The 130,958-nt window shown below is 39.1% G+C and overlaps 1 protein-coding gene across 1 annotated transcript; it reads right to left on the bottom strand.

The window, feature by feature from the left end:
* Nucleotides 1-13,882: 13,882 nt before the first annotated feature.
* On the bottom strand, nt 13,883-100,734 carry SPTLC3 (serine palmitoyltransferase long chain base subunit 3). Its single transcript, XM_005445598.4, has 12 exons — nt 100,396-100,734; nt 66,695-66,886; nt 64,936-65,090; nt 63,854-64,002; nt 53,008-53,132; nt 50,736-50,829; nt 40,750-40,855; nt 33,250-33,469; nt 30,972-31,098; nt 18,133-18,268; nt 17,005-17,134; nt 13,883-14,640 (listed from the first exon to the last, which is right to left on the bottom strand). Exons 1-12 carry the CDS (start codon nt 100,504-100,506, stop codon nt 14,527-14,529), a joined length of 1,659 nt encoding a protein of 552 aa, XP_005445655.2. The 5' UTR covers nt 100,507-100,734; the 3' UTR covers nt 13,883-14,526.
* Between the last annotated feature and the right edge of the window lie 30,224 nt (nt 100,735-130,958).

Below are 130,958 nucleotides of genomic sequence, written 5' to 3'. Positions count from 1 at the left end.
CTGGCTGGTACTCATTTTTGTCAGCTTACCTGGTCAGTGATGACTCAAAGGTTTGATGTTTTCCAAGAGCACCCCAGGGATTTACAGCTCATGTTGCATTTTCAGAAGTCACATAGAACTTAGGAGCCTGTATTAAAAATAATGCAAACGACAAATCAACAAGGTAAGGGACCTGTGGAAAAATCAACAGCAGTCTTGCAATGAGAAACTATACTAACCCGCGCTCACAAGGAAAATTACTTTAGTTTGCACAGATAACCTTAATCCTGGCTTTTCTTACCATTTGGATACCTGAGACATTCTTTCTTATGTGAAAGGGAGAACAATCTGAACGGCTCAATCTTGAAAAGTTTATGGGCTTCAAGAATGCACGAGTGATCTTTCCAATCCAACATCACCATCTATCCAATAGATCTTAAGCGATGTTTTGAACTGCCCGATTCCCACAGGGCCTTGTTTCTTCACTTACAAGTGGCAGAACTGCCCTAAAATGAGATCCCTAGTTAGGTAACTGGTGTGGTAACTGACAGTGTTCACAAATGCAGGAGATTCACTGCAAGATGATAAGGCATTTCAGAGGGAGAAGAACCAACTAAGTTTCAAGTTCAAACTCAGGTACTTTCTGACTTTTTACAGCTAGTGGGAATATAGGGAAAAACTGTCCCAAGCAGGCAAGCTTTCGCTGAAAGTCTGCACAGTGACTGAGAACTGAATGCTCTGGCTAATGAGAACGACTGATTATATGGATTTAACACAAACAGATTTTAGAATGGCTGGGATTGGATTTAATCTGTCTGCATGTATGTATTGACAAAGCCCACCACCCGTATCTGGGCCAAGGCTTTTACAGTTGCTGCTTGCAGGATGTAAACTGTCATCTGTAGTCTTTGTTCTCAAATGTATGACCTTGCATTTTGCTGTTTTAAAACACATGTTCAGAGGAGTCTAGTTTACCAAGTGTTGCAGTTTGCCTCACAGACTTGACCCGTCTTGTTTATTTACCACTATGGCATATCTGCAACTTTTCCAGCAGCTCATTTATTTATTTTTTCTTTCAAATCCTTGATAACAATAAGGAATAGCCTGGGGACAAGAACAAATCATCGCAGAGTCTTGATAAAAGTACCCTCCTGATACCTTTCTGCTATATCAGTTTACTCATTTAATGTGCTACATTTTGGGTAGTGACAATTTAAAACTATTTTGTACTGTTATTTTTATTATCAAAAATAATGGCAATGACTGGTCACATTCTCTTTAACTAGATGTTGATTATTTTGTGCATCTGTTTCTTGCAGTTGCCTCAGAACTGACAAGTTAACTGGCCTATATTTACATGGGGAAGATGGGAAAACATTCTAAAATAGATGGCTCTTTTCTTCTGGCTCTCAGGGATTTCCCTAGTACCTTATGCAGGAAGTGGGTTTACAAGAATTGTTAATATAAAGTACAGGCTGTTATAAGCAAGAGAAAAAAAAAATCATCCTTGAGGCTTGGAAACAGCATTGTTAACACTTGGTTTCAACCACATCAGTATAGAAATGGATAATACTTGTTTCTGTGGATGAGTAACTTGTCCTGGTTTTGATTCTGATGCGTTCCACTCCCTTAGAACTACATTCAATTTCTGTAATTTACGTCCATCTGAAATCTCCAATGTCAAATGACTGAGTTGTGCTGACTCCAGCAGCAGCACGACGTGGCATTACCAAGCACTGCCTGGTTTCCACCTGTTACAGTAAATTTCCTGCGTTTGCACTGAACTGCGCCCCAGCTTGCAAATAGCAGCACAATTGGCCTGAATTGCAGGATTTTATTAGACCTCCTGAAGAAGGCCGTTTTACCTGGTTTCAAAGTTTCATTAGGAAAGCTTTGCTCCAGCTTCAACTATTAAGGGTAACAGGGCACCGCCACACTTATTAAAACTTAGACAACTGTTAGTCCTTCAGGAGAACATCACTGCATGGAGCATCACTAGGAGATGGTCTATAACAGCAGACATGTTTTTCTAATTTTTTTCTTAACCTAATTTTAAAGGCTCAAAGAGACTTGGCCTTTAGCTTTTCCCTACCGCAATAAATTAATTGTCTCCTCCTTCACACTTCTGTATTTAAGGCTGCGCATACATGGAGCCATTTTAATAGGACAGGAGAGTTGCACTGAAGTCACAGAGTACTCTCTGAAGGCCTGACAGATAAACAGATGGCAAAGAAAGGGAGTTCCTAGACACCAAGGTGCAGTAGTCAGTAGATACAGCTCTGAGGAACAGCATGAAATATGCCCTGAAGTACATGCAACTATGTCCAGTTGATGTTTCTCCTATACACACTGGAGAGAAGTTTATTCTGGTGAAAATTCTGACTTTGATGCTAAACGCACCTGAAATCAGATCCTTAACTCTGGAGGAAAAGGGTACTTAAACATTGATATCAAATTAAGAGAATTCCAGCAAGAGAGACCTCTTTGGTTAATGATCTGTCTTAAAGAGACTGACCATAGATTTCCAGAAAATATACAGTAAATTCAGCTGCTTTCCCTTATTCATGTGAAAAAAGATGTTGCTAGAGATCCCTCTTGCCTTTTTTGTTAGGGGTACATCATATCTGTTTTCTTAGGACATTATTTTCTTTTCATCAAGAAGTATGGTTTTCACAGATACACTGTTTACATGGGCACAGAGTCAATCTCTGTGTTTTCTTCCACCCCTACTCACAACAGAAAGAAAAGAAAATTGCATATTAACAGAACAGCTTTCACCACTACTTTTAGGGCTGATCCAATGTCAGCATTTCTCTTTCAAGAATAACTCCTATTCTCAACACCACAGAGGTAGAACTAGCCTTTATTCTTCATTAAACATCCAGAGGGCCAGATACCCTGCTGGAGTGCATTAGGGCAGCAGCCACTGAGGTCAGATAGAAAGAACTCATTCTGCACCATGGTTTCTTTCAGTTCTTGTGGACTGTGAAGGTTTCCCCAAGATGAAGCCTCAAATGCACCTGCAGAGACAGATTCCTAAGCTTGAGAAGCAGTGTCAGCTCCACATCCTCAATTTTCACACCTATTTCTTTTTTAAACTCTTACTCAGGAGGTCAAATTCCTAAACTATTTGATGTCTTTTTGTAAACCAGAACACTTCTGTTTGGTGACTATTCCGTGACAATATAAAATTGACTAAAAGATTTGGTCAACAAGAACATGTGAGGAGTCCCAATGGTTTAGAGTGGGATGGAGAACTCCAGCTGTAGACTTTGTGCCTTAAGTTTTGCTATAAATACATTCACGCCCTGTAAAGTTCCTTCTACTCCTTATATGGCATTTCAGGCCATGTCCTGTATCAACTTAAGCTTTTTTTATTGATGTTCCTCAATTTTGTAATGGAAAAATTATGCTGAACAGTGTCACAATAGCTCAAGCAGACCCTTCTGGTTCTTCATGTTTCTGCAAAGACTTCACTCGACACAAATCTGGGAAAACTAGCTGTGATAGACAGCAGGCGCAGTCCACCAGAGGCCAGGCAGAGATAGCCATTCCCTCTCTCCCAAATGACAGCTGTGGAGTCCCAACTGCAATTTCCCAGGGGTGTTATTGGGATCGGGAGTAGGAACCACCTGTAATAACTGCCTGGTTCAGCTAATTTTACTGTAATTGCATCCCACATCTTTCCTGACATAACTGGGTGCAAGCTGTCAGCAAAAATATGCTGGCTCCCTCTTGCAGTATTAATTCTGCAAGTCTTAGAGATATTATTTCAAAAAAAAGGAAGCCTTTTAAATAGAACAAGTCTTTTGTCTCCATTAATAACAAGGTGGAATTTAATGCTATCTTGATGCATTTGTTGCCAAAAGAGTTTCTTTCTAAAGTATAAAAAGCCACTAAGCATCAATGTGTTTCACTGATACAGCACTGATACTAAAGAACTTTGAAATCCTTTGCCGTGCTGCTTCCCACGTGGAGAAAGTGGCTAATCCTGCCTGTACACACATGGGAAAATGCATCAATTTTTGTCCGTAGCTTGTGTCTTGGGCTGCAGCAAACAAGCACTGCAATTTATACCAGACACTGGAGAATATGAATATTTTCTTTACTACTCAGCTCCAGGAAAGGATAATTACTATAAGCAAAACCAGATGAAAATCTGAGAATATTTTATGATCCACTTTCATTAAAAAAAAAAATCTCTATTAGCCTTAGAACAATGGGGCCAAATTCACACTTGGGGTAACATCACTGACATCAGTAGAATACTACAATTAATTTGGCCCATGGGATCTACTTGAAAATATAACGTACTGTCACAAGGATGACAGCCAAATTCTGTGGAGAAACTCCTTCTATACTGACTAATTTGGCTTTAAAAAGACAGCACAGCTGTACAAGCAGTAATCCAGTGGGCTGGATCTTCAAGTGCAACTCTGCTTACATCTGTACAATAAAGCTCAGTTATAACTACCTGAGAATCTGGCCAAGTGCCTTTTTCCAGACCAAATGAGAGATCACAGTATAAATATTATTCAGCACCAGAATTATGCTTATGTGACGTTCAGAAAAACAAAGAGAAAGATACTGGGAGGTAGAATTTAAGAGCAACCAGGTAGTCAAAGATCGAAATGAAATGCTGATACCCCTTGCTAATCCTTTCTTATCCCGTCTCCTCCCTCGCCCACCAAGCAGTCTCCTGAACCATATTAAGCTGCAGGGAGAATCAACAAGAAAAGCAGAAGGCTCTATGCCGTTTCTGTCGTCATTTATTTATTTTTAAACAGAAAATTTTTGTCTCAGTGATGACGTTTTAATGAATCCATCAATCACTGCAAACTCCAAACTAGAATCCTACATAAAAGAGACCTATTTGTAATACGTGACCTAAGCCCATACCTAACGAAATTAGTTCTCAGGGAAGACAATGCAGGTCTTTCACTGCTGTCTCCATGGAATCGTAGATGATTAAGCTGGACAGGGCCTTGCGGGTCCTCAAATCCAATCCCCTACACCTAGCATCACTTTATCCCTGTGTTGCTCCCTTGAGTGCATTATCTAATCCTTTGCTGACTGATTGTGACCCACCTTACAACTTCTCTTCCATGGGCAAGTTTTCATTGTACCTTGACTAAGCAAGCTCTTGATCACCCTTATAGGTCTTCAGTTCCCCTGTATCAATGATCTTTAGGGTGTTTGGATCCACACTACCTCCTCTTCCCTTAATTACTTTAAGTCTTTCCAACATTGCCTTTTGCTTTTCTTAATCTCTTTTTTTTTTTTTTTTTTCTTTTGATTTCCTTGATTTCTCACTCATTTGCTCTGTACTTCTCAGTACAGAGCAAGTTCTATTTTGAGGGCAGCCCAGCCAATGCTGCATCACACCTCTGCCACCATGGTGGGCTCCTCATGGCACATTCACAGCCAGATCTTTGACTTTTTTTTGCTGCTTCCATATGCAGTAAATTCCCCAGCTTCACTACATTATGACTTAGTTCTTTGCTTCCCTTTCTACGGCTAACAGATACATTATGATTTGCTTTCATTACCTTTACACCATTTCTCTTAGGCTGAAATTTCATAGTTCTCACTTTATGCCTCTGCTTTCTTACCACAGCACTGCTTTTTTTTTGCCACTTGTCCTGTACCTACAAGATCTGAGCTTACTTCTTATACCCAGATTAAGAGGATTACTTAACCAGTCGGGTTGAGAGCATTCTCCCTACCAGCTCCTCTTCCCCAAGACTCCCTCTAGTGATGCCAGTGAGATGCAAATCTCTAAGACAATTTTTAAAATAAAATTTGACTTACAGAAGATCCTAACTCCACATTCAAAAACTTCTGAGCTCTCCACTCTTCACTGAATGTTATTTTGACTGCTGGTGATGTAAAATTATGTATGTAGATGACTTAATGTGTTCAGTGTGCTGCATCCATGGACAAATATCCCTGCTGTTCTCACAAGTATCAAAGAAAGCAGTTGCTCCCTTGTGATCATCATCACCATCATCCCTGTTCTGAAAGTTACCGTTGCTTAAACTTTGCTTCTATTTACAATCTTCTGTCTACTGTCTGTGTACAGAGGTGCTTTTGTCTTGGTTAAGTCACAGTGAACCAAGGTAATGAAGACTTACTACTGAAACAGCTTAAATCAAGCCATGTCTGCAGCCTCATGTGATGACTCAACAAGGCTTGGATCAGGAGATTGTTACAAACAGCAGTTTCTAAAGCAACTGAGCAATCCTGAACTCAAAGATTTTTCTCCATCCTTTTCCACTTGCTTCTATACCACCCTGTAAAGTGTTTTCACTGACTGCATCTCCTGTCAGTACTGTCTGGCATAACTATGAAGCTGTTTTAAAACTTAGGTGGCCTCTTGATTTTCAAAGAACAGAAAGAGACCAGAACACTTAAATTGTATACAATACAGAAATCAAAGCTTAGATGTTATCACACAGCTGACCTCCTTCTGTGCTCACCATGGATGGCATCACACAGTAAATCTGCAATTGTGAAGCGAATGGCAATTTCAAAACCTTTAGAAAAAAATATCTTCATATATTGGGACCAGCACAGAATGAATACTTTGCTGTCAGTGTGTCTTTATTCTTTCAAGGCCCATTGTCCCCTACTATATTCACTACCAAGATATTTCTTTTCCCATCTGTTAAAACTCAGCATGAAAATCAGACAGGGCTCTTGTGCCCGTTTCTCCCTGTTTTACACTTGAAAGCTGGCTTTACTCACTGTTGCCAATTTTAGTCCTGGAAGGCTAGTATCACAAGTGGAGACCACACTCAGAGAAGAATATGCTTTAGTTCTTTGCCTCTCAGTATCAAACATGCCCAAATTTCCTTCACAGAGCTAGATCTGAGGAAATACATAACTTTTTATTACCTTATCATTTTCCACTGGGACTGGAAGAGTTCTGTGGAAAAACTACCAGAACATCTGTATCGCAAGACATTGTCCTCTCTCTGTTGGAGTTGTTCTTGACCTGTTTCCAGAGTATCACTTGTCCTGAATAGAAGATAATCCTTGTTTCCATCAGCTTTCCTTATTTCTTTGCCACTGATCCACATCTAGTTATGGAAGAACAAGGCATCTCTCTACTCTTTGGCTCCACATTATTCCTCTCTTGTTCTAAACAATCAAGGGACCTGTCTGGTGTCATGGACACCCATCTCATACTGGTGTGGTGGGATCTCCTCTTCTCTCCAGCTTGTCTGAAAATCAGCCTGTCTTTTCATTCCCCTTCATTCTACCCTGTGGAGTCTTAGTCCTGGCGGTCTCCACTGTCTTGTCATTTTGTCTCTGGGGGGTAGTTTCCCTTCCTTTCTTCTTTGCCTCTGAATTGTTTTCCTTCTCCAGTTGAACAAATTCATTGCTCAGCTTCATCTCTCCTGCACTAGCTAATTTCATCCTTTCTTTTGCACTTGGGTAGGGTTCTCCCATGGACATCCCTTCCCACCTTTCCGTCCTCCAGGCCTCCTTCTTCTGAAGGTGTTGTGCTCTAGTGTTGCTTAGGCTGCCTCCTCAGGATATTCATCAATCACGTATTTGAATTCCTGTCTGAATTTCAAATTACCTCCACTTGTCTCTTCAGCCACTTGCATTGTTTCCTCCATGACTGTGGTCAAATTACGTTTCATACTTGTGTACCTTCCATTATGTGCCACACCACACTGATGTGCAGCTGGGAGATTCTGTAACCATCCATCATCTTTGTGAACCCTTTCTTCTTTTGTCCATTCAAAATTATTCTTAAAAAAAGCCTAGCAGAGTTAGGTACCAAAATTCCACTGACACTTACTAGGTGCTAGGTGCGTTGGTTTGTGTTAGAGAAATAAGAGACTATCATAAGCTGTTAAGCAATAAAAATCCCTGCAACATGATCTGTTGTGGTTGGACATTTTATTGAAATCCTGGATAGTCATTTGCAAAAAAGCTGACACGCAGGGTTTGGATTTAATCTTCACATTTCCACTCAAACTGTGGCATTGTTTGAACGCAACAGCTTTGGGATCCTGGCAAAAGAGTAAAACTGTCCGAGCTGTTCCACTCTGGTTTGAATTATCTCTTTTTATTTATTTATTTTTAGCTTTGAAGTCTGTGTACTTTAAAAATCAATGAACATCATATTAACAAGCAGACACTAATTACATTTTAACAAACTGGAAAGGCTTGGCTACAAATCTTTGAAAAGATAAATTCACATTTTAAAAAGCTTCCTAATCCAACTGGCATCATTGTAGTAAGACACTGACAAAGTCTGCACAGAATAGAAATGTTAAAAGAATCTGTTAAAATTTTCCAGAAATTTTTTCTATGATTTGTAATTAGTCTTCATCATCATACTGTCTCATATATTAGGTCTGGTGAACAGGGTACTCGTGACTTGTACAGGATTAATGGAGAAGTTTTGAGATGTAGAAGTTAAAAGATCACTCGGATAATAACAACACTTAGCTCTTTTGTATCTCTTCTCATCAGTTCAACTTAGTGTTTTACAAATAAATCAGGATCACTATCACAGTTTGACAGAGGGATAAAAATAAGGCAAGGAATGCTAATGTGTCTCATCTGCAATTACTTAGCAGAGCACAGACAGATCAGAACTGGGTCTCTTGCTTCCAATTTAGAGCTCTCGTCCATAGGTTACAGTGGTTTGCTGAGCAATTTTTAAAATATGGGTATTGGAGTGTGCGGTGAGAGTCAGAGAGTTTGTATCAGGATGTTCTGCACACTGGGAAATGCCAAAAGTGTAATAGATGGTCCAGAAACTATGAAAAATATCATGCCTCTTCTGACCACTCTGGCTGAGAGAAGCTGCATCCTTGGTGTTAGGGTTTTTGGAAAAGCATCTCCCACATGAAAGTAGGATCCCCAGCAATGCACAAAACTGTTTCTGTACAGTGCAGAGAGCCAAGTCATCACGAGGTTTGTGTGGTAACAACAAGGGGAGAGAGTAGGACACACACAGGATACTTGTGTCAGAGCAAGCTCCAGGAAACACACAGGGGAAGCTATGCTTTTGAAATGTCCCCACTGATTTCATCACTTCTGTGCTATTCCAAAACAGCTGCTGGAGAGGTTAACAGATGAGGAACCTGCTTCAGACAAGAGGCTATCTGCAGCACAGCAAGAAGACAGGCACTATCTGCAGATTGTGTCAAGAAATACTTGCTGCAGTGCCATGGACCGTGTAAGTTTTGCACTCCTATTGCACTCCAACAGGCTTAGCTGTCCAGTTTATGCTGTGCTCTGAAACAGTAAGATAGACCTGCTGCTTGCTGTGCTGGGGGTGAAAATGGAGCTACTGAAGATAAGGGCAACAAATATAATGGTACTTCATACTTTATGGCATGAGAGATCAGTTCTGTGCTCCAGGAACTGGAGGGTACATAAACCTTGGCCCATTCACAGGGTACTAGACAGCTCATGTTCATAGCAAATTCTCTGAGACAATTTTAACAAAGGTGATAGAAAAACAAGCTTCACCCATAACATCTGGCACTCACTTCATGTCACACACATCAAAATTTCTCTGTCTATTACTGCAAGTACTTGACTTACTTGAGAATCGATTTCTGATTTTCTAGACTTCCTAGTGTCCTGCTTTCATGGCTACACCTTATGGTTGAGCTGATTTACCAGAAACAAACTTATCTGCTGGAATGACCTACAGGCCATGTCCTTCTGTATCTGCAAAAAAGGTGACAGACTGTCATGCCTCTCCTGGAGCCACATCATTTATACCTGGCAGAGCAGCACAGGTAATTGTCACCATAGCACAGCCACTTCCAGCAGTGGCATCCCACCAACAATGCCCAGCAAGGGCATCGCAATCATCAGTGATGCAGTGCATGGTTGTCACTAGAATGACCTCTGAACAATTTTCAGCATCACCACTGTTTACAGATGGTGACTCAAGCATTACTGCAAACCTGGTTACACCTGCATCACAAGCTGTTGAACTCGGGTATATTGATAACGATTGATACATGTTGGCCTTGGCACAGCACCTGGCAAAAGTGACTCTCCAAAAAGGATCTATGAAATGTCATCTCAGAGTACTAAGTATCAGGAACATCTGCTATGGCACCCTATCTACCTTGTCTTCTCTTCGTAAACAAACTGGAGTAACACATGGGGTGCAGTATCTCTGTCCGCCTGCTTTGCAGTCACTATTTTGGTATTAGAGACCAAGTTTTCCACCTAGCTGCTTAAAAAGATTTAACAACTCCTTTAACAGTTACACAAAAAAATTCTTCGCACACAACTGCATCTAGTCTAAGACTCCAGGTCCACGGTGTCTCTCCAGATCCTGTGCCTCTACATTACCTTTTCCATTTGATTAGCATGTGATATAAATGGATTTATCATTGCTCCCTTATGTCACTTGCCAGTGACATACTACATTCACCTCTTAGGTCACTGCTGAGCAACCAGTCTGATTCAGACCCCAGACTCCTATTCTGATGGTGCTGAATTATTACTTTCTGTGGTCTCTTGGGTGGTGGTTTTGGAACCAGCTTGACAGGTATGAAACTCTGTCTCAGTAATGGATAGAGTAAGAGTCTCATTATCTTGTGACTGGTCTGCAGTGAGCACGAACAACACTGAATGTGTGAGTAAATGAGGGAAATACCTAGATACTTTTTCTGAAGGCATCTGGAGGCTCGAATGTTCAGCTGCCAATATTGGAATGACATCTGCCATTTCTCAGCTGGTGGTGTGGTTTCTTTAAAATTTGCTCTCGATCTGTGTTTTAATTTGAAGAACAATTAAACTTTATGCACAAATAAAAAGCAGATCATATATCAGAGATTCTCTATTGGATTCTAAGCAGGCTAGAAAGTACATAAACACCTGTGTAGATTGCTTTTCGTACATCATTATTTTGTTCCCTGTCTCACAGGGAAACATGTGATTTACCTTCAACCAAACACATTTTTGGACAAAAAGAAAGAAAAAAAAAAAAAAGATTGCAATCCTACCTTTAAATAAATCCACTCCCATATCTTGGTCCCCTGTGAAGAGCGGTGGCTGTGAAATAGTCCAGAGATGTCAGTATTCAAACTCCTCTGAAATAAACGCAGGCAGCTTACCTCACACTGACAGGTTGCTTTCATGGTTGCACTAGTTTTAAACCAACAATACTGACTTCAAAGCAAGGTTTAACCTGATCTCCACTTGCATGAGTGACAGATCAAGCCCATTCTTGGTTCAACAGCTTGGGCAGTTCAGATTCAGTTCAGCTTACAAATTTAGCACCATCAGAGGGAAACTTATATTTGAAAAGGAAAGATTAAAGTCTGCGGGAGCTGATGATACCAGGAAAAGCAGGCAGAGTGAGGCAATGCCCAAAAAGACAACTATAACGCTTCAGGTCCTCTGCAGCTGCCAGCGTGCTTTCCCCTAGACCCAGAGGACAGAAACCAGCAGCACAGAGAGAACAGTATGAAGAGGCAGGAGAAGTGGATGGGGCAACAACCTTCACAAGTTTGGTAAGCTCAGGAAACGGAGGCTTTCTAAAAGGTGAGGTAAAGGAAGGGCTAAACAATTCAGATAACTCTGTCAATCAGACAAGTCTTGAGTCTTCCCATAGCATGAAGGTCAAGCAAGATTTTATGTAAGACAACAAGACGCTGGAATTGCAGCTTGCCAAAAAAAAAAGTTAGTATATACATACGTAGATTTCCATTGGATTAAAATATGACAACTTGAACAGTTTTTGTTTATTGAAGGCAGTTCTTTTTCAAAACCTTCGAAAACAATTACAGAGGACTATATCTCCTGAGAACACGCATGCCTGAAGATGGAGTATATTCTAGGAAATATGTGACCCTTAAGCTAGATGTGCTAATTCCCTTATAAGTACTCCATCGGTTTTTTTCTTATGCCAGTTAAAATAGAGTCTCCAAGTGCTGATCAACTCTAAATCTGTTAAAATTGATGTAAATCTGGAAAAAATCCACTGAAATTACACCGGCAGAAAAGCCAGTGCCAGACCATAACCAAGCCTCATGGGGAAAATCTAAAAGTCTGAGGTTCCTAGGAGTTTTATTATTGCACCAATGGAGCAGGGATTGCTCCCTAACTGCTCCCCAAGCCCAGGGATAGTCAGCCTGTGCTTTCTCTAATGTGTAAGGGATGGAAGAAATCAGAAGAGAGCATATAATAAATCAGCTGACAGTCTCTGAAAAATAGCTGTCCTGTCTCCTTAATATGAGAGAGAGTAATGTTCTGAGGGCAGGAAGAATTCGGCTTTAGACAGAAAACATTCCCCTATAGGGGGACAAAAAGCGATCATTCTGTAGTTTAATCAATCTCAGGCCTCTCTTTGAGGGAAATAGTGTGTTGCCTGCAACAGCACGTGTAAGAACATTTGCTGAAATATAAACTATGGCTGTATACCCCAAGATAGAAGGTCAGAAGTCAACCGAGGATCTGGCCACAGAAGTTCAACAACAGATCAAAACGCGATGTATCAAACTCAGTACTTTTCCTTGAGGAACAGGTTGCAGTAATTTCTCAACCCATCCCCTTCACAGTAAGTGCACTCACCCGACACAGAAGGAAGCTGTACATCCCAAATTGCCAGGTTACTCAAAGACAAAGTTCAAGTTTCTTAATTTCTCCTCATCCCGTGCTTGAGTATTTTAATATTTATACAGTGAGTTTGCTTTTATCCACAAACACAGCTTCCTTGAACCTCTGCAGTGTTTTTCAGGTCCGCCTACCAAAGTGAAGGATCATACGGCACCATTTAGTCCTCCCCCAGCCCTTGATATATGTTTCCTAAAGCCGACATTTGATATTATGGAATGTGTTGTAATCAATTCTTAAAGTTATAGCACCACTGGATTTTTATTAACTTGCACAACAACAACAAAAATCCAACAAAAAATGGGCCCTCATAACCAATCAGCCTTGTTATATCCTGAAAGCTGCTTTAACAAGCAGGGAGTAATATAGTGTAATTGGTACTCCACAATTTAATTGTTCTGTTCTTAAATCTAATATTGCAGCTGCGGGTTAAGTTTACACCACAGCTTTCAAGAGAACATGAAAGTGTGGTACATCTGTGCAACAGAAAGCTAAACATCTCTCATCTGATGTGTTTACAATGACATTTGATAGCGTGGAATTGTTTGGAGTTCATTCTTAAAGCTGCAGAACCACTTTTCAACACCGCAAAAAAGGGAAAAAGCCTCCAAATCTCCTTCAAGCAGCTCAGCCCACATAAGCCTGACAATAATGCTGCTGCAGGCGTTGCAGGGAAACTGCCAGCTGTAACAATTCTTCCAAGTATCTTTGAGCGTTTGTCACCCTGACAGTGGAAAAGGGGAGAAGGACATCTTCCTCCTCAGATGACATAATCAGTTATTTGAAAAACAAACCACTCAAAAAAACCTGCAACTAGACAAGTAAACCAACCCCGGACGTTCATAAAACAGACAAACATATTTCAAGAAATGTTATTAGGTGGATGACTTTAGCACATTTAGAAATGGCAGAGTTTTCAATTTAACAGGTGGCAGAACTGCTTATGGTATCCTGAACTTCACATTCTGTATAACTAACAACTTCAGCATTATGTACTTGTTAGTGAATTTATTAAGCCCATAAGGAGTTCAAGAAACTTAGGAATGGGCCCATAAATGTCATCTGTAGTTTGTGAACTGCAAGTATCTGACTGTTTTGATCAAGATTTTTACGGGAATGTTAAATGGTTATTAAAATTATTTACTACTGCTACACGAAAAGGGAGCAAGCCTGCTGAAGAACTTACGTTGTGGTAAGATGTGCTAGGCTGTAGGTCAAACGCATTAGCAGAAAAGCATTTCTGTTTATGTCTAAGCCCAAATTTTTGTACATTACAAAGCTTATAGTGTATTTAAGTAGCAGAGAAAGAGCCTGTGGGTTGGAGGAGGCATTTTCCCTTTCCATAATCTACTGTCAGAAATACATGATCTGGTCAGGCTACTTTTCTTGTTCTCAGCATTAGCCAATTTTTAACATTTTCTGTCCTTGGAGAAATGTGTGATAGGGCAACTCAGAGAAGCTACTTTCTGCTCATTCCTCTGTAGCAGTCCACGCCGATGTCTTGATATATGCTTTTCAACAGATAAAAGTCCATCTCACTGATGAAGCTCAGCTATATCACCATACTGCACTGGAATCCATTCCATTTTTAAACTTTATTATTTCAGTCACAATTAAGACTATCTGTAGCCTTTTCATAAAAAGGGGCCATAACAAAAGCTGTATGTTAGCAACTTGATCAATGGATGCATTCATTCTGCATCAAAAATACCGTAAGAAGGACAGATCTCCTGGGAGGCAAATCTGTATCAATATTTCAGTCTCTTGAATACAGAAATCTGATACAATAAAATGCAACACCTGAGCTTCCCCTCCTTTCAATTAACCAAGAAACAAAAATTGTCCTTAGAAGGAAAGAAATGCATTCATATTTTTTAGTTTTCAGGTTTTCCCCCCTTTCATAGCATCATAATGTTCTCTTCATGGGTGGAAAACTTAATCTTCAAGTTCAAGCCTAGTTTCTTCATACAGTTCGGGATGAGATGACTTGGAATACCGTGAATATTTCAGATGTAGAAAATCACCCAATTCATCCAGAGCATTCAAAACCTGTAAGACCATCATACTGTGTCAGTTCTCTGGGAAGAGAAATGAAGTTCTAGTAAACTCTACTTTACAGCAGAACAGGAAGATTATAAAAGCATCAATTAAAGAAAATGTAAAGGGCAAATGGGCATATTTTGTTTTCATTCTCCTGTAGTGAATGTTAATGGAGTCATAGATGTACAAAGCATCTACAAGAATAGAGTTCACTCTTTCAGTAGGTTAGAGCTTATTAGTAAGTATATTAAATGAGCACAGATGAAAAAGAAATGACCTTTTTCTAAAAGCACAGGGAGATAATAGTCCAGATAAAGTCATCTTTGCTTGTACAAAAAGTATGTGTAAGGCAATACTTCAATATTTCCCTGTAGAACCCAAAGGTTGGAGTTGCCACTGCATATTCTTAGATGAACTCAGCCCACAGTGCTGATCCAAGTCATCATAGTCTGAATAATGTAAGATATTTTTAGTGCATTCAATTATCTTCCTGTATTAATATCACAAGCATAATTAATAATGCATTAATATTGTAATGCAATTTGCTGAGCTGCGTCCCTATCTTTCAGTAGATTCAAAAAGTAGCCAGGGAACTCTATACCGTAAAGAAGCAGCTCGGTGTTTTGCATCATCTGATCCACATTCAAGAGCAGCCAACCTTTTGGCATCAAAGAAGGAAACAGCAATTTTGATTTTGAGCCTGTTTCTGTTAAGCCTATAAAACAAGCTCAAAACCAAAAAGAAGTAATTTAGTAATGGTTTATGCAGAGAGATAGCTTCAAGGTCATTAAGGAAGTTATTCTTGGGAGCTTGCCCTTTCATGGATCTTTCCTCTTTTTAGTTCCAGGCTGAGATTCAAATCAAGTTTTGCCAAAGGGAAAAGCTTTCGTTGTGCTTGTTACCTGTTGTTACCATGGGTTTAGGCATAGTCACAAAGTGTTTGTCCTAAAACACTTTCCACCTGCAAGTAATTAAACTCAGGGTATTTCCATTCCCCCATACTGTAAGGACACGTAAAGAATGCCACAAGTGCCACAGCAATGATCCCACTTTCAAAGGCACGTTCAAGAATGATGCCTGGGGAGTGTTTCAGACCTTCACTGCTATCAGGAAGCAGCAAGGAGTGAATATGCAACGATAGCCCAAAACTGTGATGGGCTTGACATTTGGGGGTGGGGGAAGAGGAAGAAAATTAAAGCAGCAACCTCAAGAGATTAGTCATCAGATCAACTTCACCACCTATTACTAGTTACATAAGCCAAAATCTACACAGTCAAACCGCAGAAGCTGACAATGACCAACACAAGTACGTAGCTATGCCTTCTTCTATGCAATATATCATCATGGTATTATACTTTGTTAATAAGTATTGCATCTTTAAGAGCAGCAGGAATTTTACAGTGCACACATGCAAGGCAGATTTTTTGATGTTTGGAGAGTGTCTACACAGGCATGGGAGCTGGTCAGCTGGGCACAGCTCTGGCCTCAAGCTTCACATGAATCTCAGAATGCAAAGAGTGAGCCAGGGGCTCTCTGCAAGCACAGGTGCCTGCCTGCATGAAGGAGTGGCATCTTTCACTCAAATGCCTTCCGTGTTCATGATGCTTTGCTTTGCCCATCATACGTGTGCAAAGAGGAAAAAGGAAGCCTGAAATTTACTGTTAAGCCTCTGTGTTTCATGCCTCTAAGTCAGCTTATTCTGAGAATGAAAGAACGTATATCAAGCCAGGCCAAAACCACCTTTGGCAAGAAAGGGAGATGGAAAATTTCAAAGAATTTATTTTAAACACATTTCTGACTGCATTGGAATGGAGGTTTATGATGGAAGTCTCAACATACTCTGAACAGTATTTCTGATATCAGAGAAAGATACGGAACTTGAGACAGGCCAGACAGCACCAATTAAACTTCATTAGGTTCAAACAGTTCCAAATACTGCTTGCAATTTCCACCTGTACCCCCAAGGCTGTCCCATATACTTCTGCAATTCAAGAAACACGTGGAAATATGGAATGAAAATAAGGGTAAGGGAATCTTGATTTTCAATTATTTTCATATCGTTTCAGGTTTCCTACTCTGATAGTTTTGACCTAGCATTTAACTTTTGTCTTGCTGTGCTCTTCATGTAGCTCTTTATTAGTGATGATGGATTTGTTCACTATTAGAAATAGAAGAACATAACAAGTTAACTGTCCTGTAATCTATTTTAAAAAATAAAATATATAAGGCTAAATTGCCTTTAAAGATCAAGTGACAAGGCCAGAAAAACAAATGTAAAAATGAATTATTGAGATTCAAAGTAACACACAGAGAGCTTCTCCTAACCTCCTTTGCATCTGAAGTTAATTTCAGCGGCACATCTGCTGTGCTTACCGTGTTTAACATCTCCCGTGTATGTGCAGCTGATACACAAAACCGAGCCCTGGATTCTGTGATAGGAGTAGCTGGAAACCCAACCACAACCACCCCGATATTTTTTTCTAACATGCGTCTTGCAAAAGCCCTAAGGAGAGAAGAAGAAGAAAAAAACCAAAAGCAAATTATCTTCAATAAACCGACCACAGAGAGAAAACATTCAAGTATAATAAAACAATGGGTAAAATCCTGTCTTCAATTGAAGTGGATGGTAATATTCCCATTGAATTCAATAACAGCCAGAATTTTACCAGTAGGACTGAGATTCTTTGCTGCTTAACAGCTCGTGAAGCCAAGTGTGTGTCAAATACTAGAAGTGTGATGGCAGAGAGCACTGTAGAACAGACAGGATTCATTGATGTCAGTGAAAGGCTCTGAGTGCAAATCAAATCGTGTGGGCATTCACAGTCCCTAAGCATGAAGAGGTTGGGCTTTTGGAAGGTGTAAGAGCTGAGTTCCTGCACAACAACAGGAATAAAACAATCTACCTGATGGTGTCTTTGTGCTCACAATTACTCTGCCAGTTTAAGAACCTTTTGTGTGGTATGTACTAGACCTAGAGCATACCGACAGCCTAAGCCACTTGCAAATATTCCCTTACAGCACAACCCTTACATTATGCTGTTACCGACTTTTGGTCTGCATGTCCGAGTCAGTGCACAAGTGCTGCTTGATAGGTACCAAATGGTAAAAAATGCAAAGACTGTTCAAAGGTCAGATGGGGGAAAATAACATCCATCCAAAAAAATTCATACATCAAAGGCAATACGTCTCTTGTAATGATTACAAATTAAAAAAAACCCCAAACAATCCAACAAATTCAAAATGGTGTCAAAAAAGTATTATTCCAGAGCAAATTAAAAAGGATAAGAGAAATTTTAAAACTTCTGAATACTGAAACAGCTCAAAATCAATCCTAGGGCCAAATCTAAAATAGAACATAATTAAGTGATGAATTCACCTAACAGCATATGTTTCTCCCAAGAAGCATCTAACACACATAATTAGATTTTTCGGAGTGTATACCAAACAACCTATGAACTTGACCAGTGTTTGTTTTGACAACAAGGTTTTTTTGGTACTTACCCTATCTTACCAGGCATATAAAGGAGTAAAGGAACAACAGGAGAATCATCATTGCCATAAATGATGAAACCCATTTCATGCAGTCTTCGTCTGAAGTATCTTGTGTTTTTCCCCAGCTGGCGCACTCTTTGGAGTCCTGAAATGAGTCAGTCAGGAGAACAGTCAGTGCAAAGATCATAACTGGAATCTAGTAACAGGCAAGAAACAGCTGTGGGTAACAGTTAAGAAGTTTAGCTGAAACACGTATGTTGCTGTCTGAATCAGAAAAAAACCATGGAAAGAGCTAAATGCAATGACATTGATTATTATGGCATTGTAGGAGAGGTAACTGCTATTGCTGTACTTGTGAGGTGCTTCCCCACCGGCAGAACCAGTATGCCTGCAGGGGATAGGCAGGTGACCAATTCCCTTTGCTGTATTGCATTGAATAAAGCCTACTAAATGACACACACTATAGAGAAGTAGTTATATGCTTCTGTGGATACAATACATGTAGTGTGTGTTCCTCCTCAACATAATTCACTCTAAAGGGAAACAATCAATGTCTACAGATGTTGATACAGATGTCAGTATATGCATATCTTTTCTCATTTACAGTATTACATAGGGGTCCTCATATTTTAGTTGGTTCTGTGCATACACTTTTTTTTTTTTTTAATTCTGTGACTGTAATAAAGCTTAAAGGAGAAAATACCGAATTTTGGGTCAGCTCATACTGATGCTTTTGCTGCAACTTTTTAGACAGAGGAAAAGCATCCAATGGTTACCAACATTCAGCATAACTCCAGTTACTCTAACACGTATCTACAGATGTAATCCCTTGCTGACTTCTGCTCAGTTTCTCTGTACTCTTATCTTGCTATTATTATCTCAATATCATCATCTGACAAGAGACTAGTCATTCAAGACTTTCAGACACAAGTTTTGTTCTCTGCATTGTCCCTGGCCTCATTCAGTCATGAATCCACTGATGTGTCCCCCAGCAAAACTGACAGGAGGGTTGAAAACAATTATATTTAACGAAGGAAAAAGGCAAAAACCAGCAGAGAAAAGATGTGCTTGAAAAGTCATCTCAGTCTTTTCTTTTGCAGTGTCACCAAGGAGGTGGTTTCTGACAAGTGCAGTTTCTTCCCCACCCATTGCATACAAAAGGGAAGAGCCATACTCAGCATTACTGTAGGCAGGAGATAGAGTATGTCCATTCCCTACTCCACCTGCATTGTATTTCATCAGAGAGCTGATATATGCACTGCTCTTCCAATGCTGGAAGGTGCTGACAGGGATGGTGCCACCTACCCCATACCCACATGCTGCTCTTTCCCACCAGTACCAGTCCTAGGTTCACCTAGCCACACAATGAATCAAGTCAGGTCTGTCATCTGCCTGACCCCGCCAGAAAGAAAACTGCCAAACCAATGTCAAACAGATGGATTCTCTAAACCTAATCGCTGTGCAGCTGCTTGTGCCTGCCCAGCAGAGGTGGTGGGAACATGTGGTAAGGCTGGGATTTAGCAGGACACATCTCAGCTACGCTCTTAACTTTCATTTTCCTGCCGTTCATCAGCCCATACTTTCAATATCACTTACATTATGTCACCAGACATGAACACTGAAGCCTTCAGTACAACTCATTTCCTCTTTTTCCCTTTGCTTTTAAGGTGCCTTTGCACAGATGTATTACGTTTTCACTCTCCATTTATTTTTTCATTTTACTTTACTTTTCATTCGCTTCATTCTTCATTTACTGCTTTCTGCTGTCAGCCTCCTCTGACTGGATGCCTGTTTCCTAATTTCCCATCTTCCTCCTTGTAACCACAGTGGTCAGTTAGGCAGTTGTAACTGCTACCTACCACCTTCAGCAGATTTGTCCTCAGACCGCATTCTGCCCCACCACCTGCTGTGGCTTTTCTTCCTATTCCCTCTTGACTAAGATGGGGATTACCACACCTACACAAACCTCTTTTCCATTAATCATTTCTGAGTGCACGTAGGTTTGAACAAGATCTACGGCTTCATCTGTTCTGTATCTTCCCAAATCAAGGTTCTGTCAATGTTCTGACTGGGAAATTTATAGGGAAACTGGGACTTGCTTCACAGTGATCAGTGTTTTGCTGAACAAATTAAAAGATCTCATAAAACCAGTGTATTTGTAACTTCATGCACAAAACTGCCCACACAGACAACCTGTTAGTTACAGTTTCAGTCATTCAGTTTAAAGCATTCAGTGGAAGAGATCTGCTGGGTTAGAAAGGGCCACAAATAGTTTAACCATCTCTCCAATGCTGCTAAAACAAAAACAGCTGTGCCAGAGCAAGGAAAACAAATGAAACACAAAAGCATCCTACTACAAAGCTTTCCAGTCACTAATAAAAACAATAGTCTGTGGTATTTCCAAAAATATTTTTGGTGTAGTAGATCTCAAAGAACCAGGAGGAAATATTGAGGAGGAGGAGAAATGGGGGCAGGGGAGATGGCAAGGAAAGGGAGTTAGAGAAGAACTGCAGGATAATGTGTCTGAAGTCTAAGAGAGTTTTTCCCTTGTTAGAATTTGTCAAGATGTTATTAGCACCTCCTGAATGCCCAATTACAAGGAGGGTGGAGGAGTAACCTGAACTGGGGTCTCAAAACCACTGCTGCTTCTTGCTATCTCAGCAGCCTCTGAACTACTTTCCAAACTCTCAGTCTACAGCATTTGAAACTACTAGATTTTCAATTAGGGAAAGTTTTCACAAATGCAGATGTTCTTGGCGAGTGCAGTCTAAGACTCACTGCCTTCTCCTTTCTATTCAGCTGTTTACCACAAAGCTGGAAACAAAGTGTCAGCCATGCAGGATTCCAGGCCCTTTGCTGTTTATCAAACCATACGCGCATGGCCCCAGTTATCAGTTTGTCCCTACTTATTTTAGGTACTGGAAATTTGGACTCCAAAGCAAGAGGGGAATCCAGTGAAGGAAACATCAGAGCTGAAAGGGAGTTTCAGGCAACCCCCTAAAAGTCAAACACCTCTTCCTTTTCCAATCTTCCCTCACTAAATCTATATCCTCAACCAGTTTGTGATGGGATGGATCCCCTTTGGAGACTCCCTATGAGGCTCATTTCAAGCCAGCCAGTGCTGATGCAAAAGAGCCACTTTAATGTTTTAGCAACAACCCAGAATAGTAATTTCATTTGCAGGGATGTATTAAAGAGCCAAATAAAAGATCAGAGCTCTCACATATATCTGGAGAGAAAAAAAGCACATTAGGAGACGATTGCTACAACACTGCATTTGTGGGTGGGTGCCTGGGAGGAACCTTTTTCTTTACCAAATGTCAACACTTTCCTTTCTCATGTTAAGTTTTGTGGTCAAAGACTACTTGCACACATCATATACACACCCATCTTATATGCTGTCCTGATAAAAGCAATAAAAAAACCTTGAAGTTTGTAACTGTATTTCAATGCTTTTTCGTTCCTTTATGGGACCCTCCGATGTCAGATAAGGAGGCAGATCTGAGCAAAATGTTTATTTTGGTCTCATTGGCCCAGTTTTTCCCCCATGCTGTAGATTAAATCAGTATAAGAGTGATGAGTTCAGTTTAGAATTAGATCTTAGTCTAAATTCACTGGGGTATGTTTAACTAAAGGCACTGCATTTAAAAACTATTTTCTTTGATTCTTGAAGCTGTGATCTTGCATCCTTTATTTTTATGGGGTCAAAATCTGCCGAGTCAGACCCTTGAGCTAAAATGATATAGCTGCTTATATTTGACTGTAAGAATTTACCTGTAGGCAGTAATTAGAGAATCAGGTCCTTAAACATTAAATATATTCGTTCAAAAATTCTTAATTTGCAAAAACTTTGAGGATTTACAGTCTATGCAAATAGCTTACAGCACACATGCAGGATATCCAGTTATATTCTATAAAACATGTGAACCACAACATAGCATATGTTCAGAGAAAACAGCCTGGACAGGGAAAACTGACCTTTAGCTAATTAAAACTAAGCCCACTAATGCTCCGGAGTTTTCAGCTAAGGTTAAGCATGACCTCATATTAAGAGCTGTACATGTTTTTATGAGCTGAATTAAGAAGGAATAGAAAGAGGGAAGACCAAATGAATGATCAAGGATTCTAAATTTTGCAAGTTATTTTCACACTGCTTGGAGCATAGCCCATGATTATTCCAGCCTATACCCGAATTTTGTTGAAATACAGTATTAATTACCTGAATGGTACAACAAAAACAGATTTACTGCATCTGCAGTCCACCTACTGCTGGCAAATTTAGCATTTACATTCATTGCACTGCTTTAAAAGTATTCGGTTTAATGCAAAGTTCTAAGGTGTTTGCAAGTCTGGGGAAAATGCTGATTATATTTTTATTTCACATGCATTATTGCATATTGCCGTTTTTAGCTCCTTAATTTCTGCAGCCTTTTAGAAGGCTTTATAGCTCTAAATTAATATGGTTTAGTGTAAGGAAAAATACAAAGAGAAGGCAAGAGAGGGAGAAATGATAAAAGATAGTGGCTTGCTCATAATTTCTTTGAAGCAACAAGCTTTTTAAGGGAGCCACTTGGAGTAAAATTTGGTAGATATTTTGTCACATGCCAGCCTATGGCTTGAGACCTGCTTTCAGTGAGGAGCTGCTCTGGAGTTGGACAGCAGGAAGGCATCCTGACTACACATCTGAGGGCCTGATCTCAGGCCCGTGCTACCTGGCACAGCTCCACGCACTTCAATAGAGCTCTGCTATTTATGCCAGCTGGGGACCTTATCCTGGCAGTGAAAGAGGTAGTAAACCTATCAGCTCTCTGAAACAAAAGTTTGTTTTCCTCTTCCAGAGATGTCTGCTTTTCACTCCTGCAAGATTTTAATAAGCAGAGAAGCTGGCTGTGTTCAATTCCTGCACAAACATTCTACCTTTGAACTCTTCCTGTAGGCTTGTACCCTTGGAAATTCTGACTCAGTATATTGAAAACAGGAATAAGCAACCTGTAGCCTTTCATAATCAAGATCTCAGGTGTATTTTAATTGAAGGAGAGCTATTTTTCCTGAACCCATTCCAGGAAAGATAATTCCACGCCATACTTTTTTTTGGCATGCTGTGGACTCTTCAAGGCACAAATCCACCTGCTTTAATCTTCTCCAGCTGTTGTTTCATGGAGTCTTTCTAGATAACTAGTTACACAATCAAACTTTTACATACTGGTGTCAGTGTGTCTCTTCAATCTGTGTCCCTTGGATGGAGAACTCCCTTCCCTGCCCTGCTCTACTAACTAGATAGTAAAAAGCAAACTTTCATAGGCTGAAAAAAATTTGGAAAACAATAGCTCTTCCCCTCTAAACTGTTGCAGATGGACAGATTTTCTTTTTTTTCTCTGGTTCCATTGTAAGAGTAACACACATGTACCTCCATGTGCATTAAATCACAAATAGAATGCTATAAAACTGGGGTGCCTAAAGGAAATATGTTCTCAGATAAAAAATCTTTATAGAAAAATAACTTTGCTATGAATTGGGGAGAAGTGAAGACATTTTCTTCTACAATCTAATGCCAACTAGAAACCTAGTAATTTCAACTTAATTCGGCTGCTAAATAAGCCCTTAAGGACTTCTTTAGTCAGTCCAATTTTAACTGTGAACTGCTGAAACGCTTTCCAGAGCAGATTAAGGGAAGAAAAAGTCACAATTTCAGCTGAAGCAGAAAGGAGAAAGATTGTACAGATTCTGTCGTTTTTACCTTATTTCTCAAATGAGTCAGCTGTGCCTACCCAGCACCTTCATTCAGATATATAATGTAAGCATTCAGTGTCCTGCACAAAAGTGGGGACAGAGCAGCCAGCCTTGGCTGAGCCTTATTTACTCCCAGCACAGGTGATTAATCACAAAGCACGTCAGTCCCCCTGCTGAAAGCCAGCCAGTGCACAACACGCTCCATCTGTATCACATTAGGTGTTTCTGAAATGCCAGTGATCTAAACGCTGTTAGAAAAGGCACTTCTCTCCTTTGTGCTTCTCAGGCTGATAACAGTGCTGGATTCCTTGGGCATGGGCAAGCAGCATCTGGAACAGAGGAGGGATCCTCACGCTCTGTCCCAGCAGCAAAGGCACCCTTAAAAGGCGACTGTGCCCTGGAGCTGCGTGTTGCTGTCCCTGGGGCTACGAGTCACATCCAAGTATGATCACATCCCTCCTCTGCCTGCAGTTAATACTGATTTGAGAATACAGGGGACACCTATCCATGGGTGGAGTCTGCTGGAGGACTGCAGCACTGATTTAAATTTGAATATGGAGAAAGTGACTTCAAACGAGGTAGAATTTGCTCAAGCCTCAGAGCTCTTGCAAATCACTGTGAACACTACTACTCCAAAGCCCCTGCTCGTTCAGATCAACTGACCTTTCATGGGTACATTTGGCTTCTTTTAGGAGGTGGACCATGTAGCAGGTGGCTCCACTGGACAGTGCTGCTCACTCATTTTGGGTAAAGATAGCAGAATTTAGCTCTGTTTCATCATCCACTGCTAAGAGAGCATCTGTGGTGTTCAGCTTAGACGAGTAATAATCACAACGACATAGTGTCATCATTAGCATCTTCACTGTCATAGTGACTCGGAGCCCTGGTCATGGAGCCAATGCTTGCAAAAAGGAATAAATTTGCTTATGCGCTTTAAATGTAAGTGCACGGTTATAGGGAATATTAACTTAAAATTAAGCCAGGGTTCAAGCATTCTACTTGATGAGGACCCAAGAGAAGCAAACATCTCAGAATGAAGCAGCAAAATGAGAATTTGAGAGGGAACAGTAAAAAGATATATTTTAGTATTACTGATTCTGCAAGCTGTTTTGAGCAGGTTCAAGGGCTTCGTCACCAAGTAGCTTGAGGTATTAAAGCTTACAGCTGCACTTTCATGATCAGTTCAGTGTGGCACAGATTTTCCTAGCTGCAAAAGGGATTGCTCCTTTCAGCTCCAGCTGCGCAAGTGCTGGCACTGTAGCCATATGGTAGATTGGCTCAGCAAACCGGTTTGGCTGTAGGCTAACCATTTGTGGGAGGGCTGGTTATTTTTCAGCTGGATCAGTTCTCTGATTCAGTTCATTGCATGACTGCATGAACACTAATGCTGGTGTTAGGAAAAGGGGCATGAATAAGGGGATAGGCATGGGGGAAAGGAAAAAAGGACAGCAAGACTGCCCTTCCTTGCGCCAGCGCTGGTTTATGGCAGGTTGTAGTGATGTTAAACTAAGGTTTTTGAATTTACAGAGGACCCTGACAGGCAAAGCTAATATTTTCAAAGGATCGCTGAGCACAGGTAACAGTGGAAAATGCTGGAAACTGAGCATTTTAAGAAGCTGGTCGTCCAGTTATACAAAAATCTAAGGCAGACAGAAACGTTTTAAAAAGGAACCTTTAAAAACAGATCTTTTTAATGCCAAGCCCAAACAGAAAGTGTTCTGTTGCTTCTCACAATCTGAATGAGCTCAAACGCAAGAACGCAGTCTACCTAAAACAAAGATGAAAGTCTGCCTAAAACAAAGATGAAAACTAGTAGTTGCAAAAAGACAATCAGTAAAAATGACAGCATAAATTAACATTTTAAAGAAACATTTTCTATCTAAACAGCCTTAGGAATTATCTTTTAACATAACAATGGCAGTAGATTCCCGAGGATAGGGTTTTAAATTTTTCAGCATCCCATAAAAACTTACGAAAAATACCTGTTGCTGTTGGTGAATTGTTGTTTGCCATGCATTAAACAGAAAAAAATGATGCCTTTGCAATGCTGTGATTTGTTTTTTACACCACTATAATATATTATTAGTTATCAAGAAAATTACTTTAGATTTTTTAGCAGTCTTAACCCTGTCTGCCTAGTAGTTCTATTTTTTACCTGTCATATTTAAGTGTAAAAATATGCTTTTAGCATTGTCAGGCAGAAAAGGAAAAAGAAAGGTCTGAGGTCACAGCTGGAGGGGCTGTGTTGCATGCAAGTATGTGTACTTGAAAATCTGTGCAGGGTCCAAACACTGAGTCAACTACAGTCTTATCATGGGGATAAAACCACTAAGGCAGCTGCTGAGTTTCCTGAGGTATCTCCAGTGGTGTAATGAGAAGCTATGAGGAGAACATATAAAGAATATCTATATTATGAATTATAAAGAGTAAAGGCCATGGGAACTTCTGCTTCTCCTATCTTCTAATAAATGAGGAGAGACACATTTGAGATGAAAAGGCCACAAAGGCTTAAGAGGGATAAAATGATATTTTTTTTTAATAGAGTCTATGAACTGAACCGTGGAACTTGCTGCCTTATGACATTACTAAAGGAAATACAGCTGCCAGAAGTTCATACACTTTTGAACAACTCTATTATAGGCACTATGATAGTATCTATGACATTATGGTACCAAGAATGAATGCGCCTTGTTCTACAAGCCATCAATTTTCAGAGTTGTGTGAAACATGGCATTGAAAAACATCAAGCCTCGAACTCAACTAAAAACCTGATTTCACATAAAAATGGAAATACATTTGCAATTTTGCTTGTCAATTTCTGACTCTTCCGTCAGTCCCTCAAGAAACAAAGGACTCTGTCATAGTGACCCCAATGTACTCCTCCTTCCCAGGCAGGAACAACTGTGCATATCAGTTTTGAGGGAACTACTACTATCTTCTCCTAATTCAGCATTTCTTGTGCTTCATTTTCTCAAGTCACTGTGGGCTGAGGGTTGGCTGCAGGCTCTGCAGTATCCTCCCAGTCACGTTGTCATGACATTAGTGTCTCACAGCTATCACAAATATTAATATGGGACATACCCATCCATTTATAGATGGTTTCTCTGGGAGTTACTATGTCTTCTCTGTATCTTTTCACTTATGTCGGTGCAAGGCTTTTAAAATGAGAACTTGCCCATCCAAACTGGAGTCTCCTACTGCAAAGGAAGGTAAACAGACATCTTGCTAGCCTACCTCCACAACAGTTTGTTGGCCAGACAAGGCAAAGGAGTGTTTGAGGTACCAGCACCAGTTTGGAGGGTTCTGTGTTTGCTATAGTTTCGTGCAGACACATTTGTCCCTCCTCCTCTCCTTTCCCATACTAGGCCCTTTTTGTTCACTGCCTTTCCAGCCCATCTCCTCAGCACCTCATTTTATCCTGGTCTCCATCCTTATCCCTACGTGCTATCTGTTCCATGTTGTGCCTCCTTTGCTTGTCAGTCTCTCCTCTCTTTAATCTTCCTGCTTCACCTCCCTAAGTGCCTCACAGTGCAGGATGGATGCAGGTGCTCAGGCCCATCCCAGTCGTCTGTTCAGGCTTCAGATGAGGCAAATTCTTTTCAAGCCCCCCCAGCTGAGCTGGAAGTTGCTTCCTCACTCAGTGGATCTTGGCATTTGTCTGTGTTCTAAGTAGAGATTTTTTAGAGATTTGCAACATCCCAAAATTCAGATGGTATTCCACAGACATGGCAAAATTTATAAACTTGGCTATCAAAATCAAAATCTTCATCCCAAAGCCTGGAGAAACTGAAGTTCTTCAGGACAAAAAGGATTTTCTAAAATCTGGGTTTTTTTCCCCTTTTTTGTTTTTCCTAGATTATCAAACCCCCATATGTATGTCTAGCCTTCTCCTGAGGAAGGACTGAACCTTTTTGTTGATATGAAAAAATTGTAGCCTGAAACAGACACCTGCTGTAGAATATTTCCAGCTAAACAGTTTACGTTTCATAGAATTATTTTTAAAGTGCTAACCTGTTCCTTCCTTGTAATGAAGCTGCTGTGCCCCCTATGTCCATAAACATCTATTCATATCCTGCAGTCATGTGTCTGGTATACCAACCCTGTCCTGGAAATGCACTTCCTTTCCAAACGACCATATTCTTACTAATTGAAAAGAAGGGAAGAAAATGTGGGAGATCAATCGGCTGGATATACACCAGGATAAATGCAAGCAGTATTGCTGCCTTTTGGGCCTCTGGCAGCACCACTATATAATTCCACCTATGTTACTCTTTTCTAGATCAGCTGCTTAACAAATCAGTGGAGAATAGCAAGAAATTGAAAGGAATGTAAAAGCTTGATAGCTGGGAAAAATCAGAAGAAGATGGCTTGAAGTGCTAAAAAATATAAAGAGTTTTCAGAGCAGCAATTTAAATTATCAAATCAGCCTTCTTTCTCTTAGATTTCTATTAATCTACCGAGGCATCAGTCATGAAGTTCAGATGTAAGAACATGCTGGATTAACACATTTGCCATCCCATTATTTCATACTCTTTTCAAGAAGTACCCTCCAGTTAACATGGAACTTTCTAGCAAACTCTAATTACACTCTTTCCCAAAACATTCCCAGTATTTTTTGCAAGGCTCCCTCCCCCACAGAAATGCTCGCTAGAGGACAAACCATCAGTGGACATCTCCTTATAAAGGATTCCTCAAATCATCCTGTGGGAAGAGAATGCCATTTGAAATAAATTACAAAATAAACTCCTTTTATCGATTCAACAGGTTTCCAGAGAACAAAGGTTCCATACCACCCTGTGGCAACTCTGGCTCACTTAAAACTTCTCTGCCAGGTATCTCTGCTACACAGTGGCTCATGCTCTCACAAGGACGGCTCACATGCAGGATTCACCATTTTCTATGATAGCAGACCAAAAAAAAAAACCTCAACCAAAGCCACTGTTGCACTTAGAAACAAAAATATCTAAGAAAAGACAGTGCTTTCTCCCTTCTGTTCCCCCCTCTTTTCTAAGCCACCACCTTCCTCTCTCTGATGCCAAAGCAGCATTGTAGTATAGTCCAGCATAACATTTTTTCCTGTGTTTTGGGTTGTGGGTTTTTTTGTAGTCCACAAGACAGCCTAATGAAGGGAGGCCCACATGAAAGAAAAACCAATAGACTAAAATAATGAGTCTGGCTCAGAAGGACAAGAAGCATTTTTACACATCATAGCCAGTTTGCTAGCCTTTGTGCAATACTTTAAGTTGAGATATATGATTTATTTATTTGTTTTTCTATTCTTTTGCATTTCAGATTACAAGACACATTTGAAAAAAAATGACACAATTCTAATTTATTTCATAAAGGATTTACAGAAGACTTAATAAGCACTTATTTTGTGCAGAAGTACAAACATTGTGTCATTAAGCAACCACTGCTTCTGGAAGAGAAAATACTGCAAACTCTTAGCCCTAAGACAGTCAGACACACGCATCTTAAAAGACCGTCTTGAACCAAATTCTCCTATTAGCCGGCACTGAACTGCGTGCAGAATCACGCTAGCTGAAGAGCACTTTTAAAAGGCTTTGAAGGTTTGGAAACGCTCTGCATGTTTAATACTTTACACGCGGCATCTAGGGGAGCCTGGTAGGCAGCCCTGGGGACGCTCGGTGTAAGGCCGCCCTCTGACGGCAAGCGCTTCCCCCGGCCCGCGCAGGGAGCCCCCGGCAGCGCGGGCGGCACCTGGTCCCCAACGTCAGGGAAACGTCACAGCTGGTCCCTTCCACGGAACAGCACGTAGGCATCTGCACACGCAACCTCGACCTTTCGAATTTCAAGCTGGAAACAGTTGTTACGCTCTGACTTCTCTGCCAAAACGACAAAAGCATCGTTTCCTCACTGTCTACACGTCGCACTGGAGTTCTGCTGCGCGTTGTTACTGCACTCAGCAGTTTGGCGCTAGGACCAGATTCTCTGTCCCTCCTTTTGTACACTGGGGTCTTGTAAATTCTGGCCTCATTGAAGGGCTGCAATAAACGTCTTAACAGCCTCGTGCCTATCACGGTTTGAAACTGCCCTCTAGGGCACTGCAAAGAATAGTGCAGAGCACTATCTTACCTGCTCTCATACGTTCTTTTTCCTTTCCGTTCCCACCTAACCCTGGTCCTATCTATCAGGGAGGACTAGTAAAGAATTGCTCCATTAGTCCTACACAAGGTAGGAGAAAACAGCACAGCACAGTGCTGCTGGACCAGTATAAAAGAGATTGCAATTCAGAGCAGAGCCTGTATCTTTAGGTTCATGTTGCAAAATAATATGATTCTTAGGCATTCCTGACAAACAATATACAAATTCAAAACCCACCAGCTTTCCTCTGAGTTTAGATTTAAGACCTAGAACACTGGATACATATCAGTACTACTTTGAGACAGTAACAGATAGATAGGTCACACGATTGTTTTGTTGCTTGCTGCATAGAAAGCATGTTAAATGGAGGAATGAATGGTAGCTGCATCTGAAACTTGAGGAATTTATATTCCTAATATACCTAAATAAACTTATTTTTTTCATACAGATACCCAGTAGTCAATTCTTTTGGCACAAAGTGTACTTCAAAACTAGCTTCAGGACAGCATAATCAATGCCTGAGAAAGATAGGAATTATCACAATCATCTTCTCACACCATTATTTAACATACAATACCTGTTTTGAAATTCTGCACCATGCTTGAGTTGCTTGCCATTTTGAAGGTTCACACTTACAAAGAAGTTAAACTGACAGCATCTAGCCCATAAACAAAGGCATGTTGTTACGAACCCCTCCTACAAAGTCAGAAAATCTACTCAAGGGCAATTCACATACTCCTAATTTGTTGCTGTAAATCAGATTGGGCTGGCAACCATAGATCCAGAATTCCAGAATGTTTCCATCCCCGCTGCACGGGAATGAGTGTGGAAAAATAAATAGAGTTGATAGGACTTATAAGCATGATGATTTTTATATTAATTTTACAGTAAGAATTATTTCCTTTGTGTTACGTTACCATACTATTTTGCTGCTGGATGACATTTTGCATGTGCCTGTAAACAGTAGATGGTCTGGTAGTAATTGAAATAAGTGGTTAAAGAAGGTGGCTTACCTTGTGTTGTCCCGTCTAGTCCCATGAGACATTTCATTGCCCTGATGATTTGCTCTGCTACAGGTGGACACATAGATGTGGCGTACACAGCACTGTGAGAATGAGTTCGTAAAAAGTCCACAAGGTCCTTACACAAGCAAAACAAAGCATGAATGAGCTTTGAGCTTGCCAAACAGCAGATTTCCCTCTTAACTACTGCAGGAGTGAGAACACGCAAAAGGAAGATGATGTTGCACCAGTTATTGGTTTGCTTTCTTGGCTGCTACTGTTAATACATGGCCTGAAGAAACATCAGGCAGGTGCAAACACTTTACCGTTTAAGTGGGGCAATTACAGCTGAAACAGAAGTCTGGAACAGAATAATATTTACTTCTGCGCTAAGATCTATTATAAAGGAGCCAAAATAATTTAAAGACCAATGAACAGCTGAACTTAAAATACTGTCGGTTCCTCTCTGTGAATGAAACAAAGCCTACATGACATCAGTGTAGTTTCTCTGCCACAAGACCTAATGCAGGAAAAGCAAGCTTATTGCAATCTGTTTTTGGCTATTTAGCGTATAAGTTTCTTCCATCTGATACTTTCCATCAGTGCGGCAGGGGCAGTCATGTTAGAGCCGGTATAGTTGCTTTAACATTTCCTTGTGTAACTAAGAGCACAATCTGCATTGATGCACTGTTGGCACGTGTAAAGCACCAATAACTCTCCTGAATCCAAGGATACTGTTGGAATTTGGCCCTTGATTGAGATCATCATTGTTATGACAGCTGATACCTCCCACTGCAAAGTATCAGAGTAACAGTTACCAACTAAAAGCTAAGCGCATGTTAGTGAGAAAGGGGTGCGGCCTGCTTGAAAACTGGCTTTGATAAAAAATACCACCAGAAAAAAAAAGCCAAAAAGAGTAACACAAATTATTGCCAAAAAAGCTGTATGAGTCTATGCTCCAGTGTTCTAGTCTAGTAACTTCAACGCTAAGGATAAAGATTACCTAACCTTATACAGGTTATGCATTGCTATAATGCAATTGTAATCCTAAGGGTTTGATTGAATAGCTGAGAAGGCTTCTGTGCTCTAACTGACACAGAATAAAAATGCCACGGTGAACTTTTGGCTACAGAAATGAATGTAGGTATGCTAGGTGTGTTGGGTGGGCAGCTGCCACCAAGGCCCTGAGACAAAATTTAGTGATACATGCAGCGAGGAAAAGAGTGACCCACTTTCATTTCAGAAGACTTCCAAGGATTAGGTAATGAATTAGTTCAGAGTGCTTTTCACAGGTCTAGGCTTACTATAATTTCTAGTACATTAGCCACATTGTCTTTGATAAGAGTTAAACCTTCAGATACAAATTCAGGAAGCAAAGGAAACAAAAAAAAAATGATTCTTGATGTATTATGATAGCCTGCTTTAAGATCTCCAGGGGCAAAACCAAAAAAGACAGTAAGAAATATACACTTTATACTTTCTTATAGCCCTTTTATTCTACTCAAGTGCTACCCTTATTAATGTTATCCTGACAGCAACCATAGGGGCTGTCTAACCAGACTTCCTACTCATTCAACAAACTACTTCAGAAATACATTCAGCAGGATATGAAAAGGGTAAATAAACAGCAACCACTTGATATCTCTGTCAAGCAGCAAAACGGATGACATTTCACAATGGAGATGATTATGCTTTCTCTTCTTCTACACCCCCAGTTAAAGCAAGCTCAGCTCTACTTTTTGTTGACATCTGTTGTTGGCAAGAGGTTGTTTTGTTAATAGACATAGAGCAACCAAGGACATGGATTTTACTATTGCAAAAGGCCCTGAGTAACCCTCTTTCTTCATCCTCCTAAAAATGCAACTATGAAAATTCACAGCTGCTTAGGAATTTTATTATCAGTGGACGAAACTGTGGCTTTAATCTCTCAATATTGCTCCACACACTGTTTACAAATGTGAAATAAAGTAATGAGCAATCTGCATGCAAATTAATGTAGTGAAGTATGTTTAGCCAACCACAACGTGTCTAAACATTTCCAAGACAAACAACAATCATCAGGGTGGCACAGAAATACCCAAAACAAGCAAATTACATAATATGAACATGAGACAAAAATAAGAAAGTCTGACTGTTTGATGTGCATTTGGGATCCAGACATAAATGGTACTAACTTTGGAATAGTGCTCCTGTGAAGCAGTCAATGCAATAAGATAATTAAATATATAACATATTAACATAATAGGAAGGTACTCCCCACCATGTTAAAACATTTGTGTTTTTCTTTTACCTTTCTGCCAGCTATGTATCCTCCAGCTGCGCCAAAGCTCTTTGTGAATGTTCCCATTAACACGTCAACATCATCAGGACTCATACCGAAGTACTCCACAACTCCTCGGCCCGTTGCTCCCACTGCACCAATGCTGTGAGCTTCGTCCAAGTAGAGGTAGGCTTTGTATTTCTTCTTCAAGGAGACTATCTCTGGCAGACGCACAATGGATCCTTCCATGCTGCAGATAGAGAGAATCATGGATGAACAGCAAATCCTGTACTCTCTTTAAGATACTGCCAGAAAACATAGTCATTAATTGCTTTATTCCATGAAAGATCTTCTGGAACCTCGATTTGTATTTACAGTTCAAAGAAAAATTGCAACCCTTTCCCACCCGTAGGTGAATATAAAACAGTCAAACAGTTCTAGCCTTCAAACAATCCAAACCAGTCAAAAGTCTTTGAACATTTAAAAATTTTCAACACGCCAGAAAAGGAAGGAAAGGTATAAAGCAAGACGGAGATACCCAAAGCAGCACATTGCAATTTACTACAAAACGAATATTGTAATGAATTCTAAGGAATTTCTATAATTCAGTCTGGTCCCTGCTTACTTCATTGTCAGCTACTGTGGCAACAATTGGAGGTAACAGCTCTACAGTTACGGGCGCAGAGGAGCTCGGTCTGACATGCACAGGAGATGGGCCCCATGAAACTCACAGATGGTGCTGTGCATAACTCTAAGCAGCCCCAGTCTTCAGAGCGGACAGAATTGGTGATTAGAAAAGGGAGCTTAAATCCACTCTTGCCAATAGTTGCTCCTAACATGTACTTCTTGGGAAACGTAGCCTGCTACCTAGTACTCAAAAGGGAAAAAAAATAAAAATCCACTTTTTCTTTTTAATTTCTTACAGCCATGCAGGAAAAAGAAATATTCTGAACTTGCACTAATGGTGTACTGAGATTTGTAGAAATGAGAAAAGATGATAAATCTTTTGTATTGTTGGTAATCACATCAGTATGTTAGAAGGCACAGAGGAGTTGTATAGCAAAATGAAAGCCCAGGGAGATGAATAAGAAATGCACTCTAATCCCATTAAGATAAGTATCAATAATATTGCTGTGAAGACTATTATGTCTTGAAAGCCTTTGTGAGATGACTATAGCTATGCTTGGATGTGCTCTGATGCGCTCAGTGTCTGTTTCATAATGAGTTAAACATATTCTCTTCCGCTAGCTGTAGTGAGCAGGGCCTGAAATGCTAACCCACTTCCTACCAAACACAAAGGGAGTACGCTGTGTGCCAGGAAAACCAGCGCTCCCTGGCTAAGGTGTGCAGCTAAGGGGTATCCCCTTGCAAGTGCTACAAGAGTTTCAGGTAAGCAGAAACATTGTTCACAAATAGCATGTACAAAAGGGCACTACAATCACCACAACTTCTTAGCAAGTTTTAGGTCCTGGATCACTGGCTTTCACAGAGTTTTTTATTGCCACTCTAGCTGCACTATGCAGCTGGCAGTTTGGTAACACAAAAGGAGCAGGATGTGCTTTTAGAACTTGGGAAATTTCTGACAATTTTAGTCGTCCTTCATCCTTTGGTCTCCTGACTAAGCTTGGAAACATCTTGGTCTCCAGCTTTGAAGGAGACCTGCCCATAGGCAAGTCTCCATTAGTTTGAATGAACAGCATGGGGGAGCAGCCCTGGACAAGGGTTGCCTGGGCTGTTTGTACTGGGAGGTTCAGAAAGCCTGACTGTATGTGCCTGGAGGCATATTTTTGGCTGTCAGGTGACTGCTGGCAAATCTTGCCCTTCTCTCTTGCTCAGACATAGAAGGGGCAGCTGTGGGTCTGTATATCGGCACCATGGCCGCAGCAGTAAAAAAGGGTGGGTTTGTACTGCAAGCTCCTGAAGACTGGGCTTTCTCACTTTTCCCAAATGTCACTTGGCAGCTTGGGGAGTTGCAACTTGAACTACCACAGCTATTTTCCTAAGGAATACAAGGGCAGAGCCCACAGTCCTCACATAGCCCAGAGTCAAAGCATTAGTCAGCTAAAAATTATACGGAGCCACTGTGTGCGCTTGGGCACGCAGCACCATACGTGCTGGGGGTGGCAGCTTTGGGCTGCACCTGGTCAGCCTCCAGGTTGGCTATATGGTCAGCCCGCTATATGGCTATATCAGGTCCCTCTGCAGAGGGAGGTAAATAGACATCCCACCCTCCACCTTCCAGCAATACGTGGGCAGACCAGCTAGGCAGAGAAGGACAATAATACTTTTCCCCACATTTACGTGGATGTTATTAGGTTTAGTGGCTCATGGCAATTCAGATGGGAGAGACAGCATTTATCTTCAAAAAGAGAAGAGTAAGAACGTTAAATTAAAAATACAGAGCTTGATTAGCTGCTTATTTATGGAATGGAAGCAAGTTGTTGCTGAATCCCAGAACACATAGAGCTGGTACACGGCTGTTGTCAGATTTAATCATTAAAAGCATTCATGAAAACTTTTCTTACTTGTATGAGTAGATTTCTCTCTGAACTCTAGGCTGTTTAGCAAAACTAGGCACTTGTATTCAGTTCCAGTGTTGATTTACTGCTCTTGAAAGATGCTGTCTGACATAAACATTACAATAGTTAACAGCGATCCTAACATGGCCTTGAAGTGTCCATGAAGCAGATAAAGTGCTGCTGGTTTCGTGTACATTTTCTGTGCTGCCTTTCAAACAGGCCTCAGCCCTCCTGATGGCAGAGATGAGAGTTGTTTTGCTGCCTACTCTGTTCTTGGTCTCTCTTTTGACCCTGGGAGATGGTTTGTGATATGAACACATAAGCTCTGTTTAGAATTGCTCCAAGATAAAGCTCACTTCACATAACCCCTTGGATAGCCCAGATGGAAAGTTTACAGGATCCTTCAGTAAATATTGATGTCAACTGAGTTTAAGCCAGAGAGCCAGAAGTTCTGTCTCAGTCTGGTTGTGTCACTTTTACAAAGCTATTGATCTGTTTCCAGATCTGCTCAAGCGCGCAGGGCACATTGAAAAAGCTGTATGCAGATGAATATAAACCAACTCTGCCCAGGCCAGACGTTCTCATTACGTGGTATTACATCCTGTCTTGTAGCAAAAATTATTAGCTTGGTGACAGGGATGTAAAGCTGCTAGATTTCAGCTGATCCTCATCTCCCTTGTTCAGTGGGCAGGCACAAAAGCTTGCCTCAGTACACGCTTAGTTTAAATCTGCTTCCAGATGTGAGGAAATAATCCAAAATTTTGGGATCACTGAATTCTAAAGCTTGATTTAATCCCTACCAAATCACTGATATTCCTCCTGATGCAGCTAATGAATTGTGGAGCCAGGTGCTTTGAGAGGCAGGAGGTGTGCAGTTGTGCTGGTCACTTCACTTGGAACACAGGCTCGCGCTTGGTAAGTTTTTGTCCAGTTTATTTCAAAACTTCTCAGGAAAAGGGTTTTCTACATCCTACTATGGCACCACAGTTTCAATTTAATTTTTCTGTCAGGAAAGTTAATTTACCAATATTGAATCTGTTATCTTCTTCATAATTGTACCACTCAATGTCTTTAAACATGTCCTATAGTAGCACTATCCTTTCAATGTTTGCAAACTGTATCTGTTCCTCTTTCAGGCTAGTTTGTAATTGGGAATATCCCTCCTTTCCTGACCTGTTACTCCCAAGACTTATTCATTCCATTTTAATGTTTACTTTAGTTACTGTTTTCTTACATAAGCCTTGCACATTCATACAACAATCTGTTTTGCAGTTTAGAGCAATAGTTTTAAGGAAACTTTCTGACCCTGCTCTCAAACACAACTCCATACGCTGAAATGATAGAAATGTTAACCTTTAATGCTGGTCCCCAGCCAAAGACATTAAACGTTACCTGATTCTTTTCTGGAAGTCCAGTCACTTAATCCCAGGAAATAAAAAATAACCCTGATAAATTTCCTAAGGTATTGGCACTGAATCCCAAGGAACTTCTAATGTACATGAAAAGGCACTGGACAGTATCTAACTGATCAGAGAGCTATTTTCTTAGCTGGAAGGGAAAATACCCAAATTAAATTAGAAGCAGGGAAAAAACAAATGAAAAACAATCTGTTTTGAACAGTTTCTGGTGCCCCATAATTCCTGCCCTGGGCTTTGGCCTATCTGACTCCTAGGTAAGCATGTGTGCAAGACAGCAGAAGCCTACCACAAATCATGCAAGAACACAGTAACTGATTAATCCTGAACTGGAAATGGTAGAAGCCAAGGAAAACATTATCTGGAATTTAAATAATAGAAATATGATTTAGCAAGTCTGTTTAACCTGTGTCCTGGACACTGCCAAAACTTGTTCATGCTTTTTATACTGAAGATCAATGGTTAGATGGTCTCAGTTTGGAACACAAATGGAATATATTTGCTCCTAGGCTACCCAAGTTAAGCACCAACTTTCACTAGTAGTTACATTTACTTCTGATTTTTTTTCTTTTAAAGATAATAGAGACATTAAAAAGCAAAGAAACATATACTTATTGCTATTTATTTGACATGTTGCTTGAGTGCTTCCCAAGTCGAGGGGCCAATTCTGCTTTCAGTTGTAACCAAGAAAAATCTGCGGCTTATGGTTTCAAACACAACTGTGATTTCCAGAAATGCTCATGTTGGCTAACAATGACCCTTTTTAAATTCTGCCAACTGGTAAGTCCGGGCTCACGCACAGTGTAAACACTTTAACATACTCCTAATGGAAACAGAAAGCACATTTTTTTCCATACCATCAACTTGACCATACTAAGACTATGGTGTCCCATATAACAAGTTTTTTTAAAGAAGGAAAGCTTAGTGTTTCTTTTGCATCTCTGGAAAAAGCATTTCTGCAAAAATTTGCCAAGCCAAACTTGCAATTCAAGATATTTTAACATGAAGAAAGGCTCTAAGTTATTTAAATTCTGTATTAGTTGTCCCTGAAGCATAACTTAAGTCCTTTAAGGAGGAGTTAAAAAAAAAAAAAAAAAAAAAAAAGGAAAAAAAGGCAGTATTAACTATTGTAAGAAGAATACTCTAACAACACTCTACCTCCTCTTAAACCCTTTAGATGAATGTTAATTTGGCATCTGGCAAGTATTCATAAAACCTAACATTAGCCAATATGGGGTCTGGAAAATTTTAGTCTCTCAAAAATCAAGGACCAAGAAAAGAACGAACATGCACACAAAAAAAAGTAAGACTATTTCTAATATCTTTCTCCGGCTTTTCTTTTGCACATGAAATGTTATTAGCTACTTACTGGATTAGACTATATGGCCTGCAAATCTGTCCCCAGCTGTGCTGTTAAGGACAGATCAGCTGTGTGTGTCTCGGGCTGGCAGTGGTGGCAGGGATACAACACGGTGGGGCATGGTGGTATTCTGCCTCAAGTCAGAGACTTGCTTTGCAAGCAAACCGTAATCTTGTACTATCAAAAACAACTAATCAACCAAACTAGCTACTGCTAGGGCTAGTTTCCAGTGAGAGACTATTAGAGACCTGAGTTTTGTTTTTCTTCAACATTATGCCTCGCACAACAATAGACACTGAGAGCACAAGTGGTGTCAGCGTTATTTAGCCCTTATGAGGCTGAAGGAACTTTACGGTTCCTTTTTTGTTGAAGTTCTCTGAGGTTTAACATGTTTTTATTTTGCATTCCAACAGAAGGTTTTTTGAAGTTTTGAGAACAAAATCTCCTTTGACAATGAACTGCAAAACTAGAGGAAAACTATATCAAATACACATCTGGAAATATAAATTGCAAATATCTTACAATGGGTTTGTCCCACTGCTTGGACCAAGCTGTGCTTCTGTGTCACCAGTCTACCTTCTTGCTCCTCAGAGATCAATATCCAGGGTAAAGGATTTAAAAGTGAACAAAGCTCAGCAGCCAGAGCATTTTCTGCAGGCCATGTGACTGATGGGAATATTTGTCAGTAAAATGTTGGTGGTCTACTTAATTTCTGCATGATCAAAGTCCTTAAATCTGAACTTTCTTTTAGTAGTGCCAAGCTATGTTTATTTGCAGATTTGCTCTGTTTATTCTGGTTGAAAGGAGACATTCAGCCTGCTTTGGATCAGCTGATCTGCTGTCGACCCGTTTCAGCTCTGAGTAACAGGTGTTTAGATAAGGGCTGATTCGTTCTCTACGCAGATGGAAAGCGTTAGGTAAAAAGAAAACACTGAAAGCTATGAAGTTGTGATGACATGAGACCGTAAAAGATTCCTTAGGAAAAAAGCTAATCAGCTCATCTGTGCTAGCATTTCTTGATAAAATGGTGTAAATGACTGCCCATTCAGAGTGTTTATATTTCAGCAACACATGATATGATCCCTACATAGAAAGTTTAATGTTGCTTTCATAAACCATGTCACATCCTGTGAATGACTGGTTCTGGTTCCCTTCTCTCTGGTACAGGTGGTGCTACTCCCCAAACTATCCTTCTCTTACTCCCTTCCCTCTCTCATCATCACCACAGTAGCTTTGCCTAGATCCCTGCAAACCCTCTTACTGTCCAGATCCCTGCTTCTTCAGCCCTTCCCTCCTCTTCACGGTCTCAACCTCTCCCTGCTACAACTCCTTGCCCACCAGTGGCTCCCCCTTCCATGCCACCCACCAGCCCCATGGCTGCCTCCTCAGCAACCTTCTCCTGACTTGAGTGGTTGCCAGGATGATGCTTAGGACAGTGAGCGTGGCTGGTGCCTCTGCTTTGCTGCCAAATTCTAGTGAAGGTATGTCTTTCTGATTGGGTGTAAGATGCACCACACTAGTGAACTGTAGCTATCTGATTAGGATGCTGTACAATTACATGACATAATTGATGCTGAATTTGATGGATTATCAAAGGCACTTCTCTCATTCAGATTCCTACAGGGACTGGGGCTACATGAAAGACCACTATATAATTCTTTGAAAGCCAATCTTTTGGTGGTTTTTCCTGTTAAAATGTGAGTCCATTAGACCCACCACTGGTTACTAGAAAGGTGCTGATATCACTTGGCCTATATTTATCTTGAGTTTTTAGATTCCAACAGCCGGGTAAGAACTGGGTATGCAAAACTTAATTAGTTCTGCATAGTTAGTTGTCTTGTGATCTGTCCATGCACAGCAAACAACTCTAGAAAACTCAGCTTACTCCATAAGTAAAACTCCACCCCTACTATAGTTCCACAGATTTTATCACATCTGTGACAACATACAACAGCTGATGACCTATCTTGCTCTTAAAGTACATTTCCCACTTCACTGTGATTTGCTACATCAACTTTCAGAACACCACAGAGGATCTAACTGGAGCAAATTACACCAGGACTCAGATTGATGTAATGGAAATCAACACATTTATAAGATCACAGAATGTTATTATAGCCTCCACTCTCATTAAGATTTCTCTCAGATACCTAGAGTCAATGTTCGCTTCACTCAATATATAATTTTGTCCTCAGAAATGATAAAGGTTACTCACGTTTCTAGAACACAAACATACCTGTAAATGCCCTCCACAAGGATGATAATTTTCCTCCATGCTCTGCGGCTTCGAGGCTGCCCATATATTATTGCATCTCTCAGCAACTTCTCAAGGCTCTGCATATCTTTAGTTAAAAATAAGAAAAAGGAGGAATAAAAAACATTAACAATGATTTTTCTAAAGAACTTTCAATTTTCTCCTGACACTATTTTTCCTATACAGAAAAGAGAACATTAAAAAAAATGTGTCCTGAAGACAAACTCATTTTATTAGTAGGCAAGACCCAATGATTAATTTAATTTGCCTGCCTGCAATCTAGCGACAAGACGACTTACAAAACCCTTCCAGTTATGCACCTTATCTGGTAAACTTTTAGAAATTCTAAACGTAAATTTTTATTTAAAGACAAAAGGGAAGTGCTTTGCTTAAGTACTGAGGCTAAGTGCCAGCAGTTCTCTGTATGCATTGCTGACATTCATAATGTCTCAGTGTTTCCGGATAGTAAGTTTTTGGTTGCTTTCCAACATCACCATGGGCTCATGAATAACATCCATTCCTTCAGCAAAGGCTTAGATCAAGCTGCATGAATCATGTCAGGATGGCAGCAAGAGAAATCTTGTCCTCAAGAAGGAAAATGAGTGAAAGATTGCTGATGAGAGAGGGAGAGACAACTGGATACAAGCACATGGCATAGATGCATTGATTTGGCACCAAAATGCTTGGCGCTGGTGGGACTTTAATATAAGGAGCCTGGAACAATGCTAGAAATTTAGCTTCTTTCTCAAGGGCTGAGTGTGGGTAACCTAACAAAATTCTAGAAGGAAAGTCACCAAAGTTTTGAAAAACATGGAAGAATAGAAGAAGTAAGAAAAAATATGACAGGAACAAGGGTCAGACTAAAGTGACTCTCAAGGCAGAGCTGAAATCTAACCAGCATTCTGGGTTTCTACGTGAGTGAACGCTGCAAACCGAATTATTCTGGTACTTTTCAGGAATCTAGATTGACATTTCAAAATGTTTCAAAGAACATCTTACAGAGACTTGTAATGCCCCAAGGAACCCCACAGATTAACTCAAACTGTGGGTTGGGAAAATCAGTGGCATTTTTTCACAATATAACCACACTGTTTCAGCAACACATTTTAACGTAGTTATTAGAACCTTTGAAAATAGTACAAAGCTAATCTGTAAAATCCAATTGTCCAAGTGAAGAAAATACACCTTAAATATATTTATACTGATGTATAGTTTGGTTTCTTGCCTGAGTGGAACCCGTCCATTTGCATATGAATGTCCATCACGAATAACCCATGACCTGAGGGATGGCTGGGTTATGACCTGAACCCTTCCATCCTGATACCTCACCTCTTGCTCGTACCTTTTACTGATGTCGGTAAAAGATAAATTTCTCAGAAACACCTCTGCCACTCTGCACCTTAATGCGTAATCTCTTGACCTAACAAGACCTTGCTATAATTTCCAAAGCACAAAACATGCACGATAAGTTGCCCCTTATTTCAATGGTGCAATCATTTGCACAGCTCAAGGAACTCCGAGATGGAAATGCATTATGAATAATGCAATGCAGACAGCACAGTTTCCACTAGATGGCAATCAAAGAAATAAAAGTTCCTTGGTGCTTTAAAAGGGGAATTCATTAGCCAGCTGACCATTTGCAGCATGTAAATATTTCATGGAAAAGAGCTGCTCACCTTCTCTTTTGTTTTGAGTAGATAACGTTCAGAAATCCTTCTGAGTTCTGAGCAGCAAAGGACAGTCCAGGATGACAGAAAGCTCACTCAGACACTCAAAAGCAAAATTTTTGTGTCCCCCTTATTTCCACTGATTTTTTTCTCTACTGATGTCATTGTCATCCACATTCTTTTGGGACCTTTGAAACCCTCTGTCTACACGTCAGTCCAGATCATATCCAGCCTTCAAGAAAGTCGGTTCGCCCAGCCCTCTGAACTAAAAGCATAGCTTTGAAGATTCAGGTGTTTCAATGTACTTCCATGTGAAACAGAGAAAGAGGATAGGATAGAGAGAAGTGAAATGCATACAACTGTTTAATAGAGCTGCTGAAAAAATCCATGGATGTGAGGAGCTCCCCTGTCCAAACTAGTGTGGGACATGAGACCGCAGATAGGGAAGAACTGCTCTGAGGGATGAGCTTGCCTGACTTTACACGTGACATAGCCCTGCTGGAGTACAGGCTAAGGACTTGTTTGTTTGCAAGATCAGGGTTATCTCACTTTGATTTTGCCGTCTCATTCTGAAAAATTTACGTGTGACCATTTCTTAGGCCTGTAACTGTCAATGCATGATTTGTTTAGGTGCAAATGAATTTTACTGACCTTTTTACTCTATGCTTGTAGTGCCTTATCTGGAAAGGGGAAATTGGGAGGAAGAGAAAATCTGTTACCTTTAATCTTCCCCCCAAAAGGCTGTTTCTGTTATTCCAAGTGAAGATGCAGTGCTCTCTCTGTGCTCGTGCTCAGACTTTCCAGAAAGTGGGATATACTGAACCTCAGGAAAAATAACAGTGCAACTCCAAGTGACTTTCAGATATCAAATTATTTGCCCATTAAATAGAGTTACACTGTGAAACACTGGAACATTGAGATGATGAGTTGCACAAGTCCATCTTGAATAACCAGTTATGGGGAAAATAACTGTCCTTCTTGTTTGACCATCACAAGCCCAGGCTTTTCAGCGGTAATGGCTAACAACTGTGCACCAGCCCAGGAGGTGGTAAGAATTTCACTTGATTAATTAGTCAAAGCACAACCAAATGTATCCTTGCCTTACTTCCCACCTTCTCCCTATGACATATTGTCTAGATGTGGAGGGTAAAGTTTCCTAAGCAGGGACAAGGAATCTCTTAGGGTTTTTAGAATTTAATACAGACTTGCATAATCCTTGTTTGGGATCCTTCAAAATTACTTCAACAGAAATACCAACACCACAAACTGCCAGTGGGTGTAAGCAAGCCTGGACCTGGGCAGGCAGCCGTGTGTCATGTTGCCTCCAGTGCAGGTGGGACTCCAGACTCCTGGAGGGGCACCTGCCCTCTCCCAGGCACACTCACTGCCTCCTCGCAGGGAGACACAGCGTCTCCACCCCTCATCCTTACACTGCAATGCTGGCGATGTCATCACCATTCCTCTGCATGGACTGGAAATCTCCTGTGTGATGTGAGCTAAAGCCTTTTTAATTAAAATAACAGGCTACTACTACCCTTATCACATTCTTCTTTCCTTTGCCTTGTGTTTGCCACTGTCGTTTTCAGTTTCTCCTCTTATGCAGATTCATGCAGACTCTGTGGCTACCTGGCCCTTCTCAGCCTCCCATGCAACCACCTCTCCCCTGCTACAGTGCATCTGCTGCAGCACCTGCCTCCTCCTCTCTTGCTTTCCCCCTGCTGGTACCTTTTCCTGGTCACTGTCCTTTCGCGAGTGACTTCAGTGGTTAGTTCCAATGCTGTCCCCTCTTGATCCCTAAAGCAACGAAGGGAAACCACCACAAGGGTTTTGTTGATGTAAACAGTAGCTGTATGACAGTAGAAGGTGGTTTTCGTTCTAGTGAAAATTAGCCTTTGAAAAGTCCCTGAGTGCTGGCACAGCGCTGAACAGCAAAAACATTTTTAGATCCATTTCCCTGAAATCACAGCTTTGAATATCTTTGGAATAGGGTGGTGGGAGTGGTGGTTACTGCAGCCACAGTAACAGTCTGAGACTCCCCTCCCTGCCCCTCAGTGAATATATATCTCTGGGAAAGTAAAGGGCACTGGCTCAGGAAAGCTTCCTATTCACACTTGGCAATCAGACATGGCTTTCTCAAATCAGAGAGGGCAAATGCAGACACAGCATACTAGGAGCAGGATATACCAGTCTCCTCTCTGTGGCAGCGTCTGTATGTGTCACAGGGAAATACAAGCCAAACTGGATTAGGCTGTGGTCCACCTATCTGGTGCAGTAATCTTGTCTCTGAGAGTGGCCAGAGGCTTGAAGGAGGACAAAACCTAAGTGGGTAATGTGCCTCTCATCCTGCTCTGTAGTAGCTTAACACTGCCCTCCCTTCTGAAGTTCAAGGGCCACATACACCTTTGGGGAAAAAAATAAATATTAAGAAACTGTCTTGTACCAAGCCACTGCAAGCTCTTTGGGTTTTTTGACTGACAAGGTTTTTCACTAGTTTTTACCTGCTTCTTTATCTCTTTTGTTTCCCCCCTGTTTTGTTTGCTTGTTCACTTAAAGGCATGCACTTATAGTTTTCCACTTCTTTTTTCTCTCCTTTCCTTCTTTTTTGCTAGATAATATATTTGCACTGAAAGATGAGGACATTCTGCTGCCTAAAAGTTCTTTCACTGTTAATTACAACTCCTCCTGTGTTTTCCTCCTGTGTTGCTGTGTTTTTGCTTTAAGGTGTCCTCGTGGCACACATATCTGAACTCCAAAACATTAATCTGAGTGAGTAGACTCAGAAATGTCAGAGTTGGATTAACATAAATTCACAACTGTTGTCCAAGCAGGAAACTATATTTTGTATGGAAACCTGAACAGCTCATACCTGCATGACACACTTCTGTCATCAACCACCTGATTTGTGAGAACTTAAAAAAACCCGTACTACTTCCACGACACACTGGAAAGGTGAGTAAGGAGGAGCTAGGAATGTACTGCTGTGATTCCCATTTCAGATGTAGATTCAAGCGCCAGATTAGAGGCCAGGTTTTCACCTAACCAAGGTGCTTGGTTGTGCCTTGCAATTGCCCGCCTTCCTGGTAGCATTTGTTCTGATTCCATGTTGAAGTGTCCTTGCAGTGAAGAGAATTAGATGATTTTTTTTTTCCACATAGCCTGATTTCTGTGTGTAGTCAGGACATTCCCACACGCTGCTCACACAATTGCAAATCTAAACCTGAAAATGTGACTGCAATTGATTTGCTTGATGTTATATGGGAGAAATATAGTAGAATTAGAAAGAATAAACAAATCCTAAGCCTTGTACAGCACCTTCTTATACAGGCTGATAGGAACAGAATTCACTTGGGTGTAGTTAGTCAGTGGCACACTCATCTGTCCACTGAATGAACAAAGACATTCTTTCACCTGACACCAGTACAAGACCCAGAACTGCTGCACCTGATACCAGTATAAAACCTGTAATTGCTGTGACACAAAATCCTTGATAAAATCACAAACCAATTAATGGCTAGCTATTTGGTTTTGCTTTTTCAAGTTTTATTGGACGGGTCAAAGGATTTTGGCTAATATTTAACCAAGATCAAGATTAGAGGTTCTGAAAAAGAGCTTTTAAATATATGACATTAATGAAAGATTGTCTTAGAAATAGAAATAGTTTCTCCTGGGACCAGGAAATAAAAAAATCCAAAAGTGTAGCACCCATATAGCTAAGGGACGCCCATTCCAGTCCCTTGGGGAGGGTGGGAGAGGCTCCCTGGAGTCCAGGCCTGGTGAGGGTAATATCAGACACCTTCTGACATAAAACTAACCAAGACCGGGCTACTACTGCCAAAGAGCCTCCCACCTTCCTCCCACTGCATACTAGTTGTTGGAAGGTGCAAGTGTAGAAATGCAGCCTTTTTCTAGTGTCCTAAATGAAACACTGCCTGGGAAATGGTGACTTGAATGGTGCCCACACTACAGCAAGGGAGACAAAAGGCAGATGCTTTATGGGTGCAGGTCAGAACAATTCTAGCCCTAAAATCACTACTACATAAATTTAGGACTGCTCAGGTCTTAAAATAAAATGAAACCCCACCAATTAAAAATCCCCCTCCACCCATTCCTCAGAGCAGGGGCTCCAGGGAGCTGAGCTTTGCTGCTAACATCCACAAAAACTCACAATTACCTGAAACAGAAAAAGTCCAGTACAGGCCAAATACCCTGTGGCATACTGGTGTGACCTTGGCAGGGGGGAGACTAGGAAATGAAAGCCCACAGGAAGGGAATTCCCTGTTCAGTAGTTTTTAGTTATAGGGCTGAAATATTCTCCTAAATTTCTCTCACATAGATCATCTGTAGGTGTGTGCCTGTGCATTCTCTCAGCCCAGACCTGTAAATTCCTATCTGATCACAAGGAATGAATTGTTCACTGGCAGGCAGGATGTAGGGCACATTCCTAAGTCCAAATAAAAATGGACTTATAGGTCCACAGCACATTTTTGTTCTGTTACTCACCTTAAGGCTTGAAGACTTTCTCATGCACCTGTGCAATATTTTTGTTAAAAAAAAGAAACACCCAGATGCCTTTTATTTTACTTAGGAGAAGCATTAGAGGGCTAATAATTTTGTCTCTTCTAGAAAAGCTGTTCAGATTTTGTGAAAACTGTAATGCCTAGAACAGATACCCACTTATAGAATTAGAATTTTGTTAACTTTTGTAAGAATAAGTATTATACATAATAAAGGTAATAAGCAGAGATTACTTGTTAGCTTACTAATGAAATAAAAATAATCATTTGCTTTTGAGCAATGAGAAATAGATCCAGTATTACAGATTATATGCTCTGAAATGAAATGAGTTCTACAAAATTAGGTACAGCATAGCCTTTGAAAGATGAATGTGCTTCAGTAGCAAGTTTTAAATATCTGGGTTTAATTTGTTTTCTGTGAAATATTTTTCTCATAGGACAAAGTTTCCTGCATTTTTTTTTTCTTGTAAAAATACTTTTTCCATAACAGGTGGGAAAAAGAGAGCAGGGAGAGATTTACAACGCCAATCTTGTTAGAAAGAGAGGTTACTAGCACACACCTGTGTATGTTTTTAGTATAACATTCCGGAAGTAGCTGGTTGAGAAAATATATCACTACTTCACTAAATTGTTACTTGGTTATTCCTCCTCATTTTGATAGCCATTTATAGTAACTGCAAACATTCACACCTCACCTGTCTCCCAGTGTCTCTTCTACACATGTGCAACCAAGGAAGTTGGAGCTGAAGTAAATATGTTCTAGGCAGTTTTAACAGGGCATTTATCACAGCATTTTAAAAGAGGCTGATGTAAGCAACAAGGAACATGGAAAAAAGTCTGCTTTCTCAAGCTGCATTGTAATAGCAAGAAGCTAACTTTGAAATCTACTGCCTGATTTGAATTTATTTTGATTCTCCTGCACAAAAAGCGTGTCTCAGGCACTAGTGGTGGTGCCGCCTGGCATCTCTTCCATTTTCTTTACTATAGGGCAATACTTGGTCAAACAGTATATGTGTGTAAGTTGGCAGAGCTCCAAAGGAGATCGGCCAACTCACGCCAGCACACAACTTGGCTTTGTACATACAAGTAAGAATGAAATGCACATTAAGCCCTAATCCGATTGGTGCCCAGGGCCAGGATCTTTAAAGGGTCATTGATTTCCTTCTATGAAATGACATACATCAATCCCCTGACCTTGGAAAGAAGAGGTGGAGGGTATTACCTTTTTTGACTAGAATACAGAGGATTTTCAAAAGTAAGATGAAACACATTACTACCTGATGCTGAAATTAATGATCTTTAAAGATCTTCAAGTGGTAACTCAAGGGGCAAAGTTTTCTATTCATCCACAGGGCCAATACAGCATAAGGAATCTTTCTTTTACATCAAGCAGTATGACATGGATAATGGCTTAATTCCCCTGTTCATAAGCATGACAATAACAGCACAAACATACTCTGACAATTCAGGCAAGAGTGTGCATGTCTGTATATATGCTATATATCCACATATTAGCAAGAAAGATAATCTGGAAGCATAAGCCACACAGCTCTGATCTAACAAAACAAACAAGCACCTGCCTTGCTGAAAAGAACCTTCCCAACACAAGGTGGAGGTTTTGGTTATGCGCCCTTAATTAATTTGCTGTACTGTCTTTATCACACATCTCCCTGGCAAATCCATATAGAACAAGGCTGTCTAATTCATTTTGGGTGAAAGTATGCAAGTTACAGAGGCAGTTCTGCTGGATTATGCTTTTCATTGCTGTCCTCCCCGCATACACATCCTATTTTCTCCAAAGCAAGAAGCATATCCATACATTTCTGCACATGTGATTTTAAAAGCTGTTGGTGATGTGTAACTTACAGGTATGATGAAGGAAATATTTAAAAGAAATAACTTTCTAAACATGGAACAAAGGTACTGAGAGATAGTAGGCTAAGAGAGAGAACATGAACATGTGAATTTTCTTCCCATGAAATGCTCTCTAAATGCAACTTAGGTTAAAACTCAAGGCCTTTTTGTAATTTTGTAAGATTGTGATGACAAAAGCTGGCATTTAGATTCCAAACAGCACTTGCATAAGCTCCCAGTTTCATTTTGAAAATAAGTTAGGATGATGTCTCAGAAACAGTATACAAGACTGACTTTGTCAAATCAGATCTCTAATCTAGAAGGCAATGAGTTTTTCAAAGCAATCTGAATAGGCTTCTACTGATATTTGCTAAAACCCTTGAAGGGACTGTCTAAGTTTTCAGGTGCTGCTTTAGTGCTTTTGGGACAGGCCACTATTATTTTTAGGTTCACACATTATTTGGAAGAACATCAGCTTTAATTTATCGTGAGTGCAAGCAAAGGCTGGTTAGGTATCAGGTGCTTGGGAGCAGAATGAAATATTGGGAGGTGGTTAGAGACTGATTTCCTTAGAGAGAGAATGAAGCTCCCAGTGATGTCTTCACTGCTTCCCTAGCAGTTGAGACTAATACACTCCTCAAAGTGGAATGTTTGAAATGCTATGGGAAGCAACACAAGCCAGCTGGGCTGCACACAGCGTAGATGGGTGGAGAAGCTGCGAAAACTTGAATTTGGGTAGCGAGAGGTCATCCTGCAAGATGTGATGCAAACCTAAGTTTGAATGGGATAAGGCACTGAACAAACTAAGGAAGCGTTGAGAAAAGCCTGGTGTAGCAACCATGATAAGCATATCCAGATTTGCGGAAGTGAATCAAACTGGGCTACACTACAGTCTAATCTATGAATAATTACTTCTGTAAAAATATTCAGGTTCAGATGAACTTTAATTCTTCTATGATCTTCAGAAATTGCTTCTTGCCCAAATTATGAATAGATATTAATTATAACAACACCTTATATTATAATTATAGTGTGCTTTTCATTCCAACAGATCCTTGGGCCTTTTACAGCATATGCATAAATCATTTTTGCTCACCTCAGGGCTGAACAGAACACTTAATAAAGAGAAGGGACTGTATTAGCTATTAACAGAAGTGATCAGACCTCTTTTCTCATTCCTTACCATTTCTCTAGCTTCATAACTTGTGTGGCAATCACTGCCTGGTGGCAGCAATGGGGATGGAAAAGGGAACTGCAATGGGGAATAAGGGAAAAGAACAAGCTCTTGTCATCAAAGCCAGTCACAATGTCTCTGACAGTAACCACAGCATCATTAGCTAAAGAGAAGCTAAAAAGCATTTTAGAAGTATTTTAGAAGATAGTTATATGATTGCAAAGTTAATGTGTGATTTCTACACTAAAATTATACTTCAAAAAATACTGGGGATGATGCTTTTGATATAACGATCTGCATCTTTGGTATAGTCCCCTAGGAATTTGAGGTAACTGTTTTAAAGTAATGCCACATTAATGTAACTCTGGTTGCATTAAACCTGCTAGAAACAGGCAGGAAATACGGAGTATGTTTCCATAAGTATGTTTGTACTATTTTGGCTATAGTGACAATAACAATAAAAACTTTATCACAGCACACAGTCATTCAGCCTGTCAAAAAGACAGCAATGAAATTAAGACTCTGGATTTGGAAATTAAGATCCAACCTGATGACCCAAATCATGTGCAATAGCAATTACAGTATTACACTATTAATTTTTCCCCAACAAAAATCACTCATAATGTTTAATAGTTAATCCTTCTATCTGGACAAAAGTATTATCTGGGATTGACAGCAAAGCAAGCATTGAAAGGAAGCATTCTTGCCTTTGAGGTGTGAACAACTCTGTCTCTAAATATTTCCAACTTCAATACTCACTATTATGCTTGAAGATTCTAATAGTAGCACCTGAAAGCCTCGCACCAAGAACGAGAGAAGTGTGGTTCAACTCATCACTTAAAATGAGGCAGCCCTGTGGAGAAGGAGTACAATAAGCATCTGCATGAGTTGGGAGGCTGTTGACATGTGCATGTGTGTGCCAGCATACATGTGTGTCTATGATATAGCATTGCACCAATGAAGCTGTAGGTATTACGCATGAACTGGATTTTCTGCCACTTTTCTGAAGGTGCCAAGGACCCACTGCAAAGGCAGGCAGAAAGTGGGGTATCAGATTCTCAGACATTCCCAGGTGGTGCAAAAGAGCCAAATATTTCCTGTAACTGGAAAGTAGTGAATAACACTAGTAAAGATTGACTGCTTTAAAGTAAAACCAAGTGATGTTGCTTCCTCTACCATCTTTCTACAGTCTATTTGTGTTGCAGGGAAAATGCAGTCACCACTCCATTTATTCACCACTCCATTTATAAAGACGGCATGACAATAGTGGAAGGAGGCTGGAATGACATCTGATCTTGTTTCTGCAACCCAAAGTGCTGAACAGATCAGTGTCTCATAAATCCCACCTCTATTAAAATGTGAGGTGGGGCCTAGGCACCAGACAGAGTTGTTCTCTGGTAAATGCATATACAGTTCACCTGTAGTATAATTTTTCATCAATTAACTCTGTTGAAAATTCATTTTGTTTTTGGAAACTAAAATAGAAATGCAGAATAAATAAATTTGTATATTATATTGACAGGAGCCAGGTTTCATGGTAGAAATTCACACTGGAACCCTAATTTAGCTCTGCTTTCTGTTACACAATTACACATCTTGGCTGTGGTTTCATTACTCAAAAGGCAACACAACATTAAGTAATTTTTTATTTTGGAAACACAGATTATACCTATGAGAGATACACAAACCTGCCTAAAATCTGGTATGCAGAACTAACATACTGCAAGAGTATGTGCATCTTGACAAGGAAATGTAGCTGCTAGGCTTAATTATAGAGGAAAATTTAGGAATAAATTAATCTCCTCAACATAGGGCAATTATATAATATCTGTAATATATATATAATATATACTAAATTGTTATAGTTATAATGTATATAGTAATATCTTTATCTGTGGCACTTATACCTAAATATCCCACCTCTGACAGAGGCCTAAGTCTCCACATAAGGCCAGCTAAGTGGGGGGAAATTATTTTGTAGGTAAGCAAGGGACAAGCATTTTATGCTGTTATGTATGTCTGCAATTTCATAAATTTATCTTTATTAATTCTCTGTATCTATTCCTTATGAAATTGTTGGACAACTTCTCCAGCACCATTGCAGACTGAAGTTCATGTTCTGGGCAGCTGAAGCAATTGTCCCTGCCCAACCCTTGTACACATGTAGTATTTTAGAAATTTCTTGCAAAAGCTGGATTCATCCTCAATAGTGAGTAAAGAAGTAGCTGCACCCCTATGCCGGTACTTCAGAAGAAATCTTAATTACACACCACACAGTGAGCTCTTTCTGTTTCCATCAAGAAGAAAATACTGTCTCCCACTTGCATGACACACTTCTGTTTCACACTTGCATGAACTAAAGAGGAGCTATGCACTTTCCCAGCTAACGGCACAGTTTATCTGCTTGTTATGTCAGGAGCTGTGACTGACAGGATGACGAATTTTTAGGCCTTTGTGTTAGGTACCTCAAATTGGAGATGAAGTCCCTTCAGCACTAAATAAAACCCCAACTTTTGGTCACACGGTCACAACTTTAGACTTGCATTTGCTGCCTGCTTTCTTTGCAGGGCTGGCTGGAGATCTGTTCATCAGGAATGCTAAACACTGTGCTTTCTTTATTCTGAAAGTGTTGTAAAAAAATATTTTAATCATCACCTTTCATCACAGGCAACTGGACAATATCTCTGCAAGTAGCCTGAATACTTCATCCCACAACACCTGAGACACGGGATGCAACATTTGCTTACTTTTTAAGGAGAAGCAACTTTGTTAAGAGAAGCTAAACAACCATATTGCTGATCCTTAAACAGACGCTAGGTATGTGTGAAAGCAACACCCAGAGCTAGAAAAAATGATGAAGGAGCATATAGTGAAGGTCATAACGTCATCAGCCTTATGACTCATGCATTCCTGGTATCTAGCTTTGTTCCTTAATCAAGCCTTTGCACTTAACACATGCCCAGAATACTGGAAGAGTTCTTAAAACAGTTAACAAATGATTGTTCTGTATATTCCTTAAGGAAGTACTCACCTTTCCAACAAGGGCTGGAATATTCATCGAGTTAGTTGCAAAGCCCATACCAAACACCATAGCATCTTCCACACCAAGGAAATTGGCCACAAGTTTCTCTAGTTCTATATGTTTGTCTAGGGTGCCTGCAGAAATAAGCACAGGGAATCTTAAATCTCATTAAACTGTGGAAATTATTTATTCTAAGGACATAAAACATACAAAAGGAACAGGCCAGAAATGTGTCATTAAGCTATATGACATTAAGTTCTAATGAAGGTTTTCCATTTATATCTTCTGCATGTGGGATAAAGCAAGAAAAAGCAAGGATGCAAACCAACTATAACTAATGCTAACAAATACAAGTGCTGTTAAGGCAGCAAAACAGTTGCTTTGGGAAGAACTTTCCTTTTCCCATAACAACAACTTTGACATAGTTTATTCTGAAGAGTAATTTTTTGCCATTTCCGCCCCCTGCAACACCTCCTTTTCATAGGAAACGTGGGACAAACATCTTGGGCATTCTTTGAGTTCTCTCTGGATGTGAAAATAAAAACAAATGACAACAAAATTCTTCCATTTTTTTCTTGAGTGCCTAGGTATGTGTACAAAATCCTTAATTATGATTTTGTATGGACAGAAAACCAAAAGTGTTCTTCATCTTTTTCTGTTTTAGAAGGTGAAAGCCACACCACTCTCCATAACTGATGATAATTCTCCTTTTTCCTCCCTCTCAACAGTCAAACATAAATGATAAGGCAACACTGGAGAGCCTTCTTTATCACACGTTACTGATCTAATATTAGTGCCTGCAGTCTCCAAACAAATGAGGTGTTCCAGCTATCCAACAAAAACTGTATCTTTCCCACCCAACTCACAATGAAGGGTGACAAAATAAAAAAGGCAACAAATGAAAGAGTGGTGTTAAGAGATTCAGATAACAAGTAACTTTGAACAGTAATGAATCATCTCAACTTGCCAGCTCTCTAGTCTTTGATTGCCTGGCTGTGCATTGCAGGTACCAAGGCAGAAGGAACTCTTACAGGACGATCTGTAGGGAAAAAAAGAAAGTGGCCTGTGGATTCTGACAGAGCATTTCCCCTATGAATAAGGCTGTAAGCAGGGAACAGAAGAAAAAATTAGGGAAGTGAATATCTCACCTCACTTGCACTGCCTAAATTGATCTCACAATAATATAAGGAAAGTGAATTACAGCTGATGGAAATAGGAAATCTGTGTTCACTGTGATGGACCACGGGCAGAAGAATGGAGGAAAGCAGAAGTTTGGCTAGAGTGTCTTGACAAGAATGGTGAGTCACAAAGATAATCTTACCTTCACCATGGAGGAAAGCTCATAAAAAAAACACCAACCAAATAAGAATGGCAGCATTACAGTTTCAGCAACAGCACTAACTCAGCTTGTTACAGTGAGGTAGTGTTTTTGTTATTTTTTCTTGTTAAATATCCAAAGTAAGACTGGCATTCACTTGGAAACAGAATGTGAAAAATATCATGCAGGCAGGTAACTCTCCCATACCCAGGGAGATAAGGAGCAAGGATCATGTGGCTTCTGGAAAAACCTGTATTACATGGACAACAAAGAACAGTGGCGCCATGATTTTGCACAGAGCCTGCCTGGGCTCTGCTAGACCTGAGCCAACTCTGGCAGAGCGTCAAGAGCACCTCTGCACTAGTATCACATTGGGTGTACATTGATCTGGGTTGTCTCTGGCTTTGTGCTCTGATAAGTTAGGTAACATGATGCAGAAAATTTGGCTCTGCAGAACCTCCATTAGATGTGAGCTGACTCAGCATAAAGTTTTTTGAGGATTTCTACTTTTTGAATTTGTAGATCCCAAGATATACAAGGATACGTGCTGGCTTTGCACACAGCTACTGCTTAGTAGCCAAACTCCTTTAGCCATACAAAACCACACAGTGTTTCATAGTTGAGCTGCTCACTAAAGATGTGTGTGAGAATCTACATCTTAACTTGTAAGCCCAGTAAGTCCCAGGGTGTATTTGCATGGTTAGTTCTGTATTTTTTGCATTTTGGGCCCAGTTAGGTTTCAACCTGGTTGCAGCACTCATTGACAACTGGAGGTTCCAGCATAATCACCTGCCCTAGTGTTCCCTGCAGATGTTATTTTGTCACTTGAGGGTTATTGGCACACAAAGAGAAGACGAAGTCTGAAATGGAAGCTTGAAGTCAACCACACTATGGTCACAGCTTGAATTAGGAGGAGGTTTGTGCAAGCATGAGAAACAAGTAGTATGTGCTTTGCAAGACAGGCATCTTAAGGCATGACAGAATTGTTGCTGACTCTCCCAGGGATAAATCCAACACTACTGGGGTGGAGTTAAATTGCTTTTTGGGGTTACATCATATGTTTTCTGTTTTTACAAACAAGAAAAGCCTGACTCACTACAGACTATTCTGGTCAAGCATATATTAGATGAACCAGAAAGGAACAGCACATTTTTGACCTATTTTTATTGATTTTGTGACGGTGAAGAATGAGACATTCTGAAATTGACTGATTCCTACTTATTACTTACTAATCCTAGCAGAGAATGCAGATGATATTGTGTATTGTTATTGCCTACAAATCCTGGAATACAAATTGGAATCAATGAGGGTTTGGTTTGCAAAACTAAAACCTGAATGACAACTATTTGCAAAATAACTCCTTCTTTTGAATTACTTTAATTATAATGGCAATAATGTATGTGGTAGGTGAGGTGTGGTAGAAGCAATACAATACACATCAGTACTGACAGTGGGAGGTTTGTGACAGCAATATACATTGAATAGAGCTGATAAAGCACACCAGCTTGCATTTTCCCAGGTTTAAAGTAAAAGGGGAATTTATTGAATAAATTATGCAATTATTTAACCATATCATAAGATTTCTCCGGTATTGGTCAGTCCCTGGACACCATGTAAACTGCACCAGTTATATCACTTCTCTCCAGTGGACCAGTGGCGGAAACAAGGAGTCAAATATGCTCTGCTGGAACGAAGGTTATCTACTAGCATTCTCAGCTGGTTACAGCAACCACCCCAACAAGTAAAAACAGCACTACCAGACACATGCAAATTTGATCCAAAGGAACTTCCACTGGCACAGGCTGCTAACATCTCAAGCTACATAAGAAAGGCAGGAATTACACTGGTCTTCATTGAATACAACCTTAGCAGCCTCAAGTCAGGTTATCATCGCCCTTAAAATATCTTGTTATTTCTCCCTGCTGAACAGCAGGTGTTACTGTGTTCTGGGATTGTACAGGTGTTATGGAGAGTAAAATTGAAGATCTTATAAAAAATGGACTTTTGCGATGTTAACCACCTCCACAAATTTCCACACTTTTCAAAGCAAATGCCCTCCTTTTCAAAATCTGATGACCTAGTTCCCTCCATTAACTTGCCACTGCACTCTGGGGACAGGGAACATGAAATACACTGTGCTTTGGCAGGCTTTCATAGTTTTAACCATGCTTTTGGGTTGAAAGTCACTGTCATTCTACTAGACAGATAAAGCCTGAAAACGCACTTCCCATGATCTATACAGTTCATTATTTAGATTTGACACTTTCAGCTTGGACAAGGTGGTTTATGCCACTGGTTAGTCTGCCCAATACAGTCTTTCAGGTTCTTATGTGCTAATGACATGTACTAGTTAAACTGCCAACACTGGCAACAGTATGTAATAGAATTTCTTGTTTGGAATTCTAAGACCCAAAGAAGACAGGAAAATACCTTCAAGTTAAACAAAAGCTGGAGAAGTAAGCTGATATAAGCAACAAGTCAACGAAAGAAAAATAACAGATTCCCATAAAAGCTACTTCCACATAAGGACAGCGACTGGAAATCCTATGGATCACTGATGTGACTTACTAAGATGAATAAGTACCATTACTGTATGAAAATTATGGTTTGTCAGAGGTATTCTTAGGAGGGTGGGGAACAGAATAAAATACCTAAACCTTCCTGCCACATTTGAAACTTAAGGTCACAAACTCACTCTGGTAAGATCTTTGTTAGAGATGAAAAATAACATTACTGAAACACCTACATACTTTTAAAAAAGCAAGATTGAGTGAGGTTTTATTAGAAGGATGAAGAAACAGAGATGCAGAAAATGTTTTATTTACACCATTCTACAAGAGTGGATGATGCCGATAGCACCACTACCATACAGAGCCCACTCCAAGAGCAAAGCCTAAACTTGTAGAATGATATATACTGGCAAGACAGAGGGAGGGAAGGACACAGGAATGTTATGTAGTTGCTCATTTAACACTGCATGTGCATAAAAGAGCCCCAAAAGAAATGGGTTTTGAGGAAGCATTTGAAAGAAATTAAGTGCTCAAGCTTTCTTAATGTTCTTACTAGTCAACAGGGCTTTCATACCACAAAGATGCTGCAGGTGTCATAGATATAATAATGTACCTGTGTAATTTACTGATTCTCAGAAAAGAAAAGGTTCATTTTAACAAAACTTATAATTTAATTTAGATCTTCCTGTTTTGTTTCCTTTTTTTCCTTTATAAAAAACCAAGCTAAAAGTAACAATTTAAGTCCAGCCTCTTCATGACAAAGCCTGGATGGCAGTATCTTAAGTATCTAAATATTTGTATGTACATAAATAACATCATATATTGGAGACATTTGAACAGGTTTACACAACCCTTAGGTACTCCTGATGCCTTCAATTCCACCTGCCAGAAGACGGACTATCCAGAGCTTAATCATGTTTTGTAAGGCATACTTTTGCAATGGTGAAATACCAGGAACAAACTTGACTCTTTGATTATAAGTTGGACCAGTTATTTATGCAAGGGTAGGCGCAAAAAGGAGAATTATGTTAGCAGGAGATGACAAAGAAGGAAAATTCCTCTTGTGAACTGTTTCCTAATTTATACCATACCTTATCAGAAAGTAGCCAAGATGACAAAACACAGATATATATATACACACACACACACAAATTCTCATTAACATGGTTCTATTGCTCCTTAAGCTCCTCTTTGGAAACTGTAAGTTATGGGAAGTTTAGTTCTTTATGTTTTTCTCCTAACTGGAAAATGGACCATTTATTTCTGTGCTTGTACAGAACTGAGTTTAAAATGAGCCCTGGTCCTAATTAATGCATTGAAGTGGTATAAAAAACCCAATGACTGAATAACTATTTTTACCATCTTGAAATGCTGCTAGAAATTCATATTAGGCCTTAAAACCTAATAGAAGGAAGTAGATGGAGCTACTTTTGTAGTTTTAATGTTGGCACAGGTTTTCAGATCCGCTTTTTAGAAATCAGATCACAATCAAGTATTAAAAAGTCTTCAAACAAAAAGCCCTACAGCTGAGTGCAAGCCAGGCGCTCAAAGGTGATCTCCTAACCATGCCCTCCACAATGAATCACCCCTGCAAGCCTTCTGTGCAGGCTCCGTCTTGTCTTTCGGTCCAAGGCATAATCACTGGAGAAGGATTTCAAAAGGCAGGAATCCTGCTGGGCGGCTTAAGCAGTGCTAATGATACATTTGCTCCTGTTACTCACGTATATAATCTCCATAAGGAATAATAGTGAGTTAGATAAACAGAGCATTGGAACTACCAGCTGCTCACGTGACCAGCCCCGCCACCACCCTGGTGCTAAGCCTAGAAGTGTGTTCAGGGCATGATAATCTGCTTTATTTTAAAAATGTGTAACATTACTGATTTTATTATCACCTGCAATCAGCAAGCAGGAAACAGTGTTAAATAATAATTTGCATGTTTCTCCCTTAATAATTTTAGGTTACGTTGCTTAGGAAAGGCTCACTGTAAACATAAGAATGACACGATGGGCTCAGACAAAAGGCTCGTAAGCTTGCCTCCAATAGTAGCCAACTCTCACTCCAGCCATTAAATAAATTGATTTGCATGGGAAAGAAGGACTTTACATTCAAGTTGTCATTCTTTTCACTATATAGAAGGAATACATACTATTTCAAATTTATTTAGATACCCATTAATCAGCATTTTCATTAAGCTGAAAACAATACTTCTGATAGGAAGATTAAAATACATAAAATACAACCAAAACATAAATAAAACATAACATAGAGAAATTTTGGAAGTAGTTTACATGAAATACCCTAAAGTTCCAAATGCTCCCGTTACTTTAATAGCTGGTTTCCAGTTACATAAATCCTTTAATATTTAAGAACTATTGACAGACCCAGTATTTATCCCTGGAAAATGAAATTGCCTGCATTGTGATGCCCTGATTGGTTTCTTGGCTTATAATAAACTAGCCAAAGAAACAAAAAAATTTACTTTTTCTTCACCTGCAGGAGAGACTGCTGTTGGACAAAAGCTGTTTTAATTTAGATTACAGCCATGGTCAGTTTTGTTAGATATGGTAGGTGCAGATCTCTATCCTCTCTTGACATCTCACATTGTTTATGCAGCATCTTTCCCCCTGGCTTTGGTAAGTTTACCCTTGGTGTTCTCAGATGTGCTCAAAATACTCTTACCGTTCTAGGTGAACAGCTCTATCTTTCCTCCCAGCCTGTCCCTCTGACCAAGAGGATCCTCATTCTACATATCCAGCTTCTCTGAGATTTTCTGAAGGGTCTTACTTATGCCTACATTTTTGCTGCCAAGATCCTTCCATCCCATGCACCACACAGAACTGAAAAGTCTTTCCTCTCTAAGAGACCATGATATCAGCATTTTTTGCCTTTTGTCTACCATCTGCAAACAACCACTTTCCCACATTCATCCAAGCTACTGCTCTTAGAAGACATGCCCCAAGCATATGTGCAACTCTCTTGTTGCTCTTTGTGTTGATCTCTTACAAGTGTCTTCCCTTAATGCCTTTTTGATCTTAGTGTCCTCAGAAATACTGAAAACATCCATGTTACTGCTTTATTATTTCCTTACATGCTACCTCTATAGCAAATACTGCTCAACTTTACAGAAAATATAAGTATGTGCACGTTCCTGATTGAAGCCAAATTTGGACAATGATTTGCTAGTCCACAGGTCTGGTATTAATGATTGCACAGTAATGGCCATAGGCACATAAGTAATAATATAAATTAATACTAAACAATTAATTACAGAAAATAATGCTAAACAGCTAGTATTAGATGCACTGTGCCACACAAAAGGTCCCTTTTGCCCATAATACTTCATCTGACAGTGGTCTTGTATTGATGAGTGGGGAATAATGAAAGCAGGACGAACATGTATATATAGTAGCATCCCAGCTTCTAACTAATTTCAGCATAATGATATCCTGAATCAGAAAACAGTTTTTTGGTATTTCTAGTAACTGTCGATGATCTGTCCTCTGTATGTGACCAGTGTCCCCTGGAATGCAATGGACTGTAAAGTTTTAGGATCTGCAGACTTCTTTGCAATGAGTTCCTTGGGTCTGCCAGCCTCCAGTGTGAAGAGCTGCCTCCTGTATTTAGATGGAAACCTTCTACCAACTTCATATGATGGCCTGTAGAATATTGTAGTGGAAGAGACAATGAACAGCCAACCCTGACCACTCTTTCCAAGCCACACATAATTTTGAAGATTTCCGTGATGTCCTCCTTTGGGCTCTGATAGGCATTTCTGACAGCTGAAGACAGCTAGCTCAATAGCTTTTTACCCAAAGCTGTTTGAGGCCTTTGATGATCCTTGTTGCCCTTCTCTGACACTTCCCAGTTGTGCTAAATGTTTTTGACCAGAACTGCACAGAGTACTTGAGACGACAGCCAACCACAGCTTTATGCAGTAGCATACTGAGGTTCTGTGGTTGGCTTCTGTTCACTTCCTAATGATTTCTAGTATTTGATTTGCTTTCTGACCACTGAACAATAAGCTAATGCTTTCATGGAACTACCACTTATAACCCAAAGATCTTGCTCCTAAGGGATAGTAGTTAGCTTGGTCTTAAAAAAAAGGAAAATATTTTTTTTTCAGACTGAAAGTCCCACAAAAGCCCCAGGAATGTGTCTTAAATGTAACTGTGATGCTAAGAAAGTTGTTTATTATTATTTTAAAAGAGCATGGAATTAAAAATGGAGTGAAAAGCCTTATATCTTTTTACGGAGGACAAATCTCAGAAGAGCAGCCACTGTTTTTATCAGTTTCCTAGCCATCCCTGTTCAACCACAAAAGCATGTTCAAGTGGTGTGTGCATTATTATTTTACAGAAAGCACGAGCAGGGCGTCACAGTTCTCACTGAAGTTGGTTTCCAAACTGTGTTTACACACAGTCTTAAGTTACTGTTCTGGGAATGTAGAATAACTATTTTACATTTAGCAAGATTTAGCTTCACTAAGTTTCCTTACTGAAACACAGTTTTGTCAAAATATAAACCACCATGTTAAAACGTCCGTACTAACTTATTTTGAGAGCAGCAGCATTCTCATATGACAGTATTTCATAGACACTCCATAGCCTGCATAGTTTTAAAAAGAGAAGTTTAGGCAGGAGACCACAAAAGACAGTTTTACTATCATTTAGTCTTTCAAACAACACTTGCATTACTTTTATTTGTTTCTTCTTTGTCTTCCCCTCTCTGAAATCTTCCTAAAGTAGTGGAATGATCCTTCTCAAGAGAGACCTATCACAGCTTTGAGAGAGATCTTGGTAACCCCCCAAACATGCCAGACACTTAAATGCACGTAAGCAGAACAGTACTTTCAAAATCAATTAGCTTGAAATTATAAATACATACAAGTGCTCTCTCGGATTGAGACTTCACAAGCAATTTATAGCCTTGCCTCCTATAGCTCACTTCATTTTTACTTCAAATCCCTTTAGCTCAGCCACACAATAATGACAGAAGTTTTGAAATGTTATCTGCCCAGGAACAAAACCATTCGGTTCTATTTTTCTAAGATGAAGATAGCAAATGATAATTACAAAACATGAGACATTTCATATAGACCCTTCCTTACCTATCTTTTGAAAGTATATATGTATATATAGATTTAACTCCGATAGGATTTCTCAAATCTGCTCAACTGTGAACCAGAATAGAGCTGAAGCAGCACAAGAGGGTAAAGCAAAAAGAAAAGAGGGTACCCACACTACTAATAAGAAGGTAATTTCCTTAGGTTGTTTATACAGCTTTTGGTGGTAGACAGGCTCCAACACAGCCAGGGACAGTGAAGTAAGAATTGCTCGGAATTGCTCTGTGGAGCAACCTCTCTCCACTGACTATACAAGCACAGGGTCTCTGCTAGCTGCCTAGGACAAAACGCTATGACTGCGCATCTACACCATCTAACCCAGGTCTTAACACCCTGCTTCCCTATTTTAATGTCTTGTTGTCCAAGCTGCTCTCTGAAATTCACTCCCTAAAAGACTGATACTGACAAGACTTATACAGTGTTCTTTATCTGTAGCGCATTCTTGCATTGTGAATAGCCTGAGTGGGATTATTTGTTGTGAAAGCAATTAGAATTAATCTAAAGCTTTGCTCAATCTATCAAGATAACTTTAAGTACTGCACAGGAGTTCAGATGAAGAGAAGGTCCTAGAAATCAATATACATTGGCTGTCAACAGACCAAATGAAGTTAACTAATAAGATTTTTAACATTTGAAGACAGAATCAAATCTTTGCATAAGGTTTTTGAGAACAAGTCACACCAGGCATATTCTTTGACATACTGAAAACAACTTGAAATGTTCTCAGACAAAACAGAATCCAAGAGAAAAAGACAGAGAAAAATGTTCCTTTAATACCTTAGATGACTAGTAATGGTGACCACTGTCAAGCATATAATCAGGTTAAACAATATATTGCAGTCCCCAGATAGGTTGCCTACAAAAGGAAAGTAGGGTCAACCTGTAAACCCTCTCTGAATGGAATGGTGACACTGACATATTTGTTACTGGAAATCAAACCATGATGACAAGAAGCAGATGACAAGGTTTGCATTATGTTTTTGTCTGGAAATGAGACTTTAAATAAAAACCTAAATGAAATACAATACTTTTTCCATGAGATATCTGGAGGAAAATAGTTTGCTTTGAGAGATACAAAGTGACATTTTTTCAGGTTCCTAGACTGGGGTGGCATGAAGTATATAAAAGACTTCTCCATGCTGAGAAGCCTACCTTTTTCTTTTACTTTTTTTTTTCTTTTCTTTTTTTTCCTCTTTTGATAGCTCCCAAGAAAGACAAAGACTGAAGAATAATCTCCCCTTGCATTTCTACAGCTCAAAACAGTTTTCTCTGAAATGCAGGCTGATTGCATCATTAGGAATGCACAGCTTTGTGTAAAAATATACAACTGTAGATAATACTACACACAGCCTACAAACCAAAAAACCAAATCATAAAGGACATATAAACCTAAAACATCAGATGGAGCCTTCCTGAATTTATTCATTGGAGGCACACTAGAAATGTCTACATTGTGTCCATTAATGTCACACAAAACTTTACAATGTGGTCTTAGAACATTAAAAAAAAAAAATATGTAAAAGCTCATTTTAGTAATCAAAACACTCTGTATGTGTTAACTGATATAAATCTGTGATGCAATTAAATTTGCCCTAGGATAATTCTTGAAGTCTCAATCTTTATTTTACTTTTTTAAAAAAGCAAGCCTGCTACTTCTATCATTAAAAGTCCCAGGCCATTAGATGACAAATTAGCTTTTGCTTTTCCAAAACCCAATAACATTTTTTTCTTTTTAAAAAAATCCTCATGTGATAACGAATAAAACACAGCATCATTTTTAACAGTGAAACAAGTAATTGTTGATGTGACTAAAATTCTCTAAGTATCCAATTTCTTCAAGATATCTGTAATAAAAAGCATGTAGTTACAGAAACATTGGTGGCCATCTAGCTGTTTACTCACCCATTTCCTGTCTGGTACTGCAGATTCCTGTCCCATATTTTTGTAACTCTATGGTCACAGTTTTCAAAGCGTTAACATCCGTTTCTGCAAAGCCGAGGTAGTTATAAGAACCCATATTGATTACATTCTTGATAGTCCTTCCTGTAAACCTATAATTAAAGAAAATCTTAAATAGTGCAACTTTCCCTCCAACCCCAAACTAAAAGAAAAAACCCCAAAATTTTCCCACCAAATTTTATTCCACTGCCTAATTCCTATTTGGGAATTCACAATCTTCATACTTTAATGTTCCAAATGTTTTTCTAGCCTTTCTGTTTTCCTGACTAAATACCGCTTCTTCATCAGAATGTTTTCCAGATTCCAAGCTGTAAATGGCAATATACTGGTATTAGGTGAAAGGGTGCTTCTATGGATTTAAATAAATAAATGAACCTAGGACTGTATTTCAGGAACAACTTACAGACCTATTTTTTCAAGCAAATTGTCAACAGCTTCCACAAAGTCATCAGTGTTCATGTACACACAGAAATTAAACATGAGGAAAATATTGCAGGAAACACTATGATACATTCTCAATAAGCTGAAATATAGTCAACCTACACATTGTCTATGTGGTGAATTTCCATATTTATTTAATTCAGTAACAGTTGCGATACACTGCAATCAATCTTCAAAGCTGTGAACTGCTTAAAACTCACTGCCAAACCCTCACTACGTAAGTAGGAAGCCACATTTATGCAATGCAAGAAATTATGATTTAAATCGTAATCAATGGATACAATTTTTTGTTGTAATATTGACTAAATATCTGCTGTTCTAAATGAAGCGTACATAGTCTTACTTGTGCTGACACACCAAATATCCATATTGATAGCATTCTGTCCCTTCCATACTGCATTTCCAAACAATATTCAGAAGAAAGGGAGAGATTACCAGCACAGCACTGATTTCAGAAAAGCATATGCTGATGTATATTAGTTGGGCATCTAGGTATGAGGGGCTAGGTGCAACTTTCTGTGCTTTGCAGATGTATTGGAAGTACTCTTACGAAGCTGACAGCTGCAGAGTGTAAGCTGACTCACCTAAATGTCCAGTTGTAATCATCTGTAACTCGTTCCATGAGGTCAAACTGTGGCCCTGGGACACTGCAAATTGGACGATTCCAGTTATCCCGTATTCTCATATAGAGGTTTCTGGTGTAAAAGTTCTCAAAATCTTGATAAAGTGGCACAAAGTCCTGGTTTGAAAACATGCACAGGGTTATGTTGCTAGGGAAATGTCTGCTTTGTACCCAAGTCAGTCCCATTAAAAAGGAAAAATTGATTCATTAGCAACCAGAGAGCTCTAACAGCCACGTGTTCCTATGTTACAAACAACTCCAACCAACAAATATCTTACTTCAATTCCCTGGAAGTACAGTGTTGGCTTTTTTAGGAGGTGGGGTTTTGTTGTTGTGAGTTTTTTGTTTCTCTTTAACAAACAACAAGTTGGCCTAATTCTCCAGTCTAATATTTGGAAAGTTGGAAACGACTCATGATTCTTTCACTCGGAGAAACAAAATGTTTCAGCTTGGGCATTTTGCTATGTGTGGAGCAGATTGCAGAACTAGGATAAACAACTCGTTAGATTTCATGAAATGCTGGATACATAAGATTAAAGATAGTCCAATGTATCTGATCTGGGCATTATTCACCGAGACTGGACATGCAAACAGCCAGTGAAGACAACTAGTTTGGTTGACAACTGATTTCTATCTATGGATTTTGCTTGGAAATTAAATTAAAAGAATGGTGTAGAATCTCAACAAAGTTTTATGTGAAAAACCAATATAGCCATATTAGACATTGGTTACAATAAAATGAAAAAAATAACATGGCATGTAGTTACATATGTGGGAGACCGGAGAATTAAATGAGCTTGTAACCCACGGTGGATGGCAAAAAGATTTAGCTGGCATGTCTGCAATCAAAATAGCTCAACAAATGGCCAAATCATGAAGCAAATTGAAAAGGGTATTCCATGAGAACACTTATAGAAAGACTATACTATGATATTTCATTAAGTTGTGCCTGCACCTTTGAAAAGCAAAAACAAGAAAAAAATTGGGGAATTTTATTTGTAAGTGGAACAGTAACACTATTGGCATTTTCCCTCCATTATGTCAGGTGCTACTTACTGTAAATGATGGCTCAAACTGCACAGAGAAAGAGGAGCAAAAAAAAAAAAAAATTAAAAAAAAATTCTAAACAAAGTTGGAAGGCAATTGAGCTTGCCGAGGTGCAAGTTTCACTTAGAAGAATGCGGGATGAAAAAATTTCCAAGTTAGGACTCAAAAGAATTCAGGCTACATTAACTTTGTGCTGGTACAATGATTCCTGAATACTCTGTGTCCAGTAGTTCAGCAACTTAAGTCAGCAGTTACAAAGATGTTAGCTTTGCCTTTAGTTATGGACAAAGCAAGACCGCCGGATGGGACAAAGAAAAATTTGGGTTTAAGAGATCTGGAGAGATAATATGTTTAACAATAAGGCATTTCTGAGTTTTCTTTTTCTGTGGATTGACCTAGTACACTGAGATTCTATTTTGCTTAGAGTATTCTGACACACTTAGAACAAGGTGAACATCTCTTTGGCTGAAAATTACGATTTTACATATGTATAGGTACATATTCATACACACAAGTTTAACTATACTGCAGTGTGTGTCATTCCTCTCATCCCTATGGAATGTTCTTCTCTAAGGTGAAAGTTGTCTGCCTTGTTACTTTGGCAGGTTATTCTACACAACTTGAAAGGAGGGGAAAACTCAGCTGTGGATACATAATGTCTTTTTCATACATACTTTTTGTTGTTCTCTCTCAGTAGCAACGTTACGTTTTTCTAGTCCCCAGGCTCTCATAAAATCTCGCAGGTAGCCAAATACTGTTCCCACTCCAAAACCCAGGAAAGTAAGAACAGCAACATACATTGGTGCCTGTTCAAAGTGCTCAATAAATGTTTTTTTGTAGAGAGTTCCATTTGATATGCCATTCTTCTGAAAATATAGAACAGAAACTTGTGATTAATACATTTAATCTCATCAAAGATTACATGTTAGATCTTGAGGCAAATATTTTTCTGCAATATGCTACAGATTAGGAGAGACATTTAGAACTGACACCGTATCAGGTGGTTCAACCTATACCTTAAGAGCATAAATTGAACATATATATATATATACACCTTCAAGTTTCAATGCTGCGGTTGTTACTGACCACTATAAGTATCTTCCATTTTCTTTCCTCTCCACCAATGTTCTCAATTGCATCTGTCTTCAACACCACTCCCTTGTCTATTTTGAAATGTGAAACTTATAAAAGATTGGCAACATATTATTGTGTAATTGGACAATTATTTCAGAGGTGATTAAATAGAAACCACAATACTCTGTTCTTGCAAGACAGAGCTATAAAAAGGGAAGGGCAGCATTAAAAACTCACCTACACTGCACCTGACTCTGCTTCTGGAAGTCTTGTGTAATACATTGCAGCAACTAACCGATACACAACAAATCCCATCTGAAATAGGGCAGCTTTACCATGGTACTCCTCAGATCTGAGGAAGTATCCAAAACACCTATGATCTTGGCCTTCTATTTCTGTTCTGCTTTTACAAATGCTTTTAATCATATTTTCAGTGACCTTTTCCATACTTCTAAGGGAACTTAAAAAAAAGGGGGGGGGGAGGGAGTGGGGGTAAGGAAAAAAAAAAAAGAAGATAAGAGAGACACAGACATCCTGCTTGGTGGAATTAGTGACCCTGTTGTGAGGAGCTTCTAGAAATTTACAACCATGTGGGGACAAAATGTTTTGTCTTGAAGATAGTCTAAAATTTCCATTTTAAAATTAAAGTTTTTTAGTTTCAATCTTCTCAAACCAACTTTTATTCAGTAGCTAATCAGATTATTCTTTGGAAGAGAGGTAATTCCTTTATTTCTGCAAAATATGATGGCATTTAGAGATACTGGCTAGTAATAACCAACCTGCCAATTCAAATATAACAAAATTTAATCCAGAAAAAAAAGTGTCCTTTGTTAAAAAAAAAAAAAAAAAAGACACACAAGACATTTTTGCACACATTATAAAGCAAGACTTCCAACATATAAATCCCATTAATACATTGCTGCCTATGGGATGGATGAACTACAAAAAGTAGATTATCTATTTATGTAATGCAGCAAGCTGAAATAGAATCATTATATTAAGAACAACTGCAAGTTCATGGTACTTGTCAGACCTAAAGTATTACTGATCTTCATACTGCATTAAAACACCTTTATCCTTAAAACATTTTGAGTTCAGTAGCAACTGGCTGTTCAATCCTGGATTCACAAAGTTTTCTGGGGGGTGTGTGTGTGTGTGAAGACAAAAAGGTTTTGCCCACAAGACAGAATATAAAGATTTTGAAGGAAACCAAAAAAAAAAAAAAAAAAAAGGAGAAAATTGTTAGCAGGGTTGAACAGAAACCATTTAGGCTTTGGAAAGACTTACTGCCCTGTGAGGGAGAAGGAATGCAGGGCTGCCTCTCAACATGTGAGTGTAGGCAGGCCTTGGGAAAAATGCTATACATGCACTCCTACCTCAAGCTAATTGCTCTTTTAGGGTAAACTATTTACCATGAAAAACATTTTATGAGCATGAGTTAAATACATGGTCAAGTCATATTTCACATGAGTCACAACAGCTGTGTGCATACAGCGTGAAGATAAATTCAAGGATTAAGCTCAGTCATCTTACCTTACATGTGCCATGGGCTAAGAGCATACTTATGGTCATCTGTGGCAATTCAATTGACATTGTAGCTTGTCAAGCTGTGACGATGTGGTAATGCACTTGAGCCCGGAGGAGAAAATTAGCATGGTGATTCTGTTTATAAATTTTATTAAGAAACACTTTGTTGTCACTTCTCTTATGGATGAGGGAACAGCGAAGTTCATATCCTGCACTGAAAAATCCTTCCAAAATAAAACTCTTCTGTGTGGAACTGTCATTTCAGCTGCTGCTGCTTTATGCAGTATGACATGCATTTAAACAGGTAACCACTGTCACCTGCTACCCTTAATACAAACAACTAGTAGTAAAAGGCATCAATAGTAGTAAAGCACTAAAGAATGAGGAATCAGAATGCAACCCATATTCTCCAGTTTATGAATGACTAAAATGAGGGGTCTTCAAATAGCTCAAGGTTAGTATAAGGCTGGGAGAATAAATTCAAAAGAACACAGTGACGTCTCATCTGAAAACTAAAATGAGGAGAGTAAAGAACGTTTGATCCAACCCTAGAGTCCCACAAAGTAGAGAAAGGGTCTCAGCATTGAAATAACTAAAACAAGTGGATTTGCTGCTTCTGGAGAGCAGTAATAATGATGCTTTTGTGCAGCACTTCAAATCCAGACTTTGGGATATAGGTCATTGACTGAACATCATGAGGAAGTTCAATTTCAGCCAACTAAATGGTCAGTGGATGAATGGTTAATTGCCATTGTGCATTACTTTACTGTTGATTTTTTACATGTTATCATAAAGTTTAATCTGAGAAGAAAGAGGTGGGATTGGAGACCGTGCATTTAAAACACCTAGACAGTGAAGGTCGATGTAACTAAGCTGTTGCTGGCACCAAAATTAAATACAGCAAATCTCCTACAAATGCCTGAAATGATTCAGAGATCACTAGTTACACTAGTTACATACTGGGTGCTCTGCTGAATTGTACACTCACAAGTATATTATTATCTGTAATAACACCTGTAGTAGGCAGTAAATTTTCTAGCTCCATACCTCAACTCTAGCAATCCTAAGTAGCAGACTATTAAGCAAAGATTCTAAAAACTAAAATGATACTTTCTTCAGCATATTCTCCCAGGTTCCAGCAATGGTGGCTTTGAGACTGCATGAGTCTGATTGTGTTACCACATTTAATAGTAATCAGAGGATAACTATGAATTTGTTCATAATTGCTGAACCCATAGACTGTGGAAAGGAATTATGAACTCTGATGATTGATTTAAACTGTAAAAACAGTATTTATTTTGTTCTACTATAAAATTGCCTAATAATTTCATTTGACAATTTACTTTGCCGTTGTTGTCTGTTAAGCTTTTCTACTCAATTACACAACTCATAATTTTCTGTTCTTCAATGACGTCTGCCTCTCCACTTGTCTCTTCCCAAGCTGAAGAATCTTGATCTATTTAATTCTAATCTAGTCTAGTGTTGTTGTACTTGCACAGATTTAAAAGATAAAAAAAATGATAAAAATCCATATTTTAATGCTCAACTTTCTCTTCACTATACCAAGTTCAGTAATACTTTTTTGAGATGCAGAGGAAGGGAATTAAAATTGCATACAACACTTGAGGGCACAGTATGGATTTATAAATCCGTAAATGACACTTTGTCTTGTTTTCTGTTGCTTTTCTAAAGTTTGTTAACATTTTATTTGCCTTTTCTGCCACAGTTCACCGTTTCAGAAATATCTCTTATGATTACAATATATCCTTCCTTAGACCACACTGTTGCTTGTGCATTTTTAGGATCATTTCCCCCTCCAATTAATTAATTGGTTTTTACTTAGTGACCTGCAGTTCTGTCTGGTTTTTTTTTAACAGCAATACACACTACCAAAGAGTATTTTCTGCAATGTTTGTTGCCCAGAGCTAATATTTCACTACCCTGAAGAATTTGGTCTTGTCAAATCATATTGTCACCTATTTCTCTCTCCCCCTTTTCCAGACCATTGGTAAAAATGTAAGAGAGTACAGGCTGAATTAGAGATTCCCGTGGGACTCCATTCCCTCTATCTCCCTTGTTGCCTTTTCAAAAATTGTCTCTTATATGTAATCTCCCATTTCTCTGGCAAAAATGTCAACTTAATCAGCAGCCCAGAGTTACTCAGCAATTTTATGTTTGTCTTCCTCTAAAAACCTTGAGTAAACACCCTTTGTCATATCGTAATCTGCATTTTATTGGCTTGTTTTAAAAATTCTGCTGGCATTCCAAATCAGAATGGTTTCTCAGTAGTCTGACACAGAGTTAAGCACACTGTCCAGGCACAAATGCAAGGAATCTACTGATACAATGTAAAAAGACACCCAATCCAAAAAGGTTACAGATGAAATTCAAAACCAATGGATGTTTTGCCATGGATTCTGAAAAATCTAGGATTTCATTGACTTCTTGGAAACCAAAAACACAATCAGGATATGCAATTTCTCTGTGTTGAATATTTGCTTAGCTTATTAGATCATTCTAACTTTTTGATACCAAAGGCCGCACTGGCATATCAGCCTTATAACTCTGAGCGCATTATAACTCTGTAGCACATAGCTATAGAGAACACGTCAGCAGATTTGGCAGCTGCCTTAAACCACAGCTGCAAATTGGTTTCCAGTAAGGCACATAAAGAAAAATAATTCCTAGGGAAGATTATGATGACAAGGAAGTCAACAAGAGTGATGCCAGTGCAGTAAAGTCGGCTTTAAGAGCAGTACCTCTTAGATCCTCATATCCTGCAGTTACCCAAAGTATTCTGAAACTCTTCCCTAATGAAGAATTCCCTTCCTAAATCCCTTCAGTTTTAAAATGGAGAAATTAACGCTAACAAAAAATCTGAGTGCTATTAGAATGGATATCAGTATAAAACACTGAATATAACAGACACATAATCTTAATCAAAATATCTTGCTCCAATAATAACATAAACTTATCTCTAAGCCTATTAAACACACTCCTGGCAACACCTTTATAAGGAATAACTATAAAACATGATATTTGTATTAGCAAAGAAAATTAAAAGATAGCTATGCAATAGCATGAATAATACTTGAATATACTACCCTTAAAGTTAGAAAATTTTTCATTGCATTTAGGTCCTGCAGCCTCTGGGATAGTGCTAGTTGGCATGGGCCAGATTTTGTATCAAGGGGAAACCTAAAAACTGAACAGCATAGACATAGTGTCACAGTACTAAATCTGTGTGTTGGCCCTGATTAATTTACTGGCAAAAAGGTAACCACCTATGCTGGCATAAGTTAGGAGTAAATCTGTGTGACTGGAGCTGCATCAAGGGAACTGAGACCCAAGAATTCATGTATTCATGCAAGTCTGTTCTGTAGAGACAACATAAACTCTAAAGAAATCCAGAAATCCCAATCTGCTTTTGAAACCCTCCTTGAGTAAATATTTTTTGAGCTCTTATGGCCACTTCCAATACAGCAGCAGTAGGTGCAGAAAGCTATATCCTTGAAATAAAACTACTGGGAGAATAATAAAGCATTTATCTTTAAATATATGTTCTCCTCTAGGAATAAAATCTGATCCAGAAATGGATGAAATTTTATAATTTACTCTCACTCAGTTTCAGAAGAATGTTTCTTCTGTTTCTTGATTACAACCTATTAAAAAAGCAATGCAAGGTGACTGATCTACATAAAGCTTCCGAGACAGATATGTATATTAAGAGATAGGTGTTGAGAACTATGAACCAACTGATAGCCATATTTGCTCAATATCTGCACATTTCAAGATGAAATTGAAATCTTGAGCAAATTAGGACAGCGTGTTGCTTCAGCTAAATACTGATGGGAGAACAGACTGATAATCACTGATGCAAGATCTGGTTGCTTGCAGATGGTTTGGTTCAAAACAGATGTTTCCTCCCCAACATTAGAAGAAAAGCATATGGGACAAGATCCTAAATGTGGGTGATTTTAGATGTCCTAGGATGTGTGAGACAGCCACATGGGTGTGACAGGACCTGTAGAGGCCCGTACCCTTCTGGTGCAGAAGCTGAAGACGGGGTACTGCAGTTCCATTTTATCTGTGAGAAGAGTATGGACTAGATGAATGTCACTGAGAGCTTGCCACTGGATAGTCATAATTTGAAGTGGCTGATGTGCAATTCTGTTCCCTATGGATCATTGTCACCAGAAGGCTGGATCTCAAAAAATAAAACTGTCAGGTTCTATGCAAATCCACCAGTGGACTGCAATAATTAAAAAGTTTTCATAAAACCACCATACATAGGCATCCATAAGACATTGGGGGATTCTTAATGATTGTATGCAGTTCCCCAGGAACAGAAAAAAGGAAACCGAAACTATGAAAAACAAAAGTTTCCTATAATGAATGTACTATTGACACAAATTGAGATTACTTCACAAATCTCTTCAGTTACTGGCAATGATAACTTTTACTTTAAGTATGTGGTTTCTTTTCTGTTACAACACATTTCAGATCTTACAGGCTCAAGTTTCTAAAACACAAACCAAAAATCAATACATGGGGAACTCGTACATATACAGACAAAACTTAAATTACAAATAGTTGTGAAACTTCTATGTCTAGAGGGTGCTAAAATGAAGGTCACAGCCTCTTGCAATGTGACAAAGCCACAGGAAAATATAATCTTCACACAAGACAGACCATAAATAGGAACCAAGCCAAAAAACCTTTAGTTCTTATTACTGCATGTCTGCAGAATCCTTGTTTAGACTGATTATTGATTTCTGCTGAACCTTCAAGAAAAAAATATATGCGTGATAATAAGTCAATCAATAAGGACTAAGAGTAAAATTTCCAAGACTGTCCAGAAGGTTTAGGAAATATAGAACACCTTTAGAATAACTTGGGAATCCATGTGCAATTGAACTCATCAGAGGTTTAGAATTTAACAACTCAGGAACTCTGAAAAGTTTGTTCCCTGTAACGGTATTAGCTGCTGCTTGTTCTGTTCTGCTGCTTGAGTTTTGTATGAAGATTGGGTCCTTTCACCATACTTTTCACAAGCACCAGTAAAAAGGTTTTCATTTTTTAATCAACTGTCATCTAATTACTGTCTAGAAACTTGCAGCCTCTCTACAAATTCATGACAGCATACTATAGGCCAATACCCACAAAGGTATGCAAAGACAGGACCTTCACCTTCCAGACTTGCATAATTTTTTCAGTTGAGCACAAGTGAAACTCCAAAATATTCACCTTGTAATAAATTCTTTCAGCACCAAATAGTCAAGTCCTGCAATGCTATGACAATAATGCTATAAAAATACAGATCTGAATGATAAGCACATTAGAAATATACAGTTAAAAAGAAAACATCATATAATAATTAGGAAAACAATACCCTTACTATATAATTTTCAGACTGACAGTGTACTCTGATGCTAAAATGATACTTTTGAGTGCAACACGGGAGGTTGAAAGGATGCAGAAGACATTATAAATAACATTCAGGAAGAAAAGAAGTTGGTAAAAGCCTAGAGACAGAAGTGGCAAGAGGTCCAAACAAGAACAAAGATGATCTTGGAAGGTACATATTTTGTTATCTTAATTTTTTAAGTTTTAATGCAGATATTTATATTCATTCATGAAGTCTCTTAGCCCGATACATCAGGATATGAATTTCTAGCCCTGCACAAAGCACAAGCAACATGCATTCCGGCATCAGTGAATGATTATTTGCAACTATTAAGTTAACTGTCTACTGTGTGCAATTTTCGTAAAACCTATAGATCAGCGCTTTTCATCTGGTATGAATTTGGTCCAGCAAGTAGAACTGCATGTTGCAGAATGGTCATACTACAGTGTTTGTCAAAAGAAAGGTTGCACACATCTCTCTACAGTACCAAAGCTTAAAGTCATACACACTGACTTTAGAAAAAATACCACTAAGAAACCATAAAAACGTAATGTGATGATGGAGACAAAAATCTAAGGAAGCACTACTTTGAACTGTAGGTTTCAGAAATTGCAATATAAACCATGACAGATACTATCCAATACCAACCAAGGCACTTACATCAGACAGTACATGGGAGATAAAAAAAATCCTGCATAGTAAACTCTTCTCCCAATGGCTTTACATCTGTACATTGCAAGTAATAGCAAGAAACTGCTCTGCTTGCCATTACCCCCTGAAATTCAAAACAGACTCAACTCCATATAACTAGGGATGCACAAGGGCAAAGATGGAGTTTAGTAATTTCAGATTACTAGAGACAAAACAGTGAAGTTCACTACTCGGAGAGATACTTAAAAACAGCAGAAGGTATTTCCTAACCTTACAGCAATCATGGAGTAGAAAGCCAGGCATGTTGAATCAGACAAAAGAACTGGATGAAACACCTAGGTTACAGCAATCCTGACATAGTTCGGGGCATCAAGTTGCAACAAGTGTTCGCTATTATTGCCAAAGCTTATAGTAAGCTACAAGATTTGCACTGCCTGGCCACATCAGAATATCTCCTGATCACTCAAATCCCATAGCTTTGGCTTTAAGAATAAACAAACAAACTAACAAGACGATAATTAAGTGGTATCACTTCAAAGGCTGTTGGTTTCTGCACATCACTGGTGATGATCTGCTAATACAGGAAATTTCTCCCAGAAATGATATAGCATTTAGAAATTAATTCTGTGCACCTCATATACCTTTTTGATAAGAAACTTATATTCGTTGGGATCAAGACTAGCTGAATGGAAGGATACTTGAGATGATCCAACCAGAGTGTTAATGATTCTGCCCAGTGTGGATTCTGAACTAAAATCTCCTTGAAACAATCCACCAACTCATTTGCCCCGCTAGTGACTTTGCAAAGAACACCAGAAAACGTTTTAGCTAGCATCACATTGCCCTCCCAGCAAAATTATTTTGTGAAGAAAATGCTGTAGGTGAACAGACAGATCTTATGCATGAACTTGCATAACTGAATCATCATTGGATCCCAGAGCTTTTCCCATTATATAGTACAACAGCTTCAAACAGGGCCAGGCATTTGCACGGGTGACCAATGGAAACAGTTTAATAATGAGACACACATCCCTGATCAGAATGGATGTGTGTCTGGACTTCCCTGGATCACACCAAATACAAGCTTCAGTCTTAATTATGTTAAAACTTCAGAAACAGATGACAGTACCAACTTTGATGAGGATTTCTGGAAGGTATAAATACATCAGGTCCTTTGTTAAAGGACCACAAATGTAACTTACAGCATTCACACTTCCTACCTGAAAGTTGCACCTCATTAGAATAATTTGCATATTATTCTAATTATTCTGAGAGTTATGCATAGGTTAAGTTGAAACACAGCACATTCCTATTATCGCAAGGAGTAACATATCTTATTTCAGAACTGTGACAACAGAAAAAATCATTGCCTATTTTGTTAATGCAATCAGTGTCTTAGCTGGATTTATGCTATATCTTCCAAGGTAATTAACTCATTTTAAATGCTATTTTAAAGCAGATCTCTTGGCATACCATGGATGGAGAGAATGTGAAATACTGTAATCAAAAAATTACCGATTTAATGATGGGGAAAGCAGAATTCCTCAAGAACAGTTGAGAAAGAGGCAATCAGGATTTGCATTGCTAGTTTTACAGGTAGGGGAATTAAAATCTCAGTAGGAAGACCACCACCAGGGTAGACAAGGTCCTTTTCTGAGCCCTAGTGAAAAAAAAGCATTCAGAATAAACCCACTTATTGTATAGCACATGAGTTTTTAGGACAGAAGAATTCAAGGAAGATGAAGGAGAAAGCCATCTTATAAATGTGCCAGCAGTCTCACAGCACATCACAGTGGGAATAAAGTTGAGAAAACGGATAGCTTGACACCTTCAAACACAGGAGAAGCTGTCTTAAGCAAGAAGACAGGAATCCATTTAAGCAATAGTTAGGCAACTTGGCAGCAGTGACCATGGCATAATTAACGTCAAACAGACTATACCAAAGCCAGCATCAGAACTGGGATACGTGATCAAATCAGTGCACAATTTAGTTTCACAACATGGCAAGAACTGCAACCGACCTATTGTCAAATTATCTTACAAGAACCCCAGAAAGTTTACAGAGTAACCTGGATCCACCAATTTCTGCCTTAATGCAGAAAAGCTATAAATTTTAACAGATGACAACCAATTACTTTATGTTTTTGCTTTTCCACCTGAAACTCTACAAAAACAGTAATATCTCTCTCTAGCTATTTTTTGTTTGGAAAATATAAGGAAAGGGTGCTTTCGATCTGCTATGATTAAGTCATGTCCACCTCTACGCCTATGAGGATCTCACAGGTGGGCTCTTCCAGGATCCCAGAGGTGGTACAACAGTTCTGCAAGAGGCTATGTCTTCCCATGGATCTCAATTTCTGCCTTGTACAATTGGAAAAGATGATCTGGGCCTTGATGACTTCTTAATGTCTATTTAATTGTAATGATATTCATTGATCATTATTAAAGCGGCTAATTCAATCCCAGAGCTCAAAAGAAAATAACTATATGCTACCTCAATTATTTAAAGATTAACAAATAAGAATCTAGAAATAAATTGTTACATGATTTTTTCTGTTAGTACATCATACATTACAATAGTCTTTACAAGCTGTTCCAGTAATTATGTAAGTCATAACACTGAAGATGAGAATGGCTGGCTGGCTTTCATCTGAACCTTCTGTAACTATCAGGTTTGCAGAAATCACCCTTAAGTAAATGCTTTCCTCAGGTTTTATATCAGTCTAGATATAGACAAAAAGGAAAGTCCTCACCCACCATGTACTAACTTTCATCAGTAAATCCACATGTACCTAGAGGCAAACACCTAGATAGAGGCTGTGGTTCTTGGCTGAAAAGACAAGGATTAGGGAAAAAAAACCCCACACCAGAAATTCAATAGACAGAAAGCAGGTTCAAGAATTCTGAGGGAAAAGGGCAACTGAAGCATGTTTTGTTGGTTCGGCAAAGGAAGACAACTTTCAAATACATAGTAAGAAGCAAAATGTTAGTTGAATTAGCCTTTGGATTTGAAAAATTGTAACCTGTATTTTAAGCAAGCAATGGCTTATGTCTTTATGTATACTCCTCAGTCTGCAAGTACCCCTCTAGTAGATTTTGAGATCATAGATCAATTTCAGTCAAATCTGATGGAAGTCTTCAGGATATGAACTTTCCTGAAAGCTTCAGGAAAATCTGAACCTGATAGTGCAAAGAGATCCAAATCCATGTGGTGAAGGAGAGACAGCAATAACTTGGCTCTTTAGCCATTCTTGGAGCAAATTACACGAGCCCAAGTGTAATGATCCATGAGCCAGCACCTACGTATCTCTAAACAAGGTTCAGCACACTCTACCTCTTGTGCATCTGGAAAGAGAGGACATGGTAGGTAAGCTGGGATGTTCTGGGGTGGTAGAAGATGCTGGACAAAACCCAAGATGCAATCAAGCTTCATTAGAAAAAAATGAAAAAAACCCAGTTGTGGACATTTCACAAGCCTTTGTCTTACCTCCAATATTATTTCTTCCCATACTGATGTAGGGCAAATTAAAAAACAATGCTCAAAACATTACTCCACCTTGGAATTAGTTTAAGCAGACATTAGGGTATCTTAACTCAAAGTTTTCATTTATACTGATCGTAAAAAGGTAGAAATCAAGGGACTTAGGAAAAGCAGGAAATGGAACAGCAGAATAACAGATTTCTACTCAGAAATAGCAGGCAACTCTACAGGAAGCAATATTAAAGGTAAAAGGAGTTAGGACAAAAAACCCCACAACAGCCGTCTTTTAAGAAAATAAAGTTTAGGGCAAAAGGACAAACCACTCTAGTGCTACTAAGCAGTAAGCAGGTCTCGGGTGAAGTACTCCATCCAGCTTTGGGCAATGGTTTTTGAGAAACAAGAAGTGAACCAAATGGAGAGAGCTAGGAAGAGAAGCATAAAGCCTGGTCAAGTAATTTGTGAGGAAAGAATGAATGAATTTGAATTGTCTGTCTAAAAAGAAAACACTAATGGCTGGCATGCCAGGAGTCCTAATATGTAAAAGGTAACTTGCAAGAGAAAGAGAATAATCTATGCATCGACATTCGTAATTCACAGCCAAGGTGATTTAAATCAGACATTAGAAATAACTTTCTACTGATAAAAGCAGTTAAACATGAAGTTATAGCAATGGAAGTGTTTAAGACTGGTACAAACAAACCTCTGTCAGAGGTTAATTAAAATTGAAGTTTGGACCAGATGATCTTTCAAGATCTTTCCAGGTCTCCCAACCTGGGCTGTTCTATGGTCCTATGTTTTTATGAAAATAAAGTAAAAAAAAGAAAATTATTCTTTTAAATGATACTGGTCAGGAAAAAAAAGGGGAGGAGGGAAGATCAAACTACTTATTGTGCTCTTGTGCTTATTATGTAAAGTCAAAGCTAATAATGTCTAGCAAAAGATATTAGAAAGCCATGCTGTCAGTCTCTTAACAATCCCAGAACAGAATGGCACAGATTATAGGCTAAGAGGCTCCAAAACAGCCTTAAAGATATTCTAGCATGAAACTAGCCCTGGATAAAACTGAATCTGCCTAGTATAAAAATGGTCTACATGATACCTCAAAATACTTTTAAGCCCTATTACCTGTTTTTCCCCATTTACCTTATGTTCAGAAACCTCACCATGACGCGGAATGTGGAACAGGAAAGACCAACACTCTGAAAACAGCTGATATATGTTTTGCACAAAGTGAAATGCAAGCAGATAGAGAGAACCTCTAAACCATGGCTGCTGGAAGAAAGAAGTAGTTTGTTTAGAATTAAAATAAGCTTATCTTGACTCTGGCTTTTGTCTGGATTTGGAGAACTTAAATCTGTTCAGCACACAACTCAGTGAAAAATGTTCTGACTAACAAAGACTGTATAGACTACTTTTTTTTTCTTTTGTGGCCATACAAAAACCTCTGTTATCTCTACGTCATTAACATCTTTGTGTAGCACCATCATAGTATACCAGTCCTCTGAAAGATATGATGTTTCTCTGACTTCTCCATTAAAATAACACTTCACACATCTGTGCCTGTTTTCTTAAATTTGAGAAGTACCAAGATAGACCAACAGTAGTCAGCAAAGCAAAGGCTAGACAGGACCATCTAGAAGGGATGTGCTGAAGTTCTGAGCAACCACTCTCCTGAGCCACTCAACACATTTCAAGAGTGACAGAAGATGGCCATACACCAATCTTATTTCTAAAATATGACTATCATCAACTAAACCCAAAAGGAAGGTGCGTGCTCTCTCAGAAAGGAACGTAGTTTTAAACCCTATTAAAATGCAAAGGTTTTAAAGTACTAGTAAAAGAAATAGTCTCATATTTCTGAAAAAAACCCCACAGATATTGCTTGAAGTTATACATGATAAGCAAGTCACAGTAAAACTTCACATAGAAGATAAATAAACCTTTTTCAGAAGACCTCATGTTTCACCTCTACACTTCCACAAAAATAAATAAATAAATGAATAAATAAATAATACATACATACAAACATAAGATTAATGTTGTGCCCTTCCAATGCTACAAATACATTTGTGCAGTGGGGCAAATAATAAGCAATGACAAAAGGTGCAGGTGCCTCTCTCAACTGCAGCAGAGAGGTGTTAAATTTGACAACTTTAAATTTGTGATAACTTTAGTTCATCTAGTAACTACTCTGAGAGGATGAACTACATACCTACATCCTACCATCTAGCAGAGACAAATATCATTTACTTTTGAGGAGTGTCCATGTGTGCAAAGTAATATGATCTCACTAGCACATCCCACAGTACAAATGGGTTGATGAAGAATTAATGAAGTTTAGTTACAGTGGGGAAAAAAAAAAAATGAACTACCTGAGGTCTCATAAACATCATCAGGCACATAAACACCTCACAAAATCTGTCTAAGGAGACACTCCTTTAGGTAAGATGTTTCAGACATAATGCTTCACAGGGAATGCTGAAACAATACTAGTATACTTTGGCAACTCCTTATTTTACATTCTTTCCCATTCCACAGGGACGGAAGCTGTGCACTCCACTCATTCTCATATAGGAAATTAATCATCCTAAACTGAATTAAGAAATTTTATGTGTCCATTCTGACAGCTCCCTTAAAGACTAATGGAATAACTTAAGCCTGTGTAAAAAATCAGTTGATACAAACCCAAGAGGGACATGCAGAATAACTACCATAATTCAAGAATATCCCCTTTTGGGGACAAATTAATACCAGATAGTATGGTTGTCTCTTCCCCCATTTTTTCTTTCTTCATTTTCATGGATGAAATTAATCTCTTAGAGCATAGCAGTGCTGGATGATAAAAGGGTTTCTGCATGTTAGTATTTTTTCTGCATTCTGCTCATGAGGAAGAAAGTGGAACTCCTAGAATAAAACTCAGGTAGAGCTGCCCAACAGCAGGGACTCATGAGGCAGAATCCAGGGTATCAGTGTGCGAATATGGTTAAGGCACTGTGAGCTCCAAAGAAAGCACAACTTGGGAAACACAGCTATGAGTGCTAGCACAAGGCCCTAGAGAAACTTCTAAAAAAGATAAATCTTGTTTCATCAGAAATGTAACTGTCAGCTGCAAAGGCTAAACTATGTAATTAGCTTGAGTTACCTGTTTAAATAATTGCTTGAACTATGGGAGGAGCTGATGTTTCCAAAGATGTCTCTTCCTCTTCTCTTTAACCAGTGGTGCTTCCACGCCAGGCTGGCAGATCACACAGCATGTCCTTCGCTGCCAAGCTACACTCCTTATTTTGCAGTAAGTCAGTCCATGTGGCAGGTGGTTTCTGCAATGCCTGAAGGCATGGTCTTGCCTTGGTGACATGCAGGGGCTCCTGGCTCACAGCTTGTACAGGAGCTGGCAGGCTTGCCAACTGCTTTCTGATGCTGAGTTTTACAAAAGCAAGATACCTTGGCAGTACCTTCCCTCTGCAAAAGGTAGTGGCTCTGGAATTGGACTCAGCTCAGAGCAGTGGTCTGGTTTGAGTCTTGCCTACATCCACACAGAAAGAGATGGCAGTTCACATCCCTATCCAGTTCTAGAGGCTAATCCCAGAAGTGTACTATGTGCTCTAGCTTTAAGTCAAATTAAAATAGAAATAAATGAGAGGTTTCTCCTTTTGGATGAAAGGAGGGTTAAGGCAGTTCAGACTAAGCTAAGTGCTCAGTATTGCTATACCCTTTGGAGCTGTTGTGTGGAAATGATCTAGAAATGCACAGTGAACGACATTGGCTTCCCTGAGGTACCAACCAAAAGTTATGACCATTTCAGAAGACCTGGAGAAAAGCATGTAGAGACATGATATCACTTCATGTCAAATACTCCAAAACATAAAAATCTATGTTCACATAGTTTATTTACGGGTTTGCTTTACCAAATGCATTGCTGCTTCATTTTCACAGAATCACTGTAAGCCAAGGCATAGGGGTAAAATCCACTATCTTCTGTTATTTGTTAAAGAAAAAAAAAACCAGATTAGAAGTTCTTCTGGAAAGAAAAAAACCTTGAACAATGGAAAAATGTCCCAACTGGGATTCTACTATAGACACATTACCCCAAAAGGTAGGCTTGGCCAGTTCTATCCACTATATGCCAAAAATGCTTGAGGACAGCCAAACAGCAAGATTGGGTCCTACACCATGCCTAGAAAACTGAAAATGCAACTGTCAGAGAGTGTAGTGGTAAGTGAAGATATACAGGAAGGTTTAGAAACAAAAAATGTAATTATGCTTAAGGTTCAGGTTATTGCTTATGTTTTTGACTGGAATAAAATGTCACATCTTTAAAGTACACTCATTCAAGTGTGTCACACCATGTAGATTATTTGCATTAAAACGGAACCCTATCTCGGGGGGAGTAAATTCATGTCAAGAATGGAAAATATTTAACAATGGCATTCCTGTGCTACCAGGAGAAAGGATCACAGACCACAGAATTTTGAAAGATTTTTATTTTCTGTGGGAGCTCTTCCAAAAATCTGACCACTTAGTTTGCAAAGCTGAGCTGAATTATTTTGAAATTCCATGTATGTCCATGTCTTTAGTGAACAAGAGCTAAGTGTTACCAACTTTTTCCTGTGTTACAAATCTCAATAGAATAATGTGGAAGGCTTGCATTCCTACACAGTAAACTGCGTTTCTATCCTCGTTTCCTAAGATCCATCTCAGCCCTACACAACCCTCAGATCTGGTATCTTAAGAGACATACTGCAGAGGAAACCACATTTCCCCAGAAATACTACAGCCCAATTTTGGATTTAGAAATAAAATTGTAAAATTTAAGTATATTTTTGAAGAATGTAGGACAAAAGAGATTAAAGCATGCTTACTAGCCCAGATGAACAGAACACGGGTGTCGTAAACAATTATAAAAAATATTATGCTAGAATTCTCCTAATAGGACTATGGTAAAAAGCTGGCAGTAACAGCCATGGCCAGCACAGCTGCTTTTGTTTTAACAAAATGTTCAGTCAACACCAAAGTATTTAATTTCAGAGTGCTATGTGTTAGTCAATACACTGTGAAATAATTCATGTTTCTGTGGCTACCCACCTGCCAGTCCTACTTCTTTGCTATTTCCAAAAAATAGGAAGGAAAAAACCACACCCCAGCAACTCCCTTTCAGCTTGCAGCTGCTTACAGATCTGCATCTTCCTCTCCTTGTGCCATTCCTTCCCCTCAGTTCCTTGCCTTCACCCTGGCTGAGATCACCTGCCACAGACTCAACCCATCCACCTTTCACCTCCTCTTGGCTTTCCCTCTCTAGCCTCTGGCTACTCTGGCAGCCCCAGCGAGCTGGGCACTCCCCTGACCTAGTTCTCACAGTGCATTTTGCTCCCTCGGGCAGCTCCACCTCGCTCCACCCGAGCACTACCACACTGCTGAACACAGCTTGCTCCTTGGGACAACCAAGCAAGCCAGACTCTCCAGTTCAACCACTGCTTTATCTCACTCCCACATTTCCACCCTGCCTGGCCAACTGTCACTTGTGAGAGAGGTCTGTGTCCCTTCCATTGACTAATACGGATTTTACTGACCTTGACTTGAAAGTGAGAAGTTACAAAGTTCAACAGTGATTTCTTGTCCCTGGTATTGCCACTTGAATAATTAGAAGCTGTTCCAGGTAGATATGTCTTTTTTCTCACTACAGATGTGAAAGTGGGGCCTAAATGAAACTATTTATAATTGTAACCTGCTTGGCTTATAACATACATGGCTTTGTATCTACCTAATGAGTAATCTGAATATGAGAAACTAACCAATATTAGATAAATTAGATATTATGCATCTCAAGAATTAATTTTCCTATTCCAAAAGTGATCAGTATCCATACATAAGGACCTATTTCTGACAGCTTTAGGGATATCCTTCCCTTCCAATGTCTCACATGTGTGTGCAGATTTGATTGTGTTGTTTTTTTTTTTTTCCAATTCAATTCTCTTTTCTAATTACAGAATGTCTCAAAGTCCTGGCAATGTCCTTACCTACTCAACTGTTAAAAGAGTGTTATTTATGAGCTCTGCTAAATCTTACATGGTAAAAATATGGGTTGAAAGAAACCCCCAAAATCACACACTCCTGTTTAGCTTTTCAGTCATCTGTCAGAACACGTGACTAGATAAAACGCAGGTGTATCTGCTTGTTTTAACCAGGGCTAAAGGAGGCTAATTAAGAAACAAGACTCTAGCAATTGTTTCAAGTTAAGAAAAAAGTTCTTTGTCCAATAGCATAGAAAGTAATATTGGTTCATTTGCCTCTACCATGAGTTTCAAGAAATTGTGCCAGAAGATTTCTCATCAGACTTGGTAACTCTGTCTGTTGTCATGATCTCGTAGTAAAGCTGTTTCTTATTCCAAGAAGGTATAGTTGGCAAATCTGATTGCCAACATGTTTGTAATCAAACATGATTGATGCCCATCTTTCCTGAAATACTATGTTTCAAACCCTGCACGAGTCATGTGGGAAATGGCTGGTTTTTAGGGCCACACACCAAGTGAGCCTGTAGCACAGCCACTAATGGAACACACTGTGCAACAGTGGCTAAACGCGCCTTGAAATGTTAGCCATAAGCCAGGAACATGCGGGGGGTTGGAAGAAAAAAAGATAAGAATAAGCAGCAAACAGTGAAATCCGTAAACAAATTCTTGTCTGTGAAGCACGGTGCTTACTTACTGAGAAGCGTAAGGGTGTGGAGACATTTTGATTAGCTTTCCCAGCAAAACATGACTCAAAATAATAAGAAAAATACACCCCCCCCCTCAAATCGTCCTCTGCCAGTATTTTAGACTACATGTTTAAAGCAGAAGCTTCCCTTGGATATGTGGTTATAAGCTCTTTAACAAGCTTTCCACACTATTCAAGTTATTCTATGGGTAGCCCTGAAAAACAAAATATTCTAACTGTGATCACCTAAATCTCAAGGAAGAAGTAGTGAAAGCTCTCTAAAATGCCTACCCACTAATGTTCAGCCCAAGCTTACAGAAACTACCTGTCATTGAGAGGTTTGCATCCGTTCCATTTCTGTCTTTATGCTGGTGCTCCAAAATACAGCTCCCACTGGAATACCATTGCTGAGTAGGTGAAATACTTGATCAAAAGTAGGTGAACTGAAATCATGCAGCCTTTGTGGAACAGGTAAACACCAGCCAGATGACAACAATGAGTTTGAATCTGCTCACCTTTGAACCAGTGTCATCTAAAGATGAAGAACTGATGCATGACTGAATTAGAATTGAATTACTGCAAACCCACAAGTATAACAATTAACTTGAATTCAGGCTTAATCTGTAGATAGACTGGTAGAAATGTCCCATGAGAAATGAGACCAAGATACACTTTTCTATCTTGACTTACTATCTGCAACTAGAACAAGAGACAGGTCAACTGCTTTACACAATACTGATAAAAAAATCACTGATATTTGACAAAGTGGGAAGACATTGATGAAAACCCCTGTGAATGAAGGTACACTTAATAGATAGATACCTCTCCTACGTGTACCAAGTATTTTACAAGAGGAGGACAGAATAATAATAAAATCTTTATCTCAGGAAGTTTACAGACTAAATAAATTCCAGAGAAATGCAATTGCAGGATATGCACCGTGCAGAAATGAGTTAGAGCAGAAGTAAACAGAGTACTGTGAACTCTGGGAATAATAAATTATGGGCTTCTACATGTGTTTCATGTTGACTGCCTTTGGTGTCAAATAAAGCAACACACTGACAAAAACTTCCTTCTTATTTGGAATGCAGACCAAACCTTTCTACTGCAGATTCTCCAGCGTACTGGAGGAATGGGTTCCTGCACACTGCAGGAACACACACTGCAGCTTCTCTTTCAACAGTGAATGTGCAGAACCTGTTTCCTGTTCCCAGCTGCTTACTTTAAGGAAAGAGTGGATGATATGCCTTTGTCAAGTCTGACTGAAAATGGCTTACTAGCTCACAAGCTGTTAAGGATCTGACAGAGAGTATCACTAAATAAGTCTTGTTGTTATAGGAAATGAGGCCAAAACCAACCAAGATAGCAGAATGCTACTATGCTGAAAGAACAAACTATATAAGTGGTTTTTGTTTTCCCCTCATACAATACTCCCTGAACTACACACATTTTTGACACCTGTAAAATTTTCAGCAGGGAATAAAAATAAGCATGCCTACCTGATGTTTTAAGAATCTGCATAACTTGTCATTGAATTAATTTTTATTTCCTGTAAATGTTAACGTCTTTATAACAAAATCACAGGATTACAATGCCTTGTTTCTCATCAAGTACATACTTAAACAGTCAAAAAAGCCTAAGTCTCTGATAATAATACTGACAAAATTGAATAAAGATATGCTTCGCTTCACTTATATGAACCCATGTAATTCTCAGCCCACATACGAGATAAGTTTTCAAAAGTTCTCCAGATACCTCCACTGAATCACAGGTATAAAAAACTACTAATAGTACCTTATCTCTGCTAGTTTTAAAATATTTTCCATCTATTGATGGAAAAATCTGATTCTTACCTTCTGATTTGCTTGATTTGATTATGCCATGCTGAAAGCATAAAGAAGTTCATATTAACATTTTCAAAAGCATCAATTAATTGATACTTTGGGTTAGGGGTAAGATGGAAGCAGACAGAGCTCCATTTCTGATCTGTTATGCTTGGTAATGCTGTCTTGTTCATTATTAGCAGAGAGTCTGTTGACTTTCACTCTTGCATAACCTCCAGAGGTGGATCTCTAATGCAAAAGCCACAGTGATTTCTTTACCAAATCAAAGAGGTGATGACAGGACTTCCTTTATGTAGTAAGACAATAAAGGCAAGAGATTTCTCATTACAACAGAAACTGAGGAAGAACCAAGACATTAATGAACTGCAGAGAAAAGCTTGTTGGAAATGGACAGGTGAACCTGTGTACTTGGGAAGACATTGTACATGGAGGAAGATGGAAGGCTCTTGTAGACATCACGTTAGGCTGAGAACTGCTGCTGTAACAAGTCCTCTGCTAGGCTTCTATACTGAGCACCAGTGCCCAAGGGCCAGGATTTTGGGGCCAGCTTGCTCAGCTATCCATCCTTACAACAGACATACAAAAAAAGCAGTTTCCTTGCAGCCCTTCTTGATCCTATATATCTCTGGTTAACAAGTCACCTTTTTGATTTCTTTGCCTTTAACTGATGAGCAAGAGGTGTGAAGGGGCCAATTAATTCCTTTTCAGGGATGCAATAAATTACACCTTTCCTGTGACAAAAGGTTTAAGCAAAGATGAAACTGGATTTTATTAAAGCTATTCTACAGTTCCCCAAGTACATCTGTCTCAGGACACAAAATTACTCATAATTTTTTTGCAAGCACATAGCATATCCAACATTTCACACAACTGCATGTCAATATATCAATTCTAATAATATACATCTGAAAATAAAGATGGAATACAAAATTAATAAGCTTTCTATCCCTTGAAAATGTGTAGATTTTATGAACAAGCAATTAGACAGCATATTCAACAGCATACTTGTCACAGAATGAAAACCAAAAATACTACCATTTTTCTTTAAAAGGTGTAGATTTTGGCAAACACTTATTTTTGTCTTGGAATCTATATTTGTTGCTGCTTAGTTATGGGTAAGAATTAGGTTTTGGAAACAAAGGTTGTGAGTTCAACTTGAACAGACACTGTTAAGAAATGTATTGAAAGCCAAAAATTACATAGACAAGTTCAACCCACGTGGGTTTCTTCCTAGATTATTCGATAAAGCACTTTTGTATTTCTCAACCTGGGATGAAACTGGAATACACACACACAGCAGAATCTACTTTGTAACACCCCTTATATATTCACCCACGGATACACCAATCCTATACTTAAAGGCTTATAAAAATCTCACTATTGGTTCTCTTATAACCTAAAGCAAGTGAAAAGAAACAGAGGATGATGGCCTATGGGTAAAGAACGATTGTGATTAGAAGAAAAAGGGGTGGAGAGTGCATCAAAACAGTTTGAACAGGGTTTGTTTCCTTTGTGATCAAAACAAAACCACAAAAAATGAAGAAGATTTCTGCCTTCAGGATTAACACACCCTGGTACCTGCTAGAACCTCCCAAACAATCTTACCGCCCACATATGCAAACAAAAAAGCTGTTTATGTAACAATGATGCAAGGAAAAAATTGTACAGGAAAGCAATGCCTTACATAAAGAAAACAGGACTGCAAGAGACATGCAGACACACATTTTTGTGCCCAAGACAAAGCAAAATGTTGCCTTTGAGCATGCCTGATATCAAGATTTGCTGGAAGTTCAAAAGCTCAAACTCATGAACTTACATGACTATGATCTTAAAAAGATGGGAAAATATATTGATTTTTCAAATGCTTTCTTAGACCATGAATTACCTTCAACAAAGGTCTATTTGCTTTGAATAGTTTCATTGTTTGGTGTTGATATCTGTGTAATACCTGAAACTTTGAGGCTGATCAGCAGGTGACCTGAATAGGAGATATATTTGATCAGATCACAGGGCTGGGATTCTTTCAGCTGACAATGAGGTATGATGTGACAAGCACGGGTGATTTTAAATTGATTTCTCAAGTTATATTCCCTGGCCTCCAAGCTTCCCATATAAATCACTACAGTCACTGACCCATGGCTGCTAGGACTGGGTGGAAACATCCGTAACCTGCCCTCTTCAGGCAGTGGCTTGAGTGATATTTACAGATGTCCTCTACAACAGTGTGCACAAATGCCTGATGGCAGCTACCTTTACCTTCAAGAAGTGCAACCTGGGGGGCACAGTGGAAGAAATGGTCCTTTTAGAATACGAACACAAAGTTTTGTGGAGACACAAGGAATGGACAGGAACCTGAAGTACAAGGACAGGCTGAGGCACTCTCCTGAAGAGCAGCCTCAGGAAGCTCAAGAAGATTAGCCAAGCTGAAGTCTCAGATAGCTGCAAGTGAGTCACAGAGAGGGATGTATGGCAGCCCTTCAGACCATATGAATCATCAGCAGCATCAGGGAAGAAGAAACTCAAATGGAAGTTCATGGAGGAAGCAGAGTGCAGCATGATGTCAGCTGAAATGGTTACGAGTCTCAGCTCCTTGACACAAATATGACACTCCATATTCCTGTCGCTAAGTGAATAAATCCTCACTTCTTGGTAGGTTGAGTAGGAAAACCACATTTTTCGGAAGAGAGAGAAATGACAGAGCACATGCCAAAGCCTGTGCTTGGCCAAGTAAATGAAGGAAAGGATACAGCTGAATAATTTCCAAAAAGACTGAGATGATCAGAAGAACAGACAAGGCTTTGCTGTGTTACACCTACACTGGAGGTTCTCACAGAAATTCAGAATACTCCAGGATGGAGAAAGTCACTTGGCCACAACAGGAAAAATGTTACTTTGTGCTGAAGACATGGGTGTGCATAGATGGTATCTGCCCTGGAAATTCAGGTCTTCACCTCACAGTTTTATACCAAAGGTATCTCATCGAAGGCTCTAGCTATCTGACTGAATCAATGCACCCTAAAACATGAAATGCTCCAGATCCTCCTCAGTTTGGCTCACAATACTGCTGGTTCCTGCTGCCTGCTCTTTTTCTAAATGGCACTTTTCTTCCCAATTCAGCATCCATCCCATAATGACAACTCTCTCAGACCATAGTCTCACAAAACCTCTGGCTTGGTTGCTTTCTGAAAGTGTTTTCTGTGGAAAAATTAGCTGCCAGGAAGAGCAGAAGTTCTCTGGCTGAGCCACTGGTTGTTGTAGGGAAATTTAATTTCCTGTTTTGCTGGTTAATCCCACAGTCCTAGCCGTAACAAGAGTTAATGTTCTTTAAAAAGAAATTAAAAACAATAATCCATGAGAGAGTTCATACAGCAGAAACAGACCTGCATATTGTGATAAATTAAGGGATCTTTATGGTTGTCTAGTAGCCTGTAAAACAGTATTTGAATTGCCACTGCACATTTGCAAACAGCAGACTGTGAGAGGCAGCATGATGTTAACCATTATTCTGGCAAAAAGTCACGTTTTACAGAGACTGTGGGAAAATAACGGACGTTTGGTAAAGAGAATTATAAACATCCTCAAGTGACCTGCAGCTGAGGTGTAGAAAAACACCTATATCTTACTAATTGTTGTTTAGCTTTGTGTGTTGGACAAGTAGAACATCTGTGCTTCAATAACACAGGCCTGCGATAGACTTAGAGGCATCCTATCAAACATGCTTGAGATTCCTGCCCTGCTGTGGGAAAGATCAAAGCACAGTGGCAAACTGCACCTGCACAAATCCCTGAAATACTATTAAAAACAGCAGGTCTGGTGATCAACTAACATGGACCAAGCCCCATGGTGCCTGTGTCCCCACTTGTGTGCGCCTCTGCCCGGGTGCTGCTTTGGGGATGCCCCAGTGAGGTAATGAAAATAAAATTACTCTCTGCCCCTCATCCATGGTTTTGTGGTTGTTCTTGTATCAGCTCACATGTCTGGCAGGATCCAGGAACAGCCATGACATAGCTGGCAAAAAAACTGGGGACTGGGGAGGCCACAACAGTGACCCCCTGTATTCCGAGATGGCCCAGTACTGAGCGCTGGACCCCTGTGGCTACTTCTCTAGCTACATGGGTTCTTCTGGAAGCATGCCTGAAATAGATAACAGGGCAGTGATCACCTCCCAGACAACTGAAATGGCCAAAGTTAGCACCTACGCAAAAATGCCAACTGACCCTGGCCCCACTGCCAACTCTGCACCCACCGTCCACCCCCACCTACCTGGGGTATAGGCTAGACAAGGTACTACCTGGCAAATACCAAAACAGCAGAAATGAAGGTTTGGCAGGTCCCCCAAAATTGCTACCACTGTAGCCTCTTACTGTGAGGGGGATCTACGTCCCTGTGTTCCTTTAACTCTAAAGTAGTGGTCTGCGGGGATTTAATATGTTTTACCTCTGGTGGGTACTGAAGCTGAGGTTACTGTATTGCACAGTAATATTAAGAATCCACATCACAGATCTGTGGATTGGGGGAAAATCTGACATCTGCCCTCTGAACACTAAGGTTATCTTAACAATAGGAAATGCCACTCCATTTACTGTGACAGTGTTAATTGTCCCAATTAAAGAATATATCTTGGGTATATATATGTTGGCAGGAGAAGCAGTAGAAACTTTAAATGGTTGCTTCTGCTTAAGACTTCACAAGTGGGATTTGCTATTCCATCTATAACCATTTTGTGTGGATTCCCAAAGTGGGATCCTGTTGTGCTGCCTCTGCCTGCCAAGGTGATAACTGTAAAACAATACCATAGTCCAGGAGGTGAGGGGGAAGGAAATTACTCAAACCATTCAGGCACTTCAGCAAATGGGAATCATTAAGGAAACCATGACTGCTTTTAATAATCCTATTTGGCCTGTTCAAAGACCAGATGGCACATGGAGAACAACTATAGATTATACGTTGAATAAAGTTACTCCCCCACTTGCAGTTATGGTTCCAGACATAGTTACTCTTATAGAAAAAAAAAAAATCAGCAAAAAATTACAGCCCTGGAAGGTGGTGATAGATCTTGCTAATGCTTTCTTTTTGATAGTCATTATATATTTACAAAGCATGTGCACCTAATTGTATTATTTGTACACAGCTTTATTTAAGGGCATTACATAGGCCATGGGAAAAGATAAAACAGTGTCAGTGGGCCTTGAATACCTGGCATGTTGATTACATCATCCCCCGGCCCCTGTTGAGGGGGTGGCAATATATATTCACTGCTTTGAATATACTGTCAGGACTGTTTATTGCTAACCTCACCAAATATGCTAATTAACATAACACTATTGAAGCATTAGAACAACTCATTCATCAGTATAGACCTCCTCACCAAGTACAGTGACCAAGGAACACATTTTATTGGACATAATGTTGAAGATTGCGCTCACGGGCTAGGAATAGGTTAGACATTCCACACTGACTGCCATCTCCAACCTAATGGCTTGATTAAAAGCATGAATGGGATGTTGAAGGAACAATTTAAAAAGTTAACCAGTACTAAAATTTATAACATGAGTTCATGTCTTACTGAAACAGGTTTTTTGTTAAACAGCTGGAATATCCATAATCAAACACCCTATGATCATATTACAACACTTCCCTTACAAAACATGGTGAGGGCTGAAATTCTTCCAGATGGTCTCTCTCCCAAAATATTAACTAAAGGGGAAATGGAATTATTTACACCAACAGATTACATGGTGGGACCATGACCTATTAGTCTAGATGTGAAGATTCATATAATAAGCCCTGAGAATGCTGTATGTTCTGTACCCCAGTTTCTCTTATTTTACATCCTCTATCGATATCAGATGCTCGGGAGGGATTTCGCGTATCTTCAATGCATACCTATGCCTATATATCTAGAGGGGATAGCACTGGAACGGTGTTACTGGTGTCACAAACCCTACATCAAATTGAAGTTTAATCTAAAAAAGTGCAAGCCATAGCTCTTCAATACGTGTGGGCAATTACCCCACATCAGGTTATCAAATCCAGAGTGATATTAGCTGAAGGAGTATTACTGAGCTGAAATACGTATTATTGGAAGAAGATGACATTCCTGTTTTCCTCCCTTATCACAGATCGGCTCATCATGCTTTGTAGTCTTACACTACAGGCACATGCTCTGGAAGCATTTCTGCGAGATCAACATGTAAATGGTTGTGGTTGGCCTCTACTGTAACTAAGTCATCCGCCTTTAGTATTGAGAGGATTTACAGCTGCAGATCTTTTGACAATGTGTTTCATTGGCATGCCAATCCCAGTAGCTGTATTACAGAATTATGCTATGCCAAGTGCTTTTCATATTGATGTTCCTTGTTGTTATTTTTTCTGAGTAGGTAATGGCTGTACACCAAGAAACATTACAAAATTGGTTGGTGGTGAACTATCTCCTTCTTTGACATCACTACCCCAATTTTAAAGGCACATGTTGCTTCAACACAACTGATGAATCAGTCAGTGTAGAGGATGACATTCAACATCTCCAGGACTTAATGCATCAAATGAAACAATCTACTGGTGGTGCCTGGCTGGCTGGGTGGGTTAATTCCCTGACAGGACAAGTGGAACACCTGATTCAAAGCATTATTGTACAGATATGTTCCTTCCTTTTTCTACATGTATTTATTACTTGCCTCTAAATTACTCTGCCTTATACCCCAGAGGAACAAACAAACACCTCCAACTTTGCCAGCATCAGCAGAAGTGGTCCGTTGAGTGACGGGGTGGAATGTGGGAAAGTAACAGAAGTTTGATAAGGAGGATTATAAACGTCCTCAAGTGACCTGCAGCTGAGGTGTAGAAAAACACCTATATCTTACTAATTGTTGTTTAGCTTTGTGTGTTGGACAAGTAGAACATCTGTGCTTCAATAACACAGGCCTGCGATAGACTTGGAGGCATCCTATCAAACATGCTTGAGATTCCTGCCCTGCTGTGGGAAAGATCAAAGCACAGTGGCAAACTGCGCCTGCACGAATCCCTGAAATACCAGTGAAAACAGCAGGTCTGGTGATCATCTAACATGGACCAAGCCCCATGGTGCCTGTGTCCCCACTTGTGTGCACCTCTGCCCGGGTGCTGCTTTGGGGATGCCCCAGTGAGGTAATGAAAATAAAATTACTCTCTGCCCCTCATCCATGGTTTTGTGGTTGTAACTGCATTCTGCCTGCACTAGCTCACACGGAGACCCAGACAGTCCCTAAACAGCCGTTATCTTACCATTCTGCCCATTATATTAATGAACTTGCTTCTGCAATGGAACACAGCCAGCTATGTCCTTCGCTGACAGAGCAGGCAGAAAATACATATTACCTTATTTGTTTCTGAAAGCTAGACTTCCACTTACATCTTAGAAAGGTAATTAATTCTCATGCTGTAGGGACATAAGTAGACAGACAATGGAACTAGTCACTTCATCGGCTTTCTTTTACTGGTTACTTCTGTTGAGCAAGAATAAGCTGCTTGCCAGGTACTTGCCCACAGAAGCCCTTCTGCAGTTCTGCATCAATTCTGTCCATTTTTAGATCACTGCAGCGGACTCTCGCCAGAGAAATGCTGCCTCCTTACACTAAAGGGTCACAGACTCACTTCAATGTCTGAGTTTACACAATGACCGGATGGACCCTCAGCTGGCCTCTGGTTCATCCTCACATTCAAAGGCAAGTCAACACCAAATTCCCAGCAGGGTGCTTGGGGTTTTGTCCTGAAAGCCTGCATGATGGAGACTCCAGAGCAACATGTCCCAGTGCTGTTATCTGCATCTTCCTTTTCTGCTCCCCCCATACATGAAACCTCTCCAGCCTCCAGGAAAAGTATGAACCATTAACCACTACCTTTTGAGCCCAATGATCTAGCCAGTTATTAGCCCATATAGTAGTCTACCCATTGAGAGAGACCCTAATGTCCCAAGTAGCATATGAGGATAGTATGGCTAAAGCTGAGGTAGATGACATCTATCACTCTCCCCTCCTTCACAAATCTAGTCACTTCATCATAGAAGACAATCAGTCAGTCAAACATAGTTTATCTTTGGTACATCCCTGTTTGCTATTTCAAATCACTTTCCTCTCTGTGCCCCAAGAAACAACCTTTGCTAGAAATGATCTTTTAAAAACAGGCGGAACGTTTGCCTATCTTAAGTTATCAGGGATCTTCTTTGAATATCCATGACCTTTCAAAGATGATAGTGTGTGATGTCACTGTGACACCAGCCAGCACACTTGGGTGCCTCCCTTGTCATCCCATGCATTTGTATGGGCTGAGATTTCTCAAGAGCTCCACGACTCAGTCCTCTTCCCCTACCGGCAGCCTGATGACACAGAGGCTTGAAAGATACTGTTGGTGAAAACGGAGGCAAAGAAAGTACGGAATACCTCAGCTTTACCCATGTCTGCAGTCACTAGGTCACCTATTCCCTTCAGCAATGGGCCGCATTTTCCATGTTTATTAGTTTACTGCTAATGCAGCAGTAAAAGCTCTTTTTGCTTCTCTTGATGTCCCTTGCAAACGTCTACTGCAAATGAGCTTTGGCTTTCCTAATACCATCCATACATGCCCCTGCAATGTTTCAAAACTCCTCTTTCTTAGCCCATTCCTGCTTCTACCTCTTGTATACTGCTTTTTTTGCACTAGAGTTCAACCGTGGGTTATCTGGTTAGCTAAGCCAGTGTCCTGATACATTTACTTGTTTTCACATGTACAGGAATGAGCTGTTCTTGTGCTAAGAGGACCTGACATGCTAGGTTTTTCAAACCAAACCAAATTAATACATGCCATTTTTGTCAGGGCTTAGACTCCCAAAATTTAATTATATGAATTCAAGGATTTCCAGGTGTTAACAGGGTAGTGACTCCAGCCTTGCTGGAAACTTTTTGTGCTATGTGAAAAATCTCTAACCTTGCATGTAAAGTCTCGTGCAACACACTTAAAGAATTGCTATGAGAGTCATTGACTGTTAACATGTGCCTACACACTGGTCACATCTCAGTTTGCAGAAAGAAGTCTTCAACATTTCCTGCTTCCAATGCATTGAGCTCATCACATAGCAGGGTAGATGACAGAAACAAGGGTGTGGATCTAAGACCTGTGATTATTAGCTGAGACTGCTGGTGCAAAGCAACGAATTTCTGGGGCTCGAAACCAAGGAGAAGAGAAGGCAGGAACCGAGGATGAGGAGGTCATGTTTGTGGTACAACTGAAACAACAGGTGCAGTAATTGGTAAAGAACTCTGACTGGAAACCAATTCTCAGTATCTTCCTTTTGTCACTACAGCTATGAAACCCAGAGGGCTTAGGGGGATTGCACCTTCCACTAGTATGTGCACAATAGAACAGGTCCAAAAGGCTTAGTGCTGCAGGTGAAAAAGGCTGGGCCAACAAAACCTCCTTTCAGTTTGTTTTTACCCAAAGCAACATCAAAAAAGGAAGATAATTCAGAAAAAAAGACCCTATTACGTTGATAGATCATTATGGTTGCACAGCTGAGGCTGCAAGCATTTGGAAAGGTAGTAGTCTGATCAGCGTTAACAGTCACTCCTTGCTCTTCTCTTATCAATAAACCTTATCGCACAACTCTAATTGTAGGAATTAGCTTACTATATTTCCCCACAGGACTCATTAACATTTATATTGAGTTAGTATAAATAGGACATTTTGGATGCAAACTACTGTAAAAGCACATGAAGAAGTGCTGTGTATATATATATATATGTGAGAGGACAGAGCACAAAGAAATTCCAGGGGGCGTTTACAACATAGAAGATTCCTACAAGAACAGTTGCATGGCAAACTCCTTTCATGACTCTTTTTAAACAGTCAATGTTTTCGTTAAGATCTTCACTGAGGAGTAAGTGACATTGTAGTGCAGAACGGAGAGGAAGAAAAGCAGGGGAGCCAAAAGCATGGAAGGGACTGAAACTGACTGCTGGAGTATTGAATAAATAGTGCAGTAGAACAGTTAGGATAAGGTTCAGATGTCCCAGGACAAAGGGTAAATATAATCAGCTTCTGAATGTAGAGACCCCAAATGCTGGAGGCTATCATACTTCTGGGCTATCAAATAAGAGGGGCAGGTGTTACTGGGTTTGATCTCATTCTGGGCTCTTTTTTGCTTTCTGAAAGGAGCTTGAAAGCCCTGCAAAAGGCTGAAGTCTTGTTCACTGCAAGTTTCTTCCAAGCTACTGCCATTCTTAGTGCAGGATAGAAAAAAAAAAAAAAAAAAAAAAAAAAAAAAAGAAATTGCAGGTAGCTTTATACTGCCTTGCAGGCTCACTAACGCACTCAAAGAAATGATCTAAGAAATAAAACTGTTACATGTGTACTGTAGGAAAAACATATTTCCACTGGAGAGACATATTTATTGTTTTAAAACTTAAATGTACCCTACGATTAACACACAATCAACAGCAGTATAACAGCAAAAGTAACCATCACTAGGAAAATAACCTTCTCCTGGCTACTACTGTCACATAAATAAATAGGTTAGCTCATGAATTGTGCTTTGGATAAAGGCAAGTCCAGGCTACAGGTTCAGGAGGAACACCCAGCATGTGCCTGTGTTATAAGCACTAACGAAGTGGAAGACATGGCCCACAACCCACCTTCCAAAGCTTAGGTCTTACTTTGGCCCAACTTCCAATGAATGCAAGGATGCAGCATGGTTGTGGAGACATGGTTAGGCCTGGTGTTCATTATTACATGGGAGTCTGTGCTATCAGCTAGAGTTAAGTCAGACTTAAAATAATCACAGAAGCTATTCAAACATGTAGTCCCACTCAAAAGTAATATAACTTTTTCCCCAAAGCAACAGCTTCTTTTCTGGTAGGATGCTTCACTGCTTCTTTATCACTTAACTATCCCCTTTCCTGGTATACCACAGATTGCTAGAAGTAAAGAAGACCTCACTACTCCCCCACATTTGATCATCCAACCCATTAAAGAAAATCCTTTCTTCAGAAACCTGGATTTTTTGCTATATCAGAATCACTTCTCTATTTCTGCCATGCACATACAGACACACAAAATGTTCTTACATCATTAAGATGCAAAACACATTATTCCTGAGCCCGTGTTTTCAAAAGCACTGTTTCCAAAGCCAGCATTTCCTGAAGCTAGTGCTTCCTGTGGGCTCTCAAGAAAAAAAAAAAAAAAAAAAAAAAAAGGTTTATAAAGCAGATTTCTGCAAAGCCTGATGTTCCAGTCAGTCAGTTGTGTGCAACTATTGCTACATATTCCTGGCTTAGAAGCCTTCACTGTGCCATGCCCTCGCTGTAACCTCTGCACCACCAGTTGCCTTTCTCAAATCAGAACACATCTCCCTCCTTGCAAAGTAACACAGTTGTAACTAACCCCAAGAGTTTCAGAACTGCCACAAGTCTCAGGTGCTAGAACCAGCCTCATCAGGCACATCCCCTGAATATTCAAGCACTATATTTCCCCTCCTACTTAAGGTCTTTAATGGCGATTTACTAAATAGGCAGTGAAATACATGCATGTGTGTCCGTGTCCCAGTGTCCTTGTGCGTGTGTCAGAGTGTTAGGGGAAACCAGGGCAACATGGAGAATGTGCAGAAGAGGAGGAAGGGAGGAAGATTACTAGAATCGTGACAAACATGGGTATCATTTCTGCACAAGCTTCCTTGAGCACCCAGCTGCCATATTCCCTGCTCCTCACATCCCTGCTATAAAGTGAGAAGCACACATCAGTGAGGTGTTGCAAATATAAACACACTGGAAGACTGTGGGAGTTTGCACACCTACAAGCAGTAAGCCGTGTAAACAGAGCAGGTAGGAAGGGACAGTATCTGTTCCTGTAAAATAGGATAAAGCATAAGTACTGAACAGGGTGAGGCAGCTGAGGCGGGGAAACAGACCAGACAGGATTGGGAAGATTCCTACCAGGGATGAGATTCCTGGTTCATACAGGACTCTAGTCTGTTATTGTTTCCTTCTTTTCCAATCTGTGTTTGAAACAGGAAGACAGGGGAACTGGTATGTAATTCGGAACACAGTACTAGACCCGGATTTACCAAATCTGCCTTTGATAAGCTTCATGAACTTTCTAAGGCTTTACTTCCTCAGCCATGGATGATATTTACCAGTGGTTCAGTGCCTCTTTCACACATCACATGGCAGGGTAAAACTCCCTCTCCAGCCATACAGTGCTTGTAAGACTTTACTAATCTAGCAGGTATATCTGCTAACATTTCCTTCATTTCTTTCTCACCCTTTTCAGGTTAATATTTATTTCCTCTTTGCTCACCCCTCAGCAGTATTCTACTTTATGTTTCTAGCCATGTCTTTCCTATTAAGGAAGAAAACCTAATTAATCCCCTCCTGGGAGTCTACTGCTTTCAAAACTGCTCATTTGCAGCAGCTTAACAATAACTGAATGGCAAGGTTTAGCCCTTGAAATTTGCCACTTAAGCTGAAAGCAAAGATTTCAGACATCATTGTGGCAAATAGCTAATATATAAAATGGTGAGAAGACATATGTGATACGTAAAAGGATGCTAGATTAGGTTCCTGGAAGCAAATACCAGGAAAGGCCTTTTCAATCATTGCACAAGCTTTTTTGCTTTCCTCATCCTACACAAGCCAATGATTGGGAAACACCATACCAAGGGAGACACCTAAAGCCAGACAATCATCAAGCATGACACTGGGCGTGCCTTCATTAGTGTGTTAGGTGTGTAAGAGCTCCATTTAGAGAAAGATAGAAGATAGCAGTTTATTTGTAAAACAGTGGAGCTCTCTCCATCTAAAGCTTTTAACAAGGATGGTCAGGTGAGTGCTCAGGCTCCAAAAGCAACTTCCTCCATCCCCCTCTCACCATCACATTGTGCTGTAAAGCCAGCCTTTTTCTAGTCACTACAAGATTTTTATTAGTGACCACATCAACATCTAGAATTAGGACACTTCAAGACAGACAGTATGTTCCCAGTCAGGACAGGTATCACAGACAGACCACATTTAAGATTTGGGCTTTTTTTGGCAAAAGCATACCTTCGGTTTTGTGGTTCATTCTTTAGGATGCTACATGCCAACTGTTCCACAAAACATTCACATAAATGAGAAGTGCTGGTTTCAAAGAGAACAGCTTGAGAAAATAGTAAGTAAACTGACTTGTATTTTCAGAAGTACAAGGCTGGAGAGTAGACATCAGTAAAGTGCAGGCATCAGTTAAACCAACCTTGCAGTAATGTAAACATCAAGAAAAGACAGCTTCCCTGCCTAAATGTTTTTTGGGTTATACTTGTACGGCAATAAATCACACTTTAAAAACCACTCCACACATGCTTTAAGTTGATAAAACAGCTTTCCACTAGTGATTAATACATCACAAAGTTGACTTCACCATCAGTTAATCTTTAGAAGGAAACAATTACATTTCAGTGTGCATGTGTTTGTTGTGTTTGATATGAACTAGAAGCCAGTTAGTCCACAGGACCGACATTCACAATGCTCACAACAGTTCAGGATGATAGAGAAAAAGCAGCGACAGGTCCTAAGACCACAAAATCTGACACACAAGCCTAATCCATACAACCTATTCAATGGAGACTAAGACCGCCATAAAACTAGCTTAATAAGTAATGTTGCAACTACCTATTTGTTTTCAATATTGAGGCAATTAAGGTAAACTATTACACCTTACCTTCATTCCTTTTGTAATTCCATTTTTCTTATAGATTCCACTTTTTAAGAGGTTATTCTGTTTCTGATGATGATGTAGATGTCCATTGCAGACTGCACTGGGATTAGCCATCTGTTTAAATTAGTCAGATTCTCAGTTCTTAAGGGTGTCTTGGGTCTTTCAACTGTAAAAAAGACAGTGGGATGAGCAGATAAAGTTCTTGGTTAAGGCCTGAAAGGTATCCAACTGGTCTGTCAGGATTTTCCAGGATGAGAGGAGGAACTATCTTTTGCAATATCTTAGAAACTTAAAACTTTTTCTTTCATACACCTTCAGCCCCAGCAAGCTAGAACGTGAAATACATAGCAGGAGGTGTGCTATTAAAATCTCTGAAAAATACTGCTCGTTGCCGACTATTGTATGAATGCAGCTTCTATGAGTCAACAAGGCTGCTGCAGCTATCAAGAAGTGGGTGGATTCAGAGGCGGGGACACTTAAAGACATATTACCTCTTAAACATCTCCCAGTGAGGAACATCACATTTTTTTTCTCCTTATTACACTCAACATAGAGCTACGTTACTCCATTTAGAGTAGAATAATAAAATGTTTTGAAAATTTAAACAGAGTAATCTTTTAAATTACATGGTTCATCTTGCTAAGAGTATACTGGTTGAAAAAAGTATTTTGCTGAGTAGAACAGAACTTTTTTTTTCTTCTTTTTTTTTAATAAATATTTTCTTATATAGGTAACAGACATGACAGACATGATATTAACCAGGAAATGGAAAGCATTTTAGTATTAGAATGAAATTTTATCTAGAGGTAGAAATAATATATTTGTCCCTATCCTACAGGTGTGTGCACAGGTGTTTACTAGTGTGAACTGTCCCTTTAAACTCAGTTTAGCCAGTAATAGGATAAATGGCATGCTATTACAATTAATGAGAAACAGATTTTTATAAAGTTGATTAATTTAGTTTTAAAACAAAACAGGTTTTAGTCACATGTGAAAGTATTAGGCAGGACTAACATACAACCTTGCCTTTAAGACAAGAGTTTTTTGACTGTGGAAGTACTCATATATATTGTCTTTCCTGAACCAAATTCTCATGTTTCAGATTTCAGTGGCAAAACATAAAAGTATAAGCATCTCTGGCAGCATTTCATAGAATCTCTTCCTCCCCAAAAAATTAAAATTAATGTGGAGACAGATTAAAGGAAAACTGAATTATAATATCCATTTTGAAAAACAGTAAGGACGAAAGGCAGGGAGAAAAAAGATACTCGGACTGTTTTAATTAGAAAAAAATTCTGTGTCATCCTGGCAAGGAAATGCAAGTGATACAGAAAAAGCAGCCTAGAACTTGAATATGTGGAATGCAGGAGATGTTAAATGAACCACTGCAAAAATATACTGGGAAACACATTGCATTTGTTTTGAAAAATTGTTTTAGACATGTATAGAACTGCTAAAATGTATTTTGTCCTTTGAAGTGATTTGGAAAGTAGAATATCTTCAACACGTTGGAAAACTTTCAGTCTCTACCCTAAGAGAGACCTGAACTGAACTGTGTTTAAAACAAACATCCGTGCCTCTCTCCTTTTGCATTTCACCTCATTTCATACCACCCAGTGGTCTGCAGACCCCCATTAAGATCTGTAAAAAACCACCATGATAGACTATAGAGTAGCACAACTGGAAAAGCAGTCCACCTCTAACTAGGTTTGAGTTCTATATCCTTGGAAAGAAGCCTTTTACTTGCATATTTCAATTAATAAGACAGTAGTCATTTTGGTCAAGAAAATATCTCCTTAAACAACTAAAATGACACAGAAACATTAAAACACCGCTTCACAGTTACACCAGATTCACTATCAGAACTCAGATTTCGTAGGTTTTTTCTTTGTTGTGTTTTTCCTAGGCAAGAATGCCTCATTTCTATATGACTTGGTCTTCTTTAGGTTTCATTAAGCCATCTGTAGGGATAACTCAATTACAGACTAATTGTGAATATGTAAGGATAAGACAAATTGTTGGTCATGATAAGTGGCTTGGAGTTCATATTCACAAGGAGAACACTGAGATGAGGACAAGCCATAAGCATGCAGTAAAAATGGTCAGTAATACTTCCCTGCATATCTACCACCTATGGTACCGTGATAAATGGAACAAGATAATGTAGAGCATGCTCTCTGCATCTAGCAACCCCCTTTCACCAAGAAGCATTCTTCATTTGGGAATTATTTCTTTGATTGTCACAGCATATCAAACATCTGTAAAATATATCATCTGCTCAGTCAGTTACTGATCACCTTGACCCTGTTGTGATAAAAGACAAGAAGACTTACCAGAGTAGTGTTCTTCCCCTTAACAGCTTCCAGTGTCTCAGCCAGCACTTCAGCCAGGTTCCTGTCAATAGACTCAGCACCTTCCAGGGCACAATATGATATAATTACCATCTCACGTGTGCCTTATTCTTTTATTTTCAATCATGTTTATGAAAGAGTGGAATCTCTGATTAGATAACATTTCAGATGATGAAACTTCTGTCTCTAGCCCCTGGCTGTAAGCCTAAACTTGTTATTGATTTCAAGGCCCATGAAACACTGGTGCCCTTACATCAGTAAAATAGTGAATTAAATAGGCTATATTAATTTTAGTTTTCAATGTCTCTAACATTTAAGATCAGAAACAAGCAGCACTTAAAGAGACTACATTTAAACATGAATTTAAATCAGCAATTTTAAAAACCTTAGAGAACAGCTGTCATTTTGGATTGCTTTTAACCATGCTTTAAAAGCCATAGCCCACAAAACAAATACCACTAGGAGCTGAGTAAAATCCCTGCTCCGATTCCATTCAGAGCAAATGATTCATAGAATGGCTAAGTCTGGCCAAATACACACAGATGATCTGTAAACAGGATGTGGTATTTCTCCTGCAGAAGAAAAAGAAGGTTGAATTGTGCCTTTCAGAACTCCATCTTACTCAAAGCCATCTGTTATTCAGGCTTCGATATCCATTATCTATCATGCTACCAATTAGCTGCATCTAGATCTATTACTCAAAAATAAGAGAATCTATGCTGCCTGGACACTGGAGGAAGGACTCAATAACTGTGTCCTTTGCAACACCAAAACTGCAAACAGCAATACCCTGTCTCTTTTTACCATTCTGGGAAATGGGAGGAGAAATTTTACTATGCTAACCGTACAAGAACTGTGTGTATTTAACTGCAGGGGACTCCAATCCTACAAAGGTCATATGTGTTTCACTTTTAGTGGCTTGAGTACTGGTCAGAAGTAACACTGTTAACCATCATACACTGGCAAGAAGTCAGTGAATTTCTAAGTTTACTAGCAGACCACACATTGTGTTCTACATAGATGCTAGTAAAGTTTTTAAGACTTGGCTGCATTTACTATAAATTTGTAAGAAAACAACCAATGAATTCTCAGGAACTAGGTTTTATTCCTTGCTTTGTCATTATCATGTTAACACCATTGGGTGTTTGCTGACTCACCCCTTCAAATCAGGATAAAGTGTTTAAATCCTTTGTAAATGCTCTGAGACAAATCGCTGAGGAGCGTGGTACAGAAATGAAGTAAAATATATACAGTTAATTAGATGAAGTTTAACAACACAGTGAAGACAATAGGAAGGGGTAGGGTTCTGACTAAGCAGTCTCTCAGCATTTGAAGAAAATTTTCTGCTGTGCACTACCATTCTTACACAGGATAGGTTAAAAGCTTGACCTCTTCAGATGCACTCAAGAAACGGGGACAAAACCATCTAACCTACCATTAGAATTTTGGCTCATTCACACCATATAGTGTCATTATAGTGGCCACAGGGTTCCCATTTATAATAGCACTACTGGATTACCTATCAATAAAAAAAGTATGTGTTGCAAGAAGGTGTGAGAGTTGACCCCCAGAAAACCGTAATGTCACTAGCCAGAAGGATTTTTCACAGGATTCCTGCTAATCCCAGAGAACGGTTAGTTATGGCATCATTGTGAAATGGTCTTGCAATCCGGTTGCAAGATCTTGATAATTACAGTTCACAACAGATGCAAATTTACATGCCACATGAAACAATAAGGATCTACACAAAGACACCTGCTAGTTTTATGCTTATTTTCGCTGGACAGACACCAATGTCAAATAGGAACTGAAAAAAACTGGGAGCCTAACTATTACTTCATTAAAAGTCAGGGTTCTACTAATATTTAAATCAGCTGCAGAGCATGTCCCAAGTAGTGGAGTACACAGTTAAAAAGCCTTCTTGCTCTCCCAATCACTTCTCTTACAATGTAAGTCCACCTTTATAAATTCTATGTACTACTGATGACCTATTCTCTGATTAGGATCCCAGTATTATGTTTGGTACCTGTGGACACATGGATATTGGAGAGAATTCCTACTTCAGATCTGTAAATGACTTACAATATATAGCAACACCAATGAGGCTAAAATAAATAAAAAAATAGGGAGACACCATAACAACAAAGCAACAGCAAGTATCAGGTATCAGCTGGCCAGTCATCTCCCTGGGTATCTTTCCGGACTCCTCCAGACTTCACCAGCACTGGCTGTAGGCTAAACTTCCCAAACACTCACATGGAAGAACCCCTAATCCACGTTTGCTGCTTTAAAACCTATCTAGCCATACTATATGTGAGAATGAGTAGGGATAACAGCCTACACCTGGGCGTAAACCTGCACACCAATGTTGATGGATCCCCTCAAGTGCCCTTGCACAACTGCTCCTTGAAGGATATACAAACTGCTTTGAAATTGGTCAGGAACTGATCCTAGAGCATCTCAGAACCAAGACCTATGGCACAGGCAGACACATGCAACCAGCATTGCAACAGAGAGACAAGGTACAACAGGCAGCGCTCCTCCAGCTCTGGCGGGTCCATGTGACATTTGCAAAGCCCTGGGTTGGCATGGCTGCCTTTCTCCACCTCTGCATTTTGGGAGCTGGGGGGGAGAGAAGGGCACAAAGAAGCTCCCCAGGGGTGAGTTAGAGGGGACTATGTACTCTGAGTTACGTCTGATATTAATAGCTGGGAAGATCAGCCACAGCAAAAATTTGCACATTTTAGAGCTTTGCTGGATCGTATGAAATTCTAGAACAGAAGCTGTAAGACCTCCAGAATAGGAGGGTCCTGACAACAAGGTAATCTTGCCCCACTTGTAAAAAATAAATTTCCTTGAATCGACTGCAAAATGCTCACACTCAGGCAGGAAAAGCACAGCCAGAGGTGTGGGCACAAGTGCAAGACGACATGTCTAGCTGTGAAAGCTGAGCTAGCCCTAGGAACCAAGGGCCAGCGGAGCAGGCAAGGACTTGGAGGGTGCACTTTGACATGTTTCAAGCTGTTGCACCACAGCCTGTTTTTGGACCCAATTCTTGAACAGACAGATTAGACTTATACAGTCATTTCATCGCTTGCTATGAAAATCTTTCTGGGTGAAGCAAGAATAGCAGTTTGGCAATTTCATCCTGTCAGCATATACAAATGACTACTGTGTGCTAGAAAGCAACAGTATTTTTCCCCTACTTGAGAAAACTTATTTAACTTCTGCTCTACAAGTCATCATGAGCTTTCCTCAACATTGCTTCTGTTCTAAGGGACATGGAGGTTGCCATTCTGCTGGCAGAGATCCTTCCTTTACACCTCAGACTGCGACTAAATCTTAAAAGGGATGGAGGCCTCTTTAAGGGCCAGTGGATGGAGAAGTGTTGCTTCATAGCTTGAAATGTGACTCCAGGCTTCTGAGCTGCATTGGTTTTCCCTAAGAGACTGTTTTAGACAATTCTCTCTGGCTTGTGAACTACCAGAGTGCAAGAACTTCTTAGGGATTATGGATGTAGGTACCCAAGGAAAAAAAGCCTGTTGTGCAATTTTTCAGTCTTTACACATGGATTCACACATTTGAGGGGTCTATAAAAAACTGAAAATTTCATTTGGTACACTATGTTGCATTCTATGCAACTGTCTTGCATCAAAAAAATGTCAACTGATTTCTTTTTTGTCCAAATGAATGGGCCTTGAAAATTTGTTATTTAGTTTAGTGATAGCCCAGATGGATTTGTTGATTTTTAATCACAGAGGTGGGAGATCACTGACCTACTTTCAGGCTCATACCTCAGAGTGGCACAATAACATGATTCTGTGGGAAGTCACACATTCACAGGTGCACAGAGAGCATGTCTACAAAAAAAAAATACATAATTCCACATTTTTTCAAGCGGTTAGCACGTTTGTCACCCTGCTGCCGCCACTTCCCCCCCCTTGCCCTGATTACCTGTCTCTAAAAGGAAAAAACCCAACCTGTAAGCCAGCCCCCCCCGAATCCAGCAATCCAGCTTTGGGCAGTTCAGAAGAGGTGTCACCTTTAAAACTTGATGCACCTCATTAACCCTCTCCAGCTCTTTCTTTGATGGGTGACCCAAGAGAAACTCTTGGGAAACAGCATGAAGCAGGCAGAGTCTTGATCTTTTACATTTTCCATCTGAATTTCATCTGTATTGCTTTATCATCACAATCTATTGTTTCTCTTTCCTTCCTTTCAACAGATTTTTGTGGATAGGCTCTTGGTAATGCACAAAGAGCTTTTGGCCTTCATCCATTCTGCTTTCCCACAAAATTGTCAGTGGGCTTAGAAAAAAACCTCACAAACAAACAAAGAGCAGCCACTGAAAATTTTGAGAATTCATATTGGATGGCACTAATAAAAAAGTGTTTCCATGGGTATAAGGAAAGGGAAAGACTTTCATTTATGATCACACAGTAGCAGCAAAGCAGTGATGTATGTGCGTATTTATTGGGAATCAAAGTTTACTTTGATGTGAGTAAAGTTACGGTACTAGGCAGAGTGTGAAATCTACACAGCAGACAGCCATAAATCGATACACCCATTGAAAAGATGTGGATAACTAGACACCCTGCATGGACACTTGTTACACCACTCAGGCTGGCAGTTCCATATGCTGTCAAAAAATTTCCCTCAGGCTTATAACTCCTATGAAGACAGGGGTGAATTCAGTTTAACAACTTGATTACACTAACTATGTTCATGAAGGGATCAGAAAACATTTTAAAAACAAATGACTCTCTTATCTCAGAAACTGTTGGCTTAAGGGACAGAAAAGAATTGCCAGTGAAATTAAAAAATTTTTGACAAAACTGTTACTTAGAGAGGGATGAAGTGCTAGTAATTTAAATGAAGATATGTTTCTAGTAATTGTTTTGAGGAGAAAGTAGAGAGTTTCCTCACACCTACATGACAGTATGTGTTTTCGAAGGGAAGCTTAAACGTTGCTGACTAGAGCAGATGGTCTATTTATACTAGTTGCACACCCCTGGCATAGAACACAGAATCATTTAGGTTGGAAAAGACCTTTGAGATCATCAAGTCCAACCGTTAACCCAGGACTTCCAAGCCCATCACTAAACCATGTCCCTAAGCACCATATCCACACATTTTTTTAAACACCTCCAGGGATGGTGATTGACCACCTCACTGGGCAGCCTGTTCCAATGCTTGACCACCCTTTCAGTGAATTTTTTTTTCCTAATATATTCCTACCAGCTTTATGTCTTTTGTTTCAGATTTCTCGTAGGTTTCTCAGAACATCTTTCTCATTTTACATATGAAACATAATGGAGCTCCAATTGTACCTCCAAGTGCTTTTAGAACACTGGAAATAAATTATATTTTCTTGAAAAGCAGAATAAACCACAGCAGAAAATTTTGCTCTTTGATATCAGTACACACAGTACTAGGTGTGTGCAGTAGTGGACAGCACTGCATGAATTGCCAGACCATCATTGATAACAAAGGCACCCTCAATCATAGTGGATGCATCTAAAAACCCTATACTGAACATGGTATGCATAAAATGTCTCATTTTAATGTTGCATTCTATTAAACACTCCTTGGATGCACTTAGTGTTAATGTTCCAGTGCTACAGGGAGATTTATTGAAACCTTAATGTACATTTCTCCGAGCAAAAAAAATGGCTAAAAGGAGATGCATGAACTAAGTGCAGCTGTTTTACTCATTTGAGTTACGCACACTATTGTATGTCTGAATGCCAGATCATCCTGTTGTTGGATAGGAAGATCTCTGCTTAGGTGTCAAATTCTTTCTGTCATTTTTGCTCTCACCGCTTTAATATGTAGTTAAAGACAAACACAACATATTTCTTGCTACTCACAGATGTTGTTCCCTCCTTGACTAGGGTTGAAGTCTTATTCTACTCTTGCACTATAATAATACAATATTTAAGTCAATACATGTCAGCAGAGTAATAGTAGTATGAATAAATTACCAGTTGACAGACATCTTCAATTTCTAATGATTTTTTAATCCTAACTTGTGTTGTGTCAGCAACTAGCATAAGTTTTGGTGGCCTTTTGAAAAATACTTTAGATTATTAAATCCACAGATAATTTATTATAGGCTAGTAAAAGATAACAGACTGGCATATTATAACCAGACCTAAGCTTAATGTATCAGCATGCACATGACTTTGGATGTCATTCTTGAAGTATATAAGGAAGCCACACATTTCAAATCTTCGGTTTATATTCCAGAGTCATTCATCATGAAAACTGCTATTCAGGCTAAGGTTTAGATAAAATTAATAAACCATTATCTGCTTTTTTCCTGTTTATAATCAGTAGTACACATATTAAATAACCTAAGTCTGCATTAGCTCAGCTATGTAAATAAAAGGGGCTATAAGCTTTGAGCTGATAAAAAACCCCACTAGGTTTTCAGGTAGCCAAGTTTCTACTAGTTAATCAGATGTATTATGTTATCAAGGAAAAGCATCATGGTTCAGGATAACTTGGTTACCATGATTAGTATTTTGGGGTGTCTTGGCATGTGATCGTCATCGATATTTTTGGAGATCAATTAATGTTGTAGGGCTGTGCTCCTTTTTAGATCTATTAAATCTTAGGCCAAGGTCTTCTGCTGTTTGGCTGTCACTACTGTTATTTTCATAGTCTTTTCTGTTTTTCTTTAGTGTCTATAAGCTGAAAATTAAATTGTAATACCCTTTGTATGGTCTAAAAAGTTTGCATATAACCGCTGATTTTGGATATCTCTATTGAGAAATGAGGCTTCTAAATTAGTTTCTATTTTCCTTTTGTTTATTCTGCCATAAAAAGAAAATCCTCAAACTACATGTACTCTGTATTAACAGTCTACCATCATCATAATGTGATCTACTGGAAATTCAATCACAGTTGCACTTTCCTCTGAAAATACTTAATTAGCTTTACCATTTTCAATTGTTATGTAGATTACAAAATTATTTTATCATTGTTTTCATGATTTACTGGATACAGTCAATATCAGGTATTGAAACACCATGAAATAAATTTAAAATAATAATGGTTTAAGACCTTCTCCTTTCTAAAACTTTTGGATGCATTTGAGTCATATTTTCAAATACTAATGCAAAATCTTTTGTTGTTATTGAAAGCTAGGAATCTCTCTTGACAGAAAGTTAAGTTTTAACAGCCCCAAATCACCATAGTTAGAAACACAGGCTTTGCTGCAATATTCTCAAAGCGTTTGCAGGGGAGAAGGAATTTTTCTGACTTCTTAATTTCAAAGAATTCTGCTAACTCCTGAGTGCAGAGAGTTGCTGGTACAAACATTTTTCTAAGAACTTTTCAGATGGACATATAGAACTCATGTCAGGTAATAAAAGGAAGCACAGAACAAGCTACTCTGCTTGTAAGGAAAAAGCATCAGAAACTACCTTGGCTTCAAATCCCTAAACTTTCATATTTTGGGAACTATTCATACTCTTAGCAAAAGAATCACAGGTTTACCTTTTTCCACTCACTGTACAGAATAGTCTTCTAGCAAATAGCCTCAACACTGCTAGAGCAGTCAAGAGTAAAACAGCTGAACAGTTTACCATTTGTAAAGGGGGTGGAGTTTATCCACATATCACTTTCCAATCTGGATAAAACAGTTAATTTTACTCACTTTTATTTACCAAGCAAGTAATTTTGCTGATTTTATTTTTAAATATACCACTGTGAATATTCCTACTCCCCCCAAACTATAAATATACCCCTGACCAAAACTATGTGTTCACCAAGGCACAGAAGAAACCTCATAAAGATTCATACTAATAAATATCTTATACTGAAAACTTGTATTTGGTGTTCTATAACAGCCTGTTCTGCAGGCCTGAGAAGAAAAAGTCCAGCAGGTTTCTACTTTCGTGGAACAAACAACAAAATCTGTTTTTCTTTAGTTACAAATCCTGCATCTCCTTGTTCTTTAATGATATACAATAAGACAACAGGAAAATGGTTGCAAGCCATGAGCATATAAATATACTGTCCCCCTGGTTTCCTGAGCAATATTACTGGAACTTGTTCTCTGACATCTCATCCAGATGTCAATCAGCTATGAGTACTCACAACATTAGGAATTTGTTGGGATTTTTGATACACAATACACGCATCATGTTAGGAATCTGTACCCAACCCCAGGACATCTGTGGTACCTGACCCTTCAATCTCCTTGCAAGGATTAAGACTATAAGTTGCACAGCTGATATGGTTCTGTGTCTAATTTATGATACAAAGATAAAAAAAATATCTGACTAGAATGTCATGGTCAAACAAAACCAACAGTAATACAGAAAATCAGATCTAGACAAAAAGAATAATGGTATAGTACCCAAGATCTCGGTGCAAAAACACAGCAGTAGGCATAAGTAAGCCTAGTATACCCTTTTACTCTAGTTTCTTCCACTTAAAAGTATCATGCCATTACCATATTCTTAACTAGGATGTGATCATAACGTCAAATCTACAATTCTTACTCCTTAAATGAAAACCTTCTTCATATAGCTAGACCCAGTGACGTCAATAGAACTACTTACTCATCCAAGCCAAAGGCTGAAAGAACTTTACAAGCACCAGGTAGAGAGAAAACCTCATTCTTGGGACATTTTTCTAGTGATCTCTTTCACCAGTGATGTGATCCATGATCACGTAACCTCTATAGCTGTCCAAGGCAGATTTCTGTGTACTTTTCAAGACCTCCTGCAAGTCAGGCTAATTTGTTTGCTGGGCTCCATAATTTGGAACAAGCCAGTGCGGTATTGTCACTGTTTCCAGTTGTTGACGTGATGAATGGAGCAGAGGCAGGTCTGTGCCATCTGTTGCTTCTCTGTGTCATCACCACATCAATTCAGACAAGTTTTTCTTAGCTACAAACATCTGGAACATTAAGACAACTGATATTTAACCAGGAAGACAAATCTCCTTAGTATTACTAATAAAAGGGAACCCAAACCCATAGGTTTAACCTATGTTTAATGATGAAATTTCAGTCTCTGAACAGGAAATTAAAGAAGTGATTTCACACAACACTTAAAGGTTATAAGAAGAATGAGCAATAATGTAATTGTTCAGTGCTTAAAGAAGCATAAGATTTATACAGGCCCAGATGACAATTAGTAATGCTACCCTGTTTTTAAAAAAATAATAAAATAGTATATTGCAAAATACTCAAATTGCATTTTTTAATCTAGGTACAAGTGGCTCCGTTTTGCAATTCTTACTCATTCAATGAAGCACTTCATGTGATTAGACCCAGTTAGGTCAATAGCCCTACTCATCCAAGTAGTAGTTATGCTTCAACACCTTTTTATTAGCAGTACTAAACATAGTGACATGATACAGTAGATTCCTTGCCTTCCACATTGCCAATAAACAAATCATTTCAAGATGTGACACAAAATTAGAGTATTGTCTTAAATGTGACTCCATACATGGGCTACCTATAGTCTCATTTCCTGTTGTCAATACCTATATTGTTGATATTCATCATTTCAGTTCTGTCCATACTATCTCTTAGGGAAATACAGGCTGAGAGAGAAAAAACAAATTAAAAAACCCCTGTGTTTATTGCCAGTTATTATGGTAAAGATCTGGTAGCTAGGTTGCCTTATAAAAAATAAATTTTTTTCATTTGGTTGACTCATGATACTTTACTATGGTTGACATTAATTATTGCTACCCCCCACTGTCAAACAGATGGAAGAAACCAAATTATTGTTCACTTTACCTACCTACTGTAAATTTTCAAAAAGTTTTCCAGATCCAGTTTTTTCTATTTTCCCTTGTGAATAAATTCTTTTGACTTTTGCTCCATCTATGGCTTTAAAGACTTAGTTGCAATTCTGTTTTAAGCAGACTTAGCTGCAATTCTTTCTAAATTTCATGCCTCGCTGAAGGTAATGAAGCTCTGAAGAGGTACCAAGGGTCAGATGGGAGGATGAAAGAGTAAGTGAGAATTTAAAAAATAATCCTAGAATTGGTCCCAAATGCCAGAAGGGCAACATTACAAGATCATCCCAAGAATTTTTAAAATCCCCAAAGTTCTGAGATAAACACTTTTTTTTAAGTTGGTTTAAGCCTTATATTTAATGGCACTATGTAATTTTGTCAAAAAATTAAAAATTATATTGTTCTTTACTTGGGGTTATTCATATTTAAGATTTAGTGTACAAGTCTGAAACACCCTGCATTTGTACAGAAGCTTTAGGAACACATTCTGGTATTCCAAAAACTCTGCCATGTTTCAGGATCTAAACTACAAGAGATCAGCTCAAAGCTGGTACATATACCAGAGAATAAAATAATCTTGAAGATTTTCCAGAGCAGCAGTTTCTATTTTGGTATATTAGTTTCAGACAAGAGTTTCATTAAACACACTTGTATTCTTAAAGGAGGCTAGCTTATGATTAGAGTCTTTTAACTGTCATGCCAAGACAATCGAAAACTAAAGCTTCTTTCCAATGTGTTCAATTGTTTTTGTATTCTACATAATCTCTAATTTTAATGTTATGCAAGATAAGTTTGACAGACCTCAGTAAAGAAATAGAATCAAGGGTTTCTTTCTCCCGGTCTCTATAAGGTCTTTTCAAACAAACTCTGATGTCAAACAAAGCAGCATATTTTTTATCACCAGAGAATACCAGGCAAGTTGAGCCTTAGAGTAATTTAGGCAGGCTTCATGCCACTGTCCAGCTACATGCGTTTATCCCCTAGTCTGGGAGGTGACTATTCCAGCTATATTTAGGAGGCTACTGCTTGCATGGATTTCAAAGTAACCTTTCCTATACATGAGACTGTAACCTAGGACAGAGGTCTTGTGCTGCTAAATTTCAATGCTAAAGTTTCAAGCTGTTAAGTGATTGTCTACAACTTACTCTGAGACTAGTGCATGCCCTTCAGTTCCAGTGCTTTCACTGTAGCTAACAGACATCTAAAACAGTCTTTTACCTTGAAAAATTCTTTTCCTCACCTGCTGGCAAACAGCAGCTGATGTCATAGATTTACTGCAGCATTAATGCACTTTCTTTGCATAAGGTTTCATTCTCTTCCTTTTCTTTGCTGGAGGAAAGCATGCTAAAAATAGAACAGAGGTGACTCAAGACTTCTGACTGGGCTAGGCAAAAACTGAATACTCAGCAGGGAAGGAGAAAACTGAGGGCTGGGGAAAGCTTAATAGACTTTTCATTGAAAGCAGGTGTATAGAAGAAAGAGGTGGAGCAGGGACTGAGAACTGTCAGGAGAAAATCTGGAGATTGAGGTTTGCTATTGTACTTGTGTGAAAGAAATAGGAAGAAAAAGGCCTTACTAATTTTTTCCTTCCCACAGCAATTGCCATGCTTCAAACTCCAACCTTTCCCTTGTCAGCTTTAGCAGTCTGTTTAGCTCCTAAGATTTCTAGTCCTGGTAATGGAGACAGCTGAACCACGGCCCTTCTACTGCCCCAGCTCCCTGCTGCCCTAAATGACTGCTGCTTTTACATTATACTTAAGATCTGGCAGAAGCACTTAGTTTTGGAGGTCATTTTCTATAGCCCTATACACCAACTGACTTATATCAACAGTATTAGCAAAATATGTGCTACTCCTTGTCATAAGAATTTCAGAATTCTGATATTATTTTTAACGTTTCAAAATGGTGTGAAGATTACATCTTTATCACTAGATTTTTGAGGCCAGGAGATACTAATCTTGAATCTAATTATTCAAGATTAGTGGTACAATTTTACTCAGACAGCCTGGTGCTCCATTAGTGATCTGGATTTGACTAAAAGAGCTCTCAAGAAAATTCTCTGATTTAACCATAATTCCTCAACAATGGAAAATATAATACTTTAGGAAAACATTCAGGATTACCCAGTCCAGACGTTGATGTCTAAGACAAAGACACAAATGCACACACAAAATCAGCAGTTCTGTGTAAAAACAAAATCTAGAAGGGGGGGGGGGGGGGGGGGGAAGTAATTCTGTTATAACCCTGCGGTGAGTCATGGCCCTCTCCCTAAGAATACACATGTGCCTCTGCAGAGCTTTGTTGACTCTAGGCACTCTGTCCAGATTCAGATTTACTCCCAGACAGACCCAGACCAGTGTCTAGCTAGGCCTAGTTTAAGACTGCTTGTGTTCTTACTAGCATAATTCATCGTGTCTTACTGAAACTTGACAAGAAAGTTAGATATCCACCTTGACATTAAGCACAAAATGTTTCAGATCAAACCCACCTTCCACCTGATGCTTAGGGCAATACTTTAATTAACTTCAGGTAGCAGTATAATTAAAGATAAATCCCAGATTTCATACAATATTGAACAGCAAACAAATCATCCATATATTTCCTCTTTTCCATATATGCTTAATTAGAATTGCCAGTGGACTTTACAAGAACTGAAACCACTGTTCAATATCATGACCTTTTGATAACACAGAACACCTTTGAATTAAGTCTTTTTATCTAACTAGTCACTCCCAGAATACCAAAGCTTTTCTTGCAAACATCCCTGCCTTCTTACAGCTACACAGATCAAATATTTCTGGTTAAATTAATACAGCTGTTCACAGTGTAAAGGTAAGGCTGAGAATAATTGTTTATAAGATACAGCAAAATTCCTGACCATTCTTGTAACATTTCTCAAGTCATGATTATTAAATGTGGTTACAGTTTAGGTTCTAGTGAATCTTCTTTCCAGGGTTGTCACTGCCCTATAAAGACCTCATAATGTACCTCTGTCCCTCAGCATCACCTTTGATAAAATCCAATATTTTTTTTCCTATTTTGTGATGGAACAGGATAGCTAATTATTACTGAGTTAACACCAGTAAAAAGCAAAGACTTTTGGCTTAACACTAGTTGACGTGGCAAGAACAGTCAGAATACTGCCTTGTTTAGTCTTTGTTCAGACTTCAGGGGATATGTGATGATGTTTGGCCCTGATGGAGGTTTTATCAGATACTGGGATTTCCTCTATCATCCACCAGGACTATGAAGGTTTCCTAGTCAGTTCAATGCTAGTACTCTTAATATGTATTTACTGGACTCCTATTTGAGCTAGATACTATAAGAAGAATTTCTTTCCAAACTCAAAATTGCCAACTGTCACAGTTCTATCAATAGTCTAATGGCTTTTAATGTTTTCTCTTGCAGCCCTACCTTCTGGAGCAGTGGGACTCTGTGAGATTAGCTTTATATTTTTTTTTTCTTTCAATGACAGTAAAGGAACACTGGAGTTCATACTTTTTGTATTTTCATATGTTCCTTTACAGGCAAAAAGGAAACAACATGGTGTCTAAATGAAAGCTGAGATTTTCACATGATAAATGACTGTGGGAACTAGTCTTCAAGATAAACAACAAATATAGTGAGATCCAAGTCGAACCTGAAGCCTTGGCAATTCTGATTATGCAGCATTTTGTAATATTGTCCCCTGAGTCTGTGTTTCAGTGTTTCTTCCAATGAAACCAAGTTAATAAATTGCATTCTTAATTTTCAACTGACCTTCTACACTTAAATTTTATTTTCATAGTTTAGTTACAGATAAGCAGCAGTTCACATTACTATTTCTGCTGTCTAGGGAGCTAAAATTATACTTCTTAGAATTTTTCTGTTTCATTATTTCTTTTGTGTCAAAACCAAAATCGTTTAGAAAGGCTTTTCCTAAACAAACACTTAAACTCATGTTAGTTACCAATTTTTTGTTTACCTTTGACATTTGTCTGTAGAGGGAGAAGATCCCACAACAAAGACACGCTTTTAATAGTGGGAGAAGGTGGTCAAATTTGTTCTCTGCCGGCTTCCTAACGAAGGTTCTCAGACCTTTTCTGCAGCAGGGACTTAAACCACTAGATTCACTGTGTTTCTTTCACTCTCCCACACTACAGCCAAATAGTTTTATTCATGTTCCTCTAAGGAACATTTTTCAGTGAAATGCAGGTGGATACAGAAGTAAGTATTGGGTTGGGAAAATTAAGTTCAGAATTTCCTGAACCTTCTGTTCCTCAGTTTGCTAGACTTTCCATTTTTAGCAGTTTATAGCATGCTTTTTTGAAATAAACACGGCATATTTTAAAATCAGTTATAAATCCTCAAAACGTAGCCTTTAAACCTTCATTCTTTTTAACAGAAGACTATTCAGATTTATTTTTTAGAGGGCACTTCGCTGTGGCCCATTAATACTGGGCTTAGATGAGCCACTGGAATAACACATTGCAAGGTGTAGGCCCTTTACTGCAGCTGTCCTGGTGCTCAATCTTAGCAGCTTAAGCTTCATAAATGGTAGGACTAATGTCGAACATAAACATTAATGCACAAGCACTAACCAAAGTCTGGAAGAACACTTGGTATAGCTATTCCGCTCATTCCAGTCCTTTGGCAATTGCTGAATTACACTCCCAAAACTAGAACAAACATGAAGTTGAACTTTTCCTGGCACACTATATAGCGTCAAGATATTAGCATAAGCATATATTTTGTGTTCATTAGCTTTTTACAGTTCCCAAGAATCTTCTTATGTAGTAAGATGTCACAGACATGAAGGCTTATTCTCTTACTTATGAAAAAGTTGTTATACAAAACTGGAAGAATAAAGGACCTTAAAACTGCTCAGATTAGTGAACTTGTACTGACCTCTGATGGCTGTGAATGTGTATGAAACATGGTTCTGCAATTATTTGTGCTTCCTTAGGAGCTCCAGTGCTCTAATTAAAATAATGTTGACATGACAAGAAAAAACCTCTTTTGAGATGGAAATAAAATGATTTATAAGGGAGCCTTGGGATTATTTTTGCTTTGCATCATCATTTTCTTTTGAAAGCATATTTAAAATATATGCAAGCCAAGTATTTGCAGAAAAAATTATTACTAACAGATCATCTGTTTTTCTATCTTTCAGCTGTTTGGAAATTTCACAAGAAGGTTTTATTAAAACACCTGTCCACCTTATTCCTTCTTTATAAATGGATTTTTCTGATCATAGGGAGAAAACACATGAAGCTTGAAAAAAAACCCTGCTGTCACAATTTTCATGGCTGCTAAGTTCACAATATATTACGTAAGTCCCGATTCCTGGCACAGCTAAGTTGGGAGAAGCACATGAACTTAAATCACTAAGTATGGTAGAAAATGTCTTTTGATCTTTGGAATGGGCCAACCAAAAAGGTTAATGAGGTGGGGCAGAGAGAAGCTGCCTTCATTCTATCAAGATTTTCTCCCAAGGTTTTGTCCCTGAGGCAAACTCTGACGCTTTCTAGAGCTTTATCTAGGAGCCTTATTAGTAGCAACTTTCAGCCTTTAAAGTAGAAATATCACTCTTTATTAACACAAAACCCCCACAAACCAACACATGGCTCTTGTGAAGATAGCCTAAACAAGCCCAAAAAGCAGGCTGATAAAAAGCTTTGGGAATGAAAGAAACAAGTGCCTAGGTTCCCTATCTGGAGGAAAATCATTTTTCAAGAAGGAAGTCTTCAAGGTGCAGAAGCAGACCATCCCCATGTACCCAAAGACAAGCTATTGGGGAAGAAGACTGGCCTGGCTGAAAAGAGAGCTTTGGCTGGGACTTGGGGGAAAAAAGGAGAGCTTGCCATCTTTGGAAGGAGGGACAGACAACTCTGGAAGACTATAAGGATGTCACAAGGTTATACAGAGCAAAGATTAGAGTGGGAAAGGCCATGGATGTTGTCTACTTGGACCTTAGTAAAGCCTTTGACATGATCTCTCACAGCATTCTCCTGTACAGCTTGGATGGGTGAAACTGAGTTTCACGGGGAAACTGAGTTAGTCTATTTAAGTGCAGGAAAGTCAGAAAATTTCAGGCTGCCACTCTGGGGTGAAAAGACAAATTGTGCAGAGGTATCAAGTACTGTTCCTATGTTAATTACACCTGCTTCAGTGGAGAGCAGATGGCAGCAGCACAGGAAGCCCACAGCTGTCTAAGTACTTTAGAAGTAGCTAAATCTGAGCAGGAACATCTAGTAAGGAGAACAGCAGAATGCCACACGTGAGTGAATCAAATTGAAATATACAATTGAATAATGAACCAGGAGAAGGAGGAAGATTACTTGCCTATGGGAAAAGATAAATTACATCAGCAGTGTGATCTCCATACTAGCATAACCTAAGAATACTGCAGTTAAAACATTTCATTCATTGCTCAGGATGCACTGTGTTTTAGCTGGGGTAATTAGCACACACAAGGTTGTCAGAGGTTTAAAAAAAAAATGCAAAAAAGACAAAAAAAGAAGACAACACTGTCAAAGTGTTTCAGTTTTACTGCGAGATGAATTTAGCTAAGTCAGCCTTAGGCAGATGTATAGCACTGATCTTGTAAACCGAAGTGTCTCCTCTTCGCTATGTTTTACCTCAGGAAAGCTAAGGTATATTCGTTACCCTGAGGTTAAAAGGAAGAAAAAAAAAAAAAAAAAAGCTGCTTCAGCCATACCAAAGACAAGAAGTCAGTTTAATTTATTCTAAGGTAAGCAGAGAGGCTGAGCCTAGGTAAGAATATAGCACTAGCCTTACATACTTAGCCAGAGGCAAGCACATGAAGTGTCACCCTCTGCTGCAATATTTGCAGTGACATAATCCACATTTGTTATCTTGCTCTAAAAAACTCATCTGTCTTGAGCAATGAAGGCAAAAACTTCTATTTTGGTTTTGGGGTCAAAGGCAAAGCTTGGAGAAGGTTATTAGCAGAATCAAACTTATTCAGCATTGCTGGAAAACTGTTCTGTTCTATCAAAAAATTGGTTTGCTTTTGATCCCAAAGTTCTGAAGGCCTTTCTTTTGCTTTCAGTAAACATAATGTAGCTATTATCTTCTTCTATTGAAGCTGTTTTACCTTTCCCTTGTCTTAAACACAATCCCATATCCCAGCCCAGATTGCTTCTGAGAATGAAGTTATTTATGCAGGACAAAACTTCCTCTGAGGTTAGGGATCGGTCCCTCTTTCCCAGGAGCTTCTGGAAGTGAATACCCCCAAACAGCAGCAGTCAGCAATTTCAAAACTGGGTCATTTAAATTAAAGGGAAAAGTCCAGGCTTTATAGATTAAAATTTATGCAGAGTCATGAAATTTACATTAAATATAACATAAAATCAGAACCAGACTAGACCTTTTTTGTTATGATATGCTGACTAATCAAGAATAAAACCTTACACAGCAGAAAGGCCAGCTTCTCTTAAAAACAGCACACATTCTGTCAAACATCTCCCCAGAAACTGTATAACCTTTTTCTTCTGTCCTTTCTGCTTATGTAATTTTAAAACTCCCAGAAAGTTACAACCTGAGCAGCAGGTATTCAGCTCATAGTAAGATCTGTAGGAATGTTAACAAGCTGGCCTACCACAGCTGGTACCCTCGTCCTTCCAGCTGTACCGGTCTGGTATCAGCTGAACTTTATTTAGAACATATATTAATCTGATGATGATAGCACATGGGATGAATACATCACAACCAGAAGCAGTCATAGTCTAAGTCAAATTACTGGGAAAAATAACCAGCACAGGAATTCAGAGTATGAGAGTTATGATTATCACATTGAATGCAGTGGTCAAATCCTCAGTGTTTGCAAACAATTTGAGTATCTCTGCCAAAGCAATCACATCTGTCAAATATTCACAACAGATGCCTGCCACAAAATGCAGCAAACAAATCATCAGTGCAGATCAGTGAGTATAAACTTCTGCTCCATTATATAGCGTAACTGATTATTTGGATACCTTTCTTATGCTTCACACACCCTTGCTCCTCTCCCCTTTAGCTTTTACAGCTACTGGCTGTTATCCATTCTTGTGATTTCACTGACCTACAGAAAAGCATGTGACAGAATTTAAAGACAAAGAAAGAAACAAAATTAGTTTATGCCCATTTTGAATTACATTAGAATTAACAAGTGACCTTTTACTTAACTGTAATTTTTAATTGAAATCCAATCTGTTTGTACTCAGAGGAACATGTAGGGTGTGATTTTCAACACTGGTTCAATTTTTTCTAGCTTTACATTTAATTGGCCTCACCAAGGACAAAAAAAGGCAAGCCAGGGAGCTCTGAAAAATTGCGTGGGTTGTGGTAATATTTCCATTCACTTCACTGTGATTTGGAGCTTAGTCCTGAGTACTAGCATGCAGCTGTAATGCCTAGTGACAGCAGCAATACGCAAGAGGCTTACAACATCCCTGCCCAAACACCCAGCACCATGGTACCTTATAAAGAGTTCCCCTTTGTGTCATTATCACCTAGAAGAGAGAGTATGTGCTCAAGCATTACACTGAAGACTGCAGTAAGAGAGGGAGGCGGTATATGCACTATTTTATTTCTGTCTACTAAAAAGATCTGGAGACAGAAAGCAGAATGAAGTCACTTTCTTTGTTTTGGGCACTAAGCCTATCTAAACAGCCCCAGATCTAAGAAAGGTACAAAATCAGTTCAGAATAGAAGTCTGGATGGGAAAGAAGATGGCTTAGATCCTCAGCATGAATGGCAATGACATGCTACTAGGCTAATTTATCAAACTGTAAATCTGGATCAGTAGATCTGGGACAACCAAAGACCCAATTGTGGTCAATATGTTGGAAAGGCTTTTGATAAAAACTAATAATATACAAAATATAAGGATCCAAGATATCTAATCCAAATCTTACAGTAAACCCAACTTTTCAAAGATAAATATGATTGTAATCTTCAGTAGTATGTTCTTTACAATATATATCTGAAGGTGTCATACAAGCCCAGGAACAAACCAGTCTTCTGTTCTACGTTGATATGCATGTTGAGATCAGCTGCACATTTACTCTCCTCAAAAAGTGTATCAGTGTGAATCCATCATTTTTGATGGTAGCTGGCCACGTAGTACTGCAGTATAGAATTGTGACTTGTGAAAAGACATGGAAAACCTCTGTACAACCAGTGACATGCTGATGACAAAGCCCTGCCTGAATGCCAGTTGTCTGCAGCACTCCTAGGACCCATTTTCACATGCATACATTTTGGTTTTAGTGGACTTATGCTCGGTATGAATTTAAACTGTCCACAAACACCATCTGCCCTTGCAACAAGCACTGTACTTGTTCCTTTCTGGGCTACTGATAGCCCACACTGGGACCTGGAAACCAAGCATGTTGCTGTGCATTCCAACAGATGGCTGTCTTGCATTTCTTTCCATTAACAAATCTCATTTGCTATAGAGAAACAACTGTCACTGTTCTCTGGATTCTATTTCCCAACATGATTCTACATGATTTTGCAAAAAGAAGGAATAAGAAATTCCCTAAACCCTTCCACCTTGTATATGAGGAAATTTTAACTATGACATGACTGCTGCACTGTTTAAATAAGAGATTGCTACACTAAACATTCCTTACCAGATTTTTTCTACTTTTATTTAAACCTTTTCAGTTTATCTACACTCAGCAGAATTAAAACAATAAATATGCATAGATATAATCTTCACCCAGCATAACTAGGTAAAAAGCACCTTGCCTATACTACCTAGTAAATCAGAAAAATGATCCAACAGTTCTACCTGGTCTTCAGAATCTGTAAGTCAGCAGTTATTTATAGATCCTGAGTAGACTTGGCTAAATATCAAAAAAATAGAGAATAATTTTGTTGTAAGCACTGTCGGCTCATTCAGTTATTATTTGTGGCTTATTATTAACTGCATATGCATATCTGCATGACAAATGTTTTTAGGCTTGAAGATGTTTATGAATCCTAAATACTTCACAAATAGTCAGTGAATAATTATCCATGCTGAAAAGTAATACTGCAACTCATTATAGATTAGATGTTTTTGGTTATTTTCTCATTCTAACAGACTAAATTATCTAACCATAGCATAGAAACAGAAGACTTGCCTAAGCAGACAAATCAAATGCCTGAAAAAAATACCAGATTCTTAAAGAAACAGTAGCAGGGATAGTTCATAAAAAATCCTTTGTAATAACTTTTTTTTATTGGCAAGATTTAGAAGAATTTTTTAATGAATTAACACATTCATAGAAAACCTGATTAGTTCAGGAACATGACAAAAGGAAAAAAAGAGTAATCAGTTCAATAGTTCATCAAGAATAATTTTGAACACTTCAAGTCCATAACGGACTTAAAAGATTTAAATTAATCACCGTTGTCAGAGTAAAATCGCCCCTATTCTTTTGGGTTTAAAATAAATTAGACTGCATTCTGGATAAGTTGTTCAACAGACATAATAAATACAGCTTGAAAGAGTATTTAGTTCAGATAGTGGACAGAAGAGCTAAAGACAAACTGAAACATACTGCTTACAGGTATTTGCACAGGTGCCAGTTTTAATTCAATATTGCCTGTATTCACATTCGTGGTTGGCATTCCACAGAGAAAATGCATATCAGACATACCACCAAATATTTCTGTGGCAGTCACTTGAAAACATATCAACATTTCTTCTTCCTCACCCTCTACCCACAGAAAACTTCGTGGAAGACTCCTCCCTGTTCCATTCTAAATGCTTTAGCCAAAAGCAATAATATTTTGGGGATTTGAAGCACAATCTGGGAGCTTCAGGGAATTTACACTCCTTTATATACTGGGGTAAAAAATTAGCATGCTTTCTCCTCTTAGGAAATACATATAATGCTATGTGTAGACATTAGGAAGAGGACCCAGGGAGAAAAAAAATAAGGACATAGGACAATAGGATAGCATTTTGTCATTAAAATGCATATAGTTTTGGCCAGATTATTTGACCAAAGCTGAAAACCAGTTAGGGGTTGTAATTCCCTTTTCAAATATATATGATTTTCTAAACAAACTTACTCTTTCTCAGGAAGTAGACTGTCTAGATTAATTTTTTTTCTTAAAGTAAGTATTTCTGGTGGAAAACACCACAACCAATCCATATAGAAAAATAGTTTCAAATTCACTATCCTAGGAGAAAAACTAGAATTGTAATTAAAAGTTTTATGGTTCAGCTGTTAAAAGAACAGTACCACAATCACATGGCTAATGCCAAATAAACTATTACCTCCTCTGAAGCAGTGTCAAAAGGAATTTATAGTTCAAAGTTACTCAGGGTATCATTCTAAATAACAAATATGTTTGGAAAAAAACAACTGCTAATCTCAAAACAGAAAGAAAAATGGAATTTCTCAAATACATTTTCTGCTATTGCTTACTTCCCATAATACACCATTATTCAGTATGCAGTTGCTAGGCTTACAAAACTGGGCTAACAGATGAAAGAGAATGATGATGATAAAGCAATACATGAAAGGCTTGATTTTTTCCTGTTGTAACAGGAAAAATTATTTACAGGCATTTACTCTGGGGACAGTTTACACAGGATCAGTTCCCCATCTTGCTTTTTCCCCCTCTCTTGGTAGGGAGTCTTTTTTGACATTGTAGAGGCCAACCAGACACAAGGCCAGTGGATGAGGCCAAAGTCAAAGAGGAAGCAGCAGGTAATGATTTTGCAGAACGTCTTTACCTAGAATCTTTCACCAGGGTTCACCCTGCCCAGGTCGCCAAAGTTTGTGAGGATGATGATGAAGAGCACGGACCTGCACACGCCACCAGGATGGTTAGCCACTTGGAGGAAATCTGATGTTTGCAGTACATTCATATACTGATAAACAAAAGCAGGCAGAAGACCAAGGATGAGCCATGGTTGCAGTCGCGATATCCCTGGGGTCCCTTTGTTCCATGTACCCTGACACTTCATCCAGCAACATTTGGAAATAGGAGAGTGAATAACAAGTCCCTGGGCTGAACCAGCATAGCTATTTTTATAATCTCACATCTCCTGAACAGAACTCACATTTCTTCTGCAAAGGGAAAGAAGACAATCTTGCCTTTACCGGGATGCCTGTATGTATTTTTCTGAAAGCATATACTGCATAGCACATTTTTCATCTGTAATAATCAATGGCCTAATATTTTTGTGTAGACTAAAAAGAAATCAATAGCCAAGGTTTTACTGGAAAAAATATCTAGCCCACATTTATATGGCAGCAGAATATATTAAAAGGCAGTATATTTGTGAAGCGAAACAACCACAGGTAAAATGTTCCTGGTCTAGCAGCTGACACAGATTGTAGTCTAAGGGAAAGTTTTATGGTTTATTAAGTCCTTGCACAGTGGGGACTCACAAAGCAAATATCAACACAATCTTTGCTGAGAACCAATCTTTTTTCACTCTCAACAACTCTTAAAATCTGTGGTCTCATTAGCTTGCATGCAGCAGGCTTCTTTCTTGTATGACTTTATTTATTTAAGCAGAACATTGTTTTCTAGTGCCAAGATACTGGGTATTGTCCAAACTGCTGGGTTCTGCTGAAGCTGTGTGACCTCTTCACAGGCACTTGTCTCCATATCTAGCTGGTACAGTGATTGATAGTCACTCTCTCATCACAAGCAGACTATCACCCACAGATGAATGATCACAGCCAGGTCTCCTTAACATACTCCAAGGTTACCTTGGCATTTAGATGAAACTTAAAATCCTTAGCAGTCCAAAATAACCTCCAACATTGGCTATGGAGGAGTGACATTCTGCAAGTCTTTCCTGTAAGTGCATTGAAGAGGGTACTATAGGATGTTGCCAGGACCCTTATCAACATGAGTACTTATTCACTCCAGTGTTGATAGACATTATCAATAGCTCCTTCTAAGCAGCCTGCATTTCATATTTACAGCTAATGCATTCATAATGGAGCTATCAAATATTTTGTTGTTACTTTTATTTACTTTCATACCAGTTTGGATAAAACTTGGGATTTTCCCCTGCAGCTTCCATCCCTTCTTTTACCAAATTCCTTTCTGCTTCAGAATATTTTAACTTTCTGTGGTTCTGAACTGAAGCTAGTGAGACTTGCTGATCTGGCAAGCGAACAGACTAGTGCTACATTTCTAGATATGGACAGAACATCTCACACTATGGCAGTCTTCAAGAGAGTGCTCCTCACTCCCAGACCTCTTGAGTTTCTGCAGTCACTCACAGCCCTACCCAGGAATTTGCTTTCCTGTTAGGAAATTCTTCACAGTTTTTGATGTTGGGGATGATTCACAGACGGCATTGCTTGGCCTTGACATCAGAATGTAGCAGCTTCAGCAGACCATTGCCACTGGAGCTAATTTAAAAGGCACAAGGCAATTGTAGTTTGCCTACATGTCTGCACACTTACTTCTATGCTCATTTGAAGAGTGTTTGTAATACAAGATTGCTATGAGAAGATATTTCTCTATTTCACATATACTTGGATATTTCAGATTAACTTGCAAACCCCTGGAATAGCATTTCTAGATAAAATATGGTCTTTGAAGATGCTCATGGTGCCCACAACCCAGTAGGTCTTCAGAAATTACTAAATGGGTGAAGACTGCATGGGTTATTTCAGAAACTGGGTAGCAGGCAGGGTCTCTGTGAAAGAGATGTCTTCTAGTAACTGTTGTCACAGGAAAGTAGTGGCTTTTCTGTAGTTTATCTCTCTTTGTAGAGGTGCAGGAAGATCACACAAATCCACACCCAGTTAGGTTAGCTTCATAAAACCCTTATCCTTAAACAGGGAAACCATTCTGGTTTCTCTGCTTCCATGCTCTTCTGGAAAGTGAAAGATTTACCCTGGAGGAACCACTGGACAACAGAAGTAACAACTGTAAATACAGCTGGAAAAAACATCCTATTTTTCTAACTGGAATATGGTCATAAAAATATCTATAAGCAAGTCATACTTTATAGTATGATGTTGATATAAAAACCTAACTTTTTAACACTGAAAAAAAAGGAGTGAAAATGGTATGGAAGAAAAACTCATATATCATCAACACTGCCCCCCCAACCCCCCCACCCCCCGAAAAGTCACTAGCAATAATCATGATCATAATTTCCTTCTTCCTTTACATTAATATTTGTCTTTTTTGACTATCATATGCTTACTAAACCCCCAAATTTAACAGCACATACAAAGAACATCTGGGACATCCCCTTCTCTGAGGATTGTCTCACAAAGAAGTAGGTGAAGTGATTATTAAGACCTTACTAGAGGTTCTTCCATTTAAGGCTGTAAACAGTAGAGTTGACTGCAATTGTAGGAGGTACATGCTTCATTGCTATGACAGATTCACTGCAAATGTTAATTACTCCCAGTCTGCTAACAGAGCATGCATGTATGCAACTGATCAGATGGGAGCCTGCTCTCCTACTCTTTAGCCTACTTCACACACACCAATTAGTTTCTAAAAATATTCTCTCATGTAAACCATGTTCTCTCATGGATTTTGCTCCTGCAAATGTAGCATTCTCCTTATTCCCAGACCTGATGTGATTTTTGTCTAGCTTAACTTGATAAAGCAATCTCCAGACTAGTTTCAGACTAGGGACTAGAATAGTTTTAGGTTTATTGACACCATTGTTATTAAGCCAGACAGTAAAAGGACAATGAGGGGTGGTAGCACTGTGTTATTAAAATTATTTCAGCTTCTTTTCTTATGGCCTTGGATTTTGTTGCTGAAGTCAGGATATGGACAAAAGACAAAAATCTTAAAAATAAAGAACAGCAACTGTTTTAAACAAATATTAATATCTTTTATCTGTCCAGCCACTTCCTGGAGGAGTTTATAAATTAACATTCTTGGTTTCCTGAGTCAGGAGGCTGACAAGGAAACACAGGTCCTTGAATCTATGAGATGCTGGTTCACATTCAGTCTAAGAATGGCAAAACTTAAAATTATCCCCATAGAACACTGTTCATATTAAATGACCTTGTTGAGATACCCCCTCAAAAAAAAAAGTTTCCACAAGGTAGAAATGCCAAGCTTCTCATCACAACTGGCATGCTTTAACCCCTTTTAGAAGAGATCTGATTAAAATTAAATCTAGAGATATCCCCAGCTAGAAGCTGAGACACACTGCTGGAGAAGCTTATTCTCTAGATCAATATAAAATTAGCAGTTTCTTGGCTTCTATTTGTTGAGTGTGTACTCCCTCTGAAGTCAGTAATAAAGTACATATTGACTACAACAACGCAGAGCTAACTGGACTACAGCACTGCTCTTTAGCAAGTACTACTCATACGTTATAAAACAACAAAGGATAATTTTACAGCTCAGACCTGGACTAGGACACAGAAAAACTAGATTAATCTCCTGTTCTACCTTAAAGTTCCTGTGTGACTGAAAAAAAGTCATGCCATCCTTCTGTATCAGAGTTGCCAGTTCAAAACCAGAGCAAAGCAGCCTTCCATCCCTTGCTTTGTGTCTCGGTCTAGATGGGTTAAGGAAGATTTATTCTCATCTCCTACATTCCTGAACACCATACATGTAGGAACATCGCATAATTGTGAAGTGCTCTTACATACGCTGAACACCACGGACACAAGCCTAAAACTGATGAGAAGAATACCAAGTAAGGGGCTGTTTGAGCTCATGCTAGCAAGGCAGCTATCAGACATGTAGCTCTTGGAGCCACTTCATTGCAAACAGTTGCACAGAAACCCCCAACTGAAACACCTATGAAAGAGGAGCGCTGAGCTGGGACAGCAGAAAACTTCAAACATGCTGCCATGAGTTTACCAACTATTTCCCCTCTGTGCTGCAGCACTGACATATCCTTTGTTAAAGGCCTGACATCATTCATCTCTAAGTACAAATGTCTTACAAGTCAATTCTGTGGTTAATGCAAGCTGACAAAAGGAGGTTTATATACTGTGCAACAATACTCGCTGCCACTCACTCGAACAGAAGATATTTCAAGGGCAGCCTGCTCCTGTGTGACACAACTACTGCTTTGCCAAACAGAACATATGAATTGCACCAGTAACAATGTTTCCTGCTTTAAGTCCCTCAGCTAGGCCATTAACTTCTACCTTGTGGCACATTTGAAGATTAGTCTGTATCTTAGCCTGCAGTGGTCCAGCTGATTTAAACACAAACACTGTGGAGACTAGAGAGCCTGAAGGAGGTGGGAGAGGAAAGCCAGTGGGCTTTGAAGGAAGTGCATCCTGCTATTATCTGCAAAAACTGAACAAAAAATAGATAAAACTAAATGAGCTTTATTAAAAATAAAATAATGGCATTTGCAAATTAAATCTAAGATAATCATTCTAATAGCGGGGTCTCTGGTGAGCAATAATGCTTATTTTTTCTTGTATTTGATGAAGGCATCTATTAATTAAAAATATTTATACAAGGTAGGGGCTTGACAGGAATACTCCCGTGCAGCCATTAAGGGAGCTGCTTCTGTTAATCAGCTATTTTAGAAGAAAATGCCTCTACTCTATACAACAAAGGCAACACTGTACTTCAGTAAGTCCTATTTAAGACCTGTGCTTCCTTAAATCTCCTCTGTGGCTGGAATTGGATGGATAGGCTGCTTTCTACAAATGATATAATACACTTCCCTTCCCATTGTTTAGTTAGCTTGTACTGAAAATAAACCTGCATCTTATTCTCCCCTTCTCTTTTACCCCCTTTTTATTGTTAACCTTTTTTGCATTGTTGAACATCTGAGTACAAAAGCAGATGATCTGATATGTGTGAATGTATTGTACAAATGAGGAGCACAAAGCTAAACACACATTCAATAGTGGGTATGAAAATATTATCGGACTTTGAGGCAGGGACAAACCAAGACCATGTGTCATTAATGAGACTATTCAAAGTAATTTTTATGAAGTTGTGATTCTATTGTCATCCAGTACTTAGAAGGAAAATTTGAAAACGAATCATTAATCATTATGCAGTTCTCTGGGGCACTAACTCTTTCAGGATTTTCCTCTTTGTTTCCCCACCCTCCTTTATTACCTTTCTTTTTTCCTCTCATCTTTTCAACACAAGCAGTGTTACAAAGACAGAGAGGATTAGAAGTTGTCCCTGACAAGTTTCATTGTAAGGTTGTTGGTTTGGTTTTCCTGCATTTATTAGTTTGAATTCTGTATAAGGCACCTGTTGGCTGTTGAGAACAAATCAACAGGAAGGTTACACATGGGTTTGTATAGCATGCTTGCCCTTTTTAAGCTTGTTGGGAACTCACGGCTTTGCTATACAGGAATAAAGGCTGCAAAGAAGGCCAACCATGCTGTTTAACTATATTGCATTATGTGAATTTTGCGTGAACTGTGTAGGTTCCTCAAACAGAAGTTAATCTTAAAGTCCTATTGCTAATATTGTCATAATTAACTCAGGCTAGTGATGGTAGGAGACTCAATTCACAATACCAGTTAACTAAGCTGTAGTTAAACTTATCTACCACAGCTATTGCTGTGTTGCATGAAGAGAAATGAGCACTGTGAAAGGGCACTTAGAGAAATAAACAGGGAAGGTGATGTATGGATGTAGCTTTCTGAAAGCTCTGATAGAAAGGCCTGGCTTTGCAGTCCATCACACTTGGTAAGCCAAGGATGAGTGTCATAAAAGCAAGTAATGAATGTATTAAATTGCTAAAAAGTGGAACAGAGGACAGCCTAGCACTTTGACTTAATGATTTCTTTTGATTATGCTACTACTATGATATAACACTGTGGCCAGCCATGTGGGAACAACAGAGTAAATGCTCCAAGCCCCCTCCCTTTTTTAATCCATCTGTGGTGCAGTCAAAGGAAGGCACAGAGCTGAAGCGAACTCTGGAGTAAGGAACATTTTTTTAAAGAAAAGGAAATATAATAAAATACGTTTTAACACATGACTTGATAGACATTATGGGTCATGAGAATTTCCAGTTCCCCATACCCTTTAAAAACTACAGTTGGACTTTACAAATGAGATGTTTCTCAGAAACATTGCCCATTTCTTTAATGCTGCAGTATATACATCAGACTACTGCACTTACCTGGGAGATGAAACACAAACTTGATGCCCTGCTTGGGATGGGGAAGGAAAGTGATGCAACTGTCCCAAATGCAAAAGCCTTTCTCACCTGGCAGTTGGCTCCACAGGCACTCACTGTGCCTCCTCCAGGAGCGGTACCTCTCCTATGGAAGAATTCAGCACTGATGAGGCCAGAAAGAGGGAGCAAGGGGTAGCAAGCTCCAGTCCCTGTCTTAAGTCTTGCTTATGCATGTTGAGTGAATGTAGATAAGAATCTAGACTTTCCCTCACTTTCTGAATTGACCAAAAAAAACCCCTTCTTCCCTTCTTCTGTATGATCCCCAGAATCTGGATTTTTCTTTTTTGTTTTTTTTTTTTAATTTTTATTTTTATTAAATATACTTGCTAGTTATA

Source organism: Falco cherrug, chromosome 13, assembly GCF_023634085.1.
Source record: "Falco cherrug isolate bFalChe1 chromosome 13, bFalChe1.pri, whole genome shotgun sequence".
Taxonomy (NCBI): domain Eukaryota; kingdom Metazoa; phylum Chordata; class Aves; order Falconiformes; family Falconidae; genus Falco; species Falco cherrug.
Note: the sequence above shows the minus strand (reverse complement) of the source record. Positions and strands in the feature narration are given on the sequence as shown.

Bases quoted from the DNA above. Each gene is read 5' to 3' on its own strand.
- SPTLC3 (XM_005445598.4), bottom strand. From the start codon at position 100,506: ATGGCTAATCCCAGTGCAGTCTGCAATGGACATCTACATCATCATCAG. The intron at 64,003-64,935 runs GTGAGTCAGCTT...CTTTAATTATAG, and splicing joins GATTACAACTGGACATTTAG to GTTTACAGGAAGGACTATCA. The intron at 33,470-40,749 runs GTATGTTTGTGT...CTCTATCTGCAG, and splicing joins CTTGTGGAGGGCATTTACAG to CATGGAAGGATCCATTGTGC.